Here is a 144,179-nt window from a genome sequence, read left to right as displayed (position 1 = left end):
GGAGGGAGGTGTATAACTACTATATATCCTGATCCCATAGAGAGAATAGCAGCAGTATACAGATAGAGCTGCAGGGGAGGTGTATAACTACTATATATCCTGATCCCATTGAGAGAATAGCAGCAGTATACAGATAGAGCAGAAGGGGGGTGTATAACTACTATATATCCTGATCCCATAGAGAGAATAGCAGCAGTATACAGATAGAGCTGTAGGGGAGGTATATAACTACTATATATCCTGATCCCATCGAGAGAATGGCAGCAGTATAAAGATAGTGCAGAAGGGGAGGTGATAACTACTATATATCCTGGTCCTCTAGAGATAACAGCAGTAGTATACAGATAGAGCTGGAGGGGAGGTGTATGACTACTGTATATCCTGATCCTATAGAGAAAGCAGCAGCAGTATACTGATAGAGCTGGGGGGAGAGGTGTATAACTACTATATTTCCTGATCTTATAGAGACAATAGCAGCAGTATACAGATATAGCTGGCGGGTAGGTGTATAACTACTACACTGCTCAAAAAATAAAGGTAACACTTACACAACACAATGTAACTCCAAGTCCCTGACACTTGTGTGAAATCCCACTGTCCACTCAGGAAGAACACTGATTGACAATCAATTTCACATGGAACAGACAACAGGTGGAAATTATAGGCAATTAGCAAGACACCCCCAATAAAGGAGTGGTTCTGCAGGAGGTGACCAGAGACCACTTCTCAGTTCCTATGCTTCCTGGCTGATGTTTTGGTCACTTTTGAATGCTGGCGGTGCTTTCACTCTAGTGGTAGCATGAGACGGAGTCTACAACCCACACACGTGGCTCAGGTAGTGCATCTCATCCAGGATGGCACATCAATGCGAGCTGTGGCAAGAAGGTTTGCTGTGTTTGTCACCGTAGTGTCCAGAGCATGGAGGAGCTACCAGGACACAGGACAGTACATCAGAAGACGTGGAGGAGGCCGTAGGAGGGAAACAACCCAGCAGCAGGACCGCTACCTCCTCCTTTGTGCAAGGAGGAGCACTGCCAGAGCCCTGCAAAATGACCTCCAGCAGGCCACAAATGTGCATGTGTCCACTCAAACGGTCAGAAACAGACTCCATGAGGGTGGTATGAGGGCCCGACTTCCACAGGTGGGGGGTTGTGCTTACAGCCCAACACTGTGCAGGACATTTGGCATTTGGCAGAGAACACCAAGATTGGTAAATTCACCACTGGCGCCCTGTGCTCTTCACAGATGAAAGCAAGTTCACACTGAGCACATGTGACAGACATGACAGAGTCTGGAGACATCGTGGAGAACGTTCTGCTGCCTGCAACATCCTCCAGTATGACCGGTTTGGCAGCAGGTCAGTAATGGTGTGATGTGGCATTTCTTTGGGGGGCCGCACAGCCCTCCATGTGCTTGCCAGAGGTTGCCTGATTGCCATTAGGTACCGAGATGAGATCCTCAGACCCCTTGTGAGACCATATGCTGGTGCAGTTGGCCCTGGGTTCCTCCTATTACAAGACAATGCTATACCTCATATGGCTGGAGTGTGTCAGCAGTTCCTACAAGAGGAAGGCATTGATGCTATGGACTGGCCGCCCGTTCCCCTGAATCCGATTGAGCACATCTGGGACATCTCGCTCCATCCACCACAGACTGTCCAGGAGTTGGCGGATGCTTTAGTCCAGGTCTGGGAGGACATCCCTCAGGAGACCATCTTCCACCTCATCAGGAGCATGCCCAGGCATTGTAGGGAGGTCATACGGGCACGTGGAGGCCACACACACTACTGAGCCTCATTGTGACTTGTATTAAGGACATTTCATGAAGTTGGATCAGCCTGTAGTGGGGTTTTCCACTGTGATTTTGAGTGTGACTCCATATCCAGACCTCCATGGGTTGATACATTTGATTTCCATTGATAATTTTTGTGTGATTTTGTTGTCAGCGCATTCAACTATGTAAAGAGGAAAGTATTTCATACGATTAGTTCATTCATTCAGATCTAGGATGCATTATGTTAGTGTTCCCTTAATTTTTTGAGTAGTGTATATAACCTGATCCTATAGAGATAGCAGCAGCAGTATACAGATAGAGCTAAGGGGAGGTGTATAACTAATTTATATCCTGATACTATAGAGATAGCAGCAGTATACAGATCGAGCTAGAGGGGAAGTGTGTACCTACTATATATCCTGATCCTATAGAAATAGCAGTAGTATACAGATAGAGCTGGAGGGGAGGTGTATAACTACTATATAACCTGATCCCATGGAGATGGCAGCAGCAGTATAAAGACAGAGCTGAAATGGAGGTGTATAACTACTATATATCCTGATCCCATAAAGATAGCAGCAGTATACAGATAGAGCTGGGAGGGGAGGTGTATAACTACTATATATCCTGATCCCATAGAGATAGCAGCAGTATACAGATAGAGCTGAGGGGAATATTTTGGTCATGGATCATTGGTTTGGTGTCATCTTTGACCTACATATTGAGATTTGTATAAAGCTTCGACTGAAATCCTGTAATACAATAAGTGGTCTCTGAAAATTCCCATCGCAGGTTTCCCGGGATGCTGTGGGGTGAAGACGTCTCTGTGTCCCTTCAGGACTCTCAGTCACGAATGTAAAACGCGTTGGAGATTCTCATCATTTACAATCATAACAAAAGGAGAAAGAAAAACAAACCAAGGTTCTCAGCCAGCATTTATAGGGTTAAAGGGTTTTCCAACCTGATGGTAATGTCCCAGTAATACCAGCGTCCCCTATACTGGAGGTGGGATGTGCCGGACTGGGAGGCCATTAGACTCATTCAGAGATTCCCAGACGAGAGGTCAGGACCGTGTGGGAAAAACTTAGAAGGCAACTCATATCTGTCAGGGTGATAAAAATAGGGGAAACCGATCGGACACAACCTACGGGGGGGAGGGGATGGGGGAGGGTAAGTATTATTGTTCATTAGTGTAATGTCACATAAAGCAAAGCATATATATAATTATATACAGTATATACCCAGGTTATACCAGCATGGTCCATATCACTATATACAGGAGATATATAACTTATACCAGCTGTACATATATATTATATACAGTATATACCAGGTTATACCAGCATGGTCCATATCACTATATACAGGAGATATATAACTTATACCAGCTGTACATATATAATTATATACAGTATATACCAGATTATACCAGCATGGTCCATATCACTATATACAGGAGATATATAACTTATACCAGCTGTACATATATATTATATACAGTATATACCAGGTTATACCAGCATGGCCCATATCACTATATACAGGAGATATATAACTTATACCAGCTGTACATATATATTATATACAGTATATACCCAGGTTATACCAGCATGGTCCATATCACTATATACAGTATATAACATAATTATATACAGTATATACCAGGTTATACCAGCATGGTCCATATCACTATATATAGGAGATATATAACTTATACCAGCTGTACATATATATTATATACAGTATATACCAGGTTACACCAGCATGGTCCATATCACTATATACAGGAGATATATAACTTATACCAGCTGTACATATATAATTATATACAGTATATACCCAGGTTATACCAGCATGGTCCATATCACTATATATAGGAGATATATAACTTATACCAGCTGTACATATATATTATATACAGTATATACCAGGTTATACCAGCATGGTCCATATCACTACATACAGGAGATATATAACTTATACCAGCTGTACATATATATTATATACAGTATATACCAGGTTATACCAGCATGGTCCATATCACTATATACAGGAGATATATAACTTATACCAGCTGTACATATATATTATATACAGTATATACCCAGGTTATACCAGCATTGTCCATATCACTATATACAGGAGATATATAACTTATACCAGCTGTACATATATGATTATATACAGTATATACCAGGTTATACCAGCATGGTCCATATCACTATATACCGGAGATATATAACTTATACCAGCTGTACATATATATTATATACAGTATATACCCAGGTTATACCAGCATGGTCCATATCACTATATACTGGAGATATATAACTTATACCAGCTGTACATATATATTATATACAGTATATACCCAGGTTATACCAGCATGGTCCATATCACTATATACAGGAGACATATAACTTATACCAGCTGTACATATATATTATATACAGTATATACCAGGTTATACCAGCATGGTCCATATCACTATATACAGGAGATAGATAACTTATACCAGCTGTACATATATATTATATACAGTATATACCAGGTTATACCAGCATGGTCCATATCACTATATACAGGAGATATATAACTTATACCAGCTGTACATATATATTACATACAGTATATACCAGGTTATACCAGCATGGCCCATATCACTATATACAGGAGATATATAACTTATACCAGCTGTACATATATATTATATACAGTATATACCAGGTTATACCAGCATGGTCCATATCACTATATACAGGAGATATATAACTTATACCAGCTGTACATATATATTATATACAGTATATACCAGGTTATACCAGCATGGTCCATATCACTATATACAGGAGATATGTAACTTATACCAGCTGTACATATATATTATATACAGTATATACCCAGGTTATACCAGCATGGTCCATATCACTATATACAGGAGATATATAACTTATACCAGCTGTACATATATATTATATACAGTATATACCCATGTTATACCAGCATGGTCCATATCACTATATACAGGAGATATATAACTTATACCAGCTGTACATATATAATTATATACAGTATATACCAGGTTATACCAGCATGGTCCATTTCACTATATACAGGAGATATATAACTTTACCAGCTGTACATATATATTATATACAGTATATACCAGGTTATACCAGCATTGTCCATATCACTATATACAGGAGATATATAACTTATTCCAGCTGTACATATATGATTATATACAGTATATACCAGGTTATACCAGCATGGTCCATATCACTATATACAGGAGATATATAACTTATACCAGCTGTACATATATATTATATACAGTATATACCCAGTTTATACCAGCATGGTCCATATCACTATATACAGGAGATATATAACTTATACCAGCTGTACATATATATTATATACAGTATATACCAGGTTATACCAGCATGGTCCATATCACTATATACAGGAGATATATAACTTATACCAGCTGTACATATATATTATATACAGTATATACCAGATTATACCAGCATGGTCCATATCACTATATACAGGAGATATATAACTTATACCAGCTGTACATATATATTATATACAGTATATACCCATGTTATACCAGCATGGTCCATATCACTATATACAGGAGATATATAACTTATACCAGCTGTACATATATAATTATATACAGTATATACCAGGTTATACCAGCATGGTCCATATCACTATATACAGGAAATATATAACTTATACCAGCTGTACATATATATAATACACAGTATATACCAGGTTATACCAGCATGGTCCATATCACTATATACAGGAGATATATGACTTATACCAGCTGTACATATATAATTATATACAGTATATACCCAGGTTATACCAGCATGGTCCATATCACTATATACAGGAGATATATAACTTATACCAGCTGTACATATATATTATATACAGTATATACCCAGGTTATACCAGCATGGTCCATATCAATATATACAGGAGATATATAACTTATACCAGCTGTACATATATATTATATACAGTATATACCCAGGTTATACCAGCATGGTCCATATCACTATATACAGGAGATATATAACTTATACCAGCTGTACATATATATTATATACAGTATATACTCAGGTTATACCAGCATGGTCCATATCACTATATACAGGAGATATATAACTTATACCAGCTGTACATATATATTATATACAATATATACCAGGTTATACCAGCATGGTCCATATCACTATATACAGGAGATATATAACTTATACCAGCTGTACATATATATTATATACAGTATATACCAGGTTATACCAGCATGGTCCATATCACTATATACAGGAGATATATAACTTATACCAGCTGTACATATATATTATATACAGTATATACCAGGTTATACCAGCATGGTCCATATCACTATATACAGGAGATATATAACTTATACCAGCTGTACATATATATTATATACAGTATATACCCAGGTTATACCAGCATGGTCCATATCACTATATACAGGAGATATATAACTTATACCAGCTGTACATATATATATTATATACAGTATATACCAGGTTATACCAGCATGGCCCATATCACTATATACAGGAGATATATAACTTCTACCAGCTGTGCATATACATTATATACAGTATATCCCCAGGTTACACCAGCATGGTCCATATCACTATATATACAGGAGATATATAACTTATACCAGCTGTACATATATATTATATACTGTATATACCCAGGTTATACCAGCATGGTCCATATCACTATATATACAGGAGATATATAACTTATCCCAGCTGTACATATATATTATATACTGTATATACCCAGGTTATACCAGCATGGTCCATATCACTGTATACAGGAGATATATAACTTATACCAGCTGTACATATATAATTATATACAGTATATACCAGGTTATACCAGCATGGTCCATATCACTATATACAGGAGATATATAACTTATACCAGCTGTACATATATATTATATACAGTATATACCAGGTTATACCAGCATGGTCCATATCACTATATACAGGAGATATATAACTTATACCAGCTGTACATATATATTATATACTGTATATACCAGGTTATACCAGCATGGTCCATATCACTATATACAGGAGATATAACTTATACCAGCTGTACATATATATTATATACAGTAGATACCAGCTGTACATATATATTATATACAGTATATACCAGGTTATACCAGCATGGTCCATATCACTATATACAGGAGATATATAACTTATACCAGCTGTACATATATATTATATACAGTATATACCCAGGTTATACCAGCATGGCCCATATCACTATATACAGGAGATATATAACTTATACCAGCTGTACATATATGATTATATACAGTATATACCAGGTTATACCAGCATGGCCCATATCACTATATACAGGAGATATATAACTTATACCAGCTGTACATATATATTATATACAGTATATATACACAGGTTATACCAGCATGGTCCATATCACTATATACAGGAGATATATAACTTATACCAGCTGTACATATATATTATATACAGTATATACCAGGTTATACCAGCATGGCCCATATCACTATATACAGGAGATATATAATTTATACCAGCTGTACATATATATTATATACAGTATTTATACACAGGTTATACCAGCATGGTCCATATCACTATATACAGGAGATATATAACTTATACCAGCTGTACATGTATATTATATACAGTATATACCAGGTTATACCAGCATGGTCCATATCACTATATACAGGAGATATATAACTTATACCAGCTGTGCATATATATTATATACAGTATATACCCAGGTTATACCAGCACGGTCCATATCACTATTTACAGGATATATATAACTTATACCAGCTGTACATATATATTATATACTGTATATACCAGATTATACCAGCATGGTCCATATCACTATATACAGGAGATATATAACTTATACCAGCTGTACATGTATATTATATACTGTATATACCAGATTATACCAGCATGGTCCATATCACTATATACAGGAGATATATAACTTCTACCAGCTGTACATACATATTATATACAGTATATACCCAGGTTATATATCAGTCTCGGTGATGTCACATTGTATAGACAGGCGTTGTCTCCTCTCACACTTCTAGTCATGGTCTCTCATACATATAGCACTCTCCGGCTGTCACATCAGGTAATGTATGGTCTGTTATCGGCTGGAGATAGTGGAGGTGTAGAATTACTTCCCTATCTTGTATAGTGTCCTGGGGGATTAGTCATTTAGGCTACTGCGGGGTCTGAAAGACGAGTCTGAACCTAAAACCAGGGAGGAGTAATCAAAAAACAATTTGAATATACACAATATCATCGAACATTATTTATATATTTATTTATTTAATTAATTCATATTTACATAGTAATCTGCTATGGAATGATGTCACCTGAACATGTGTAATAAGGAATTATGTCACCTGTACATGTATAACAAGGAGTGATGTCACCTGTACATGTGTAATAAGGAATGATGTCACCTGTACATGTGTAATAAGGAATGATGTCACCTGTACATGTGTAATAAGGAATGATGTCACCTGTACATGTGTAATAAGGAATGATGTCACCTGTACATGTGTAACAAGGAGTGATGTCACCTGTACATGTGTAATAAGGAATGACGTCACCTGTACATGTGTAATAAGGAATGATGTCACCTGTACATGTGTAATAAGGAATGACGTCACCTGTACATGTGTAATAAGGAATGATGTCACCTGTACATGTGTAATAAGGAATGATGTCACCTGTACATGTGTAATAAGGAATGATGTCACCTGTACATGTGTAATAAGGAATGATGTCACCTGTACATGTGTAATAAGGAATGATGTCACCTGTACATGTGTAATAAGGAATGACGTCACCTGTACATGTGTAATAAGGAATGATGTCACCTGTACATGTGTAACAAGGAGTGATGTCACCTGTACATGTGTAATAAGGAATGATGTCACCTGTACATGTGTAATAAGGAATGATGTCACCTGTACATGTGTAATAAGGAATGACGTCACCTGTACATGTGTAATAAGGAATGATGTCACCTGTACATGTGTAATAAGGAATTATGTCACCTGTACATGTGTAATAAGGAATGATGTCACCTGTACATGTGTAATAAGGAATGACGTCACCTGTACATGTGTAATAAGGAGTGATGTCACCTGTACATGTGTAATAAGGAATGACGTCACCTGTACATGTGTAATAAGGAGTGATGTCACCTGTACATGTGTAATAAGGAATGACGTCACCTGTACATGTGTAATAAGGAATGACGTCACCTGTACATGTGTAATAAGGAGTGATGTCACCTGTACATGTGTAATAAGGAATTATGTCACCTGTACATGTGTAATAAGGAATTATGTCACCTGTACATGTGTAATAAGGAATGATGTCACCTGTACATGTGTAATAAGGAATGATGTCACCTGTACATGTGTAATAAGGAATGACGTCACCTGTACATGTGTAATAAGGAATGATGTCACCTGTACATGTGTAATAAGGAATTATGTCACCTGTACATGTGTAACAAGGAGTGATGTCACCTGTACATGTGTAATAAGGAATGATGTCACCTGTACATGTGTAATAAGGAATGACGTCACCTGTACATGTGTAATAAGGAATGACGTCACCTGTACATGTGTAATAAGGAATGATGTCACCTGTACATGTGTAATAAGGAATGATGTCATCTGTACATGTGTAATAAGGAATGATGTCACCTGTAAATGTGTAATAAGGAATTATGTCACCTGTACATGTGTAATAAGGAATGATGTCACCTGTAAATGTGTAATAAGGAATGATGTCATCTGTACATGTGTAATAAGGAATGATGTCACCTGAACATGTGTAATAAGGAATGATGTCACCTGTACATGTGTAATAAGGAATGATGTCACCTGTTAATGTGTAATAAGGAATGATGTCACCTGTAAATGTGTAATAAGGAATGATGTCACCTGTAAATGTGTAATAAGGAATTATGTCACCTGTACATGTGTAATAAGGAATGATGTAACCTGTACATGTGTAATAAGGAATTATGTCACCTGTACATGTGTAATAAGGAATGATGTCACCTGTACATGTGTAATAAGTAATGACGTCACCTGTACATGTGTAATAAGGAATGACGTCACCTGTACATGTGTAATAAGGAATGACGTCACCTGTACATGTGTAATAAGGAATGATGTCACCTGTACATGTGTAATAAGGAATGACGTCACCTGTACATGTGTAATAAGGAGTGATGTCACCTGTACATGGGTAATAAGGAATGATGTCACCTGTACATGTGTAATAAGGAATGATGTCACCTGTACATGTGTAATAAGGAATGATGTCACCTGTACATGTGTAATAAGGAATGATGTCACCTGTACATGTGTAATAAGGAATGATGTCACCTGTACATGTGTAATAAGGAATGATGTCACCTGTACATGTGTAATAAGGAATGACATCACCTGTACATGTGTAATAAGGAGTGATGTCACCTGTACATGTGTAATAAGGAATGATGTCACCTGTACATGTGTAATAAGGAATGATGTCACCTGTACATGTGTAATAAGGAGTGATGTCACCTGTACATGTGTAATAAGGAGTGATGTCACCTGTACATGTGTAATAAGGAGTGATGTCACCTGTACATGTGTAATAAGGAGTGATGTCACCTGTACATGTGTAATAAGGAGTGATGTCACCTATACATGTGTAATAAGGGGCTCATCCAACATATGACAACACGGAGATGTGCGCGATTCTCCAGGGTTGTAAATCTGCTATTTTAGGCCAACGTGTTTCCACGATTACGTCTTCTTCGCCCGCCTCCATCCCTCTTGTCAGAACATTTTTGCTGAATTTAGGGATAAGAACAGCCCAAGAAAAAGATCAAAATAGTAACAATAAGAGAAAGAAAGCTTAATGGAAAAGTCTCAGCCCCAGATCCTGCTGTGATGTCACACATCCTATTTATAAGAGATATGTCATCCCAAAATGGGAATGAACCCCGACCCCTAGAAATCAGCGACTTCAGTGCATTATACCGTATTTATTTTTATTGGGACCTATACAAGATCCTCATCTGGTTATATCAATGATCCTGGGATACAGGATGATAACACTTGGGGTACAAGGTAATAACACTTGGGGTACAGGTTGATAACACTCGGGGTACAGGATGATAACACTTGGAGTACAGGATGATAACACTTGGGGTACAGGATAATAACACTTGGGGTACAGGATAATAACACTTGGAGTACAGGATGATAACACTTGGGGTACAGGATGATAACACTTGGGGTACAGGATGATGACACTTGGGGTACAGGATAATAACACTTGGGGTACAGGATAATGACACTTGGAGTACAGGATGATAACACTTGGGGTACAGGATGATAACACTTGGGGTACAGGATAATAACACTTGGGGTACAGGATAATGACACTTGGAGTACAGGATGATAACACTTGGGGTACAGGATGATAACACTTGGGGTACAGGATAATAACACTTGGGGTAAAGGATGATAACACTTGGGGTACAGAATGATAACACTTGGGGTACAGGATGATAACACTCGGGGTACAGGATGATAACACTTGGGATTCAGGATGATAACACTCGGGGTACAGGATGATAACACTTGGGGTACAGGATGATAACACTTGGGGTACAGGATAATAACACTTGGGGTACAGGATGACAACACTTGGGGTACAGGATAATAAAACTTGAGGGTACAGGATAATAACACTTGAGGGTACAGGATAATAACACTCTGGGTACAGGATAATAACACTTGGGGTACAGGATGACAACACTTGGGGTACAGGATAATAACACTTGGGGTACAGGATGATGACACTTGGGGTACAGGATAATAACACTTGGGGTACAGGATGATAACACTCGGGATTCAGGATGATAACACTTGGAGTACAGGATAATAACACTTGGGGTGCAGGATGATAACACTTGGGGTACAGGATGATGACACTTGGGGTACAGGATGATAACACTTGGGTACAGGATGATAACACTCGGGGTACAGGATGATAACACTTGGGGTACAGGATGATGACACTTGGGGTACAGGATGATAACACTTGGGGCACAGGATGATAACACTTGGGGAACAGGATAATAACACTTGGGGTACAGGATAATAACACTTGGGGTACAGGATAATGACTCTTTGGGTACAGGATGATAACACTTGGGGTACAGGATAATAACACTTGGGGTACAGGATAATGACTCTTTGGGTACAGGAGGATAACACTTGGGGTACAGGATGATAACAATCGGGATTCAGGATGATAACACTTGGGGTACAGGATAATGACACTTGGGGTACAGGATAATGACACTTGGGTTACAGGATGATAACACTCGGGGTACAGGATGATGACACTTGGGGTACAGGATGATAACACTTGGGGTAAAGGATGATAACACTCAGGGTACAGGATAATGACACTCGGGGTACAGGATGATAACACTTGGGGTACAGGATGATAACACTTGGGGTACAGGATAATGACACTTGGGGTACAGGATGATAACACTTGGGGTGCAAGATGATAACACTTGGGATACAGGATAATAACACTTGGGGTACAGGATGATGACACTTGGGGTACAGGATAGTGACACTTGGGGTACAGGATAATGACACTCGAGGTACAGGATAATAACACTCGGGGTACAGGATGATAACACTCGGGGTTCAGGATAATAACACTTGGGGTACAGGATGATAACACTCGGGTACAAGATGATAACACTTGGGGGACAGGATTATGACACTTGGGGTACAGGGATTATGACACTTGGGATTACAGGATAATAACACTTGGGGTACAGGATAATAACACTTGGGGTACAGGATGATAACACTCAGGTACAAGATGATAACACTTGGGGGACAGGATTATGACACTTGGGGTACAGGATAATAACACTTGGGGTACAGGATAATAACACTTGGGGTACAGGATGATAACACTTGGGGTACAGGATGATAACACTTGGGGGACAGGATTATGACACTTGGGGTGCAGGATTATGACACTTGGGGTACAGGATAATAACACTTGGGGTACAGAATAATAACACTTGCGGTACAGGATGATAACACTTGGGGTACAGGATGATAACACTCGGGGTACAGGATGATAACACTTGGGGTTCAGGATAATAACACTCGGGGTACAGGATGATAACACTCGGGTACAAGATGATAACACTTGGGGTACAGGATGATAACGCTTGGGGTACAGGATAATGACACTTGGGGTACAGGATGATTACACTTTGGGTACAGGATGATAACACTTGGGGTACAGGATAATGACACTTGGGGTACAGGATGATTACACTTGGGGTACAGGATGATAACACACGGGGTACAGGATAATGACACTTGGGGTACAGGATGATAACACTTGGGGTGCAAGATGATAACACTTGGGATACAGTATAATAACACTTGGGATACAGGATGATGACACTTGGGGTACAGGATAGTGACACTTGGGGTACAGGATGATGACACTTGAGGTACAGGATAATAACACGCGGGGTACAGGTTGATAACACTCAGGGTTCAGGATAATAACACTTGGGGTACAGGATGATAACACTCGGGTACAAGATGATAACACTTGGGGTACAGGATTATGACACTTGGGGTACAGGATAATAACACTTGGGGTACAGGATAATAACACTTGCGGTACAGGATGATAACACTTGGGGTAAAGGATGATAACACTTGGGGAACAGGATAATAACACTTGGGGAACAGGATAATAACACTTGGGGTACAGGATAATAACACTTGGGGTACAGGATAATAACACTTGGGGTACAGGATGACAACTCTTTGGGTACAGGTTGATAACAAAACGGATGATAACACTTGGGGTACAGGATAATAACACTTGGGGTACGGGATAATGACTCTTTGGGTACAGGCTAATAACACTTGGGGTACAGGATGATAACACTTGGGGTACAGGGTGATAACACTTGGGGTACAGGATGATGACACTTGGGGTACAGGATGATAACACTTGGGGTACAGGATGATAACACTCGGGGTAAAGGATGATAACACTTGGGGTACAGGATGATAACACTTGGGGTACAGGATAATAACACTTGGGGTACAGGATGATAACACTTGGGGTACAGGATGATAACACTTCGGGTACAGGATGATAACACTTGGGGTACAGGATAATAACACTTGGGGTAAAGGATGATGACATTCGAGGTACAGGATGATAACACTCGGGATTCAGGATGATAACACTCGGGATTCAGGATGATAACACTTGGGGTACAGGATGATAACACTTGGGGTACAGGATAATGACACTTGGGGTACAGGATAATGACACTTGGGGTACAAGATGATAACACTTGGGGTACAGGATGATAACACTCGGGGTACAGGATAATGACACTTGAAGTACAGGATGACACTTGGGGTACAGGATAATAACACTTGGGGTACAGGATAATAACACTCGGGGTACAGGATGATAACACTCGGGGTTCAGGATAATAACCCTTGGGGTACAGGATTATGACACTTGGGGTACAGGATAATAACACTTGGGGTACAGGATGATAACACTTGGGGTACAGGATGATAACACTTGGGGTACAGGATGATGACACTTGGGGTACAAGATGATAACACTTGTGGTACAGGATGATAACACTCGGGGTACAGCATTATAACACTTGGAGTACAGGATGATAACACTCGGGGTAAAGGATGATAACACTTGGGGTACAGGATGATAACACTCGGGGTACAGGATGATAACACTTGGGGTACAGGATGATGACACCCGGGGTACAGGATGATAACACTTGGGGTACAGGATGATAACACTTGGGGTACAGGATGATAACACTTGGGGTACAGGATGATAACACTTGGGGTACAGGATGATAACACTGGGGGTACAGGATGATAACACTTGGGGTACAGGATGATAACACTCGGGGTACAGGATGATAACACTTGGGGTACAGGATGATAACACCCGGGGTACAGGATGATAACACTCGGGGTACAGGATGATAACACTTGGGGTACAGGATGATGACACTTGGGGTACAGGATGATAACACTCGGGGTACAGGATGATAACACTTGGGGTACAGGATGATGACACTTGGGGTACAGGATAATAACACTTGGCATACAGGATGATAACACTTGGGGTACAGGATGATGACACTTGGGGTACAGAGCATCGTCTTGCTGACACAGAACTCTCTTACTCTTGGTTGTCTCTAGGCTCTGGCTGGTGATAGTCATGGACACCTGTCGTATGTCAGGTTACTCACACTTGGAGGTGTCGTCTCTCATTCTCTTGTATGGACATTTATCAACGGGTTTAGTCAGGTTTTCTTTACTATAATTGTCGCAAAATTGTCGCAACTGCGACTACACGATTTTTCGTGCGACATTTTGACTGGAAAGCGAGAAAAGCAAGTTTTCCTAAAATTTACTATGTAGTAATAATTTTAAAATGGACTACGGGTAGTCAGGTATTTATTAACTGCGACAGTCGCAACTGCGCAAAAAAAAGTCGCAACAGCGTTAAAAATTGACTAAATTTACTCCAGCTCAAACATGGAGCAGAAAAAGCTACTACCAAAGTAAACAAGGAAAAATTGCTTACGTGAAAGAAAATTATCAACAGGCTGAAAGCAGTTGATAAATACGTCGCACATAAGCAAAAAAAAAGTAAGGAAAAAATTACTAAAAAAAAGAATACATAAGCAAACATTGATAAATGTCCCTCTTGGTTCCCTCCCCCTTGTTACTCAGTGATCCTGCTCAGTAATGGTCGGTGATTTGTCTCCTTTAGAAACTCTTCCACTAGGGCCAAACCTTATCTCTGGATATAGAGCAAATTGGGAATTATCTGCCAAGACGACAAGTGGAGGAGATATGGAAGATCCCAAGGGAACTGGAGAAGTCCGGCTGCACAAGTTATCCCTTAGATGATCCCATCTGAAAACAATACAGGTTCACGTCAGCTGTATGTGAGGGTACTTGAGGGACAATATATACAGTAAGAAGTAATAGATGCAATATTTCCAGCTTTCAATTTATCATTGACCCTCCACCCCTAGTTGAGTCACTTTGCCGAGGAGAAGCCCCAGTTGGCCTCTAGTTGATATTCAACCCTACAAGTTCACAAAAAGAAGACGTGCCCAAATAAATACTGTACTGAACAGAGAGGGTTAATGTTATGAATGATATTGAAGAATGGATTTGCTGATTACAATAAGTTGGGCGCTGGCAAAACGCCATGGGGTCTCTAAGGAATCTTCTTACTCTTTTCTCTTAACCCTTAAAAGTTCCAGGTCTTGGGAAACAGGATAGATTTTTTTATGAGTGGATATAAAATCAGGGTCAGGCCAAGTGGTCGGACTGAGAGAGACAAGTGTTCCGTCTAGAGCTGTGGTCTCAAACTGTGGCCCTCCAGATGTTACAAAACTTCAACTCCCAGCATGCCCAAACAGTCACCCCTCTGCTTCCCGTACCTCCCCATACGTTTGACCAGTAGTTTGACCCTGTGATACGCCCTCTCCCCTACCCTCATTGATCCCATACCCCTCCCCGATCACAGACTGTAACGTGTTGTTGTTTTACCACTGTGTTTCTTCTATATCGAATGATGGTGCGGAGTGTTAGCGTAGCATGTGGTACGGTGTATAGCTTAGGGAACCTGTGCTGTATATTGTACTGTAATGCTTTGTGTGAATGTAACTTATTGTATGACTTGTAATGACGACTGAATCATGAATAAAGCTCTTTCCATACCTTAAGGGTACGTTCTCACTTAGCGCATACGCAGCGTATTTCCTGCTGCGCAAAATCTGCAGAAGCAGCGGGAAATAAGCTGCGTATCCATCGCTCACCATACACACAAGGCTTTCCGGCAGCAGCCCCATGTGTGTAGTGAGTTTTGGAGGTGGAGCCATGTGCCGCCGTGACTGTGACATGCGGCTCCGCCTCCAAAACTCACTACACACTTGAGGCTGCCGCCGGAAAGCCTTGTGTGTACGGTTAGCAAGGGATACGCAGCTCATTTCAAATTGCTTCTGCAGATTTTGTGCAGCGGGAAATACGCAGCGTATGCGCTAAGTGTGAACGTACCCTTATAATGCATTCTTTGAGAAGACAACCCTCTAAAAGACCTCTTTTTGGTGCAATTTTGGGTGGCCACGTCAAAGAGGTTTCGCTGTACTTGATTCATGGATTACTGTTGACATCATGGAAGGTCCATCCTTATAATAATCCTTATAAATAATCTTCTAAAATGTATATAGAAGAAGCAGCAGTGGAGTGAGTTACTCTAATAGTTGGCCGCGTCTCTTGGCCTTCCATTCATTTGTAAATGGAAAGAAGGAGTATGAAAAGTGATTCTTAAAGTCCTTTGACCTCGGAGATTATAGAGTCCTCTTCTGCGGAGTTCTCCATGAGGTTAGACTACAGCTTTTTGCAGCTGGTAACCCACAGTGCACTGGGAGTGACCTTGTCAGCCAAGTTGAGTCTCAGCCAAATTGCTCCAGAATCCCTTCCACCATGTCCGAACCTCGAACGTTGTTGGACAAATATTTTGTCGACACATATGGGGTAGGACGTGCTCTACAAGATGGCGTGTGTGGGATGACAAATCTGAAAACTTGGGATGGATTATTGATCACTGCGTAATCGAGAAGATCTGTCCGCCTGGAGTTTAAAAAAACATAAAAACATGGCCTCCCTGGTTACCGCCATCAGGAGCTAGACATTAATGGTGGCCATCACCATTGCACGAACAACAGCCAAATTCATCAATTCTAGTGGGACCAGAAGACCGTCTACTGTGTGTGAGAGTACCCAACTCTACTCTGATGGCACATGTTAGGGGGAAAGATTGGCCTTCATTCATGTGTAGATGGGAGAAGTATAAAGAGTGATTTAAAGTCATCTACTTAGGGGTTCTCCATGAGGTTAGACTACAGCTGGTGGTAGCAGAAGACCATCTAATGTGTATGAGAGTGTCCCAACTCTTCAATCATGACACATTTAGGGGAAATGATTGAACATGTGGATTTCAGCAGGCCAATCCATTTGTCCTGATGGGATATAAGAGTCTCCTCAAGGGGTGTCTGGGAGCAGCTTACTCCTCTCGTCCTATTAGGAATACATGCACGCACTTTATGTTTACAGGGGCTAGGCTTACAGATACATATCTAATGTGTTCTGAACTCCATGTTCACAGAGGTTCAATGAGAACATAGAACATTGGAAAAAATACAGCACTACTGTACATGCAAAGCCTGTGTCATGGGGCCGGTGTGTCATCAAAGCTAAACTAGGGTGCAAAATTGTTCCCATATAATATCTACTAAAGTACTAATTTGAAGCCGTAAGACCCTGATACCCAGAGTTCCTTAGCATTAGAATAGATCTGGCAAGCATGGAAACATTACAGGCCCTTTTACTATATACCAACATGGCCTAGAAGTGATACTCGAGAAGAAAAGGTGCAGAAGGTTTCTGGTCTACTGGCATTTGATACTCAACCACTTGACCAACTAAGAATCTGAAATAATATGACCTAGAATCGCTTAACATAGCAACATCACAAGTATCAGCAGGGGCCCAAGATGGCCTTCTGTCATTATAGCTAGATTATACGAAAGGCCCTACAGCCTCTACCAGAATGGAGATGTATAGGGCATCCACCAGCATGGAGATGTATAGGGCCTCCACCAGCATGGAGATGTAGAGGGCCTCAACTAGCATGGAGATATAGAGGGCCTCCACCAGCATGGAGATGTAGAGAGCCTCCATCAGCAAGGAGATGTAGAGGGCCTCAACCAGCAAGGAGATGTAGAGGGCCTCCACCAGCATGGAAATGTAGAGAGCCTCCACCAGCATGGAGATGTAGAGGGCCTCAACCAGCAAGGAGATGTAGAGGGCCTCTACCAGCATGGAGATGTAGAGAGCCTCCACCAGCATGGAGCTTTAGAGGGCCTCAACCAGCATGGAGATGTAGAGGGCCTCCTCCAGCATGGAGATATAGAGGGCCTCAACCAGCATGGAGATGTAGAGAGCCTCCACCAGCAAGGAGATGTAGAGGGCCTCAACCAGCAAGGAGATGTAGAGGGCCTCAACCAGCATGGAGATGTAGAGAGCCTCCACCAGCAAGGAGATGTAGAGGGCCTCCACCAGCATGGAGATGTAGAGGGCCTCCACCAGCATGGAGATGTAGAGAGCCTCCACCAGCAAGGAGATGTAGACGGCCTCCACCTGCAAGGAGATGTAGAGGGCCTCCACCAGCATGGAGATGTAGAGGGCCTCCACCAGCATGGAGATGTAGAGAGCCTCCACCAGCAAGGAGATGTAGAGGGCCTCCACCAGCATGGAAATGTAGAGAGCCTCCACCAGCATGGAGATGTAGAGGACCTCAACCAACATGGAGATGTAGAGGGCCTCCACCAGCATGGAGATGTAGAGGGCCTCCACTAGCATGAAAATGTAGAGAGCCTCCACCAGCAAGAAGATGTAGAGGACCTCCACCAACATGGAGATGTAGAGGGCCTCCTCCAAAGGCTGGTTCTTCTAATGTACCCCACCCAACATGATATTCAGATATGTAAGTATATATATATTGCTCAGCTATGATCTTTCCACTATTTAGGAAAACAGAGGTTCCCCCAATGACTTTACCACATTTCTGTCCATTTAAGATGAGATGGTCATGTAGTAACTTTCTGGGTTGTCTCCATTTTTTCCCAAGACTTCAGTGGATAGGGCCACATGCATGGTCACCTTTCCTATATGCGGTGTGACAGGGCAATGTCTAGTCCCAGAGGTGACCTCACCCCTCTGCCATTAATAAACCAGAACTATTTGTATGTAGCAATACAAGGAGACCATCTGTGGTCTGGAATCGGTCCAGTTTGTGACCCCTACCTCCTATTAGCAGCATAATGCCTGTTTATATATCCAACATGACTCAGTATTGATGAAGGGGATGAGGACGGGTGGTGTACGGTAAGGCCCCACCCGGCTCTTCCATGTTTTGCCGGGTCTTGTTGATCCGTTCATGTAAACAGATACACTGGGACATAATCTTCTGCGGTAAGATGTTTACTGAGCACGAAGCATCTTACAAACCATCCCAACTATTCCTGCCGACTATTTATTTTCATTCTCTGCTCATTTCAAATTAGGATTTAAGAAATTCCACTAATTTATTTAGCTGTAAATATTTTGGTAATTACCAAAATACCGAAAGGATAACGAAAACAGATGACAAGAAGGAGCCTACGTCTAATAAGTTTTCTGAAAGAGGCCATGTACACAGGGGACAAGCCCAAGACATCCACCTTGTTTTTAAGTAAAGAAGCCCCTATTTAAAGGGTAACTCCTCCTACTAGAAGGAAGGTCCCTTTTAAGTCACCAGCCTCCTCTAGATTAATGTACAGTTGGCCAAGGAACAACTATCTCTAAACTGCAGCCGGACTCTTTTGGCAATGGCTTTTCTCCTCAAGAGCAAACAGATGAAACATGTTGACTGCTCTCTTCAATGGCTCTCTACCCTAACAGTTACCATCAGGAGAAAGTCAGTGAAAAATTTGATGGCGCAAGATGAGGGCATTATCCAGAGGCAAGGCTGAGGTCAAGAGTAGATGAGGGTTTCTGAGGCCATCTAGAGGATATGAGTCTTACTACCTGCAGTACCTTTGAAGACCATTATTATGTCCGAGTTTGGACCCATCAGTGGAGTCTCTGGTGTTGTGATGATCAGAACAGTACAGGGAAACTTTGAGTAAAATGCTGCAGCCAGACTCTTCTGGAAGTGTCTTATCTCCTCAATAACAGAGAGATGAAGCATGCTGACCACTCTCTCTGATGGCTTTTTCCAAAAACAGTTGCCATCAGGGCAGAGTCAGACAGACATTAGATTAGTCTAATGATCTCAATGACATGTGAATGGTCATCTTAAACTTTCTACAGTCTCAAATTTACTGGAAGTTGCATGTACCCTCATTCCCCTGCAGTAGGTCAGCCCAAACTTTGGATCAGTATGGTGAAGCCTCGGTACAGAAGTGATCGGCAGACATTTTTTTTGGCCTAGAAGTGTATTGGAGAGGACATTTTCAGTAGTTCAGAATTTTCGTTGCAGCTTATTTATTGCAATTTTACTATCTGTATATTCCCATTCTGAAACATATCCCTGGTTAATCTCCCGCCTTATGTGTCTTCAGAGTATGAGGGTAGATTCCAGGTCTATGCAATATTATTGTGTATGGTCCAAGCCAATACAGTAGTTTGTTGTGCTTACCCATAAGCCCCTGGGCATTTGGCTTGGTTGCCTTGTGGGTAATCCAGCTCTGGGTTGATCTATGACTACATCCTGCTTACAATTTACTCTACTTGTTTTGAAACAACGCATTGTTTTAGGAGAAGACAAATGTTATCCCCGACACGTGTCAGTGGGCGTTCGGGCTGAGGCCAGGATGCATCTGGCAGACATAGCTTGAGGCTTAATTGCAGGGTTTTATTGGGATATTGACATGCTTAGTCATTGTACCCCAGTTTTTTGCAGGTGCCCACAAATCTGAGGTCAGTAGAACATAGCTAGTGGGTTCTTGGATCTTCAAATCAAGGTTTGGCTTGGATGTTGTGTTCAGTTCTTCTTGTGACTGGACTATAAATGTTAAGACCTGTGTAGAACAATGTATGGTGAAAGATGCTATGCATTGTAATATGTTCTTCAACACTTCAAGACAATCCTATTATATTTCTGAGTAGCCTTGAAGTGACTTATGTTAGGGCTCATTGATTCCCATCAATATTTTCTTCTCAGAAGATCCCTTTAACCCCTTAAAGGGGTACTCCGCCCCAAGACATCTTATCCTCTATCCTAAGGAAAGAGGGTTAAGATGTCTGATCGCGGGGCTCCCGCTGCTGGGGACCCCCGGGAATTTCACTGCATAACCCCACTATCATTACTGCACAGAGCAGACTCGCTCCTTGCGTAATGACCAGCGATATAGGGGCCGGAGCATCGTGACGTCATGGCTCCGCCCCTTGTGATGTCACAGCCCGCCCACTTAATGCAAGTCTATGGGAGGGGGCGTGATGGCCACCACATTCCCTCCCATAGACTTGTATTGAGGGGCGGGCTGTTACATAATGAAGGGGCGGAGCCGTGACATCCCAATGCTCCGGCCCCTGTATCGCTGGTCATTACGCACGGAGCGAGTCTGCTCTGTGCAGTAATGATAGCGGGGTGCCACAGCGGAGATCCCGGGGGTCCTCTGCAGCGGGACCCCGGCAATCTGACATCTTATCCCCTATACTTTGGATAGGGGATAAGATGTCTAGGGGTGAAGTACCCCTTTAAGGACCAAGCCCATTTTCACCTTAAGGACCAGAGCGTTTTTTTCAAATCTGACCACTGTCACTTTAAGCATTAATAACTCTGGGATGCTTTTGCTTTTCATTCTAATTCCGAGATTGTTTTTTTTGTAACATATTCTACTTTAACATAGTGGTAAATTTTCAGCGTTATTTGCATCCTTTCTTGGTGAAAAATTTTAAGATTTAGCATTTTTTTACTTTGAAACTCTCTGCTTATAAAGAAATTAGACATAACAAATAAATTATATCTTGATTCACATATACAATATGTGTACTTAAAATTTTCAAAATCTGAATTTGTCAGGGACCAGTTCAGGTTTGAAGTGGATTTGAGGGGCCTTCATATTAGAAATACTCCTTAAATTACCCCATTATAAAAACTGCACCCCCAAAGTATTCAAAATTACTCAGGAATAGCAGAAAGGTGAAGGAGAAAATTCAAAATCTTTGTTTTTGACACTCGCATGTTCTTGTAGACCCAGTTTTTGTAATTTTACAAGGGGTAAAAGCTCCCCAAAATTTGTAACCCAATTTCTCTCGAGTAAGAAAATACCTCATATGTGGATGTCAAGTGCTCTGTGGGTGCACTAGAGGGCTCAGAAGGGAAGGAGCGACAATGGGATTTTGGAGAGTGAGTTTTTCTGAAATGGTTTTTGGGGGCATGTCACATTTAGGAAGCCCCTATGGTGCCAGAACAGCATAAAAAAAATAAAATAAAAAAAAACACATGGCAAACTACACCCCTCAAGGAACGGAACATGGGGTACAGTGAGCCTTAACACCCCACAGGTGTTTGATGACTTTTCGTTAAAGTCGGATGTGTAAATGATTTTTTTTTCCACTAAAATGTTGGTTTTCCCCCAAATTTTACATTTTTACATGGGGTAATAGGAGAAAATGCCCCCCAAAATTTACAAATCCATCTCTTCTGAGTATGGAAATACCCCATGTGTGGACGTCAAGTGCTCTGCATGTGCACTACAAGGCTCAGAAGGGAAGGAGCGACAATGAGATTTTGGAAAGTGAGTTTTTCTGAAATGGTTTTTGGGGGGCATGTAACATTTAGGAAGCCATTATGGTGCCAGAACAGCAAAAAAAACTACATGGCATACTATTTTGGAAACTACACCCCTCAAGGAATGTAACAAGGGGTACAGTGAGCCTTAACACCCCACAGGTGTTTCACGACTTTTCGTGAAAGTTGGATGTGTAAATTATTTTTTTTACCTCATCTCTTCTGAGTATGGATATACCCCAAGTGTGGACTTCAAGTGCTCTGCGGGCGCACTACAATGCTCAGAAGAGAAGGAGTCACATTTGGCTTTTGGAAAGCAAATTTTGCTGAAATGGTTTTTGGGGGGCATGTCGCATTTACGAAGCCCATATGGTGCCAGAACAGCAAAAAAAAACAAAAAAAAAATACACACATACATGGCATACTATTTTGGAAACTACACCCCTCAAGGAATGTAACAAGGGGTACAGTGAGCCTTGACACCCCACAGGTGAATAAATGTTCATTAAAGTGGGATGTGAAAAATACACTAAAAAATTTACTAAAACACTGGGTTACCCCAAATTTTTCATTTTCACGAGTAGTAAAAGGAGAAAATGTCACTGTAAATTTGTAAATACATTTCTTTGGAATAAGGACATACCTCAATTTAAGACATAAACTGCTCTGCGGGTGCACACCAGGTCTCGGAAGAGCAGGAGCACAGTCAGGGGCCTTGAGCATTTAAATAGCTGCCTATGGATCCAGAACAGCGGGACCCCCCTCAAGGAATGTTACATGGGGTACACTAGGTTAGGCTGGGTTCACACTACGGTTTGTAATTAAGGTTCCTGTATATGGCTGGGAAGAGGGGTGGGCGGGGCTTAATCGCGGCGCCCGCATATTCGGGAACCGTAGTTAATGTATGTCTATGAGCCGACCGGAGTGAACCGCAGCCTCCGGTCGGCTGCTTTTTTGGCCGTATGCGGTTTCCCAATCGCAGGCAAAAACATGGTCGACCACGTTTTTGCCTGCAGTCGGGAAACCGCATACGGCCGAAAAAGCAGCCTACCGGAGGCTGCGGTTCACTCCGGTCGGCTCATAGACATACATTAACTATGGTTCCCGAATACGGCTGAGTGTGGGCGCTGCAATTGAGCCCCGCCCACCCCTCCTCCCAGCCACATACGGGAGCTGTAGTTCAAATCGTAGTGTGAACCCAGCCTTACTAAGGTGGGGCACAGTGGGCCATAAAAAGATAAAATAGGTTATGTTCCCAGAATGATGACCCAGTGCATAGCCCAAACTGAATCCTCATTCTGGGAATGTGAACCTATTGCCTCAAATGCGCACCCCGCTCAGGTGGAGAGAGAGTGCTGCGCATTTGAGGCAACATAAAAAGTCCCCAATGATAGTGGCTCAGTGACACATGACCCAGAGAAAAAAATACCCCCAGAGGTCTTATCAGGTTTTTCTTGATAAGAGTTTTTTGGGCAATTTAGTGGTTTATGGGGTTGAAATTTGGAATGTACTCTGGACTTGGTACATTGGGGTCAAATTATGGAAAATTAAAATGAAAAGGGAAAATGTTGTACTACATGGAAGTGTGATACTCCCTGAAGCAGTTTTTAATGCAGAGGCCCGGATGATCGGGGCAGGTGTCACATTGAGTGGTGGTGTCCTTCCGTATCCCACTCTTGTTACACACTCTGCATTTTTTCTGGGATTGTCCCTTCTTTCCAGTGTGGAGGACCTCACCTGGAAAGTGTTGGCCTGGGACGATCCTGGCACCTATATTTCCAGTTCCTTGGGAACTCCGGCCTGCTTTTTCCCGTCGCCAAAGCTCAGGGCCTTTAGGACTTCTTCTTTGAACTGGAGGAATGTCCCTGTATTGCCAGCGTACTGGGACAGTACTAAAGAGTTGTACATGGTAACCTGTACCAAGTAGACCGCAACTTTTTTGTACAATACCCGTGTTTTCCGCATGGCCATGTATGGCTTGAGGACTTGATCAGAGAGATCAACTCCCCCTATATACCGATTGTAGTCCAGAATAAAATCATGCTTGAGGACCGTTGTTGTGGTACCTCGCACAGGTGAGCTGCCGTTATCATGAATTGTGCTCAGCATAAGGACATTCCACTTATCCTTATACCTGACCAGCAGCATGGGTAAGGGCACGGGACTCGCCCTTGGGCATAGGTGTCTGAAAAAAATTTGGAAGGGAGGCCTCTCTGTTTCTTCCGCACAGTCCCACAAGTGGACGTGGATCTGGCGGCAAGGGATGTGAACAGAGGGGTGCTGGTATAAAAGTCATCCACGTACACGTGGAAACCCTTATCTGCTAACACCCAGAGTGGGGGTACATTCTGGGGGTTCAATCAAGGAATCTCGTCCCTCATGTACTCAAAACTTGCAAGTGTACCCGGAGGTACTCGCACAATGTTTGTAGAGTTTTACACCATACCGTGCCCGCTTCGAGGGAATATACTGGTGGAATATGAGTCTCCCCTTTAAAATTATAAGAGACTCATCTACTGAGAGCTCCCTAAGGGGTACGTAGGCCTCCCAAAATTCAGCCCCAAAGTGATCGATGACCGGCCTCACTTTTGTAAAGCCGGTATCACCTCGGGGGGACATGCCGCATTATCAGAGTAATGCAGGCATTTCCGAATGGCCTAGGATCCTCCTCGTGCCGTAACCATACTGTAAAGTGGGGTCTGGTAGAGGACGTCCCCGCTCCAGTACTGCTTGACACTTGATTTTTTGACCAGGCCCATACGCAGCATGAGGCCCCAAAATGTCCTAATTTTGGCTGCATTAACGGCGTACCATTCATTGGGCCTAACCAAAAACGAATCAGGGTGGTGGGCAATGAACTGTTGGGTGTACAAGTTCGTTTGCTCCACCTTTAGATTGACAAAGTCGTCACTGAAATAATAACTAAAATAGTCTATTTCAATGTATCCGGCTGTGTCAATCCGGATTCCTGAGTTGCCAACAGGCGATGGATCTTCCTCGTCTTCACTGGCAGATTCAGAGTCGGAGGCAAGTAAAGCGTATGCCTCCTCCGCCGAAAATGCCCAGTGGGCCATCACCTTTTTTCTACGGTGGTGGTGGGGCGGTGGCACGGGGTGTGTGTGTGGGGGGGGGGGGGGGGATTTGCGGGGAAGTGTGTAGTATGTGTGTTTGGTGTAAGTTTTATATATAACGGTGTGTGATTATTAATCACGCACCGTTATGAATAAAATAAAGGGGGGCCCCAATGCAGCGCCCTGAATGCCTAATAGGGCCCGAGTTGCACTGCAAAATATGCAGCGGACCCTTGAGGACCTATTAGGGGGGAAAATATTTAAAACTTTTTTTTTTTAACCTCCTACCTATCCCTTTACCATGAATCTCACTCTGCCCTATACAGCAGCACTTTAGCCCCGAGGGGCACAGATCTCAACAGAGGGGGGGTCCCTGGCTCTTTCTCTCAGCTCTACCCGTTGACTGAACGTGGTGAGAGAGCAGAGCTGAGAGAAGGGGACATTAACCCCTCCTCTGCCGGCTGCTATTGGTCCGACCAATAGCCGTGCTCCTCAGGAGGTGACGGGATTGCCACCTCCCCCTAGCTACAGGAGGTGATTGGTGTATAGTACACTGCTGATCACCTTCCAATTCTGGGTCATTGGGTCACACGTGACCAGTATGACCGGAATCGCAGCAGATCGCCGGTGTGGGGGGTTTCAGGACCCCCTGGGCATTGTCACGCGATGCCTGCTGAACGATTACAGGTATGCCCTGTGTCCTTAACTACCAGGACATCAGGGCGTACCCGTACGCCCTATGTCCTTAAGGGGTACTCTGCTGAAAAACTTTTTTTTTTTTTAATCAATTGATGCTAGAAAGTTAAACAGATTTGTAACTTATTTCTTTTTAAAAATCTTAATCCTTCCAGTATTTATCAGTACTACAGAGGACGTTCTTTTCTTTTTGAATTTCCTTTCTGTCTGACCACAGTGCTCTCTTCTGACACCTCTGTACATGTCAGGAACTGTCTGGAGCAGGAGATGTTTGCTATGGGGATTTCCTCCTAATCTGGACAGTTCCTGACATGGGCAGAGGTGTCAGCAGAGAGCACTGTGGTCAGACATAAAGGAAATTCAAAAAGAACGTCCTAAAAAAAATGTTTTCCAGCGGAGTACCCCTTTAATGACATTTTTCAGGTCATAACATCTTAGTGCCACCACATCTAGAGAACTGGCTCCCAGAAACTATAGCTGGACACTGAAATGTTGTCCAGACCAATAATGGCGACCAATGAGACCATAAAACATCCCTCACTACCAGGTAACAAGTAGCCATGTCCAGGCCACCTGCTGACTAGTGTTGCTCGCGAATATTCGCAATTCGAATTTTATTCGCGAATATCGCATATTCGCGAATTCGCGAATATTCGCGAATATAGCGCTATATATTCGTAATTACGAATATTTATTTATTTATTTTTTTCACTGTACACATCACAGTGATCATTCCTCTCTGCTTCCAGCTTATGTGGTGTAAGAAGGCTCTAATACTACTGTGTGAGACCGGTGTGCGAATTTTCGCATATACGAAAATTTGCATATGCTAATTTTCGCATATGCAAATTTTCGACTATGCTAACTTTTGTATATGCAAATTTTCGCATATGGCAATTTTCACACACACGAATATTCGCATATGCGAAAATAAAACGAGAATATTACGAATATGCGAATATTCGCGAATATGACGAATATTCGTCCATATATTCGCGAATATTCGCGAATTCGAATATGGCCTATGCCGCTCAACACTACTGCTGACGCATTTTAGGGTTTAGACTCCATCCTACACATTCTAGGTATTCTCCAGGCCTGCAGGAGACGTCTTGGCCAGTTCTCAGAAACATCTTATATTCTTATGAAATGCAGTTCCCGGTGTTTTTCCAAGTGACATTTTATTTAGTCTACATATAGAATAGAAAATTCCATGGCAGAACTTCATGCTGCTCTATTGGGGTATGACGTAAACCGTCCTGAGGTGTTAGGGCCGTATGGGATGGACAATGATCAGACGAAGACTCCCTCCTGGAATACACCCAGCGAATGGGAAACAAAGGTTCTGTGGATGATTGTCGGGATTATACAGGAATGTCCATTTTAAGAATATCTCCTGGTGTAAACTGTGGAAGAGCTGCTGACAATGAGGAAAATGAACTGCTGCCCAAACCACCCAGCGACCATTAGGGCGGATCTTCCATTAGGACGGCCCTTCCATTAGGGCGGCCCTTCCATTAGGGCGGCTCTTCACCACCAATCATTGGCCCATCAACTTGTACATCGTTAATCATCGCTTGGATTTGGGGGCCATCTAATATGGCCCTTAGACATTGGACCAACATTCATTGTACCTGATTCTCTGTCTGTGTATTTCATATCTGTATATGTATTTTCTATCTATTTATTTATCTCATATCTATCACTCTATCTCACATCTATCTATCTATCTCATATCTATTTATTTATCTATCTATCTCATATCTATCAATCTCTCACATCTATCTCATATCTATCTATCTATCTATCTATCTATCTATCTACGAGGGGCGGTGATGGCATTACCATGCTCAAAACCAGAGAACTCAGATGGATACACAACCTTGATTGTCTGAAACCAAAAGGACTCAATGTGGAGTTCACAGTCCTCCCTAAAATGCTAAAACGTTGATTGCCCTAGCCTCTTTACACTCGTTCCACCAAGCTATAGGTGATAGTGATATGTATCACAAAATTTGTATATATTGTATAATTTTTAATAATGCTGCTCTCTTTGTTTTTAGACCACCCATACACCGGGTACTTGCCGTGATGCCAACAATTGTTTTGGACTCTACTCCATCTTTACCATTGGATTCCATATACTACAAAGTAGTCACTTCATTCACCTCTCCTCCTCTGATTATGCAGCAATTTACATCCATGTCTGATAACATGAGCCCCTTTCTAATACTCATCTAATACATCTACTATCTTCTTATTGGCATTATCTCCCTCCGCACATCTGTTTTCCCTGTACCATCAGCCTTACCGTTTTGTACTGGACCAATTGTGCTGTACCGACCACACTCTTCATTTCCCAGAGCTCCGGCATGACTGTTTCCTTGAATGGGGACGTTATATAGACACATGTCGGCAAAAGTGTGTGGGTCAAGGGGTTCATAGTCGGTCAGAGGCTAAAGTCGGATTACCCTCGACAACAGCCACTCAACTAGGTGCTGTGTATGCACATGTCCATGAGCATCTCTTAATAGGCACCCCCCTAATTCATCCCAAATACACACTAGACAGGGTTGTCTATGTCCCTGATATGTATGTTGCTTGCTTTGTATGTGGGAGCTTATATTGTGATCCTATATAACATGGTACTCACATTCTCTTCCTTTCAGTTTGACCACCCAGGGCGGATCTATGCTGGTATCGGTACACACACAGTGGTCTGGAGCGAAGGATCGGTCCATACACACCGACAGCTCCACTACATTACGATGGTTCACGGGATATGTAGTCGGTTCAAACACACCGACAGTGCACAATGAAAATGCCTATAAAGCTTTGGACATCCGTATGTGCGCACAGATATTGGATGCTCATTCCATTTCTGCTTCCTTTTCCTTTGTGGACACCTGTTGCTAAGGACAATGTCAGACGGAACAGGTACCCCACTGTTCTATCTCCCATTGGGGAATCTTAACTATCTTAACTACTAACCACAGACAAGCACAGCATGAAAACGCTCATCGCCACTGGAGCCGCTGACAAATCCCGTTTACTACGCTACTAAGGTACGGACGCATCTGTTGCCAAGGACGCGGCACACAGTGCGTATGAGCAGTTTCTCCCTTACACCTTCCAGGCCTATTACGCATGCGCTGATGACGGTGAGAGGTTTCTATGATAGCAATGACACCTCTATGACGCCGCTACCCTCTCCCGACCCGGAAGCGATGCCAATAGCCGCGATTTATTTGGACACCACGCTGGATCGGCATTTCTCCACACAGGCATCATGGCGAGGACCCCGGAAGTTATTCACGGCTGCACGCATATTGTATTAACACTTTCTTATTTGTATGATTACTATGATGAGTATTTGATATCTGATCACTGTATTATACGCATACATACTATGATGTTCTATATGTTATGGGATGTTAACAATATTCACTTTTGATTACGTATGCACTCTGTTTATTTATGTAAATTGTCTTGCTAATTATGTCACATGACCAGGTGGGAGGTCTATTTAAACCCACTTATGTCACTGTCAGTTACTTGAGAAAGCCAGTGGGAGACTGGTGAAACGTTGTCTTTGCACATGATGGAATAAACAATCACCTTTTGCATATTTGTGGAGTGCTGCATCATCTTTATTTATCTATCTATCTATCTCATATCTATTCATCTATCTATCTCATATCTATCTATTTATTTATCTATCTATCTCATATATATCTATCTATCCAATATCTATCTATCTCATATCTATCTATCTCATATCTATCTATCTCATATCTATCTATCTATCTTATATCTATCTATCTCATGTCTATCTATATATCTAGCTATCCTTCCATGTCTCTCTCTCTGTCTCCTGGACTTTTCTTTCCTTCAGTATTGCTGACCTTTTTCTCTCGTGTTTCGCAGCTCTCGGTAGCTGGAGCGCCGTCCCTGCTCTTCCTCACCGCGGCCTTTCCATTGTCAAACAAGATTATTCTGTCATAAAATACATTTCTGTGTATAGTAACCTCCATGTGACTTGTGGCTTTACCAAAGAAACTGTCAGGAAATAATTCTGTGTCCTGTACCTTTAAGTGTAGCAGAGGCGGTTGTGTTCTCCAGGCTCCACACATTACACAGTACAGACTGTCAGAAAAGGTTTACATGCTTTACCTTTGTTTTTCCTCCTATTTTCCTGTCCGTACACTTACCGATTATCTGATACATTGGGGAAAAATTGTTGCGGTCATAAGCGCCGATTTTGGGTCCTTTTTGCTTCATTCCCCATGGACTAGGAGGTTCACAGATAACTCTGGCGCCTCTCTAATATATATATATATATATATATATATATATATATATATATATATGTGCGCTGCCATCTATGCATGCATCTCCTTTGCATGCATGCAGCTTTGGGGGGTATGGTATGGGGGTGTAGGTGTGCGATTACTAAAGAGTGCTTGCTTAACCCTTTCTATTTGTGACGCCAGGGTGAGGGCTATTCTCTGTATGCTTGTCCTACCGCCACCCGTTCCAAGAGCGATAGGGAGATAGGAAATAATTGATTGTCCACAACCGGAGATTAGCAGAAACTTGTCAGAACTTTTACTGAAGATTTTACGCAATAATAAACAGTCCATATAACAAAGTCTATTAGAGCTTGACAAGTGGTTGGGACCTCGTGAGTCTATTGAGCTTAGGAAGGTAATTGTTGCGCTGATCCACTGGATTTAGGGGTTTAGATTCGGTCCAGTAATCACGCTAGCTTTAGCGGGGATCGAGATATTAACTCACGGTTTAGTTTCAGGCTGTGGCCGGTAGGCTTCTGGCCTAGCTTGTCTTTGTAAGTTGCGCAGATCCGTCCTGATAGTCCGGCATCCACAAGAGCAGCAACCCAAGAGAGCGATCACTGGCTACAGCTCCCTTATATGGGCAGGGGCTGGACTTAAGCTCACTGGTCCATAACAACTGTCAATCTTCTGTACAGAGAGTTATGGGTAAACATGTGACCCAAGGACCTCCAAAGGTCCTCCAACATACCATAGAAGAATCAACATGAATCACATGACCGAAGGTCCTTTGACCGCATCAAGGTAATTAACCTCTTAAGGACCCATGACGTACATGTACGTCATGAGTCCGCTCCCGATCTATAACGTGGGGCCACGACGTTATAACGACGGCCGTGACCCGTGGCTAATAGCGCACGGCATTGATCGCGGTGCCGCGCGCTATTATCCCTTTAGACGAGGCGTTCAAAGTTGAACGCCGCGTCTAAAGTCAAAGTGAAAGCATGCCGGTTAGCTCAGGGAGTTGTTCGGGATCGCTGCGGCGAAATTGCGGCATCCCAAACAGCTTACATGACAGCTGGAGGATCCTCCCTGCCTCCTCACTGTCCGATCGCCGAATGACTGCTCAGTGCCTGAGATCCAGGCATGAGCAGTCAAGCGGCAGAATCATCGATCACTGGTTTCCTATGAGAAACCAGTGATCAATGTAAAAGATCAGTGTGTGCAGTGTTATAGGTCCCTATGGGATAACAACGATCAGTGTGTGCAGTGTTATAGGTCCCTATGGGATAACAATGATCAGTGTGTGCAGTGTTATAGGTCCCTATGGGATAACAATGATCAGTGTGTGCAGTGTTATAGGTCCCTATGGGAGCTATAACACTGCAAAAAAAAAAGTGGGAAAAAAAGTGAATAAAGACAATTTAACCCCCCTTTTCCCATAAAAAAAAACCAGTGTAAATAAAAATAAACATATATGGTATCGCCGCGTGCGGAAATGTCCGAATTATAAAAATATATCTTTAATTAAACCGCACGGTTAATGGCGTACGTGCAAAAAAATTCTAAAGTCCAAAATAGTGCATTTTTGGTCACTTTTTATATCATGAAAAAATTAAAAAAAAGCGATCAATAAGTCCTATCAATACAAAAATGGTACCGCTAAAAACTTCAGAATTTTCCTGCATGTAGTTATGATTTTTTCCAGGAGTACGACAAAATCAAACCTATATAAGTAGGGGATCATTATAATTGTATGGACCTACAGAATAAAGATAAGGTGTTATTTTTTACCGAAAAATGTACTGCGTAGAAACGGAAGCCCCCAAAAGTTACAAAACTGCGTTTTTTTCTCAATTTTGTCTCACAATGAGTTTTTTTTCCGTTTCTCCGTAGATTGTTGGTAAAATGACTTACGTCATTACAGAGTAGAATTGGTGGCGCAAAAAAGGTGCAAAATTGAAAGAGTTATGATTTTTTACAGGCAAGGAGGAAAAAACGAAAATGCAAAAACAGAAAAACCCCGGGTCCTTAAGGGGTTAACATTTATATACATTTTATACATATAACACATTAAATTTAAAGGTAAACAGGCGACTGGGGGTTTACTTTCGTTTTCCCGGTCCTGCCCACCCACAATAGGTGGGGCAGGACGGGGAAACCGACAGGGACCGGCGCCAAAGTCCACTTACCCGTCCGAAGGCAGAGGGTGACGGAGATCGGCGGGCGACGATGTCGTGAAGCTGTATCCTATGGAAGCCGGTGAGTTGCCTAGCAATATCTGGAGGGTACAGTTTGAGACCACTATACAGTGGTCTCTAAACTGTATCCCTCTAGATCTTGCAAAACTGCAACTCCTAGCATGCCCAAACAGCTGTTTGCTGTCTGGGCATGCTGGGATTTGTAGTTTTGCAACATCTGGAGGGCCACAGTTTGGAGATCACTTTGCAGTGTTCTCTAAAACTGTAGCCCTCCAGCTGTTGCATAACTACATCTCCCAGCATGCCCTTTGGTGATCAGTACATGCTGGGAGTTGTAGTTTTGCAACAGCTGGAGGCACACTGGTTGGAAAATACTGAGTTAGGTAACAGAACCTAACTGAAGGTGTGCCTCCAGCTGTTGCAAAAGTACACCACCCAGCATGCACGGTCTGTCAGTACATGCTGGGAGTTGTAGTTTTGAAACAGCTGGAGGTTTAACACCCCCCGCCCCCCCCCCCCCCCCCCCGCTCCCCATGTGAACGTACAGGGTACATTCACACAGGCAGGTTTACAGTAAGATTCCTGCTTCAAGTTTGGGCTGCTGCAAATTTTTCGGCGCAGAGCGAACTCCTAGTGGGAAACTCACCGTAACCCGCCAGTGCGAATGTACCCGAAAAACACTACACTAACACATAATAAAGGGTAAAACACTACATATACACCCCCTTACACTGTCCCCCCCCCCCCCCCCCAATAAAAATGAAAAACGTATTGTATGGCAGTGTTTCCAAAACGGAGCCTCCAGCTGTTGCAATACAACAACTCCCAGCATTTCCGGACAGACACTGACTGTCCAGGCATGACAGGGAATTTAGCAACAGCTGGAGGCACCCTGTTTGGGAATCACTGGCGTAGAATACCCCTATGTCCACCCCTATACAATCCCTAATTTAGTCCTCAAATGCACATGGAGCTCTCTCACTTCGGAGCCCTGTCGTATTTCAAGGAAACAGTTTAGGGCCACATATGGGGTATCTCGGTACTCGGGAGAAATTGCACTACAAATTTTGGGGGTCTTTTTCTCCTTTTACCCCTTATGAAAAGGAAAAGTTGGGGGCTACACCAGCTTGTTAGTGTAAAAAAATAAAAAAATTTACACTGACATGCTGGTGTTGCCCCATACCGTATATACTTGAGTATAAGCCGACCCGAATATGAGCCGAGGCCCCTAATTTCCCCCTAAAATCCCAGGAAAAGTTATTGACTCAAGTATAAGCCTAGGGTGGGAAATACATCATCCCCCTGTCATCATCCAGACCCCCGTCATTAACACCCTCATCATCATCACCCTGTCATCATCCCCCCTTCATCATCACCGCCTGTCATCACACCCCCCCTTCATCATCCCCTTGTCATCATCACCACCACATGTCATCAGTCCCCCCCCCCTTCATCATCACCGCTTGTCAATGTCTGATACAGTGGTCTTCAACCTGTGGACCTCCAGAAGTTTCAAAACAACAACTCCCAGCAAGCCCGGGCTTGCTGGGAGTTGTAGTTTTGAAACCTCTGGAGGTCCGCAGGTTGAAGACCACTGAGGCCTTCGACATCATCCAGCCCCCCCCCCCACCTCTCACCCCCTTTAGTTCTGTACTCACCTCCGCTCGGCGGGACGTTAGGGTGCGCTGGTCCGGTGCTGCAGGACTGTCCGGTGGGGAGGTCGTCCGGTGGGATAGTGGTTCCGGGCTGCCATCTTCACCGGGGGGGCCTCTTCTCCGAGCTTCGGGCCCGGAATAGAGGCGTTGCCTTGACGACGACGCAGAGGGACGTTGGTAATGAACGTCCCTCTGCGTTGTCGTCAAGGCAACGTGACTATTCCGGGTGCCGGGCCCGAAGCGCGGAGAAGAGGCCTCCCAGTGAAGATGGCAGCCCAAAACCACTATCCCACCGGACGACCTCCCCACCGAACAGTCCTGCAGCACCGAACCAGCGCACCCTAACGTCCCGCCGAGCGGAGGTGAGTACAGAACTAAAGGGGGTGAGAGGGGGGGGGCTGGATGATGTCGAAGGCCGCAGTGGTCTTCAACCTGCGGACCTCCAGAGGTTTCAAAACTACAACTCCCAGCAAGCCCGGACAGCCGATGGCTGCCCGGGCTTGCTGGGAGTTGTAGTTTTGAAACATCTGGAGGTTCGCAGGTTGAAGACCACTGAGGGCGGAGAGTTCACTCGAGTATAAGCCAAGGGGGGTGTTTTCAGCACGAAAAATTGTGCTGAAAAACTCGGCTTATACTCGAGTATATACGGTACTTTTTATTTTCACAAGTGTTAAAAGGAAAAAAAGACCACCAAAATTTGTAACGCAATTTCTCCTGAGTACAGAAATACCCCATATGTGGGCGTAAAATGCTCTGCAGGTGCACAACAAGGCTCAGTAGTGAGCGTGCATTATGTACATTTGAGGCCTAAATTGGTGATTTGCACAGGGGTGGCTGATTTTACAGCTGTTCTGACATAAACGCAAAAAAATAAATACCCACATGTGACCCCATTTTGGAAACTACACACCTCACGGAAAATAACAAGGGGTATAGTGAGCCTTAACACCCCACAGATGTTTAATGAAAATTCTTCAAAGTTGGATGGAAAAATGAAAAAAAACTTTTTTCACTAAAATGCTGGTGTTACCCTAAATTTTTCATTTTCACAAGGGAAAATAGGAAAAAAGCCCCCCCAAAATTTGTAACCCCAGTAAGAACATACCCCATATGTGGATGTAAAGTGCTCTGCTGGTGCACTGCAATGCTCAGAAGAGAAAATTTGTCAAAAATGTTACATAAATAAATATCAGTGTTGGGTAAAGAAGAACAATTGACCTTAGCTGTAGGAAAATGAAAGGTCAAGGGCAGAGTTGGAAATCGTTGTAGACACTTGATGGACCTTAGTTGTGTCTGTATCTTTCTTGTTTTTATCATCCTTTCTCTCAATGTACCCCATGTACCTCAATGTATCTCAATGTATTTATGTGCTTATTCTTGTGATATTTATAGTTACTGTTGTGTAACCCTTCTGTTATTTTTGACTGATGACACTGAGAAGAATCAGTGAAGGTTTCCAGCTCTGGCTTTGTCTCAGTAGTACGAGGTGCCATCAGCAGAACATATCTTGTATATGGCAAACCAGGGTTCTAATCCTGCTGTCCTCCTTTCTTGAACAAAGTAAACCAATTTATGTAGGCTGTGACTTAAAGAACTGTTCTCCTTCTTCTCGATTACAAAATAGAGAAACCTTAATTTATGCTTCAGAGCAGAAAGTATCTCAGAGGGTAAGGAGCAAGGAGATCCCTGGGATGTTGGTGACCCCAGTTCGAGTCCCAGAGGCCAGAAAGTTAAACAGATTTATAAATTACTTCTATTTAAAAAATCTTAACACTTCTAGTACTTATCCCCTGCTGTATGCTCCACAGGAAGTTCTCTTCTTTTTTCATTTCTATTCTGTTTAACCACATTGCTCTCTGTTGACACCTCTGTCCATGTCAGGGACTGCCCAGAGTAGGAAAAAAATCCCATAGCAAACCTGTCCTGCACTGGACAGTTCCTGAAAAGGACAGAGGTGTCAGCAGAGAGCACTGTGCTCAGAGAGAAAAGACATTCAAAAAGAAAAGAAAAGAACAGTAGCTGTATATCATCTCCTCGAGGTAGTTACCTCCTGTGACTGTCGGATCAGGATACCTGATGCTGCATAAATAACTTGCAGTGTTAGGGCTGAAGAAAGACAATTGGTCAAGAAGATGTTTTTGCAAAGTCTTAGCTGTAGGAACATGAATGAAAGGGCTGAGAGGGTAAACACTTGAAGGATCTCAGTAGTGTTTGTACCTTTCTTTTTTTTTTATCTTCTTTTTCTCAATGATCCCCCATTGCTGTGTCTATTCTTGGGATGGCTACTGTTTGACTGATGACACTGAGAATTATCATGCAATGTTTCCAATTCTGGCTGTAGGGCAGTGGAATGATCACATGTGAATGGAGCATATGCTGTATGTGGGAAACCAGAGTTCTAATCCTGTTCTCCTTCTTTAAGAAAAAAGAAAGGCAATTAATTTATTTAGACTATAGCCTTACAACCTGTTCTTCTCCTTTCTGATAATCTCTGTGTAGGAAGTGCTTCAGAGGGTAAGTTCCCTACTGCTGGTGGTCAAAACCAGGGTTCAAATCCTCTAATATGAGGCCTACAGCCGATTGGTCACATGTACTTAGAACCCTCTTAAGTGCACTTTAGTATCATATGTGAGGGTACATATACTTAACACAGTCAGAATGAGCAGCAATTCATTTATTTACATCATGGTTTTCTCTGTTCTCCTTCTTGATAATGAAATTGAGAAACATTCTCTTAAATCCCAGAGCAAGAAGTGGCTCAGTGGGTTATATAAAAGGCTGGGATGTGGGAATCCTTGGTTCAAGTCTCATGGGTCAAAATTTGCTACATGGGCACATGGCACCTATACTGAATTTTCTTAATTCTTTAACCCTCATATCATGTAGATTACTAAGCCATAACTTGGTATAAGAAGTTGAAGAGTCTTGATATCGGCTCCTCTGGATAATTGCCTCCTGTGACTGTGGGCTAAGGATACTTACAGTGATTGGGACGGGGAGTACAATAGCTTGAAAAGATGTTTTTGCAAAGTCTTAGCTGTAGGGATATGAAACTTCGAGGGTTTAGCTCAAGATCCTTGAGGGTTGAGATGAGGGATCTTAGTAGTGTCTGTATTTTTCTTTTTTTGTCTTCTTTCTTTCATTGTTCCCCCAGTGATGTGTCTTTTCTTGGGATAGTTACTGTTGTGTATTCTTTATATTATTTTGACTGATGACACTGAGAAATATCATGTAATGTTTCCAGTTCTGCCTATAGGTCAGTGGTGAGAGCAGCTGCAAACAGAGCATATGTTGTGTGTGGGAGACCAGAGTTCTAATCCTGCTTTTTCTCTTCTTTTTTGGACCTGTTCTCCTCCTTCTCGATAATGACATTGAGAAACGTTCACTTATATTTGTGAGTAGGTGGTGGCTCAGGGGTATATGATCTGCTGCTCATGCTGGAGCCTCAGGTTCAAACCCCCAAGGATCCACCAGAACTCAGGTGAAGAGTGAGCCTGACAGCTGGCGAGTGAGCCTGACAGGTGACCAGTCACATGGGTTCAGAAACCTCCAAAGGGCACTTTAAGGTCAGGTGTGCAGTTGAAGTTACTTAATACAGTAGACTAAGAGCTTTTATCTAAAAGCATGCCCCCTCACAGGGGCTCTATTATTGTTGTGTATAGTGTGCTGAGTCCCAACCAAACGGGACTCTCTCATCTATGAGTCCAATATCTGCAGGATTTGAACTCGGGTGTCCAGGACTTGAACCAGGGTCTTTAGCATCTCAGTTGGTTCTCCCTGGCTCTTTACCCCCTGAGCCACCTCCTGCTCACAGATATAAGTGAACGTTTCTCAATGTCATCATCGAGAAGGAGGATTATCTTGTATAAATAAGGGAAAAAGGCAGGATTAGAACTCTGGTCTCCCACATACAACATATGTTCTTCTGAAGGCTGCTCAGACCACTGACCTACAGCCAGATCTGGAAAACTTGGCTGATACTTCTCAGTGTCATCAGTCAAAATAACATAAAGGATACACAACAGTAACTATCCCAAGAATGGAACATTGAGAGAAGGAAGACAAAAAAAAGAAAATACAGACACTACTAAGATCCCTCAAGTGTTTACAAGGATCTTCATCTCAACCCTCAATGTTTCATGTTCCGACAGCTAAGACTTTTCAAAACATCTTCTCACCCAATTGGTCTCCACTCCCAATCACTGTAAGTTATTTACGTAGCATTAGGAATCGTGAGCCGACAGTCACAACAAGCAATTACCCAGAGGGGCCGATATCAAGACTTTATCTAGGAGTCTCCAACTTCTTATACTAAGCTATGGTTTAGTAATCAATAAGAATTAATATTACTGTAAGAAGTACAATTGGTGCCTTATGCACAGATACCATGTCCTTACCTGTGACATTTGAACCAGGGACTCCAACATCCCAGCCTTTACTTCAACCCACTGAGCCACTTCTTGCTCTGAGATTTAAGCAAAGGTTTCCCAATGTTATTATTGAGAAAGGGGATAACCTTGTATACATAAGAGGAAAAGCAGGATTAGAACTCTGGTCTCCCACACACAATATATGCTCTGCTTATGGCTGCTCAGACCACTGACCTACAGCCAGATCTGGAAACCTTGGCTGATACTACTCAGTGTCATCAGTCAAAATAATAATATAAAGGTTACACAACAGTAACTATCCCAAGAATGGGGGAACATTGAGAGAAAGAAGACAAAAAAAGAAAATACAGATACTACTAAGATCCCTCAAGTGTTAACAAGGATCTTCATCTCAACCCTCAATGTTTTATGTTCCTACAGCTAAGACTTTGCAAAACATCTTCTCAACCAATTGTTCTCCCTGTCCCAATTTCTGCAAGTTATTTAGGTAGCATTAGGAATCCTGAGCCGACAGTCACATGAAGCAATTATTCTGAGGAGCTGCCATCAAGACTTTATCTAGGAGTCTTCAACTTCTTATACCGAACTATGGCTTAGTAATCTATAAGAATTAATAAGATCACTGTAAGAATGTTCAGAAGACAACAGGTGCCTTATGCCCATATACCATATTTTTACCTGTGAGATTTGAACCAGGGACTCCAACATCCCAGCTTTTCACTCAACCCACTGAGCCACCATTTGCTCTGAGAAGTAAGAGAAGGTTTTTCAATATCAAGAAGGAGGATTATCGAGAAGGAAGATTATCTTGTATAAATTAGAAGAAAAGCAGGATTAGAACTCTGGTTCCCCACACAGAAGATATGTTCCACTAATGGCTGCTCACACCACTGACCTACAGGCAGAACTGGAAACCTTACATGATACTTCTCAGTGTCATCAGAACTGGAAACCTTATGTGATACTTCTCAGTGTCATCAGTGCCGACAGTCACAAAAGGCAATAACTCTGAGGAGCTGATATCAATCTCAACCTGGGACTTTATCACAGAGTCATGGAAAAATATTTATACCAAGCTCAAGAATATTTTTATACCAATGTTTATATGGTAAGGAGGTTAAAATAGTAAACTGTAAGAATGTTCAGAGTGACAAAAAGGTCTTGAGCTTCTATCCTCCTCTCTGAGACTTGAACAAGAGTCTCCAACAACTCAGCTAGGCTATCAGGCTTCCTAGCCACCATCTGCTCTGGGATGCAGGAAGGTTTCTCTACATCATAATTGAGAAGGAGTAGAATAGGTCACAACATTACAGTCTAAACAAATTGGTAAAGAAGGATTAGAACCATGGTTCTCCACTTACAACATATATGCTCCTGATGGCTGCACATACCACTAACCTACAGCCTGAACTGGCAATCATCAGGGGCGGAGTCGTATAACCACAGCAGCCACTGGCAGAGTTCCTTTGAATGTGAATGGAGAGCAACGTAAGTATTAATATCAAGGGTTATCTCAGCAAAGGGGGACGCCTGACTCGGGGAAATCAATCTTCTACATAACTATAATTTGTGATCGATCATAAAGGGAGCAGAATTATGGAAGTATAGGACCGAATCTCTCCATGAAGATCTCCATTAAGATGACAACCAAAGGATGGAACCCTATAATGTACTAAAGAAGAATCAAGGAACTAGACCTCAGGGCTACATGAAAAGACCCAGGTGAGATTCAAACCTGGAGACCAAAAAACCCCAAAGATGACTGTGAGTGCTCTTTACCACAGAGCCATTATTTATCATGACATTGAATAATCATGATAAGCTAGTTTTTGGAATTCATAGTTGAGTCATTGACATGAAAACTGTAGGCCTTCAGTCGTGGTGGCCCTATTGTTCTATATAAACATGTATAAAATGCATTTAGAAAGCTTCAGACCCTCTTAACAAGACAATGTGGGGAATTTATCAAAAACCTGTGTAAAGGAAGAGTGGTGCAGTTACCCATAGCAACCAGATTGTTTCTTTCATTTCAAGACCTCTAAGAAAATTAAATAATCTAATTGGTTGCTATGGGCAACTGAACCCATCATTTTCCTCAACAGAGGTCTTAAGTACCTATGATGAGTAACTATCATGAAAAAAACCTTTTCATATTTTTTACATTAACGCATTTAAGACACTTTCCTAATTGCATATCATTTAAAACATTTTTATATTTTATTGAGAAATTTATGTTTGAAAAGTCCACCACTAGGGGTCTCCCTAGATAGTCTTTTATAGATTTCGGACTCATGCCTGCAAGTAATAGTTTAGCAACAGCTGGAGGCACCATGGTTGTGAAACATACATATGTATATATATATATATATATATATATATATATATATATATATATATATATATAAACGGGATGAGTAGCTAACTCAGGGACAGTTCACCACTCCTGGTGTGACGGAGCTTTCAAGGGCCACTAAGCACTCCGCAGGCATTCTGGGTAGGGGAATATGCAAATCAGCTCATTATATCACCTTTTCAGGCGATGTTCCCTGGTATCAGTTTAGCTCCAGTTACGGAATATAAAAAGCTAATCGGGATTAATGCCAAGCCAGAACTCTCTCTCTCCAGAAGGAAAGAGCACCCATCTGAAGACAGCTGTTTCGGGGTACTTGCCTCTCGTCAGTACAGAGCAGGGTAATCTGGCTTGGCTGAGATGAGGGCCCCTGAAAAGTTGATGTAATGAGCTGATTTGCATATTCCCCTATATATATATAGAAAGAGAAAGAGAGAGGAAGAAAGGCTTAAGTCAGCCCGGCCAGGCTTCAGATGACGTTGCGCCTGCCGAGCCACAACCTCTTCCTCCTTTGCTCAATGCAAAAGAAATGAGCAGCCTTAGTGAGGGGTGAAAAGGTATTTATGAATATTTTTAAGTAGAAATTAAGACAAGGATATAATTAGTGAGCATCAGGGACAGATGGGGGGGGGGGGATTAGGGACAGTTTAGTTGATGATAGGTACTCTTTAATAAATTCCCCAATACCTCTAAGCACACAGCTAAGACAACACAGGAGCGATTTAGGAACAATTCTGTGAATGTCCTTGAGTGGCCCAGCCAGAGCCCAAATCCAATGAAGCATATCTGGAGAGACCTGAAATGGCTTCACCAATGGTCTCCATCCAACCTGACAGATCTGAGAGGATCTGCAGAGAACAATGGCAGAAAATCCCCAAATCCAGGTGTAAACCTTGTGGCTTCATCCCAAAGAAGACTGGAGGCCGGAATAACTACCAAAGTCCTGAGTAAGAGGTCGCCTCGAAGAGGTTCCACTGTATCAACTATGACCAACATTGCCTTTCAAGTATGTCTATATACATATGAAAGGAATATTAGATTGCGAGCTTCCCTGGTGTACTAGGCCGGGGCCATAGACCTAACTGTGATAATAACCTCAGTTCTTGAACACCTGCAGAAACCAGATATAAAACATGAGCACATTCACGTCAATGGAGAGTCAGGCACCGATGCCAAGGAACCTTGCCCAACATACAAGTCAATGCTCGTCTCCAGAGCAGAATTCCTCTAGAGCATCCAAGAACACAACCGCGGAACCTTCCAGCAAGAAGAAAGCCGCGGAGGGAGAGGAATTTTGGCCATAATTACCTAATCTTGTAAATGGAGGAAATACAGAGCAGGGAGGAGGATACAGGAGCGCCAGGGGCAAAACTTTGGGAAGAAATATTTCAGCAATGTGGGAATGTATGCGGCGAACGCGAGACAAAGGTCTGATACATTCATCACACAGTGAGAAGGGAATCATAAGCTATTCCCAGGGAAGGTGTCCTGGCCAGGGGCTCAGGGGTTAAAAATCAGGAAGGTCAGAATGCAAGGACACTGTTGGAGAAGGGGGTCATGGACCCCCAAATGTATACACTGCAGGCCATATCATCCCACCATCTCTGAGATTCACTCCCCTTTCTCCACCTCCCGGGGACACCCTTGAACCAGGCCCACCACCATATGGTAACACTGTCACACAAAGGACCTTCCCACCTATGAGGAGCTGCATGTACTGGGATCCCAAATAAATGTTATGGGGGCACTGTGGCTGTCACTTGTCAGTTAAGGCTGTGACTAGCTCTTTGGTGGCGCTCTGGGGCCACTACAAATGGACCTCTGGGGTTCAGGGGGCCACAGGACTTGTTCTACAGTGGACACCAAATGCTATGGGGGCACTAAGGTTGGCTCTACTATAAGAAGATGGTAGGTGTCATATTTTTTTTTATGGTGGTATTGTGGATGTCACTGTAATAAGGCACAATGAGTGGCTGTAATAATGGAGGCGGGGTGGAGGCTGTAACTGGGCATATAATAGGCACTCTGTAGATTAGTCTATGGCGTATGATGTGGCTAGCACAATTAAAGGGTATCATGGCAAGCCTTATATGGGGGCACTGTGTCAGATCTAATATGGGGGCCCTGTGTCAGGGCTAATATGGGGGCACTGTCTCAGGTTTAATATGCGGACACTGTATGAGGTATATTATGGGGGCACTGTATCAGGATTAATATAAGGGCACTTTGTCACTTCTAATATGGGGGCACTGTGATCGATCTAATAGAGGAACACTGTGTAAGGTCTAATATGGGGGCACTGTGTCAGGTCTAATAAAGGAGCACTGTGTCAGGTCTAATATGGGGGCACTGTGTTAGGTTTAATAAAGGAGAACTGTGTCAGGTTTAATAAAGGAGCACGGTGTCAGGTCTTATATGGGGGCACTGTGTTAGGTCTAATAAAGGAGCACTGTGTCAAGTCTAATATGGGGGCACTGTGTTAGGTCTAATAAAGGAGCACTGTGTGAGGTCTAATATGGGGGCACTGTGTTGGGTTTAATACAGGAGCACTGTGTCAGGTCTAGTAAGGGAGCATTGTGTCAGGTCTAATATGGGGGCACTGTGTTAGGTTTAATTAAGGAGCACTTTGTAAGGTCTAGTAAGGGAGCATTGTGTCAGGTCTAATATGGGGGCACTGTGTTAGGTTTAATACAGGAGCACTGTGTCAGGTCTAGTAAGGGAGCATTGTGTCAGGTCTAATATAGGGGCACTGTGTTCAGTATAATAAAGGAACACTGTGTCAGGTCTAATATGGAGGCACTGTGTTAGGTCTAATAAAGGAGCACCATGTCAGGTCTAATATGGGGGTGCTGTGTCAAGTATAATATGGGGCACTGTATAAGGCCTAATAAGGGGGCACTATGTCAGGTCTTATATGAGGACACTGTGTCAGGTCTAATATGGAAGCACTGTGTCAGGTGTAATATGGGGGCACTTTGTAATGGCTAATATGGGGGCAATGTTTAAGAACTAATAGGGGGCACTGAGTCAGGACTGATATGGGGGCATTGTGTCTTTATTACTGGTTCTTCTATGGGCCAGTGCAGCTGGATACTGTAGTATGGGTGTTTGTTTCTTGCTCTATTATGGGGGCACAGGATTGTCATCCACACAATTCCTCGTAATTTCTTCTTGCTCTAATGAATTGATAGCTTCGTAAATCCCCCCTGGTCCCCTCAGGAAGGAGTGACAGCCGCATGACCCCCATTATGTGCGGAGGAGGGGCACAACCCGCTGATTTGTTTGGATTGCTGATCTCCTGGGGGCTCCTGTACATTAGGCATTTTTATTCTATAGATTTGTGGGAAAATGCGTAGAGCAGCCAAGCACTGGTTCTGGGAGAGTCGGTGTCAGACAGACGTGTCCGGGGCCCGAGATCTGCTCCAGGCGAGTCTCCCACGCCGTGGAGGAATAGAGCACACCAGAGGCGCTGACAGGAGACGTCTACAGCTCTGCACCATATGGATCTCCACTAACATACGGCCGTCATAGGGTGAGATGGAACACATCTGATCTTTCTCTCCCCCAACATAATCTAGCAGGACACCCATATACACATGTTCCAGACTCAAAGCCAAATCCACCACACCACACAGGGTGCAGCCAGTGCTTGGCAAAGGGGGTGGTATCAGCACAGGGTGGTGCTGCCATCTTGGAAAATGAACTCTAGCCCGCACCTCTACAACGCTTTGTACAGGCAACTAGCATCCCTTTTCACTTGTGACAGCCCGATCCAGGCATCTGAAACACTGTCCATGAAAGCTCGGCCCTAAAGATGTGGAAGTGGCCAGCTATTACCTAACCTGGTCCTGAAGGACATCTTGGCCTTCTACTTACCAAGTGGTGCACCATAATGTGGGGACCTTAAAAATGTCATGTACAGAAAAAATGTTGCGTAAGCACCACGGGTAGAGTAGGGAAATACCTTATTACTTCGTGACACCAGGGCGCCGTTATCCTATACACGGTCCGAGGTTGGAGACAGCGTCTCTTAGGCCAGACAGGGGGGGTAAAGGAACACACCGACATCAGGTTACAGATAACTGTCTTTACTGAGCTGGTGCAGATAATATTACACTGACAGTATGGTGCAGAGTAAGAGGATGCAGCGTAACCCCTTGAAAAACACTGTTGCCTTGCTGGGACTTGTGGTGCTTTAACCCAATAAATTGGTATTGACTTGCGAGACTTGAAAATTGATCCTGGTAGCTAGGGCTCTGTCAAGGTCTTGAAGCTTCCTCCGCCAGGGCATGAACTTCCACCATGTGGGTGATCCTTGCAGAATGACTGGATAAATTAGATTTGATCTGGGCCTTCCCTTGAGGCTTCTACACACGTGTGCTCAGACTGGTCTTAGACACAGCTCTAAACTGGGGCAACTCCTTCCTCCACTACACTATATGGACAAGATGCACAGTAACACATACATAACAAACATCAGAATAACAACAACAAAATAACTATAAATATATACATTCATTTTTGGTAAAGTGCTTAAACATAATCAATGTGGCAAGAAGTCTTTCAGTCGGCCCAACACCGGTGCTGCAGGTCTGCCCAAAGCAGCCTTTGGTGCTGGGACATCACAATGTTTTCTCAACAAATGATATTTCAGGAATTAACGCTTCCAAAAAAAGCGGTGTCATTCATAATCTGCGGTCAGTATGGAGAAAACCGTGTATGGCTGTGTCTGGGGCAGGATCGTTCTTCAGAGTATTGTCTCATGTGTTTGGCCACCTTCAGAGATCCCATTAATTGGGTTCACAGCTCTGGTAGGATATCGCACCTTTAATAGCTGTGGACTGAATGATCATTTGAAGCTTTGCCTCCTTTTTTGAATTTTTGGGAATTAGACCCTGGACTGGATGTATCCAAAGTGAAGGATCTCCAAACCAGTTCTTTAGGGTCTGGAGACATTTCCAGGAATTTGTGGAAGTCCCGATGCTTGGACCTCTGACCATCGATGGACAGCCCATGAGTCCCTCACTTCATGAACCCCCATAGTGACAATCGGCAACAAACAAACATTCCTTCTTCCCCATCGGAGGTGACCATGGACTGAAATGTTGTATCTTCCCCTCAATCCCACCTCAACTTGCCCCTACAAGATGACCTCCTGTGTGACCTCCCCTCCTGGTACCTAAGACCTTCTTTAGCTGTAGTGACACAAGAGCTCCGTAGCTCCATGCAGTGCGATCAAAGGTCATACAGACTAAACCAGTGGTCTCCAAACTGCGGACCTCCAGCTGAACAAAATTACAACTCTCAGTATTATCATTATTCTGGATGGAGAAATAAGGTATGCCGCAGCCAGAAACCTCTAGAAAAAAAGGATCGGGCAATTGTAATCCAACATGCCCGATTCTTCGCTCCCTAAAAATCTGCTACGGTACTTTGTTAGAGTCAGAAGGCCCCCATATAGATAGATAGTTGGCCAGTTCCCCGGATGGATTCAGCAAACGCAAATCTAATGAATGAGTCCAGCGAAAAAGAATTGGGCAGAAGGGATTCCTTAAAAAAAAAATATATATATATATATATATATATATATATATATATATATATATATATATATACGGGATAAAGGTGACTGCAGCACTCCAGAGTAGCAAAAGAAATTAGCTTTATTCCAGGAAAATACACATGCTACGTTTCTGTGGCCTCACACCACCATTTTCAAGCCGGTGTGAGGCCACAGAAACCTAGCATGTGTATTTTCCTGGAATAAATATATATATTTTTTATCACATAAACAATTTTAAAATGTAACAATTATATAAAAATTTGAATTTTAAGGAAAAAAATGAAGAATCTTATCTATATATTTGATATTTCTTTTTTCTAAAGGAAAGGTTGTGGAGGAATGAGGCTCACCTGGCCGTCATCTGCAGTATATATGTGAGGAGGAAATGAGCGCAGGGTCTCCTAATGTAAATGGCGGCTGACATCCCAGGGCGCTCAGTGCCAGAGAAGCATCAGGCTGCGCAGGAAATGGCCGAACATCAAATAATAAAAATAGTCACACCGCAGAAGTATGGTCGCCTTATCTAAATATTTGTACGCTGCGTAAGAAGAGATAACCACAGTTTATGCTATGGAGGGGAGAGCAGTGCTGCGCAGGGTCCAGGGAGTGCAGAGACAAGCGTGTGTCAGCCGGCAGGCCTCAGCTCAAGCAGGATGTCTGTTTCCTAGAGATATGTTGGCCCCACCGGGTATCCAAGCTCCACAACATCGTAATACACCAAGAAGAAAATCATATGGCAAATTACAGGGAAAACACAAAAAAAAAAACTTGTCTCTTATATAATATACTTCATGTTATCTTATTTTTAGTATTATAATTTTTTTTTTTATAGTATTATTTTAATTTATTATTAATATTTTTAATAATATCCTTAATAATATATCAATTTATTATTATTATTTATAATTGTATTTAATTATTATATTATTATTTTATACATTTATATATTAGTACTTTATTATAATTTCTTACTGTTTTATTACAATATAGCCTTATTATTATTTATTAATTCTTTATGTTGTATAGGAATGTACGCATTCTTTATAATGTAAACTATTGCACTGTATATCACTAAATATTATTTAGATTTTTATTTCTAAAGCTCTACCATTTTTTTTCTTCAGTGATTTAAATAAAAATGCAATACACATTCAACCATATAAATCAATATTTTTAATGTTCAAAAAAATTACCATCCCTACAGTGATCATGGTGAGGGCAACATCATGTCTGGAGGAAACCAGGTGTCACGATTCGGCTGGCAGGAGGTGGATCCTCTGTGCCAGAGAGGGATTGGCGTGGACCGTGCTAGTGGACCGGTTCTAAGTTACTACTGGTATTCACCAGAGCCCGCCGCAAAGCGGGATGGTCTTGCAGCGGCGGTAGTAACCAGGTCGTATCCACTAGCAACGGCTCAACCTCTCTGACTGCTGAAGATAGGCGCGGTACAAGGGAGTAGACAAGAGCAAGGTCGGACGTAGCAGAAGGTCGGGGCAGGCAGCAAGGATCGTAGTCAGGGGCAACGGCAGGAGGTCTGGAACACAGGCTAGGAACACACAAGGAAACGCTTTCACTGGCACAATGGCAACAAGATCCGGCGAGGGAGTGCAGGGGAAGTGAGGTATACATAGGGAGTGCACAGGTGAACACACTAATTAGACCAACTGCGCCAATCAGTGGCGCAGTGGCCCTTTAAATCGCAGAGACCCGGCGCGCGCGCGCCCTAGGGAGCGGGGCCGCGCGCGCCGGGACAGGACCGACGGAGAGCGAGTCAGGTACGGGAGCCGGGGTGCGCATCGCGAGCGGGCGCCACCCGCATCGCGAATCGCATCCCGGCTGGAGGTGGTATCGCAGCGCACCCGGTCAGTAGATCTGACCGGGGCGCTGCAGTAGCGAGGATGTTGCGAGCGCTCCGGGGAGGAGCGGGGACCCGGAGCGCTCGGCATAACAGTACCCCCCCCCCCCCTTGGGTCTCCCCCTCTTCTTGGAGGCTGAGAACCTGAGGACCAGACTTTTGTCTAGGATGTTGTCCTCAGGTTCCCAGGATCTCTCTTCAGGACCACAGCCCTCCCAATCAACCAAAAAAAATTTTTTCCCTCTGACCGTCTTGGAGGCCAGTATCTCCTTCACGGAGAAGATGTCCGAAGAACCGGAAACAGGAGTGGGAGAAACAAGTTTGGGAGAGAAACGGTTGATGATGAGTGGTTTAAGGAGAGAGACATGAAAGGCATTGGGAATACGAAGAGAAGGAGGAAGAAGAAGTTTGTAAGAGACAGGATTAATTTGGCACAAGATTTTGAAAGGACCCAGATAGCGTGGTCCCAGTTTGTAACTGGGGACACGGAAGCGGACATATTTAGCGGAGAGCCATACCTTGTCTCCGGGAGCAAAAATGGGGGAAGCTCTTCTTTTCTTATCGGCAAACTTTTTCATGCGAGATGAAGCCTGTAAAAGAGAATTTTGGGTCTCTTTCCATATGGTGGAAAGATCACGAGTCACTTCATCCACAGCGGGCAAACCAGAGGGCAAGGGAGTAGGGAGGGGGGGAAGAGGGTGACGGCCATACACCACGAAAAATGGGGATTTAGCAGAAGATTCAGAGACTCTGAAGTTGTACGAGAATTCGGCCCATGGTAGAAGATCTGCCCAGTCATCCTGGCGGGAGGAAACAAAATGCCGTAAATAGTCACCCAGGACCTGGTTAATTCTTTCTACTTGCCCATTGGATTGAGGATGATAAGCAGAAGAGAAGTTTAATTTAATCTTGAGTTGTTTACAGAGAGCCCTCCAGAATTTTGACACGAATTGGACGCCTCTATCCGAGACGATCTGCGTGGGCAAACCGTGAAGACGAAAAATGTGTACAAAAAATTGTTTTGCCAACTGAGGCGCTGAAGGAAGACCAGGAAGAGGAATAAAATGTGCCATCTTGGAAAATCGATCAACGACCACCCAAACAACAGTGTTGCCACGGGATGGGGGTAAGTCTGTAATAAAGTCAATACCAATCAGAGACCAAGGCTGTTCGGGGACAGGCAGAGGATGAAGGAGACCAGCAGGCTTCTGGCGAGGAGTCTTATCCCGGGAACAGACAGTACAGGCCCGCACAAAATCAACAACATCCGTCTCCAGAGTCGGCCGCCAATAGAAACGAGAGATGAGTTGCAAGGACTTTTTGATGCCCGCATGGCCTGCGAGGTGGGAGGAGTGACCCCATTTGAGAATCCCGAGACGTTGGCGTGGAGAAACGAAGGTCTTCCCTGGAGGAGTTTGCCTGATGGAGACTGGAGAAGTGGAGATCAGACAGTCAGGAGGAATGATGTGTTGCGGAGAGACCTCTACTTCCGAGGCATCCGAGGAACGAGAGAGAGCATCGGCCCTAATGTTCTTGTCGGCAGGGCGAAAATGAATTTCAAAGTTAAAACGGGCAAAGAACAACGACCACCTGGCCTGGCGAGGATTCAGCCGTTGGGCAAACTGGAGATAGGAGAGATTCTTGTGATCGGTGTAAATGATAACTGGAAATTTTGATCCCTCCAGCAGATGCCTCCATTCCTCAAGTGCCAATTTAATGGCCAGTAGTTCTCGATCCCCGATGGAGTAGTTCCTCTCCGCCGGAGAGAAGGTCCTAGAAAAAAAACCACAAGTAACAGCATGCCCGGAAGAATTTTTTTGTAGAAGGACCGCTCCAGCTCCCACTGAGGAGGCATCAACCTCCAATAGGAAGGGTTTAGATGGGTCAGGTCTGGAGAGCACGGGAGCAGAAGAAAAGGCAGACTTGAGCCGTTTAAATGCGTCTTCCGCTTGGGGAGACCAGGACTTAGGATTGGCATTCTTCTTGGTTAAAGCCACGATAGGAGCCACAATAGTGGAAAAATGTGTGTTACGCCTAGCGCTCCGGGTCCCCGCTCCTCCCCGGAGCGCTCACGGCGTCTTTCTCCCTGCAGCTCCCCGGTCGGTCCCGCTGACCGGGAGCGCTGCTCTGTCATGGCCGTTGGGGATGCGATTCGCACAGCGGGACGCGCCCGCTCGCGAATCGCATCCCAGGTCACTTACCCGTTCCCGTCCCCTGCTGTCGTGTGCTGGCGCGCGCGGCTCCGCTCTCTGGGGCGCGCGCGCGCCGGCTCCCTGAGACTTGGAGGGCCAGTGCGCCAGTGATTGGTGCCTGGCCCAATTAGCTTAATTGGCTTCCACCTGGTCCCTGACTATATCTATCCTCCTCCCATGCACTTCCTTGCCGGATCTTGTTGCCCTTGTGCCTAGTGAAAGCGTTTTGTGTGTTTAAAGCCTGTGTACCAGAACTTCTGCTATCTCCCCTGACTACGAACCTTGCCGCCTGCCCCCGACCTACTGCTACGTCCGACTTTGCTTCTGCCTACTCCCTTGTACCTCGCCTATCTTCAGCAGCCAGAGAGGTGAGCCGTTGCTAGTGGATACGACCTGGTCACTACCGCCGCAGCAAGACCATCCCACTTTGCGGCGGGCTCTGGTGAAAACCAGTAGTGTCTTAGAACCGGTCCACTAGCACGGTCCTCGCTATCCCTCTCTGGCACAGAGGATCCACCTCCTGCCAGCCGGCATCGTGACAGTAGATCCGGCCATGGATCCCGCTGAAGTTCCTCTGCCAGTTGTCGCTGACCTCCCTACGCTGGTCGCCCAGCAAGCTCGTCAGATCGCCCAACAAGATCACCAGCTGTCGTACTTGACCACCATGACACAGCAACTCCAGTCACAACTACAGCAAGTACAGTCACAGCTACAGCAGCAACAACCATCTCCTCCGCCAGCTCCTGCACCCCTTCCGCAGCGAGTGGCCACTCCTAGCCTCCGCCTGTCCTTGCCGGACAAATTTAATGGGGACTCTAAGTTTTGCCGTGGCTTTCTTTCGCAATGTTCCCTGCACATGGAGATGATGTCGGACCAGTTTCCTACTGAAAGGTCTAAGGTGGCTTTCGTAGTCAGCCTTCTGTCTGGAAAAGCTCTGTCATGGGCCACACCGCTCTGGGACCGCAATGACCCCGTCACTGCCTCTGTACACTCCTTCTTCTCGGAAATTCGAAGTGTCTTTGAGGAACCTGCCCGAGCCTCTTCTGCTGAGACTGCCCTGCTGAACCTGGTCCAGGGTAATTCCTCCGTTGGCGAGTACGCCATACAATTCCGTACTCTTGCCTCTGAACTATCCTGGAATAATGAGGCTCTCTGCGCGACCTTTAAAAAAGGCCTATCCAGCAACATTAAAGATGTTCTGGCCGCACGAGAGATTCCTGCTAACCTGCATGAACTCATTCATCTAGCCACTCGCATTGACATGCGTTTTTCTGAGAGGCATCAAGAGCTCCGCCAGGAAAAAGACTTAGATCTCTGGACACCTCTCCCACAGTCTCCACTGCAATCTGCGCCTAGGCCTCCCGCCGAGGAGGCCATGCAAGTGGATCGGTCTCGCCTGACCCTGGAAGAGAGGAATCGCCGTAAGGAAGAGAATCTTTGTCTGTACTGTGCCAGTACTGAACATTTTTTGGTGGATTGCCCAATCCGTCCTCCACGTCTGGGAAACGCACGCTCGCACCCAGCTCTCGTGGGTGTGGCGTCTCTTGATGCTAAGTCGGCTTCTCCTCGTCTCACGGTGCCTGTTCGGATCTCTACTTCTGCCAGCTCTTCCCTCTCAGCCGTGGCCTGCCTGGACTCTGGAGCTTCTGGGAATTTTATTCGGGAGTCCTTAGTGAATAAATTCCGCATTCCGGTGACCCGTCTTGTCAAGCCACTCCACGTTTCCGCGGTCAATGGAGCCAGGTTGGATTGCACCGTGCGTTTCCGCACGGAGCCCCTCCTAATGTGCATCGGACCTCATCACGAGGAAATTGTATTTTTGGTCCTTCCTAATTGCACTTCTGAAGTTCTCCTTGGACTACCCTGGCTTCAACACCATTCCCCAACCCTGGATTGGTCCACTGGGGAGATCAAGAGTTGGGGCCCCTCTTGTTCCAAGGACTGCCTTCAACCGGTTCCCAGTACTCCCTGCCGTGACCCTGTGGTTCCTCCTGTATCCGGTCCCCCTAAGGTCATTAAGGACTCTGCCTGCCACAGGAAATGCCTCTCCCCCCCTCCCAGTCCCATCAGGCAAGCCCGTGTGTCCCCGCATGGCCCTCGTCCTGGTGTCACACTGCCCCGTGCCAGGTCTCGCCCTCTGCCCTCTCTCCCCATTCCTACTCCTGCTGTTCTGCCTGCCGTTGAGGAATCCCTCCATCCTTTCCCGGTGTCCTCATCCCAGGGGAGGCAGTTACCGGATAAAGAGAAGGGGAGACCTAAGGGGGGAGGTACTGTTACGCCTAGCGCTCCGGGTCCCCGCTCCTCCCCGGAGCGCTCACGGCGTCTTTCTCCCTGCAGCTCCCCGGTCGGTCCCGCTGACCGGGAGCGCTGCTCTGTCATGGCCGTTGGGGATGCGATTCGCACAGCGGGACGCGCCCGCTCGCGAATCGCATCCCAGGTCACTTACCCGTTCCCGTCCCCTGCTGTCGTGTGCTGGCGCGCGCGGCTCCGCTCTCTGGGGCGCGCGCGCGCCGGCTCCCTGAGACTTGGAGGGCCAGTGCGCCAGTGATTGGTGCCTGGCCCAATTAGCTTAATTGGCTTCCACCTGGTCCCTGACTATATCTATCCTCCTCCCATGCACTTCCTTGCCGGATCTTGTTGCCCTTGTGCCTAGTGAAAGCGTTTTGTGTGTTTAAAGCCTGTGTACCAGAACTTCTGCTATCTCCCCTGACTACGAACCTTGCCGCCTGCCCCCGACCTACTGCTACGTCCGACTTTGCTTCTGCCTACTCCCTTGTACCTCGCCTATCTTCAGCAGCCAGAGAGGTGAGCCGTTGCTAGTGGATACGACCTGGTCACTACCGCCGCAGCAAGACCATCCCGCTTTGCGGCGGGCTCTGGTGAAAACCAGTAGTGTCTTAGAACCGGTCCACTAGCACGGTCCTCGCTATCCCTCTCTGGCACAGAGGATCCACCTCCTGCCAGCCGGCATCGTGACAATGTGGAATAAATTGTCTGTAATAATTGGCGAACCCCAAAAAACGTTGGATAGCACGGAGTCCGGAGGGGCGTGGCCAATCTAAGACGGCAGAGAGTTTATCTGGGTCCATTTGTAGTCCCTGGCCAGAGACCAAGTATCCTAGGAAAGGAAGAGATTGACATTCAAACGGACATTTCTCCATTTTGGCATAAAGTTGATTGTCTCGAAGTCTCTGAAGAACCATGCGGACATGCTGGCGATGTTCTTCTAAGTTGGCAGAAAAAATCAGAATATCGTCCAGATACACAACAACACAGGAATATAAGAGATCACAAAAAATGTCATTAACAAAGTCTTGGAAGACGGCAGGGGCGTTGCACAGGCCAAAGGGCATGACTAGATACTCAAAGTGTCCATCTCTGGTGTTAAATGCAGTTTTCCATTCGTCCCCCTCCCTGATGCGGATGAGATTATAAGCACCTCTTAAGTCCAGTTTGGTAAAGATGTGGGCACCTTGAAGGCGATCAAAGAGTTCTGAGATAAGAGGTAGGGGGTAGCGGTTCTTTACCGTGATTTTATTAAGTCCGCGGTAATCAATGCAAGGACGTAGGGAGCCATCTTTTTTGGACACAAAGAAAAATCCAGCTCCGGCAGGAGAGGAGGATTTGCGGATAAACCCCTTTTTTAAATTTTCCTGGATGTATTCAGACATAGCAAGAGTCTCTGGGGCGGACAGAGGATAAATTCTGCCCCGGGGTGGAGTAGTGCCCGGGAGGAGGTCAATAGGACAGTCATAAGGCCTGTGAGGAGGTAAAGTCTCAGCTTGTTTTTTGCAAAATACGTCAGCATAGTCCATATAAGCCTTAGGGAGACCGGTTACAGGGGGCCCCACAGGGTCACGGCAGGGGGTACTGGGAACCAGTTTAAGACAGTCCTTGAAACAAGAAGTACCCCAGCTCTTGATCTCTCCTGTGGACCAATCAAGGGTTGGGGAATGGCGTTGAAGCCACGGTAGTCCAAGGAGAATTTCGGAAGTGCAATTGGAGAGGACCAAAAACTCAATTTTTTCGTGATGAGGTCCGATGCACATTAGGAGGGGCTCCGTGCGGTAACGCACGGTACAGTCCAATCTTTCATTGTTAACACAATTGATGTAGAGGGGTCTGGCGAGACTGGTCACCGGGATGTTGAACCTGTTGATGAGAGAGGCCAAAATAAAATTTCCTGCAGATCCGGAATCCAAGAAGGCCATAGTTGAGAAGGAGAAGGTAGAGGCAGATATCCGCACAGGCACAGTAAGGCGTAGAGAAACAGAGTTGACATCAAGAACTGTCTCACCTTTGTGCGGAGTCAGCGTACGTCTTTCCAGGCGGGGAGGACGGATAGGACAATCCTTCAGGAAGTGTTCGGTACCGGCACAGTACAGGCAAAGATTCTCCATGCGGCGTCGTGTCCTCTCTTGAGGTGTCAAGCGAGACCGGTCAACTTGCATAGCCTCCACGGCGGGAGGCACAGGAACGGATTGCAGAGGACCAGAGGAGAGAGGAGCCGGGGAGAAAAAACACCTCGTGCGAACAAAGTCCATATCCTGGCGGAGCTCCTGACGCCTTTCGGAAAAACGCATGTCAATGCGAGTGGCTAGATGAATGAGTTCATGCAGGTTAGCAGGAATTTCTCGTGCGGCCAGAACATCTTTAATGTTGCTGGATAGGCCTTTTTTAAAGGTCGCGCAGAGGGCCTCATTATTCTAGGATAATTCGGAAGCAAGAGTACGGAATTGGATGGCGTACTCGCCAACGGAAGAATTACCCTGGACCAGGTTCAGCAGGGCAGTCTCGGCAGAAGAGGCTCTGGCAGGTTCCTCAAAGACACTTCGAATTTCCGAGAAGAAGGAGTGTACAGAGGCAGTGACGGGGTCATTGCGGTCCCAGAGCGGTGTGGCCCATGACAGAGCTTTCCCAGACAGAAGGCTGACTACGAAAGCCACCTTAGACCTTTCAGTAGGAAACTGGTCCGACATCATCTCCAAGTGCAGGGAACATTGCGAAAGAAAGCCACGGCAAAACTTAGAGTCCCCATCAAATTTATCCGGCAAGGATAGTCGTAGGCCGGAAGCGGCCACTCGCTGCGGAGGAGGTGCAGGAGCTGGCGGAGGAGATGATTGCTGAAGCTGTGGTAGTAGCTGCTGTAGCATCACGGTCAGTTGAGACAGCTGGTGGCCTTGTTGCGCTATCTGTTGCGACTGCTGGGCGACCACCGTGGTGAGGTCGGCGACAACTGGCAGTGGAACTTCAGCGGGATCCATGGCCGGATCTACTGTCACGATTCGGCTGGCAGGAGGTGGATCCTCTGTGCCAGAGAGGGATTGGCGTGGACCGTGCTAGTGGACCGGTTCTAAGTTACTACTGGTATTCACCAGAGCCCGCCGCAAAGCGGGATGGTCTTGCAGCGGCGGTAGTAACCAGGTCGTATCCACTAGCAACGGCTCAACCTCTCTGACTGCTGAAGATAGGCGCGGTACAAGGGAGTAGACAAGAGCAAGGTCGGACGTAGCAGAAGGTCGGGGCAGGCAGCAAGGATCGTAGTCAGGGGCAACGGCAGGAGGTCTGGAACACAGGCTAGGAACACACAAGGAAACGCTTTCACTGGCACAATGGCAACAAGATCCGGCGAGGGAGTGCAGGGGAAGTGAGGTATACATAGGGAGTGCACAGGTGAACACACTAATTAGACCAACTGCGCCAATCAGTGGCGCAGTGGCCCTTTAAATCGCAGAGACCCGGCGCGCGCGCGCGCCCTAGGGAGCGGGGCCGCGCGCGCCGGGACAGGACCGACGGAGAGCGAGTCAGGTACGGGAGCCGGGGTGCGCATCGCGGCTGGAGGCGGTATCGCAGCGCACCCGGTCAGTAGATCTGACCGGGGCGCTGCAGTAGCGAGGATGTTGCGAGCGCTCCGGGGAGGAGCGGGGACCCGGAGCGCTCGGCGTAACACCAGGCACTGCCCATCACCTGTCCAATACCATCCCTACAGTAAAGCATGGTGGGGGCAGCATCATGTCTGGGGGAAACCAAGTACTGCCCATCACCTGCCCAATACCATCCCTACAGTGATCATGGTGGGGGCAGCATCATGTCTGGAGGAAACCAGGCACTGCCCATCACTTGCCCAATGCCATCCCTACAGTAAAGCATGGTGGGGGCCGCATCTTGTCTGGGGGAAACCAGGTAATGCCCATCACCTGCCCAATACCATCCCTACAGTGATCATGGTGGGGGCAGCATCATGTCTGGGGGAAACCAGCCACTGCCCATCACCTGCCCAATACCATCCCTACAGTGATCATGGTGGGGGCAGCATCATGTCTGGGGGAAACCAGGCACTGCCCCTCACCTGCCCAATACCACCCCTACAGTGATCATGATGGAGGCAGCATCATGTCTGGAGGAAACCAGGCACTGCCCATCACCTGCCCAATACCATCCCTACAGTAATCATGGTGGGGGCAGCATCGTGTCTGAAGGAAACTAGGTTCTGCCTATCACTTGCCCAATACCATCCCTACAGTAAAGCGTGGTGGGGGGCAGCATCATGTCTGGGGGAAACCAGGCACTGACCCTCATCTGCCCAATACCATCCCTATAGTGATCATGGTGGGGGCAGCATCCTGTCTGGGGGAAACCAGGCACTGACCCTCATCTGCCCAATACCATCCCTACAGTGATCATGGTGGGGGAAGCATCATGTCTGGAGGAAACCTGGTACTGCCCATGATCTGCCCAATACCCTCCCTACAGTGATCATGGTGGGGGTAACATCATGTCTGCAGGAGACCAGGCACTGCCCATCACCTGCCCAATACCATCCCTACAGTGAAGTATGATGGGGGCAGCATCATGTCTGGAGGAAACCAGGCACTGCCCATCACCTCCCCAATACCATCATTATAATGAAGCATGGTGGGGCAGCATCATGTCTGGGGGAAACCAGGCACTGCCCATCACTATCCCAATACCATCCCTACAGTGATCATGGTGGGGGCAACATCATGTCTGGAGGAAACCAGGCACTGCCCATCACCTGCCCAATACCATCCCTACAGTGATCATGGTGGGGGCAGCATCATGTCTGGGGGAAACCAGGCACTGCCCAATCACTATCCCAATTCCATCCCTACAGTGATCATGGTGGGGGCAGCATCATGTCTGGAGGAAACCAGGCACTGCCCATCACCTCCCCAATACCATCATTATAATGAAGCATGGTGGGGCAGCATCATGTCTGGGGGAAACCAGGCACTGCCCATCACTATCCCAATACCATCCCTACAGTGATCATGGTGGGGGCAGCATCATGTCTGGAGGAAACCAGGCACTGCCCATCACCTGCCCAATACCATCCCTACAGTGATCATGGTGGGGGCAGCATCATGTCTGGGGGAAACCAGGCACTGCCCAATCACTATCCCAATTCCATCCCTACAGTGATCATGGTGGGGGCAGCATCATGTCTGGAGGAAACCAGGCACTGCCCATCACCTGCCCAATACTATCCCTACAATGATCATGGTGGGGGCAGCATCATGTCTGGGGGAAACCAGGCACTGCCCATCACTATCCCAATTCCATCCCTACAGTGACCATGGTGGGGGCAGCATCATGTCTGGAGGAAACCAGGCACTGCCCATTACCTGCCCAATACCATCCCTACAGTGATCATGGTGGGGGCAGCATCATGTCTGGAGGAAACCAGGCACTGCCCATTACCTGCCTAATACCATCCCTGCAGTGATCATGGTGGGGGCAGCATCATGTCTGGGGGAAACCAAGCACTGCCCACCACCTGCCTAATACCATCCCTACAGTGAAGCATGGTGGGGGAAGCATCATGTCTGGGGGAAACCAGGCACTGCCCAATCACTATCCCAATTCCATCCCTACAGTGATCATGGTGGGGGCAGCATCATGTCTGGAGGAAACCAGGCACTGCCCATCACCTGCCCAATACTATCCCTACAATGATCATGGTGGGGGCAGCATCATGTCTGGGGGAAACCAGGCACTGCCCATCACTATCCCAATTCCATCCCTACAGTGACCATGGTGGGGGCAGCATCATGTCTGGAGGAAACCAGGCACTGCCCATTACCTGCCCAATACCATCCCTACAGTGATCATGGTGGGGGCAGCATCATGTCTGGAGGAAACCAGGCACTGCCCATTACCTGCCCAATACCATCCCTGCAGTGATCATGGTGGGGGCAGCATCATGTCTGGGGGAAACCAAGCACTGCCCACCACCTGCCTAATACCATCCCTACAGTGAAGCATGGTGGGGGAAGCATTGTGTTCTCACTGATCCAGAGCTGTGGACCTAAGACTGGGCAGAAGGTTCTTCTTCTAACAAGACAATGTCCCTAAGCACACCGCCAAGACAACACAGGAGCTGCTTAGGGACAACTCTGTGAATGTCCTTGAGTGGCCCAGCCAGAGCCTGAACCCAATGGGACATCTCTGGAGACCTGAAAATTGCTTCACCGATGGTCCCCATCCAACCTGACAGCTGAGAGGATCTGCAGAGAAGAATGGTCGAAAATCCCCAAATCCAGGTGTAAACCTTGTGGCCTCATCCCCAAGAAGACTGGAGGCTGGAAGCACTGCCAAATGGGCTTCACCTCTGTTATTACTTTGTTATTATGAGATATTGGGGGCAGAATGATGGGGGCACCAAGAACAACAGAACAAGATGTGACAGAAGTGACAAGGGTGAAGACTTTCCAGATTCATTGTATAAATATTCTGTATATATAAGTTATTCAGGCTGTTCTGTATTATTATATCTCCTGGTTCGCCATTGTTTCCCTCTGACTCATGTGATCGATATCTATTTCCCTGTTCTGTATCTCATCTCCTTCTCCACACGTCTTATTTCACCATTGACCCACAGGAAAAATAGGAATTAATGGCCAATTATCCAAATACACAAACAACGTCCCCAATGGATTCCTAAGAGCGGCTGATTCTGGGGTTTAATGTTGCAGAACCGGCCTGGGAAACATACGAAATACAGTATGGTCAGTAAGGGCTTTGCAGGCTTGGTGACAGGAAGACTTATCTGGAAGCTCAGAGCTGTTATCTAGGATATTATCACCAACATATGAAGACTTTTCTGGTAGCTCGGAGCTGTTATCTAGGAGGTGATCATCAATATAAGAAGATTTATGTGGGAGCTCAGAGCTGTTATCTAGGGGATGATCACTTATATAAGAAGACCTATCTGGGAGCTAGGAGCTGTTATCTAGGGAGATTATTACCAATATAAGAAGACTTATCTGGGAGCTTAGAGCTGTTATCTAGGAGGTGATCATCAATATAAGAAGATTTATCTGGGAGCTCAGAGCTGTTATCTAGGGGATGAACACCAATATAAGTAGACTTATCTGGGAGCTAGGAGCTGTTATCTATGAGATGATCACCAATATAAGAAGACTTATCTGGGAGCTCAGAGCTGTTATCTAGGGATATAATCATCAGTATAAGTAGACTAATCTGGGAGCTCGGAGCTGTTATCTAGGGGATGATCACAGTATAAGAAGACTTATCTAGGAGCTCGGAGCTGTTATCTAGGGAGATGATCACCAATATAAGAAGACTTATCTGGAAGCTCGGAGCTGTTATCTATGTGGATGATCACCAGTATAAGAAGACTTATCTGGGAGCTCAGAGCTGTTATCTTAGGGAAGATCACCAGTAAAAGAAGACTTATCTGAGAGCTCAGAACTGTTATCTAGGAGATGATCACCAGTATAAGAAGACTTATCTGGGAGCTAGGAGCTATTATCTAGGGAGTTGATCACCAGTGTAAGTAGACTTATCTGGGTGCTCGGAGCTGTTATCTAGGAGATGATCACCAGTATAAGAAGACTTATCTGGGAGCTCGGAGCTGTTATCTAGGAGATGATCACTAGCATAAGAAGACTTATCTGGGTGCTCTGAGCTGTTATCTAGGAGATGATCACCAGTATAAGAACTTATTTGGGAGCTCAGAGCTGTTATCTAGGGGATGATCACCAATATAAGAAGACTTATCTGGGAGCTCAGAGCTGTTATCTAGGGGATGTTCACCAGTATAAGAACTTATTTGGGAGCTCAGAGCTGTTATCTAGGAGACGATCACCAGTATAAGAAGACTTATCTGGGAGCTCGGAGCTGTTATCTAGGAGATGATCACCAGTATAAGAAGACTTATCTGGGAGCTCAGAACTGTTATCTAGGAGACGATCATCAGTATAAGAAGACTTATCTGGGAGCTCGGAGCTGTTATCTAGGGGATGATCACCAATATAAGAAGACTTATCTGGGAGCTCGGAGCGGTTATCTAGGGGATGATCACCAATATAAGAAGACTTATCTGGGAGCTCAGAGCTGTTATCTAGGGGATGATCACCAGTATAAGAACTTATTTGGGAGCTCAGAGCTGTTATCTAGGAGACGATCACCAGTATAAGAAGACTTATCTGGGAGCTCGGAGCTGTTATCTAGGGGATGATCACCAATATAAGAAGACTTATCTGGGAGCTCGGAGCGGTTATCTAGGAGATGATCACCAATATAAGAAGACTTATCTGGGAGCTTGGAGCTGTTATCTAGGGGATGATCACCAGTATAAGTAGACTTATCTGGGAGCTCAGAGCTGTTATCTAGGGGATGATCACCAATATAAGAAGACTTATCTGGGAGCTCGGAGCGGTTATCTAGGGGATGATCACCAATATAAGAAGACTTGTCTGGGAGCTCAGAGCTGTTATCTAGGGGATGATCACCAGTATAAGAACTTATTTGGGAGCTCAGAGCTGTTATCTAGGAGACGATCACCAGTATAAGAAGACTTATCTGGGAGCTCGGAGCTGTTATCTAGGGGATGATCACCAATATAAGAAGACTTATCTGGGAGCTCGGAGCGGTTATCTAGGAGATGATCACCAATATAAGAAGACTTATCTGGGAGCTTGGAGCTGTTATCTAGGGGATGATCACCAGTATAAGTAGACTTATCTGGGAGCTTGGAGCTGTTATCTAGGGGATGATCACCAGTATAAGAACTTATTTGGGAGCTCAAAGCTGTTATCTAGGAGATAATCACCAGTATAAGAAGACTTATCTGGGAGCTCGGAGATGATATCTAGGGGATAACCCAAAGCTGCCAGTTCTCCCCAGAACCAACCCCAGAGCCACCAGTGCCCCGTAGGCAACGGATCTGCCATCGCCCCACCTTCAGATCCAGCCCCAGAGCCACCAGTGACCCACAGGACCGACCCCAGAGCTGCAGACGTCCCCCAGCACACACACCCCCAGGACCGACCCCAGAACTGCAAGCGCCCGAAGGACCAACCCCAGGACAACAAGCGCCCCCCAGGACCGACCCCAGAAGAGCAAGCACCTCCAGGACCAACCCCAGAGCCACATGCGCCATCCCCCCAGGACCAACCTCAGTGTATTTAATCCTGTCGTGTGTGATACTCCTCAGTGTATCTAATCCTATTATGTGTGATACTCCTCAGTGTATGTAATCCTGTCATGTGCGATACTTCTCAGTGTATCTAATCTTGTTCAGCGGTGTAGCTATAGAGGTAGCAGTCGCACCGGGGCCCTGGAGCATAAGGGGGCCACAAAGCACATCTGCCCGATAAGGGAACAAGAATTTTTATTGGCATATGGGGCCCTGTTGCAGATTTTGCAGCGGGGCCTAGAAGCTCCAAGCTATGCCTCTGCCTGTCATGTGTGATACTCCTCAGTGTATCTAATCCTATCGTGTGATACTCCTCTGTGTATCTAATCCTGTCGTGTGTGATACTCCTATATAGGTGTATCTAAACCTATCTTTTGTGATATTACATTCCTCATGAGACTTTCCCAGCGGATTGTTTTCCCATGATTCCCGGCGTCATTTTGCGACGTGACTTTTCCGTCCTGAGAACGGGATGTATAATTATTGCGGAGATGATGACATAACGACATAACGCGGGGTCGTCATCCGCATAAAGTTCAATTGTTCAAAAACACAAATCTGCTGAGGATCAGCGCCTGCGGTACGGAAAAACCTGCCAAGATTTACACAGAGATCAGTGCTCTGTCTGTATTTGGGAAAGCTGAGTGACAACCATTATGGCTGCTAACAGAGCTCCACTGAGAAGTCACACAGTGTAAGGGGGAGTAATACAGTGATAGGGGAAATCATAGGAAACTGGGCAGATCTGCCATTCAGGAGCCTTGGAAAGTTGGATGACAATCACTATGGTCAACATCTTCCTAGGGAAATGGGAGTATGATTTGGTATCTGGACAAAACTTGCCATTCAGGAGCTATGAAAAGCTATGGAACTTGCTGACACAACTGTTCCTGCATGGGTGTCACTCAGCCTTTATAACACTCTCTGCCCCGGGGACGGTGACACAAGTGGTTGGTCTGGGGCAGATACAGTGCAGATACCACACGCCTGTCTCAAGGTGAAGCCTGGAAACCGTACGTCTTCTAGATGACATCCATGTTGTGTAAATTGTTTGGAAAGTTTTCCAGGAGACTTCCCAGCCCTCAAGACTTTACACCCCCTCCCGGTGACCCCATTGTCACTGTGTTTTCAGCCAGTCAGGGTGATGTCTCCAGAACAAATGTGTTATGACCCACAAGGGGGAGACGAGTCTGACATATCACAATGAAGCAGATATGTACGGTCTCTTTAAGAAAATCTCTATAGGGTTAATTTAAAAAAATCCATAAATGAAAATTTTTTTTTCTAGAAAAATGTCCTGTATACAATTATAGTCCCAGGAATGTGCGGAAAACGTCCAGGAGCGCGAATGGGATTTATCAGAGAAGGAGGGGAGGTGACAGCGCCATATCTCTTGTGTAAAGTGCGGTAGATGGGGACGTGTGTACATTCCGGGACCCTCTGAGTGCGCCTTACATAAACTATACTAATACTTGTATTGTACAGAGAGGACAATGTATACAGAGCACAGGGCGGGGGGGAACGTCACCACCCCCAGATTACTGCCACACGCTCCGCACACGACAATACAACCGCCCCCAATCCATGCAGCCAAACCAGCAAGAAGAGCAAATATACCGTCACCTGAGACACCATAAAGAAAGGGCACAGCGGGTCAGGATGAATGAGCAGGAATATAACAGTTGTATTATTGTATTGGGGCAGTATTATAGTAGTTATATTTTTGTACATAGTGGGCAGCATTTTAGTAGTTATATTCTTGTATATAGGAGCAGTATTATAGTAGTTATATTCTCGTATATAGGAGGCAGTATTATAGTAGTTATATTCTTGTATATAGGAGGCAGTATTATAGTAGTTATATTCTTGTATATAGGAGCAGTATTATAGTAGTTATTTTCTTGAATATAGGAGCAGTATTATAGTAGTTTTATTCTTGTATATAGGAGCGGTATTATAGTAGTTATATTCTTGTATATAGGAGCAGTATTATAGTAGTTATATTCTTGTATATGGGAGCGGTATTATAGTAGTTATATTCTTGTATATAGGAGGCAGTATTATAGTAGTTATATTCTTGTATATAGGAGCAGTATTATAGTAGTTATATTCTTGTATATAGGAGCAGTATTATAGTAGTTATATTCTCGTATATAGGAGGCAGTATTATAGTAGTTATATTCTTGTATATAGGGGCAGTATTATAGTAGTTATATTCTTGTATATAGGAACAGTATTATAGTAGTTTTATTCTTGTATATAGGAGCGGTATTATAGTAGTTATATTCTTGTATATAGGAGGCAGTATTATAGCAGTTATATTCTTGTATATAGGAGCAGTATTATAGTAGTTATATTCTTGTATATAGGAGCAGTATTATAGTAGTTATATTCTTGTATATAGGAGTGGTATTATAGTAGTTATATTCTTGTATATAGAAGAAGTATTATAGTAGTTATATTCTTGTATATAGGGGCAGTATTATAGTAGATATATTCTTGTATATAGGAGCAGTATTATAGTAGTTGTATTCTTGTATATAGGAGCAGTATTATAGTAGTTATATTCTTGTATATAGGAGGCAATATTATAGTAGTTATATTCTTGTATGTAGGAGCAGTATTATAGTAGTTATATTCTTGTATATAGGAGCAGTATTATGGTAGTTATTGTATATAGGAGCAGTATTAGTGTTGTTTTTGTCTCTCTATACAATATCACAGATATCTAGAACTTGTTGTTACAGTATTAATACCTTTTGGCAGTCCGTTCTATAATAACAACTTTACTGCTGGAGGGACCCTTTATGTTGCTGCACACAGGAGACTCTGGCCCCTGTAGGGTTAAGCATTCAGACCCTCCTGTTCCCGCTGTGATGCGTCTCATTCAGATCTTACATCACTAGTGGTGAAATTCTTGTGGTTGCAGATTTCTCCATTCTGGCTTTGGAGTAAATTTGCCCACAAGTTCCTAACAAATACTACACAGTATTCATTCCAAGTCTGCTCCTCTCCCCTACATCTGGCTGCAGGTGTTCCCCCCAAAGGCTTCCTTGTTGCCCGACAATTGACATATGGAGGGGGGGCTGCATCCTAACATTGCGGGGAACCATGAAACACAGAAAACCTGCGCCACCTGTCAATGTAGAGTCAGGAGGCAGCAGCTTAAAGCCACAAGGTCAGTGATACCCCTGGGAGTATATGCCATTTCATCTATATACTACTGACTGAAAACTAAATATACCACTGGGTGTTTTCCAGTGTAAGTCTGGAGTTCCTTGAGAATTTTTGAGGTGCACCCTTCAGGTGTTATAGTGTAAAGAGCCTCTGTTCATGGGGGTGTATGGAACTAATATCTGGGCATTGTTTGATGCCATCAACTGAGCACTGTGTTATGGTCTATAGCACAGTGTAGCTCTGTTAGTGGGCACTGTATACAACTATCTGGGGACTGTATACAGCTATCTGGGCAATGTACACAACTATCTGGGCACTTTATACAGCTATCTGGCCACTGTATACAACTATCTGGGCACTGTATACAACTATCTGGGCACTTTATACAGCTATCTTGGCACTATATACAACTATCTGGGCAATGTCTACAACTATCTGGGCAATGTATACAATTATCTGGACACTGTATACAACTATCTGGGCAATGTATACAACTATCTGGGCAATGTATACAACTATCTGGGCACTGTATACAACTAACTGTGCAATGTATACAATTGTCTGGGCACTGTTTACAACTATCTGGGCAATGTATACAACTATCTGGGCACTGTTTACAACTAACTGGGCAATGTATACAGTTATCAGGGCACTGTATACAACTATCTGGACAATACCTACAACTATCTGGGCACTGTCTACAATCATCTGGGCACTGTATACATCTATTTGGGAATTGTATACAACTATCTGTGCAATGTATACAACTATCTGGGCACTGTACAGCTATATTGGCAATGTATACAACTATCTGGGCACTGTCTACAATCATCTGGGCACTGTATACATCTATTTGGGAATTGTATACAACTATCTGGGCAATGTATACAACTATCTGGGCACTGTACAGCTATATTGGCAATGTATACAACTATCTGGGCAATGTATACAGCTATCTGGGCACTGTATATAGCTAATTGGGCACTGTATACTGGGCAATGTGTACAATTATCTGAGCACTGTATACAACTATCTGGGCACTGTATACAGTTATCTGGGCACTTTATACAACTATCTGGGCAATGTATAACACTATCTGGGCACTGTATACAACTATCTGGGCACTTTATACAGCTATCTGGGCAATGTATACAAGTATCTGGGCACTTTATACAACTATCTGGGCAATGTATATAACTATCTGGACACTGTATAAAACTATCTGGGCACTGTATAAAACTATCTGGGCAATGTATAAAACTATCTGGGCACTGTATACATCTATCTGGGCAATGTATAAAACTATCTGGGCAATGTATACAACTATCTGGGCAATGTATATTTATATAACTATCTGTACACTGTATAAAACTATCTGGTCACTGTATAAAACTATCTGGGCAATGTATAAAACTATCTGGGCACTGTATACATCTATCTGGGCAATGTATAAAACTATCTGGGCAATGTATACAACTATCTGGGCAATGTATATTTATATAACTATCTGTACACTGTATAAAACTATCTGGTCACTGTATAAAACTATCTGGGCAATGTATAAAACTATCTGGGCACTGTATACATCTATCTGGGCAATGTATAAAACTATCTGGGCAATGTATACAACTATCTGGACACTGTATAAAACTATCTGGGCACTGTACACAGCTATGTGAGCAATATATACAACTGCTATTTGGGCATAGTAGACAGCTGCTATCTGGGCATAGTACACAGCTGCTATCTGGGCACTGTTTGGTTGTATTACTTGGGCACTGTATGATGGTGCTATTATCTGAAGCACAGTATTCCTCTGTTATGGGGCTTTTTCTGGCATTACTATCTGAGAACTGTTTGGCGGTATGTATTCAGCACCGTTGGGTGGTAACACAGTGGATAGAATGGTTTGGCCCTGTTTTGTGCACAATATTTGGACATTATGTGACACTACGAATAGCGTGTTTTTTCTGTATTTATCTTCTTTAAAAAAGGGGAAGGTAAAAACCCAATATCTTATCTTACATTTTCAGTGCAAAGAATATCCAGAAACATTATTAGAACAGATGTAGCTGAGCTGAGTCAGTCACTTGGCACATGGATACATTTTATGGTATTATCTTTTATCACAATTACATCTTACATGTATGCGAATAATATGAGCGTCATAATGTATTGCAGTGTTTCCCAACCAGCCAACCACTGTCCGGGCATGCAGGGAGTTGTAGTTTTTCAACAGCTGGAGTCACCCTGGTTAGGAAGCACTTTTTGTCTTACATAGGATATCTGGGCTCACAGAAATCGCAATTAACATGCCTTTTATCTCCATTGCCCACAGGAGGGATTGTGTTTCACATGCTGGGCAGCAGCTGTAATTGCAACAGGGATGTGTCGCAATTACAGCCATATTTTAAACCATGTAATAGAAGAGCATGCACCAAGTTGTATATAGGGCAGTGTGTTTCCAAAGAGTGTGCTTCTAGCTGTTGACAAAACTACAAACCCCAGCATGTCCAGACAGCTATTGGCTGTCGGGGCATGCTGGGAGTTATAGTTTTGCAACAGCTGGAGTCACCCAGGTTTGTAAACCCTGTGGTATTGTCTAACATAGAACATCTGCACTCAAAGAAATCACAAACATGCCTCTTATGTCCATTGTTCCCAGGAGGGATTGTGTTTCACATGCTGGGCAGCAGCTCTAACCAGCAATAGAACAACAGGGATGTGCTGTAACTACAGCCATATTTTAAACCATGTCATAGAAGGACATGCAACGAGCAGTTTATAGGGCAGTGTTTTCTAAACAGCATGCTTCTAGCTGTTGCAAAACTACAACTCCGGGCATGCTTGGAAAGCCTTTGCCTGTCCCGGCATGCTGGGAGTTATAGTTTTGCAACAACTGGAGTCACCCTGCTTGGGAAACCCTGTTGCTTTGTCTTACATAGGACATCTGCGCTCACAGAAATCACAAATAACATGCCTCTTATCTCCAGTGCTTCCAGGAAGAATTGTGTTTCACATGCTGGACAGCAGCTGTAACTAGTAATAGAACAGAAGGGATGTGCTGTAACTACAGCCATATTTTAAACCATGTCATAGAAGGACATGCAACGAGTGGTTTATAAAGCAGTGTTTTCCAAACAGCGTGCTTCTAGCTGTTGCAAAACTACAACTCCCAACATGCCCAGACAGCCGGACATGCTCGGAATTGTAGTTTTACAACAACTGGAGCCACCCTGCTTGGGAAACCCTGTTGCTTTGTCTTACATAGGACGTCTGCGCTCACAGAAATCACAAGTAACATGCCTCTTATCTCCATTGCTCCCAGGAGGGATTGTGTTTCACAAGCTGGGCAGAGGCTGTAACTCGCAATAGAACAACAGGCATGTGCTGTAACTACAGCCAAATTTTAAACCATGTCATAGAAGGACATGCAATGAGTAGTTTATAGGACAGTGTTTTCTAAACAGTAGGCTTCTAGCTGTTGCAAAACTACAACACCGGGCATGCTGGGAGTTATAGTTTTGCAACAACTGGAGCCACCCTGCTTGGGAAACTCTGTTGCTTTGTCTTACATAGGACATCTGTGCTCACAGAAATCACAAACAACATGCCTCTTATCTCCATTGCTCCCAGGAGGGATTGTGTTTCACATGCTGGGCAGGAGCTGTAACTCGCAATAGAACAACAGGGATGTGCTGTAACTACAGCCATATTTTAAACCATGTCATAGAAGGACATGCAACGAGTGCTTTATAGTGCAGTGTTTTCCAAACAGCGTGCTTCTAGCTGTTGCAAAACTACAACTCCCAACATGCCCAGACAGCCGGACATGCTCGGAATTGTAGTTTTACAACAACTGGAGCCACCCTGCTTGGGAAACCCTGTTGCTTTGTCTTACATAGGACGTCTGCGCTCACAGAAATCACAAGTAACATGCCTCTTATCTCCATTGCTCCCAGGAGGGATTGTGTTTCACAAGCTGGGCAGAGGCTGTAACTCGCAATAGAACAACAGGCATGTGCTGTAACTACAGCCAAATTTTAAACCATGTCATAGAAGGACATGCAATGAGTAGTTTATAGGACAGTGTTTTCTAAACAGTAGGCTTCTAGCTGTTGCAAAACTACAACACCGGCATGCTGGGAGTTATAGTTTTGCAACAACTGGAGCCACCCTGCTTGGGAAACTCTGTTGCTTTGTCTTACATAGGACATCTGTGCTCACAGAAATCACAAACAACATGCCTCTTATCTCCATTGCTCCCAGGAGGGATTGTGTTTCACATGCTGGGCAGGAGCTGTAACTCGCAATAGAACAACAGGGATGTGCTGTAACTACAGCCATATTTTAAACCATGTCATAGAAGGACATGCAACGAGTAGTTTATAGGACAGTGTTTTCTAAATAGCTTGCTTCTAGCTGTTGCAAAACTACAACTCCCAGCATGCCTGGACAGCCAACGGGAGTTGCTGGGAGTTGTAGTTTTGCAACAGCCAGAGTCACCCTGCTTGGGAAACCCTGTTGCTTTCTCTTACATAGGACGTCTACGCTCACACAGAGTTCTCGCACAGGACTTCGAAACCAGCTCTGCTACATCGGCTCTTTCTACAGAACTTTATAAGAAGCCTCGATCTCTGGCCGCAGGTAGCGAAAAATTGGTAATTTCCTCCTGATGAAAGGTTTTGGTTACATGAAGACAAGAAGAAGCCACAGACACACAGAAGAGGAAGCTGAGTCCTGCGCTAGGACTGCAGCTCTGGAGGGACTGACTGCTGCTGAGGATGGGGATCACATATCACTGGTGATGACATCACAGGAGATCAGAGTGGAGGGAGGAGGATGGAGCTTCATTAATGCAGCTCAGTCCCATCACAAGCATTTGCCTCTCACATAAGGTCAGTGCTGGATGGGACCAAATCCTCTGAGACTTCCAGACTAACTCCAGAGGTAGCAGAGCCGGTCAGGCTCGGGGGGTTAATCTTGGATGTTGCACCCTCTCGCCTCCCCCATGGTGCTTTTCTCAAGGACTCATTGGTGATTTTAGGAATTGCAATAAGAAGAACATCATGACTCTCCTGGGATGTGAGCAGTCTCTACTGATACGGAGCAAATTCAGATCAGGTAAGGTCTTTTGCCATTCATCTGAATGTCCACATGTAGCAGAGCTGAGTTTGTCATTTCGCCATTTAGGGATGCAGTGTTTGTGCACTGTTTAAATGGAGGGGATACCCTGATACCTTCATGTCTCATTCTCAGCTCTACTCATCGGACAAACTTATTTCTACTGTATATTGACACATACGGCTCTGCTGCACCGGACAAGCTGAGTGTTACAACTGCTGACAAATGTATCTCCACTCTTCTAAAGAACTTATAATTTGACACATTCAGCTCTGCTATGGGGGCGATGCTAAGGTCTGCTACATCTGACACAGTTAGCTTTGACACATCTGACAAATTCAGCTCTGCTATATCTGACATATCCAGCGTTGATACATCTGACATATCCAGCTTTGATACATCTGACATATCCAGCTCTGCTATATCTGACATATCCAGCGTTGATACATCTGACATATCCAGCTTTGATACATCTGACATATCCAGCTCTGCTACATCTGTCATATTCGGCTTTCATACATACAACTTATTTAATTATTCTACATCTGACAAATTCAGCACTGCTTTATTTGACAAATTCTTCCCTGCTACATCTGACAAATTCAGCTTTGATACATCCTACTCATTTAGCTCTGCTACACCTGAAACATCCAACTTTGATACATCTGACAAATTCAGCTATTGCACATCCAACAAGTACAGTTGTTGTACAACTGACAAAATCAGCACTGCTACATCTAACATATTTAGCTCTAATATTTGACAAACTCACTTGTATATAAGCAGATATGTGACTTTTCTGACAAACTCAGCTCACATTTAAATAGACACATTTGGCTATTTAAAGTGCTCAGCTGTGCTAAAGCCAACAACTTATGCTCTGCTATGCCTGACACAGTGCAATATTCCAAGACTGACCAACTCAATGCCACTAAAGCAGCCATATTTACCACAGATGACAAACTCAGCTCTGCTTCAGCTGATAAATTCAGATATTCCAGGACTGAGAAACTCATCACTGCTACAACTTATAAATTTAACTGACAACGTTACGTCTGATTAATTTAGTCTGCTACATCTGACATATTATCTGCATCTGACAAATTCAGCTCTGCTACATTGGAGACATTTAATTCTAATGCTTTCAGAAACTCATCTTTGACATTGTTAGCAAACTCTGCCCTACTGATGCTACCAAATTCAGCTGGTCCAAGACAAAGTCACCTCTTCTACATCTGACAAACTCAGCTTTACTATGGATGACAACAAACTCTGCAACACTAGGAAAGGGAAAGTTAGCTTTGCCATAGCTAACAAACTCAACTCTGCTATTTTACAGCTGATAAACTTTGCACTACATCTGACAAATTTAGCACTGCTACATCTAACACATTCATCTCTTTCACAGCTGACATATTGAAGTGACAAGTTCAGCTATTTAACAAACTCTGCTCTACTACAACGCAAATAAATCATGTTATGGCTGAATATATCCATGCTACAGCTGACACGGCTCTGCTGTACTGTATATGACAACATCATCTCTGCACAGATGACAGCCTCAGCACTGCTACACACATCTCTGCAACTGGAGGTCACTTATCCCCCCCCAATGACAACCTCATCCCTACTATATCTGACACACTTGTCCATACTATATACTGCACTCATTTCTTAGTATTGCTAGATCTGGAAAACTTAGCACTGCTACATCCCTAGTGGACTGAAAGTTCCTTTCAAGGTGTCAGCTGCGGTGCGATCAGTGTCCCTTCAGCTGCGGTGCGATCAGTGTCCCTTCAGCTGCGGTGTGATCAGTGTCCCTTCAGCTGCGGTGTGATCAGTGTCCCTTCAGCTGCGGTGTGATCAGTGCCCCTTCAGCTGCGGTGTGATCAGTGTCCCTTCAGCTGCGGTGTGATCAGTGTCCCTTCAGCTGCGGTGCAATCAGTGCCCCTTCAGCTGCGGTGTGATCAGTGCCCCTTCAGCTGCGGTGCAATCAGTGTCCCTTCAGCTGCGGTGCGATCAGTGCCCCTTCAGCTGCGGTGTGATCAGTGTCCCTTCAGCTGCGGTGCGATCAGTGTCCCTTCAGCTGCGGTGCGATCAGTGTCCCTTCAGCTGTGGTGAGATCAGTGTCCCTTCAGCTGCGGTGCGATCAGTGTCCCTTCAGCTGCGGTGCGATCAGTGTCCCTTCAGCTGTGGTGTGATCAGTGTCCCTTCAGCTGTGGTGAGATCAGTGTCCCTTCAGCTGTGGTGAGATCAGTGTCCCTTCAGCTGCGGTGCGATCAGTGTCCCTTCAGCTGCGGTGCGATCAGTGTCCCTTCAGCTGTGGTGAGATCAGTGTCCCTTCAGCTGTGGTGTGATCAGTGTCCCTTCAGCTGTGGTGCGATCAGTGTCCCTTCAGCTGCGGTGCGATCAGTGTCCCTTCAGCTGCGATGCGATCAGTGTCCCTTCAGCTGCGGTGCGATCAGTGTCCCTTCAGCTGCGGTGTGATCAGTGTCCCTTCAGCTGTGGTGAGATCAGTGTCCCTTCAGCTGTGGTGTGATCAGTGTCCCTTCAGCTGCGGTGCGATCAGTGTCTCTTCAGCTGTGGTGTGATCAGTGTCTCTTCAGCTGTGGTGTGATCAGTGTCCCTTCAGCTGTGGTGAGATCAGTGTCCCTTCAGCTGTGGTGAGATCAGTGTCCCTTCAGCTGCGGTGCAACCAGTGTCCCACCAGCTGCATGCGATCAGTGTCCCTTCAGGTGCGGTGTGATCAGTGTCCCTTCAGGTGTGGTGCGATCAGTGTCCCTTTAGCTGCGGTGTCATCAGTGTCCCTTCAGCTGCGGTGCGATCAGTGTCCCTTCAGCTGTGGTGCGATCAGTGTCCCTTCAGGTGTGGTGCGATCAGTGTCCCTTCAGGTGCGGTGCGATCAGTGTCCCTTCTGGTGCAGTGTGATCAGTGTCCCTTCAGGTGCGGTGCGATCACTGTTCCTTCAGCCTTGGTGCGATCAGTGTCCCTTCAGGTGTGGTGCGATCAGTGTCCCTTCTGGTGCAGTGTGATCAGTGTCCCTTCAGGTGCGGTGCGATCACTGTTCCTTCAGCTGTGGTGAGATCAGTGTCCGTTCAGCTGTGGTGAGATCAGTGTCCCTTCAGCTGCGATGCGATCAGTGTCCCTTCAGCTGTGGTGTGATCAGTGTCCCTTCAGCTGTGGTGTGATCAGTGTCCCTTCAGTTGTGGTGCGATCAGTGTCCCTTCAGGTGCGGTGCGATCAGTGTCCCTTCAGCTATGGTGAGATCAGTGTCCGTTCAGCTGTGGTGTGATCAGTGTCCCTTCAGCTGTGGTGTGATCAGTGTCCGTTCAGCTGTGGTGTGATCAGTGTCCCTTCAGCTGTGGTGTGATCAGTGTCCCTTCAGCTGTGGTGTGATCAGTGTCCCTTCAGTTGTGGTGCGATCAGTGTCCCTTCAGGTGCGTTGCAATTATTATCCTTTCCGCTGTGGTGCGATCAGAGTCCCTTCAGCTGTGGTGTGATCAGTGTCCCTTCAGGTGCGGTGTGTTCAGTGTCCCTTCAGGTGCGGTGTGATCAGTGTCTCTTCAGGTGCGGTGTGATCAGTGTCCCTTCAGGTGCAGTGCGATCAGTGTCCCTTCAGGTGCGGTCTGATCAGAGTCCCTTATGGTGCAGTGCGATCAGTGTCCCTTCAGCTGCGGGGTGATCAGTGTCCCTTCAGGTGCAGTCTGATCAGAGTCCCTTCAGGTGCGGTGCGATCAGTGTCCCTTCAGGTGCGGTCTGATCAGTGTCCCTTCAGCTGCGGTGCGATCAGTGTCCCTTCAGCTGTGGTGCGATCAGTGTCCCTTCAGCTGTGGTGTGATCAGTGTCCCTTCAGGTGCGGTGTGATAAGTGTCCCTTTAGGTGCGGTCTGATCAGTTTTCCCTTCAGGTGCAGTACGGTCAATGTTCCTGGCAAGTGTGGTCAGAGTCCCCTGCAGCTGCAGTGTGGTTAATCTCTCTGCAGTTGCCGTGTGGTTAATGTCCCTTCAGCTGCAGTGCGATCAGTGTCCCTTCAGCTGCGGTGCGATCAGTGTCCCTTCAGGTGCGGTCTGATCAGTGTCCCTTCAGCTGCAGTGCGATCAGTGTCCCTTCAGGTGCGGTGTGATCAGAGTCCCTTCAGGTGCGGTCTGATCAGTGTCCCTTCAGGTGCAGTACGGTCAGTGTCCCTTCAGTTGCGGTGCGATCAGAGTCCCTTCAGGTGCGGTGTGATCAGTGTCCCTTCAGGTGCGGTGTGTTCAGTGTCCCTTCAGCTGCAGTGCGATCAGTGTCCCTTCAGGTGCGGTGTGATCAGTGTCCCTTCAGCTGCGGTGCGATCAGTGTCCCTTCAGGTGCGGTCTGATCAGTGTCCCTTCAGCTGCAGTGCGATCAGTGTCCCTTCAGGTGCGGTGTGATCAGAGTCCCTTCAGGTGCGGTCTGATCAGTGTCCCTTCAGGTGCAGTACGGTCAGTGTCCCTTCAGTTGCGGTGCGATCAGAGTCCCTTCAGGTGCGGTGTGATCAGTGTCCCTTCAGGTGCGGTGCGATCAGTGTCCCTTCAGGGGCGGTGCGATCAGAGTCCCTTCAGGTGCAGTACGGTCAATGTTCCTGGCAAGTGCGGTCAGTGTCCCCTGCAGCTGCAGTGTGGTTAATCTCTCTGCAGTTACCGTGTGGTTAATGTCCCTGCAGTTGCAGTGCAGTTAGTGTTCCCTGCAGGTGCAGTATGATCAATGTCTCTGGCAGGTACGGTAAATGTTCCCTGCAGTTGCAGTGCGGTCAGTGTCCGTTCAGCTGCAGTGTGGTCAATGTTGCTGGCAGGTGCGATCAGTGTCCCCTGCAGTGTTGTTAATGCGGTGTTGATAGTGCTCCTGACAGATGTTGTCAAGTGTCCCTTGCAGCTGCCGTGCAGTCAGTGTCCCCTTCAGGTGCAGCGTAATAAGGGTCTCTGGCAGGTAGGATCAGTATCCCCTGCAGCTGCGGTGCGGTCAGTATCCCTGCAGGTGCAATCGGTGTCCCTACAGTTATAGTGAAGTATTTGTCCACTGCAGTTGCACTTCAGCCTTTGTTCCCTTCAGTTACGGTACAGTCAGTGTCCCCTGCAGCTGCGGTGCCATTAGTGTCCCTGCAGTTGCACTGTAGTCAGTGTCCCCTGCAGTTACTGGGCGGTCAGTGTCCCTGCAGTTGCGCTGCAGTCAGTATGCCCTATAGTTGCGGTGCAGTCAGTATGCCCTATAGTTGCGGTGCAGTCAGTATGCCCTATAGTTGCGCTGCAGTCAGTATGCCCTATAGTTGCGGTGCAGTCAGTATCCCCTATAGTTGCGGTGTAGTCAGTATGCCCTATAGTTGCGGTGCAGTCAGTATGCCCTATAGTTGCGGTGCAGTCAGTATACCCTATAGTTGCGGTGCAGTCAGTATACCCTTTAGTTGCGGTGCAGTCAGTATACCCTATAGTTGCGGTGCAGTCAGTATGCCCTATAGTTGCGGTGCAGTCAGTATACCCTATAGTTGCGGTGCAGTCAGTATGCCCTATAATTGCGGTGCAGTCAGTACGCCCTATAGTTGCGGTGCAGTCAGTACACCCTATAGTTGCGGTGCAGTCAGTACGCCCTATAGTTGCGGTGCAGTCAGTATGCCCTATAGTTGCTGTGCAGTCTGTATCCCCTATAGTTGCGGTGCAGTCAGTATGCCCTATAGTTGCGGTGCAGTCAGTATACCCTTTAGTTGCGGTGCAGTCAGTATACCCTATAGTTGCGGTGCAGTCAGTATCCCCTATAGTTGCTGTGCAGTCAGTATGCCCTATAGTTGCGGTGCAGTCAGTATACCCTTTAGTTGCGGTGCAGTCAGTATACCCTTTAGTTGCGGTGCAGTCAGTATACCCTATAGTTGCGGTGCAGTCAGTATCCCCTATAGTTGCGGTGCAGTCAGTATCCCCTATAGTTGCTGTGCAGTCAGTATGCCCTATAGTTGCGGTGCAGTCAGTATCCCCTTTAGTTGCGGTGCAGTCAGTATACCCTTTAGTTGCGGTGCAGTCAGTATCCCCTATAGTTGCGGTGCAGTCAGTATACCCTTTAGTTGCGGTGCAGTCAGTATACCCTATAGTTGTGGTGCAGTCAGTATGCCCTATAGTTGCGGTGCAGTCAGTATACCCTATAGTTGCGGTGCAGCCAGTATCCCCTATAGTTGCGGTGCAGTCAGTATGCCCTATAATTGTGGTGCAGTCAGTATGCCCTATAGTTGCGGTGCAGTCAGTATACCCTATAGTTGCGGTGCAGTCAGTATGCCTTATAGTTGCGGTGTAGTCAGTATGCCCTATAGTTGCGGTGCAGTCAGTATACCCTTTAGTTGCGGTGCAGTCAGTATACCCTTTAGTTGCGGTGCAGTCAGTATACCCTATAGTTGCGGTGCAGTCAGTATCCCCTATAGTTGCTGTGCAGTCAGTATACCCTTTAGTTGCGGTGCAGTCAGTATACCCTTTAGTTGCGGTGCAGTCAGTATCCCCTATAGTTGCTGTGCAGTCAGTATACCCTTTAGTTGCTGTGCAGTCAGTATCCTCTATAGTTGCGGTGTAGTCAGTATCCCCTATAGTTGCTGTGCAGTCAGTATACCCTTTAGTTGCTGTGCAGTCAGTATCCTCTATAGTTGCGGTGTAGTCAGTATCCCCTATAGTTGCTGTGCAGTCAGTATGCCCTATAGTTGCGCTGCAGTCAGTATGCCCTATAGTTGCGGTGCAGTCAGTATGCCCTATAGTTGCGGTGCAGTCAGTGTCCCCTATAGTTGCGGTGCAGTCAGTATGCCCTATAATTGCGGTGCAGTCAGTATACCCTATAGTTGCGGTGCAGTCAGTATACCCTTTAGTTGCGGTGCAGTCAGTGTCCCCTATAGTTGCGGTGCAGTCAGTATGCCCTATAGTTGCTGTGTAGTCAGTATGCCCTATAGTTGCGGTGCAGTCAGTATGCCCTATAATTGCGGTGCAGTCAGTATGCCCTATAATTGCGGTGCAGTCAGTATACCCTTTAGTTGCGGTGCAGTCAGTGTCCCCTATAGTTGCGGTGCAGTCAGTATGCCCTATAATTGCGGTGCAGTCAGTTTACCCTTTAGTTGCGGTGCAGTCAGTATCCCCTATAGTTGCAGTGCAGTCAGTATGCCCTATAATTGCGGTGCAGTCAGTAAACCCTTTAGTTGCGGTGCAGTCAGTATCCCCTATAGTTGCAGTGCAGTCAGTATGCCCTTTAGTTGCAGTATGGTCAGTGCCCCCTTCAGTTGCGGTGCGGTCAGCGTGCCCTCCAGTTGCAGTGTTGTCCATGTTCCCTGAAGTTGCAATGCAGTAAATGTCCCTGCAGTTGCTCTGCAGTCAGTATCCCCTTTGCGGTCAGTGCCCCTGCAGTTGTGTTGCGGTCAGTGTCCCTGAAGTTGCGGTGCGATCAGTGTCCCTGCAGTTGCGCTGCAGTCAGTATCCCCTTTAGTTGCGTGGCGGTCAGTGTCCCCTTCAGTTGTTGTGCGGTCCTTGTCCTCTTTAGTTGCGGTGCAGTCAGTGTCCCCTACAGGTGTTTCCACTGATGTACCCAGACACACATGTTTAGATACAATGATATAACATCTGTGCTCAGATACATTACATACATAATCTAGATGATGTAGCAGAGCCCAGGATGTCAGAGGCAGTAAAGATGACATTGTTATTTGATGACATCATCAAGGTAAACCCTTCACAGCATCTTATATCTTGTGCCAATAACAAACATGTGACACGTTCAGCTCTGCTACATCTGTAGCTTAATGGGGTACTCTGCCCCTGGACATCTTATCCTCCTATTTAAAGTATAGAGAATAAGATGTCCAGGGGCGGCGTACCCCTTTAATTCAGTTCATAAAATCTATTAGCCATGGCGGGGTCTGTATCCTTGTCCTGCGCCGATTCTTGCGTTCATTATATATTATGTAATAAGCGACATGCAACCTAGATCTCCTCTGTGTCCCATCAGACAGATGTAGCAGAGCTGAGTTTGTCACTTAACTCATTACAGTCCGTAGATAAAACATTGTGACAAAGTCAGCTCTATCTGTATTATTTACAAGGTTATACTTTCATGTGTCCTGATTGGCCTTGTGTGTGGACCCTGCGCTGATCAGAATCCTGAACACTTGTCATGTATAACCCGATTGACATTTCAGGGGTCAAACATTTAAGCTTAAAAATGAACCATTAAAGGGGTTTTCCGATTCAGTAAAGAGATAGAAGGTTATAGGAGTTATTTTTTATCATACTGTGCAGCAGCCTTGTTTTGATGCCGCCAGGGATTCCTGTGGACAGACTCACTTATAAAGAACTACAGTTCCCATGATTCTTCTCCCCTCTTATAGCCATTGTCTTAATATCAATGTTTCCCAACCGGTCTGCCTCCAACTGTTGCAAAACTACAACTCGCAGCATGCCCGGACAGCCGTTGGCTGTCCGGGCATGCTGAGAGTTGTAGTTTTGCAACACAGTTTGGAAAACACTGCCCTATATACTTACTCCTTGCATGCCCTTCTGTTACATGGTTTAAAATGTGGCTGTAATTATAGCACATCCCTGTTGTTCTATTGATGGTTAGAGCTGCTGCCCAGCATGTGAAACACAATCCCTCCTGGGAACAATGGAGATAAGAGGCAAGTGATTTCTGATTCCTGCACATCAGGGGGATAAAGGAGGTCACACACAACAGGAGACAAACACCCTGGATAGTGAGACTAGTAAGGAGGTCGCCTCAGCTACAGGCTCCACATTAGTCGGTGACTAATCATACAGTATCTACTCTATTTCGTTTGCACATATTGTTAAATTGAGTTGAGTCAGAAAACCCCTTTAATCTACCGAATTAAATCAGCTGCCTGGAGTGGAATAGTGACTCTGAGTGGCTGTGCTGTTTGCAGACTACAACTCCCAGCAGGCGCTGAGGGTGATTGGGGGTTGTAGTCTATGCAGGTGGTGACCTACTGACCCAGTGGAATAACAAACTGATAATTCGTTTTGCAGTTTCCTGACTATTAATAACTAACAACTTAATACATTTAATTATAATTAATATTCATAATAAATCAATAAATTCACGTGTAAACATGGCATCCGCCCTAATGTCCGGTAAGTGTAAAAATGGCAAAATGGATCAGTCTGGAATGTACTGGAAGGTGAAGAGGCTTCTTATCAGGTACCAGGGGGTCAGTGACAACCATTAAGGTGACACTCCGATAAAGCGACACTGTTTCCTGTCACTCCGCTGCCTGTGCTATCAACTGCGTCTGCAACATTAACCATGAACCAGGATGGTGACTCTCTCAGAGCAACACTGGCCTCTAGTGGAGGAAGCATGAATGACTGGTACAGATGGCATGACATTTTGTACCGTGAAATTCAAATTTACGATGCACTGGCCCTTTATTTATTTTTTTTTTTTCCGTCTTGTCTGGTGTTCTAGACTGAGATCATTGGGGGTCAGAGATTTGGGGATCATTGGGGGTCAGAGATTTGGCAGGTCATTGCTCCAACAATGGTAACTGGGCTTCTGGGAAGAACATCCCATGGTGCTGTGAGTCCAAAAGTGGACATCCCCTTTAAATTTCACCATGATTTTATACATTTAAAGGTAACTCCACATAGAGCCCAAAAAATTCAGGAGTAACTGTGGGTGACCCCTATATCTGTCTTTATCCCATATCAGGTGGGAGCTAAGATATGGGATCGGTTTAGTGCTGAAGTGACAGGTTTAGGTGGTAAAGTGAATTAGTAATGTCTAATGGGAACAGTTATGAGAAATGAATACTGCAGGATGGATTGGTCCCGTATGAACAGGTGGCTGTATGATTGTGATGTTATCATATTACATCAGCCCAGACATGAGTAATCTGCCAATCAGGACACGTAGATGCAATGCGGTAACCATTGCTCATTTCTGATCCATGGGATCATCAGCCCAGACATTAGTAATCTATTCATCAGGACACATATATGCAGTGCAGTATTAATTGCTCATGTCTTATCTGTATGATCATCAGCCCAGACATTAGTAATCTATCCACCAGGACACATATATGCAGTGCGGTATTAATTGCTCATGTCTTATCTGTATGATCATCAGCCCAGACATTAGTAATCTATCCACCAGGACACATATATGCAGTGCGGTATTAATTGCTCATGTCTTATCTGTATGATCATAAGCCCAGAAATGAGTAATCTATCCACCAGGACACATAGATGCAGTGCGGTATTGATTGCTCATGTCTGATCTGTATGATCATAAGCCCAGAAATGAGTAATCTATCCACCAGTACACATAGATGCAGTGCGGTATCCATTGCTCATGTCTGATCCATGTGATCGTATCCATTGCTCATGTCTGATCCATGTGATCATCAGCCTAGACATGGGTAATCCATCCACCAGGATACATAAATGCAGTGCGGTATGCATTGCTCATGTCTGATCCATGTGATCATCAGCTCAGACATGAGTAATCTATCCATCAGGATACACAGATGTAGTGCGCTATCCATTGATCATTTCTGATCATTCTGATCATCAGCCCAGACACGTGTAATCTATCCACCAGGACCCATAGATGCTGTGCGGTATGAATTGCTCATGTCTGATTCATCTGATCATCATTCAAGACAAGATTCAAACATAATCCGTTCACAGTAGAAGTCCCTGAAGGTCAATATCCAGGGTCCTGACTTCTAGATCAGCATGTTGGGTGAGGGTCCGTTGGGTCCTGGAGGATCTCTTTAAGATAATGTCATCACCTCCCACTGTCCCAAAATGTCCTGAAGATTCCGACGCATTTTATGGTTTTCCTATTGCAAAATGTTTTCTCTTCTACTGTTGGAAAATGTTAAACTTGAACAAAATGTTCCTGGGGTCACTCTGAGGTCTCGTAAAAAGATGTCAGATAAAAATAGACACCCCCCAACCTATTCCCCTAAGATACCCCCCTCCCTCTATCCATATGATTAGATTTAGTTACTCCTGCAAACTGGTCAACCTTACTCTATCTAGCTATGGTTATTGTATCTATAGTTATAGTTATCGCATCTATGGTTATAGTTATTGTATCTCTAGTTGTAGTATCAATGGTAATAGTTATTGTATCTATAGTTATTGCATCTATGGTTATGTATAGTTACTGTATTTATAATTATTGCATCTTTGTATCTATAGTTATTGTATTTATGGTTATTGTAGCTATATTTATTGTGTATATATATATATATATATATATATATATATATATATTGTATTTAGTTATTGTATAAATATTTATAGTATATATAGTTATTCTATTTATGGATCTATAGTTATTGTATCTACAGTTATTGTATATATAGTTATTGTATCTGTGGTTATTGTATCTACAGTTATTATATCTATAGTTATTGTATCAGCGGTTATTGTATCTACAGTTATTGTATCTGTAGTTATTGTGTTTATGGTTATTGTATCTACAGTTATTGTATCTTTAGTTATTGTATCTATGGTTATTGTATCTGTGGTTATTTTATCTACAGTTATTGTATCTTTAGTTATTGTATCTGCGGTTATTGTATCTACAGTTCTTGTATCTATGGTTATTGTATCTATAGTCAGTGACTGATATCATGGTGTAGGTAGTGGGTATGTTATACCTCATGTGTAGGGGGGGGTGAATTAGATTGTAAGCTCTGATGGTTTATATAAACTACACTTATAGAAATTGTTGCTCCTCCGATGAATAATTTCCTTCCATGTATTGAGCACCGTTACATTGTGTAATGACCCAGGACACTCTTACGACACCGCCCCTCAGCTGTGATCTCTGTTCACAACACATATTTCTTCATCAGCTTCACTGCTTGCTCAACAGCTGAGTGCAGATTCCTGCTCTGCAGGGCGGGTGAGCAGAGAGACCCCCAGGTACCTGCACACACCTCCACCATTGGTGCCACCGCCATATGTTTCCAACTTACATCAAACAGCAAAAGGCATTAAGAAAGGCCCCGAAATACCGTGCCAGACCCATCAACCCTTCCTGCAGCTCAACATGTGACTACATAAGCTGCCGCCCGTACACCACACATTCTCTGTATATACCAGGACACCATGACGGGGGAAGGGAGTGATACACTAAAGTCTGCTCAATATTCACTGAAGCACTATATCAGTTCTATATTTCTACATAGGGAGCAGCATTATAGTAGTTATATTCTTGTATATAGGAGGCAGTATTATACTAGTTATATTCTTGTATATAGGAGCAGTATTATAGTAGTTATATTCTTGTATATAGGAGCAGTATTATAGTAGTTATATTCTTGTATATAGGAGCAGTATTATAGTAGATACATTCTTGTATATAGGAGCAGTATTATAGTAGTTATATTCTTGTATATAGGAGGCAGTATTATAGAAGTTATATTCTTGTATATAGGGGCAGTATTATAGTAGTTATATTCTTGTATATAGGAGGCAGTATTATACTAGTTATATTCTTGTATATAGGGGCAGTATTATAGTAGTTATATTCTTGTATATAGGGAGCAGTATTATAATAGTTATATTCTTGTATATAGGAGGCAGTATTATACTAGTTATATTCTTGTATATAGGGGCAGTATTATAGTAGTTATATTCTTGTATATAGGGAGCAGTATTATAGTAGTTATATTCTTGTATATAGGAGGCAGTATTATAGTAGTAATATTCTTGTATATAGGAGCAGTATTATAGTAGCTATATTCTTGTATATAGGAGGCAGTATTATAGAAGTTATATTCTTGTATATAGGAGGCAGTATTATAGTAGTTATATTCTTGTATATAGGAGGCAGTATTATAGTAGTTATATTTTTGTATATAGGAGCAGTATTATAGTAGTTATGTTCTTGTATATAGGAGCAGTATTATAATAGTTATGTTCTTGTATATCGGAGCAGTATTATAGTAGTTCTATTCTTGTATATAGGAGCAGTATTATAGTAGTTATATTCTAGTAAATAGGAGCAGTATTATAGTAGTTATATTCTTGTATACAGGAGGCAGTATTATAGTAGTTATAGTCTTCTATATAGGAGTAGTATTATAGTAGTTATATTCTTGTATATAGAATGCAGTATTATAGTAATTATATTCTTGTATATAGGAGGCAGTATTATAGTAGTTATATTCTTGTATATAGGAGCAGTATTATAGTAGTTATATTCTTGTATATAGGAGCAGTATTATAGTAGCTATATTCTTGTATATAGGAGGCAATATTATAGTAGTTATATTCTTGTATATAGGAAGCAGTATTATAGTAGTTATATTCTTGTATATAGGAGCAGTATTATAGAAGTTATATTCTTGTATATAGGAGCAATATTATAGTAGTTTATATTCTTGTATATAGGAGCAGTATTATAGCAGTTATATTCTTGTATATAGGAGCAGTATTATGCTAGTTATATTCTTGTATATAGGAGCAGTATTATAGTAGTTATATTCTTGTATATAGGAGCAGTATTATAGTAGTTATATTCTTGTATATAGGTGGCAGTATTATAGTAGTTATATTCTTGCATATAGGGGCAGTATTATAGTAGTTATATTCTTGTATATAGGAAGCAGTATTATAGTAGTTATATTCTTGTATATAAAAGCAGTATTATAGTAGTCATTGTAACACTCACGTTTCAGAAGACAGGAACACCGGTGGATGTGGATCCGCTGGACCTGTGTGGCAGATGACTCGGACTGTACCAGGGAGCGGAGTCTAAAGTGCCACTGGTTTTCACCAGAGCTCGCCGCAAAGCGTGTTGGACTTGCTGCGGCAGGCGGCACCCAGTTTGCTACCCCTGGCACGGCTCAACCACACAGGCTGCTGAGGAGATGCGAGGCACAGGAGGGATAAGGCAGCTCATAGTCTGGGTAGCAGAAGTTCAGGGCAGGTGGCACAGTAGCGTAGTCAAGACGTAGCAGGAGTTCAGTAGGCAAGCGGCAGGGGAGCAAGGTCAAAGTCACAAAGCAAGGGATCAGATTCACGGCAAGGCAATACTGAGGAACCCTTTCTCTAAGGCACAAGGCAACAAAGATCCGGCAGGGGAGTGAGGAGGGTGGAGGAATTTATAAATTAGCCACAGGTGAATTATACTAATGAGCATACTGGCCCTTTAAATCTTAAAGCTCCAGCGCACCGCACCCTAGGGGACAGGGACACATGTGCCGGAGCAGAGAGGCAGGAGAAACACCCGGAGAGTGACGGACTGGGGCTCGCATGCGGGCGCGTCCCCTGATGGGAGTCCCAGCCCCGTCGGCAGCAGCAGGTAAGGGGACCATGCGCTCACGGCCAGCGTGTGTGGCTGGAGCGCATAACGTAACAGTCATATTGTTGTATGTAGGAAAAGTATTATAGTACTTATATTGTTGTATGTAGGAGCAGTATTATAGTAGTCATATTGTTGTATATAGGAAGCAGTATTATAGTAGTTATATTCTTGTATATAGGAGGCAGTATTATAGTAGTTATATTCTTGTATATAGGAGCAGTATTATAGTAGTTATGTTCTTGTATATAGGAGCAGTATTATAGTAGTTATATTATTGCATATAGGAGCAGTATTATAGTAGTTATATTCTTGTGTATAGGAGCAGTATTATAGTAGTCATATTCTTGTATATAGGAGCAGTATTATAGTAGTTATATTCTTGAATATATGAGGCAGTATTATAGTAGTTATATTCTTGAATATATGAGCAGTATTATAGTAGTAATATTCTTGTATATAGAAGCAGTATTATAGTAGTTATATTCTTGTATATAGGAGCAGTATTATAGTAGTAATATTCTTGTATATAGAAGCAGTATTATAGTAGTTATATTCTTGTATATAGGAGCAGTATTAGAATAGTTATATTCTTGTATGTAGGAGCAGTATTATAGTAGTTATATTCTTGTATATAGGAGCAGTATTATAGTAGATAGATCTTGTACATGTGGCAGTAATTGACTAACGTTCATGAAGAGTGGCCACAAGGTGGCGTAAAGCTAGCGTGTAATCTGTTCCTGTTTGACAAGTGCCGGAGCAGACAGAGTTTAGTTTCTCATCTGCTATATATTAGAACTCAGTTTTGCGTTTTCTTGTCACTTGTGATTTATTTGCTGTTTTTTACTGATCTCCGGATTGTGTTATTGTTGAGCGTTTTATCTAATACTGTCATGTGTGATGTCATCTGCTGAGTCTCTGTATCATGTATCCACCATTATGGAATTGTCTAAAGGAACCTTACAGTTATACAAAGCTTTGGGTATTTGCCACACCATAACATGGCAGGCTAGGCAGGACCTAGTCTTATCTCTGGTCACATTCCATATGGATGAGCCCCTCATCATCTGACCATGATGTCACTCCAGAAATAGCCCTATAGCAGGGTCACTCTGACCCATCGGAGGGAGAGATCACTGTGTATACAATCCTGGAGATTATACATGATCAACTGCTGAAAATAAACCATTATCTCAGGAGAAGAATCTAAACACATTGAGGGTGCCCAAATAAGTCATTTCCACCGCCATCTTGGCTGTGTCCTTGGCAGATTCGATCTCTCATCCATCATGTTCTCCAGATAAACCATTGTTACCACTGACTATGAGACCTGGTGTCTCCCCCACAATCTCCATGTACTTCTGATGAGGCTTCATGGTATCCATTGTTTCCTTCACTAGGAATCACAAAGCAGAGGTGGAGGAGGGGCTGGGGTTATGGGGTCCATCAAGCTTAGTCCTCTCCTATTTCTTGGGGTGGGATCTAGATTGGACCAAGAAGGAATAAAGTTATAGAGGCCTTAAAATCCTCCTTTAAACCAACAAGCATCTTCTTTATATAGTGATATGGACCATGTTGGTATAACCTGGCTATATACTGTGTGCACATATATATATATATATATATATATATATATATATATAGGATACAAGAAAGAAAACGGTGCGCAACTCGTGCAGGTAACCAAGATAACTTCGTGTGTAGGTGGTTAGATAAATGGGCCAGCAGGGTGGTCCCTTACCTTACGGTGTTATGCTCAGAGCATAACACCTGTAGTCACTTAGAGATTGGAGAGGGGTCGCAGCATCCAGGTTCCTCTGGGCTCTGGGTAACAGGGTCCAGCACATCAATAGAAAGGTGGAGCGGAAAATCCGATCACAGAAAAGTGGAACTTCTGAAGGAGCGCAGACCTCTCTTTTTGCTAATGTGGTGTGTACATGAGATAAGCTCATTGGAGCTTATCTCATGTACACACCACATTAGCAAAAAGAGAGGTCTGCGCTCCTTCAGAAGTTCCACTTTTCTGTGATCGGATTTTCCGCTCCACCTTTCTATATATATATATATATACATATATATATACAGCTGGTATAAGTTCTATATATCTCCTGTATATAGTGATATGGACCATGCTGGTATAACCCGGGTATTATCTGGTGTATACATGTACATCTGCTATAACCTGGTCTTAGTCTATCTTGCGGCGGTGTTGTATTCAGGTATATTTGGCTGTACGCTCCACATCACATATTGTGTTTGAATAGTCTAGACAAATATTCTCCATAATTCCGAGTTGATATCATATAATGTATAATATGGCAGGTGGTCACCATACGCCTATAGGAAGAAGGAAATCAGCCTTGTCTATAGGACTGTAATGCCTTTGATCAACATCTCTAGAATAAACTCACAGTAACATCTGGTCTTGGCCGGCAGCAGAACATTTCCCTTTGATAATGTAGCATGGGCAATGGGTCCTGACACTGCCGGCAGACATGGTTGATCCATCATCCACATTTGACCCAACTACTGTCTCTAGGTCCCATTACACTTTGGACTTACCAAGTAGAGTTTTCACCTGCACACGTGTCTTCTGCACATCCTCAGTAGAGCCTCTTGTTCTCAGTCACTATTGAACCTTTTATATATAATCTATGACTTCTGCTATTTCCAGCAGCTGTCACCACTTTACGTTCATCTGTTCCTAGTTAGATATGAAGAACATTTCCTTCCAAGACACAAAGGCAACACAAAGCCTGGAAAATGAAGCCCCTACTCTGCACATGTCCACTTGCCCTATGACTTCTGTATCGGGGGCTGAAGCCCAAGTCATTCTAACTAGAATTAAGGCAGGTGAAGACCACAGATCACCCACCAGCATTGGGCTTCGGAGAAACCTTTAAAGCAAAAGTTGAATTCGACCTTGAAACACATTTTAGAAGACGGTATTCTAGTAGGCGCTTTGATAAGAACCAATAAAACTTTTGAAGAAGCCATTCTTATAGTTACGAGCTTCTCCTACTCCAATATTGGATAAAATAAGCCAAGAATACCAGGAAATCTTTACCTGGTTCAGAAAGTCTAGATGTAGTGGGTCAGCAATGATCCAACTAAGGTTCTTCATGGTAAGGACAAGATACATGTCGCATTCACGTGTCTACTCAAACCAATAATGTTCCCTTTTCTTGGTGTGATCCTTGGTAATTTTGTTCTGCATGAAGTTTGACCCCCCCTCCCCCATCATCCACCATTAACTCCGTTAACCAACAAATATATTTGATGTCTAACCCTACTATATCAATGAGAGGCCATGTAGGCAGAAGAGAGAGTGCATGAGATCTCATTGGAGACATGTGTTCTTGGTCCTGACCAAGGAAGTCTTCATTGTTGATGTTCTTCTTCTAACAGTTCTACAGTTACGACTTCAGCAGAGAAGGAACCGACAACATCTGGTGGATTGTAGCCTCATGCCTCGTGAGTATACTAGAGCTTTATCATCCTAATGGACATTGAACAACTCAACAAGAAACCACCACATAAGAAGACAGAGACCATACAAAGGATGTGTGAAATGTTATAAGTAGTTGACTGCTTCAAATGCTTATAACTTTTTGCAAAGATATTCTGCTCTTGTCATAAGACAGAACTTTTTCTTTATACTTTTGTTGTATCTTCTCAGTGTACCCTATGATATAGGAGGTGACTTCTTGTAGAATTTATGTGGAAAGCATAGCAAAGCCATTGAGAAAATTGTTTGATCACTGGTACCAAGGCGTTCCCTGTGGAAGGAATATTTGGACAGAATAAAAAGGTCAAAAAGAGCGTATGGGCAGATCTTTTCTCAAGGAGATGTGTGTGAAGTGGTCTTCATGCATGTCTGTAGAAAAACCCTAACCACCCATAATATATATGTAGGTCATGATGCTGTTAAAGGAGTAGAACCGTGTAAGAAAAATGTAAGTAAGTGTCTGATTGTGGGGGGTCTGATCGGGGGGCCTGGTGCTCATGTATCTCTCCCATAGAGATGCATGGAGGTTGTGTGACAACCCCCACTCCATGTGCGAGGAGAGTTGGCCATACAGGAGATTGCAGGGGGTCCTAGCAGACTCTTATATAAATTTTCCTACATGGTACTGCCAGAATGGAGAACGTTCCAATGCCAGCTATTTAACTATACAGCATGCCATAGGCTGTACTAGTAGATCAGTTTAATACTTGTGTATCGCACTGACCTTTCTAAGTCCCTAGGGGGGCTAAAAAAAAGGGTTATAAAAAAATAAGAGTGAGATCTGTCAGTCAGGGCCATGGACCGCCCTAATGACTTAAAGGCCTGGCCCCAGCCTAATTTCTATCCATGATGAGGAGAAAAACAAAAATTATGAGGAGAAAAACTAAAATACTAAACTAAAAAAATTGTCTGTGTCCTTAAAGGAAATCTTTCACCAGTGTCACCTGCACTAACTTGTTGGTACCGACAGATAACGGTGACACTGATGATAACGGTACTCACCTTGTCCCATTCTGTGGCGGGAATCTTTGGTAATCTCCTCCGTTAGCTCCGCTCTGGGCATCACCGCTGCTGTTCTCTCACAGCGGGACCCAGCAGGGAGCAGCAGCAGTGACATCACTGTGCTCCGCCCATGCCCCAAGCCGCTGTTACTCTCTGCTGGGTCTCACAGCAGTGGGTGATGCAGTAAGCTCCGCCCGTGCCCCACTTAGGGTGCCTGGAGCGGTGCTAACAGAGGAGATTACCGGAGATCGCCGCAACAGAACAGGACAAGGTGACTACCATTGTCATCAGTGTCACCTGGACCTTCTGTTGGTACTGACAGGTGAGTGCATGTGACACTGGTGACAGATTTCCTGTAAGGGGTTAAAGGACACAGGAAGATTTTATGGTTAAGTAGAAATGTAAAGCTTCCAACATCAATTTTTCTCAAGCTGTATAACTATGTAAGAAAACATTGTCCTGCTGCTGACATGTATCCGAGCGTTCTTGTGGTGTACACCGAGTGACTTTCACTGTTAGCATAAATAAACCAGTGCCACGGCCAGGCAGCTGTATCATTAAAACTTCCTGTGTGTGAACTTCTTTATTTCCAACACCTGAATGTCTCTTAATAGATGTCATTTAAGGCTGAACTGTGACGTAGCCCCCAGCTTCTGGTGCCTTTAACTCGGGTCCACTAATGTCTGGAGCATAATGTGAGGTGCAAACCACCACCCTCTGGTTTGTGCAGGTCCAGTTAGCTCTCTGGTTCCATAAGGAATTCAAGGCATTTTGTACATTTCAGGATGGCCAGACCAGGTATGCAATGCCATGGTGCATTGTTGGGATCTCCTTTTTAGTTATTGTCCAATCCTTGGTTGACTCAACAATTTCTACTTCCGTGAGACTGTAGAGTCCCTTTGATATGGAGCTCCTAGTAACCTTCATGTTTAGCAAAAATGTTCTAATGACTTAGAAGTGGGAGGTGGGAAAGATGACTTCCTCTAAGCAGTTGTTTCGTGTATATGCTGAATAAGGTCTAATATATCATCATGGTTGAACCTTTGTTTAATCGTCATCATTAAACCTTTGTTTCTTGCTCATATCAATGACATTAAGGCAGTGTATTCATCAGATTTATTCAGTCCGGACCAATCTTCTATTAAATACTTTATGGCAGATTGTTCAGATGGTTCTAAGACAGAAAGGCAAGAAAAAGAAAAGCTAGATAAAAAAAAAAAAAAGCTCCAGACAGTACAAGAAGAGAAGAGGAGTTCTGCCTTACATAGTATAGTTGCTATATGATGGATAGTATATAGTCTCCAGGTGTCACAGATGGTCCATGACCCAGGCCAACAACAATGAGCCAAAGACTCCTTCAGTAGCGCAGATGTACAGATGTAAATATTCATTTTTATACTAATCGTCTTCATTTTCTGTTTGTGTTGTAGCCCTCAAAAGTCCAGCTGCATTCCAGGAGCAAAGGAAAAACTTGGAGCGAGCCAAGGTAGAGGATTCTTATCTCATAAATCAATTGTGATGTAACCGGATCTAAACGCTCTTCTGTGTCTTATAAGAAATGTAAGGACACATTCATACTGGTTCTGTGTGGATTTTAACACAAACCTTTGGTTTCTAATAAGAATCCAGCACAGAGTTGTAAAACTTTAAACCATGTATAAATTGGTGGCATAGAAGGGGAAATGCATAGAAGAAATCTCATGAAAATTCTCAGATTTCTGCTGCAGATGTTTCTACCAGAATCCTACAAGGTCCAAAAAGTCTCTGTTCCTTAAATGACCCTGAGCTGCCAGAACCTAGGAACATGCAGAGTTGTCAGAGGGAGAATTCAAACTTTTCTATGGGAGGGAGCGTAACGGCTGCAACGCCCCCTCCCATAGACATGAATAGAGGGGGTGTGGCGTGACGTCATGTCCCCGTCTCGGAAGCGCGGCGGTTTCCCTACGCATAGAATGCAGGCTGCTGCAGGGAGATTGCGGGGGGGGGGGGGTCCCAGCATCAGGCCCCCCGTGATCAGACATCTTTATCCCCTATCCTTTCTATAGGGGATAAGATGTTTTTGCCCGGAATACCCCTTTAAGGTAGATCCTCTGTAAGGTCTCCTGTAAGTAAAAGATGTCCCCTTACTTTCTATGTTGTAGAAGATGAATAGTCAAGATTCCATGACCTTAAATGTACCCTGTAAGATTTACAAATCTGTTTAACTTTCTGGCACCAGTTGATTTAAAAAAAAAGTTTTCCACGGGAGTACCCCTTTAAGGGGGAAAAATGAAATGGTCAATGTAACTTCAGAACTACAGGAGCACATCTTTGACCTTGGAAAAGTCAGATGTTCTACCTGTCCTTTAGATTCTTCATGTCATATGCTAAAACCAACCTTAGAGACCCTATTAGGTCACCATGAGTTAATAGAGGGTTCTTCGCATACTAGTACAGAGCAGAGGACCACTACAAAGAGGGTCCTTCCTTCTGAAGGATCCAACACATTCATACATTACATAGACCAACCTCTAAATTCAACTTGAACAATGTTATGCTTCGTTTGTCCTCTGGTGGTGCTGCAGAGAAGTTAAATAATTGGTTGATCACAGGTTGTCCTCCCTTACGGAGGACAACCTGTGATCAGGTTATTTTAGTAGACCCTTCTGACAGGGAGTCCAAAAGGCAGAGCACCTATTTGACTATAATCTTTAAACACCTGGAGAATATCTATTCCGTGGAGGACTCAAAGGATCTTTAGAATTTTGTTCTATGTGTAGGTGCCTAAGTTACATCACATCTTTGGGGTACATTACCGGTATACCAGTGACTTGTATTTCTATATAATTTAAAAGAGTATATATTCATGAAACAGACCAAAGTAGTCACTAGTAGTGAAAGTGCAGTCTATTAAACTCATGAAATGTGGTACACACCAGAATACCTCTGTGTTGATATCCTAACCTGTACCAGTAACATGCTCCAAAAAACACATTGTGAATGAGACCTAATACAGATTTTCCAAATGTCAAATGTTGACCATGCACCTTGATGATGCTCGTGATTTTCTCCACCATTTTATAATCTTGTTTTGGTTGTATGCACTTGACATATTTCTATGACTCTTTTGTAGAGTGAAGAATATTTGAAGCACAAGGTCAGAAGCAGGCCAGAAAAGTCCGATCCTATTAATATGCACATTTTACCAGGTAAGATCAATATGGGCCAAATTATGGAATATTCCACCAATGTGGTTGTTGAATATATTTAGAGAAACTATCCCAGTACTAAAAGTTAATGTTGAGCATGGCCACCAGCTTACCCTAAACTCTATGGCAATTTCTATCTTGCATTGTTGTAACAACCACCAGTTTCCATAGGCCCAAACGTAACAGAGACCCCAACTCTATGTACAAGAGATTTATTTACTTATATACAGGAGTGTAAACATTGGAATTGACCATCATTTGAATTATATATTTGAATCAGCACATCAAGTTCTTCAAATATGAGTTCTACAACCTAAGTTGACACTGCAGGATGGTTGCACACACAATGCATCACGGAGCTTTACTTGTCCTTCTAGAATCATCTGCTGAGAGTTCGGCTCAGGCTGCTCAGATGAAACTGAAAAGGGCTCGGCTTGCAGATGACCTCAATGAAAGGATTGCCCTCAGACCAGGCCCTTTAGAACTTGTGGAAAAGAATATAATTCCCCTTGAATCTACTGTGAAAGAAGTAATGAAAGGTAAGAAAATTTTTTTTTATCTTGGCATGAGTTGACTCAACATTTTCCAAACCAAAGTTTCCTGAAGCCCTCGCGTCCTTTGGAACCTGGTTAGGGGTCCTCCAAAGCCTCCAGCAGCCAGAGGTGACAAGCTTATGGATGGGATAGCTTTGGTGGTTCCCCAGGAGAGGACCATTTTTGTTACAGGGTCTTCCACCAACTTACAAGTTTCCAAAATAGTTTCTTTACAGAGAAGACATCTCATCTCACATTCTAAAGACTTTATCATGAAGGTGGCCATATACACTTGTTTGGTTAACAGTCATATCTTTTGATTCCTCTCATACACAAGCATTTCATGCATGTAAGTGGCTAACAAAGCCTTTCTCCCCTCTGAGAACTTCTCTGGTCACACTTAATCTCCTCGCAAACGAAAGGATTAGGCTGGTGAAATCATACATGCCGGAACCTTCTTTCCCCCTAACATCTGCCATCAGGGAAAGTCACGTGGATCCTATACACATTAGATGGGCAACCAATCCACCCAAAATCAGCAGGTTTGGTCTACACATATCTAGTATCTATGGTCAGCTTCACTTCAATCTCTAGATCCCTATACTTTTTACTGTGGTGATGTTAATTGGCTCTACAGAATTTCATTGGACTTTTTTAGGGATATGAAGTATCCTTGTAGGGTAGGGGGGACTTATAGTTACCAGCATGAAGGCTTGTGAAAATTACTTGTTCTAGTGCCGAGTAGTAGAGATGTTTGGAATTAGGTCATAGATTTCTTCATGACGATAAGTCTCACAATGTTTGGATTGTTCACAGCATTTCTCTTAGAATGATTTACGAGCGTCCCGGTGGTATTAAATCTTTACTGGTCCAAACCTATAAAGTAGGATCAGCTGGCTTTAACCTCTTTCAGATAAAATGTTTAGACACTGCAAAGTGCAGTCAAGTTATTTACGTAATCTCTCCGACTTGAGTGAAGTGGACGAAGCCAAAACCTTAATAATTTCCAAACCGAGGGCAGCTTTGTCTGCATTCTCGGCTGGCACATAGCTGAGGGCTGATATCACAGCCCCATTTACCAGCTTCCTGTCAGCGCTCATAGCCATCCATGGAGGAGGAGCAGAATGCTTATGAATGTTGGGGGTCACATTACGTCCTGACATGGTGGTCTACAAAGGCGGACAAACAAAGTCTATTGTACAATGAACTGAGAAGCTTCTCGGTAATTGATTGTACTTCCCTGGAGAAAGCAAACCTGGATTGGGTTTAAGGTGGCCTCTTGGTATTTTGGACCCTTCCCGGATTGATAATAGTTATGATGTTATGTGACAACGTATATATATATATAGTGATGTAGGACGAGAGTATACCCACTACAACTTATAACTTGCAAAGAATGTCAACATTTACAGAATTAAAACTGGGGGTCAACTGTGTCTTCTAGTCTTTTTTGGACAGTGGTTAACGGAGAAGGTGTTCATATGGAAGAAGGGTTGCCCACGTTTGGTTGCACTGGGATTCTTGGTTTTAGAGAGACACACCCTATAAACTTGAGTACATCCCATTCATTTTCAGCAATAGTATGTGACACCCAAAGCTCTACCTAGAATATTCTTCATCGAAATATTGAGATCTCTTATCCTAATTTAGTGAGACCGGTGGATTATATCATCATAAGCTTTTTGATGGTTCTCACACAGGTTCTTGTTACAGGACATGTCATGTGAATGGACCCCATGACCCCAATGACAAAAATAACTTCCACCAGTTTGTCAGACAAAGGCCTGAGTATCATGTGTCACCTACAAGAAGTTTATCAGGATTTCTTGCACCTGCTTGTAGATTAGGAGTTCTGGTTAGTATCCACAGTCATCTCATGTTATCAAGTCTCTGGAGGGAAGTGATTGAGGCCAGAGGTTTCTTATTCAAGCAGTAGTAACTACATTCAGTCACCTGACTCCACATTGATAACATGTAGTGTTCCTTTTTACATCAACATCAGGTCAAGTGTTTTAAAAAGGGTCAATCCTAATTCTGTTGTTTTTTCTTTCACAGGCAATTCAGCCAATTACTCCAAGCCTGTGGATGCCTTTGCCTTCGAAGAGGACAGCAGCAATGACGAGTCCCTCGATCAAGAGAGAAGCAACGATTCTCAGGGAATGTCATCTTCATCTCCGCAAGAGACCAAAAATATGGATGCCACTAGTTCTCCAGACTCTGCTCCAAGACAGGTAGGGAGTCTGTCCATTTTATTCATATCTTAATGGCCTACTTGATTCATAAAGTCAACACTGTATCATATACATTCTACTTTACTGACCCTGTACTGAATAAGGAGGCCTAGGATGTGAAGCATCTTCTACTCCAACCTGGAGCCTGTTGGCTTCTATCCAATATATTCACAAAAACTTTAAAGCAATAAGTGGGTCAAATTGTTCCACCATAAGCTGCCTTTTTAGCCAATATCTATTATAGTTTATTATATTTTAGTCATCTATAGAAACCATAGACCATCTTCAGTCATGTGCATTCAGATATTTTTTTCGCATTGTTGGCTTAAACATTGAATATTAGCTCCATTCTGTCTTGAACAATGACTTATATTATTGAATCATACCTTTTTTAGTGGATTTATTCTTAAGAACACTACACTCCATATTAAGAGTCTAAAACATATGGGTTGTTGGCCTAAACATTGCTTATAAGCTGCAGTTGCTCTTTCCAGTCATGACTATTCTGGTTAACCTTTAGAAGACTTATTCTTCTCGGACACCATAGGCCTCCTCATTTAATGGGTTGGCCATCACATGGATATTTTCATGAAATTGTTAGCCGATACATGCATATGTTTTTGAGGTTGTTGACTGTTGCATGGATAAGTTATCAAGATCGATGGACTATGTCTGAATATGTTCTCAAGGTGGTTGGCCATCAAATTGATATGTTCTTGAGGTGGTTGGCTGTTACAGGGCTAGGTCGTTGAGGTGGTTGGCTGATAAATGGATATGTTCATGAAGTTGTTGACTGTCACTTTAACATGTTCTTGAGATTAATGGCCAACACACGGATATGTTCTTGAGGATGTATGCCAATACCTGGATATGCTCTTGGGGTAGCTGGCGGATGTGCTAGTTGGAGCTTGTTGTGGAGCATTCTTAGCAGTGGATAGTTTGAGTGTTGACATTTAATGTGGTGGAACCTATTAATTTGTCCAGTAACTTAACTCTAAAGACACAGTCTTGAAGTCTTTACCTGATGTTGTTTAGAATGTCCACCTGACATTACACAGGGCTGGTAAATGTCCCATCTTGTAATCATTCTTTAGAAGATAGTAATGTTCTGCGTTGGGTTATGTAGAGGGATTGTTAACCCAAGATACGACAGAACTTTGGCATAAGTCGTCTTACTCCTCATTCCTCTGTCTATGTAACACTGTGTACTTGGCATCGCGGCCCTTGATTTTCCAGGCTCTGAGGGCAGACGGCCAAGGTATTGTCTGCATGCTGCGTCTAATTACAGATTGCTAATAAAATATGATTGGTCTCAGAGGCTCATTGGTCGCAGCATGGGCAAAAAACATTTAAAGACCTACGTGATATTCAAGGATTTAAATTTAAGAAAAATATGATTAATTGATTCTTTCTTTTTCCATGACCCACATAAATGTTGTTGATTTTCTAGAATAGTTAGAATTCTTCATAGTATAAAAATATTTTTTTTTCACTGTAATATTATGGGAATAGTTCTTTCTTTAATTTAATCAATTTGATTAATATCATTCAATATTTATAAAATAACACTAATTATCTTATTACTTTTTTCTATTAATTAAAATGTTTTTGTTAAATTATATTATAACATTTATTTAATTCTTTTTCATTAATGTTTTTATTATTTTATAGACTGAAGTTAATGTTTTATTAAATTTGAAATTAATTCTATTTCAAAATTTTAAGATAATTTAGTTAAACGGAGCGTAATATTTAATCCACTCATCAATTTTATTAATTCTAATTTTAGGAAATTATCTATTTAAATTTTATGTATATTAATTATGTTTACATTTTTTGGGCTATTCCTCAAGACATTATAAATTACAGTTACTAAGAAAAATATGTACTAGGTAATTGAAATGCAAAAAAAAAAAATCAAAATTTTAAAGCTAACTTGTTAAAAAAAATTAAATATCATTTTTTTGTTCTACTATTTGGGATTTATGTTGTTTTTTTTACTTTTAACTACAAAAACTTTAGTTATAAATTTCCCTGAAGAAATATCCTGTCAGTAACCATAGTGAGACCGTATTTCCAGATATCCTGAATGAGATGAAACATTCCCCAGAGATTTAGGATTCGGCATCTGCCAAGCCCAGGTTCACAGCCCGCTCGCTCTCCTAGTCAGCTGAGCCTTGAAATCTTAATGCACGCGTCACTTTCCAGACACTGAATGGATTAAAGAATTGTTGCCTCTGTCATTCTGGGATCCAAATCATATTTTAACAACTTTTGGATTACTTTATTACAATTTCATAGTGTTGGAGAATAGACGTGAGGCCTGGACTGAAATTTTACAACGTGTCATAATGAACGTCGGCCCCATTATAAAGAAGCTGCGATAATTCGTTTACTTAAAAATAAATAAACAAATGTAACAAAAGTGATTTCATTCTTATTTTTTTCTGATATTTAATCTTCATATAAATTTAAGATTAAATATAAATTAAACATATAAATAAAAGATAAAGGAAAAGCAGTACAAACTGCCTTACAACTTAAAAAGGAGCCACAAAAAAAGTCTGCTCTTATTCAGGAGAGTAAAAAAAAATTGCATAGAGAAATTATGCTTTATTATCTGGGAAAAATAATTAAGTATCAAGCGCAAATCAGAATTAACAAGTTATTGAAAATAACATAATTGATAATTGAATAGTTAAATACTATAAATTGATAAAATGATCCTAAAAATAAATTCCTAATAAATAATAATAGTAAAGTAATAAAAATAACATTGATAATAAAAAATAATTATATATAAAAAAAAAATCAAACTATTAGTCATAACTTACTAAATGCAATCTTTATATTTAGTGGATGATAAATCATTTATTTATTTTTATTTTTTTTTAAACTTCATACGACAGATTTATTTTTCTTTTAGACTTTTTCTCTTTTTTCTTACTGATTTAAAGAATATTTTTTTACAACTTTCTTATTTCACTAAATAGTTGGTGAAATAAAGGTTGCTATTCAGCACAGCCTCCATAATGTGAATATAAATTCACCTCAATAAATCTCCAGCCTGTTTGACCGACTGTCACCTTAGACTTTCCATCTCTAATCCCAGTGTGGTGTCTGAAAGCTCTGGAACGTCTGGAGTCTCGGTTAGAGTGGGGAAGAAATCTGTATCTAAATAAGATCTTTTCTTCATTCATTCTAGAATCATATCCAAGAAACTGAAAATGACCCACAGGACAGCAGCGCACACCAGATTCATCCATGTTCCCTGCACCCAGAAAGCCAGATGTCTACAACAGGACACATAGCCTCTAGTTCTGCAGCTGTAAAGGTGAATGAGCAACCATTTTAGTAAATTACAAAAAAAAAAATCTCCATATCCAAGATCTTCCAGTTGGCCTCTTGTATTGGTGGTGGCTTTCTTGGAATATTACAAGCCTCAACTGAGCACATGGTTGTTAATAAGACATGGTCCACAAGGCAATGTCAAAATGGTGCCAGGTGTTGCCACATAAGGGCCCTTTCCAGAACCTATCGACCAATTGTCCACTCCTGTATCGTAAAATGTGGTACCTTTGGTGAAACCAAACAAACAAACAAGGGCCCTACAGCTGCCCCATTACATTTGGATGAAGTTAATTAGTAAAGTTTATATATTTCTTCATATTTTTGTTAACACTAACTTGTTTTGACAGACCAAGTCTACATTAGATTCCAAAAACCGGCACAAGAAACCTAAAGACATCAAGCCCAAGGTGAAAAAGCTAAAATATCACCAGTACATTCCTCCGGACCAAAAGGCTGAAAAGTCTCCTCCGCCTATGGACTCTGCCTATGCCAGGCTCCTACAGCAGCAACAACTATTTCTTCAACTGCAGATTCTAAGCCAGCAACAGCAGCAACACTTCAGTTACCAAGGCATGCACCACCCACATCTCAAGTACGTATTACCTCCATACTAGAGAACATCTGTTTGCAAATATGAACATCTCTTCTTGAACCAAGCAGTCATAGGCCAAAAATACTTACTATTATTACTAATTTGTGAGCTACAACTTGAGTGGTCATTTTAGGTGCCAGTACACTTCCCAAACTATGATACTTGTAACTATGGGTTTAGTTGAGATTTTTCTTTTAAATCCTAAGAGATGTCTGAGAGAATAAGCCAACCGCATTATTTCTAATCAATTGAGAAAACTTTTTGTAATTTCTTTCAACTTATTTTGTTTTTAAGGCAACCAAATGATCACATGACTCGGAATCTTAACACATCTATGGTTAGCAGCCCATCACTGTCTCCAGTGAAGACCGCGTTCTCTGGCCAAGCAAATATGTCCTCCATGAAACCAGGTCTATTGCCCTCTAATTTGGATGATTTGAAGGTGTGTTTTGCGTTGGCTAACAATCAGTTGACTGTTTTGATACCTATATGGGTTGACTTTTTCCAACAAAGATATTTAGACACTTTATTGTTCAATCAATGGTTTAAAAACATCTAATGGGTCATAACATCTTTTATGTATAATGGCTCTTCTTGTTTTGAAGGTGTCCGAGCTGAGGCAACAACTAAGAATACGTGGCCTCCCTGTATCTGGTACAAAAACTTCACTGATGGAACGACTACGACCCTTCCAGGAGTGCAGCGGGAATAATGTCTCATCATTTAGTGAAATCACAACGGTTACCTTTCCTGTTAATCCAAACAACTCAAGCTTCCAAACCCACCCATCGGGAGGAGTCATTTCAAATGGATTCTATCAGTTTGGCAGCACCAGCTCCACCCCACCAATATCTCCAGCCTCCTCAGACCTCTCTGTTAATGGTTCCTTGCCTGATACCTTCAGTGATGGACCAATGTCTTCTCCTCACTTTGGTCTGCACCCTTCTCCTATCCACCTTAGTGCAGAGGAAAGTCTAATGAGCAGTATTAACAGTGGTAGCTACCAAGTAGAACTGGAAGGCATGGATGCTGAAAAAGACAAAATGTTGGTGGAGAAGCAAAAGGTCATCAATGAGTTGACCTGGAAGCTCCAACAAGAGCAAAGACAAGTTGAGGAACTTAGGCTGCAACTGCAAAAGCAAAAAGGGAATTGTGGGTCTCTTGACAAGACACTTCCATCTCAACATTTTTTTGGAGTGCCAATAAAGCAAGAAAATGTCTCGAGCTGCCCCTTTGCAGCTAAGCAAATGACTTTGAAAGCCCAGGTAAACAATGTATCTGAAAAGCATGGATCGTGTCCAACACAACCAATGCCTTGCCTGATGAACAACCATTGCATGGAGGCTTCCAACCCAAATTCCGTCATTTCTTCCACTTTCCTGAGTCCTCAATGTTCCCCACAACATTCTCCCATTGGAACTACAAATAGTCCACAGCACATCAGTTTACCCCCATCTCCCAATAACCACTACCTGGCTGTATCTCCAAGCTCACAAGGAGATACCCGCAGCATGTCACCACAAGTCAACCACCGGATTCACACCACACAGGTATGGCACCATTGAAAAATTTTCTACCATATGGGAGTCAGTCTTTCATATTGGGTACTAGATTATCACTAATCTTTTAACCTTAAACTTTCAGAATACTGGAAGTTCTGTCTGCTACTCACCCAACCAAAACACTCTACAGCCATCCTACATTGACCAGTCAGAAAACAAGCAGAATATCAAAGAACAAGTCCCACCAAAAAGTACAGCAGTGCTAGGAAAGGTAAAGCTTTGCATGATGCATGTCTTGCAATTGAGGCTGCACGTTTGTACATTGGCACCACTGAGGTAACATATTAGTCTTCATTCCATGGTTAGAAAATCAATAAGCCTTCTCAAAAAAGTTTGAGAGTTTGATGACGCATGGAGGTTGCCATGGTGATCATTCTGGAATCTGGACCTTTTTGACTTAAATTCGAGCAGAAAATGCCCCACTTCAAATTTAACCCAGATGGCTTCTTGATATTCAAGGATGACCTCATCTCTTTAGGCAAGATCTTTCAGCAGACTTCTGTAAGCCTACTAGGATCCCAATAACTAGTGTAATGGGGCAATCACTTGGGGCCCCATTTACACCCTGGCACATAGCATGTTGCATTACCTTTGAATTATAAGTATAAAACATATGACATCCATGCACATTCATAGACCGTTATATTATGGCTGGGAATGGGATTTATAGTCCAAGAAGGACATTTCTTCTAACACAAATAATTAACCCATATTTCCTATCATCTCCCCAGGCAGGTCAAAAGCTTCCCACTCCCGGCACGAATTTCTGTAATGCAACCTCTACAGTTTCCAAGCAGCTTCCCTCCTATGAGGATGCAGTCAGACAGGTAATAGGATGCTTAATGGCCAATTTTTCATAAATTTTTTCTGTAGAAAATAATCCCCCAACCCCCACCAAAAAAGTTATTTGAGATTTGTGCTAATTATATCAATGAGAGTCTTGTTACTCCATGATGTGTTGCTATATGTTATTCACCCAACTGAATAGTCAATTTTTTTTGGCATAGAAACATGTTCAGCTGGTCCAAAAATGTCACCATGGAATCCAATGATGTCATCTCTAGACAGTTCCCTGTGGAACAGTAATGGTTTGGCTTCAGTCATTTCAATTTAGCAGCTCTAAATATGCTTTAAAACCTTAAATTGTTAAAATAAAATAAAAATTACTGAAATATTTTCTGCCCAGTTGCCATTTTGATAGGATAATATGTGTAAAGCTTCAAGAATACGAACGCTAAGTAGTCTTGGTCTTAGTTCCTCTTCCAGTGATACCGGGAAGGCTTGGATTATTCATGTCATTTGTCAGTAGAAAGGTCTCATTTACCCTTTGTCTATACCCTGAGTTTTTCTGCCATCAGCTTGTTGTAGACTGTTTAGCTTTTTAACCTTCTAGACATATTTTTATGGTTCTTGATGGTCATCATCTTGATGTTTTCCTTCTACAGCAAATAACAAGGAGTCAACAGATGGATGAACTTCTTGATGTCCTGATTGAAAGTGGAGGTAAGAATCAAATATTTATAGAAAATGCCTATAAACAATAGAGAGGCAAGATTTTTTGGATATATAAGATAGTCAGATAGTCATATGATATACTGAGTGTCTACTTATATTCTTGCAGAAATGCCAGCCAATGCCAAAGATGAGAGGTCATGTGGGCAGAAGCTCAGTCAGCTGAATGTGTCAACTGGAAACCAAAGTGTGACCACCTCGAACGCTCACCTTCCATACGAGAACTGCTCGAACAGTGATGGCCACCTTGAAGTCTTACTCAACACTCATAGCCCCATGAGTAGACCTAATGAAATACCGCTTCTTAAAATCGGAAATGATGATCCACACTTTGAGCGGGTGATTGAAGGGTTTCCTGGAAAAGGTTCTGAGGAAATGTTGGAATCTTCTTTATCTTCCATGGAAACTCAGTTGTCCCCATCTTCAGTGGAAAACAATGGTCTTCATCATATCAGCTTTACTGAATCACCTTGGGAGTCCATGGAGTGGTTGGACTTAACGCCACCAAGTTCGGCCACAGGCTTGGGGTCACTCACCACTGCTGGTCCCAGTATCTTCAACACTGATTTCCTTGATGTTACTGATCTCAACTTAAATAATACAATTGACCTGCACTTAGAACAGTGGTAAAAATCTACCACGTGAGGTGGCCAAGCAATGCAAATTGTTAAAAAGTGTCCTTACCAACATCCAGCTCAGACATTTGGGGACATTCTATACCTTGAGCCTTAATTGTTGCCAAAAATAACCACAGTCCACACAATTCCATAAATCTTGTGGCATAGAGCACTTGAGCCCCATTCTGGTCCATGTTTGTTTACCCAAGGCAGGACAAAAACAAGGACAAACATCCAGCTATTTAATTGTGGAGTCCATTGTATATAAGGACTAAAGCAGTGGCCTCCACAGCCCAAGTACCACCCAATGGTTTTCTATCTTAGAGGATATCTGTATATTTTCATTCATTCCTTGAATTTTTACCTTTTCTTGGTAAAAATCCAAAAAAAAGAAAAAAAAAAGAGACTTTTTATATGGGGCTATCGTCTTCTTAAAGCAGTCACTGTTGGACAAATTGAAAAAGGGTTGTACCACTCCTTTCTGGATTACAAGTACCAGAACTATTATGGCTGTTACTGAGCTTTAAAAATAAGAAATTCAGTAGCCATTTTTTATTTATGTTGAGGGCTGTTGCATTATTGTAATAGTGGTGAAAAGTGGTACTGCAAAAAGGTTTAAAGGACTAGACTACCCAAAAAAGTTGAGGTAAGCTATACTAAGGAAGTTGGAACCACGTGAGGTGGCCCAAGATATTTTGTAACTATTCGGTCCTACCTAGAAACTTCTAGAGACAAACAGGCTGGTAAGATCCATGAACTAAAATCTGGTGAAACCTGGCAGATCCAGGGTTATATTTGGCTTTCCAAAGTTGCCATTATGAAGATCAAGAGCTTGGCTTATGGTCATGCTATGTAGTCACAGTCATAGTTATATCTGAAAAAGTATCTAATATTGCCACAACATTTTTTAAATAAATCTGAATTTGGAAATGAACTAAGGTCAAAAGGCTATGTACATCCCACAACAGTACAAATATTAAAAGGGGTACTTCGATGCTCAGTGTTTGGAACAAAATGTTCCGAATGCTTAGAATCGGTGCCAGGAGCTTGTGATGTGATAGCCCTGCCCCCTCCTCATGACATCACACCCCGCCCCATTGACAACCGTCACACCCCCTCCCATTGACTTGCATTGAGGGGGGAGTGTGACATCATGAGGGGGCGGGGCTGGCTCCAGCATTCGGAACAGTTTGTTCCAAACGCTGAGCAGCTGAGTACCCCTTTAAGCAACTATACATACGTATCCATGTATGGGTCTATGTACATATCTGTGTTTTATGGGCTGTATAAATAGGGGGGGGGGGAAAAGTGCCTAAAAGCGGTACTACACAGACGTCATCCAGGTACACTTTAAAGGGACTGATAAGGATGTTGAAACTCACTTTGTATATTGCTACTGGAAGATTTAAAAGAGAAAATGTAAAAACACACTAAATATTTTTTTTTCTCGACAGTTCAGCTCTATTTTTTTATTTTGTAAGGGAGCAAATAGAAGGACGAAAATTTATAATATACAAAAAAAAATCTGCACATTCTTGTAACATTTTCCACTGTATATATGAGAAAATTATTGTATGTTTGTTTTGTTTTTTTGTTGTGAGGTTCACCAAATTAGAGGAACAACGTGGCTGCATGCTGTAAATATGTAGACGTAGATGAAGTGGGAAGCACTTTTATTTTTATTGTACAGAAACCTTCACAGAGCACTGATACTATAGAGGATGATCACCGATTGTGCCGAAAAATATTATTTTAAAGACTTAAAAGCCATTCCATATTGATCAAAAAGTAGCACTTTATAGAGGCAAAGTATGAACAAATCTCATCCTTATAATGGCCCAATATTTTTATATCCTAAAAATAATTAATAAAAGGAGACATCTTATCAGTTAAAGGGATACTCCGTTGCTAGACATTTTATCCCGGGATCCGGCCGCTGGGACCCCCTGCGATCTTTTGTGCTGACACCTGGTGTTCTGAACATTATGTCTAGAACCTTGGGTTCGAGAGGCCACAGCCAAGACGCCATGCCCCCTCCATTTATGTCTATGGGAGGGAGCATGATGGATGACATCCCTAGGGTGCCTTTCGCAATGTAACGACCACGGCTTCCTGGCCTCCGTGTCTGCATCTTTGGATAGGGAATAAGATGTCTTTCAATGAAGTACCTCTTTAATCTTCCATTTATTATTTCCCAGAAACCCAGAAGTTTGTTTTTTATGAATTAAAACATTTTTGTATAATTATTATATTTGTCATCTTAATAATGTAGTATGTCTCATTTTTACCTGATTTTTTTGTCTTTTTTTAATCCTTCAAGTACAAATTTTTTATATTGTGAATACATCTTGGAGTAACAGGTAAAAGTTTAGGTTACATTTGAGAATCTGGGAAATAATATTCCACTTACATAAAATAATATATCAAATATTAAACAATGTAGATTTATAACAGTTAAAAAAATAACGTATGGTTTATTCTCCTTTTTTAACACCTTGCCGCCCCTTTATTTGTGTATAGTGTTGTGTTGTGTTTTGAGTTATGTTTTTAATGATTTTTCAGCTCTATTTTAATAAAGTTTTTTTTGAGAAAAAAGTGTTGAAAAAATGTTTGCATAATATAATGTTAATCTCGTAAGGAAATTTTACCATACGATTGGTTTCAGTTTTTGGTTTTGTTATTTTTTTTGTAATTGTAATACTAAATTTCCCACCAGCACTATGTAGAGGTTGAAAAGCGAAAATTGTTTTCTGTGTCTTACAACGTGCCTTTCCTTTTAATGCTTAAAACTAGACACTAAATTTGTGTGTAAATATCCAGTAATTCCCAATCTAAAAATAATCTTAACCGCCAAAGGGACAAAAACGAATTCTAGCTATCAGGGTATTACTGGAAATATGCTGAGAATGTTATGTATCAGGGGACCAAGTCCTTCTTGGATGAGAGGTTGTAGCCTAATTGAACACTATCAAGGTTTAAGGACCACTCTAAAGACAGCTGATGGTTTTTAAATAAATAAAAAAAAATCTTAAAATATTTCTATTTTGAATTTAACAAAAATATTTTCCAAAATGTTAATCACATTATATAAAACAATGTGTATATGCATTAGATTTCTGTTATATTTTTGGAAAACAAAAACCTATAACTTTACAAACCTCTGCCCATGGAGATGTCACCATCTCATCTTTTTAATTTTCATTTATTTTTTTGTTTTATTTCGATCTCTTACTTTTTTCTAAACACAATAAAAAGCCATTGAAAATATTTTTAAGAGCCACGTTTTTACACCTTAAGATTCCAAAGTTAAAAACTTTATTAAAAAATATAAATTTGAATTTCAGTTCTGTATCACCTTCCAGCATTTTTTATACAAATGTATACCAAATACATTTTCTGGTTCTTCCTAATTTCCGACTTGCTCTGTAAAGAAAAAATATTTTATGTAACTTTCTAAAAAGAAAAAGTATTTGTATATTTTTTTCCAGAAATTGTGTAAAATGTTATGCCCTTTTGTGCAAATTTGTGCAATTTTGTTTATAAATAAAAAATAATAATAATACTTTTGCCTATTTATTTTATTAGCATATGCTATTTGATTTGGTTCCAGAAAAGGAGGTATTTGATAAATGATAATTTATGGGCTTTATAAAAAAAAAAATATTTAATCCTACTTGGGGTGTTGATCACTTCTAGAATGATCTGGTATATTCTGCATTTCATTTATCACAGGTCTACGCACCTTTGTTCTGCCTCTCAGTTGCCCTGGTATCATGGTGCTACCTAACTGGTTAGACTTAAGCTTCCACATCTTGAAGTGTGTTTGGCCTTAACTTATAGAGCAGTAGTCTCCAACCAGTCCTCCCGGCCACCAACTTTTTTTTTGTCATTTTATTGGAACTGAACAGGAAAAAAATTCAAATCCTGGACTTTTAGTAGAACCTTGAAAACTGGGTTGGGGACCTCTGTACTAGAAGGTATCCATGTGCTTCCCAAGAGTAGTGGTGGAGTTGTGGCAGTCCCAGCAGACCAGAAGTGACTGGTGTAAGGCACCTAGGAATCAGGCAAAGGCAGGTTTTGGTTCAGGCAGGTTTTTGTGGGTTGGGAAGGTGGCAAAGTCTCATATAAGCAGAAGGATCTTGGCAGGTGGCGCATATTCAGAGTCAACAGTCCAGGTCAAGCACAGGAGAGACAATATTGTATACAGGGGCAGGCAGTGGTCAACAACATGAAAGGTAAACATCTTTACAGAACCACAAAGAAACCTATTGTTCAGGCACAGTTGGACAGGATGTGGCTATCTTTAAGGAGGAGTTGAGCAGGGAGTGGACTGTATTTTTGGGTCTAGGACAGCACACACATACACCCTACAGGCAGCACAGGTCACAGAGAGCAGGAAGAGAGGAGCAAGGAGACCAAAAGAGGAAGGAGTAAGCATGAACAGAAGCCAATAAGAGCAGGACCCCTATGGAGGGAAATGCTGGAATTACACATAACAAGCACACTTCCCCCCCAGTCGGCAGGTATTCCCGTCAGATTAGCTCCCAACCCCTTCCAGAAGCATGCAGTCTCCTCAGATTAGCCACTCACTCCCCTCAGATTAGCCCCTCACCCCCTTGAGTAGGCCTGTAGTTACCCTGTGGTTACTATGGCTGGAAAGAGCTGCAGCCGCCAATGCACAACACTTTAGGAAGCAAGACAAAGCGTCTGTAGTTGCTGGGCAGAGGCCCCACCTCTAGATGATGATGTCGTTCAGATCCAGACTACATTCTGACGTCTGCTCTAGCATTCTGTAAATGTCATAACACGGCCGCCGTGTGCCTATGGTAGCCGCATCGATCCCCTACTGCGGGGAAGGGCATCTATCCGGTAGTTAAAGGTATCTCAGGCTCCTCTGCCACCAGGTGGGTGTTCTAATGTCATGAGAGGCAGAGTGTCTTGAGCCTCTGCTTCCAGCCCCTACACAGGCCCACTCTTCTTGAAACTGCTGTGCCGGCTGGCCCATGGGGTGAGCATTCTACTGGCAACTGGTATCCCGGTAGGCCAGTCTGGCCCTGATGACAAGCTATTGTCTCCTCTCAATTGCATCACAGGGACACCGATAAACTGATGGAAGAAGCCCTCACCCTCCGTCAAAACCAATTTAATGCCACAGCTGCTGATAATGGCATCTAAGGAGTTAAAGGGGTTTTCAGAAAGTTTTTTTTTTACTCACAGCCTATACTCCATTCTCTAGTACTCAGTATAGGACATCAATATGTGATCACTTTGAGTCTGACATCTGGCACCCCTGCCGCTCAGCTGTTTACCACTCCGTACGTTGTGCAGTGGCCGTATTGGGTAACTGCAGTTTAGCTCCCATTCACTTCAATGAGACATGAGATGCAATACTCCTGCATGTCCACTACACAATATACAGTGCTGTCTGCTTCTGTCTCTTTTTACTGTGTAAGCAGAAACCAGTCACTCCCTTGATCAAATAGTCAGACGGAGGAGAAAACAATTCTGGAAAACCTCTTTACACATCCTGATGAGAGATATATCCTATCTTGCCTGTTACAGCGGAGTGTGTCTGTCAGCAACGATGGAGGTATCATGTAACGTTATGTAAAGGTACATAAAGGACCATAATCTATTACTGCACAGGAAGGGCCCCACCAATTATTTTATGTTTTTACTGAAATTGTTTCATTCCTCAATGGTGTAAAGAAATAATAAATAAAGAAATAAATGAAGGGGTTGTTATTAATAATGAAGATGCTCCACTCCATTCTCCTGGGCCCCCGGACATGGCTATGATCAGTGTATATTTTGTGTACACATCATGGCATAACAAATGACTCAGGGGCCCGGCATCAACTGGCAGAGGGCGAGGAAAGTATCTGAAGTCTGCAACTCATCATCTACAGCGGCGTCCGGACTGTACAAGTGATTCACAAATGCGGAAACTACTCAGTAATGTAACAACCTGACAGGAAACATTATAATAAATCACAGCCATAAACCTTTACATGGGGGCAGTATTATAGTATTTATATTCTTGTATATAGGAGCAGTATTATAGTAGTTATCTTCTTGTATATAGGGGCAGTATTATAGTAGTTATATTTTTGTATATACGGGCAGTATTATAGTAGTTATACTCTTGTACATAGGAGCAGTATTATAGTAGTTATATTCTTGTATATAGAAGAAGTATTATAGTTGTTATATTCTTGTATATAGGAGCAGTATTATAGTAGTCATATTCTTGTATATAGGAGCAGTATTATAGTAGTTATATTCTTGTACATAGGATCAGTATTATAGTAGTCATATTCTTGTATATAGGAGCAGTATTATAGTAGGTATGCAACATACGAGAGAGAAAAAGCACCTTGGCACCGCTGGAGTTCCTTAATTTCAATGCCCACTACGACAGCTGTAAATATAAAACATTGGCAATAGCGTATGGAGAAGAATAAATCGGAGCACTCACCCAGTAGAAGTATGCAAAATCTTCAGGCTTTATTCAATATTGGAGCAGGTAACAAACACAGTGCAGGAGAGAGGATTGGCGTGGGGGGCTGGGCAAACGGACCGTGTTCGCGCTTCGTCAGGCCACTCGTATTATAGTAGGTATATTTTTGTATATAGCAGTATTATAGTAGTAATATTCTTGTATTGTAGTTGTTACGTTATGCGCTCCGGCCGCACATGCTGGCCGTGAGCGCATGGTCCCGTTACCTGCTGCTGCCGGAGGGGCTGGGATTCGCATCGCGGGACGAGCCCGCATGTGAGCCCCAGTACGTCACTCACCTGGTGCTTCTCCTTCCCTGCCTCTCTGCTTCGGCGCGCGTGCCCCGTCCCCTAGGGTGCGCTCGCGTCGGAGCTTTAAAATTTAAAGGGCCAGTGCGCTCATTAGTGTAATTCACCTGTGGCTCATTGATAAATTCCTCCACCCTCCTCAATTCCCTGATGGATCTTTGTTGCCTTGTGCCTGAGAGATTGTATTGCCGTGTATCTGATCCTTTGCTCTGCAACTTGACCTTGCTCCTCTGCCGCCTGCCTACTGACCCCTGCTACGTCCTGACTACGCTACTGTGTCGCCTGCCTTGACCTTCTGCTATCCTGACCATGAGCTGCCTTATCCCTCCTGTGCCTCGCATCTCCTCAGCAGCCTGTGTGATCGAGCCGTGCCAGCGGTAGCGACCTGGGTGCCGCCTGCCGCTGCAAGTCCATCCTGCTTTGCTGCGGGCTCTGTTGAAAACCAGCGGCACCTTAGACTCCGCTCACTGGTACGGTCCGAGTCATCTGCCACACAGGCCCAGTGGATCCAGATCCCCCGGAGTTCCTGTCTTCTGAAATGTGAGTGTTACAGTAGTTATATTCTTGTATATAGGAGCAGTATTATAGTAGTAATATTCTTCTATATAGGGGCAGTATTATAGTAGTTATATTCTTGTATATAGGAGCAGTATTATAGTAGTTATATTCTTGTATATAGGAGCAGTATTATAGTAGTTATATTCTTGTATATTGGAGGCAGTATTATAGTAGTTATATTCTTGTGTATAGGAGCAGTATTATAGTAGTTATATACCTGTACATAGGGGGCAGTATTATAGTAGTTAAATTCCTGTACATATGAGGCAGTATTGTAGTACTTTTCTTCTTGTACTCAGGAGGCAGTATTATATGTGATGACTTGTGAGCTGCACATTGTTGACATCTTGCGCTCACATAACTGTCACTGGATGGCAGCGCTCATTCTGCTGTATATAATGCCCGCAGTCTGCACTTCTTCAGCTTTCTATGTTTTGTTTAAACAGTGACAGGGTTGCGGTGGGGGTGTTGCAGCCATTTTAAAAGTCATTTTGTGTATCTTCTTGCTGTTTTATGATGTATCATATTGTAAGACATTAGACTCATCACACAGGAGACCACACAGACACACATGTCAGGACGCAGGCATGTGTTTTACAAAACGGTAATAAACTGGGTCCAGGCTCATTTCGCTTTATTCAAGGAGATTACATCTCACAGGACAGGTAAATACAATCCATTGTTCTCTGTTATCAGCCATGTCAGGAGAGGAGAGGTGTCTGTAGGACAGGAGAATAAAATCTATTGTTCTATGTTATCAGCCATGTCAGGAGGGGAGAGGTGACTGTAGGACAGGTGAATACAATCTATTGTTCTCGGTTATCAGCCATGTCAGGAGGGGAGAGGTGACTGTAGGACAGGTGAATACAATCTATTGTTCTCTGTTATCATCCATGTCAGGAGGGGAGAGGTGACTGTGGGATAGGTGAATACAATCTATCAATCTATTGTTCTCAGTTATCAGCCATGTCAGGAGGGGAGAGGTGACTGTAGGACAGGTGAATACAATCTTTTGTTCTCTGTTATCAGCCATGCCAGGAGAGGAGAGGCGACTGTTGGAAACGAGAATACAATCTATTGTTCTCTGTTATCAGCCATGTCAGGCTGGTGAGAGGTATGAAGAGAGGGAGAAAAAAGGAAGCAGAGACGGTGCTACAATAGTGCAGTTAATCTGGGGGTGTAAGCATATATCATATGGAAATGAACTGTAATATGCTCACCTTTTAGTGTTGTGCGGGCAGGCACAAAAATTATTAGCGCTTTAGGAATGCAGAAGAGTCGGGAGGCTCTGCTATGCAAGCGGTGGGGTTGCAGATGTGCTGTAGCAGACAGGGGGTAATTTGGCAGGGTTATCCAGATGTCTGGGAGAAAATTCCTACTTTTTGGCTTGAATGGCGCACAATAAATGGTTATGAAGAAACGGCTTTAATTAGTGCAGAACAACGCGTTTCGGAGGTTAAACCTTCTTTGTCAGTTTCAACGTTAACACCTCAGCCCATGATAAAGCTGGTCACGGCCAGCGAAACGTCGGGGGGGGGGGGGGGGGGGGGTTGTCAGTGTGTGATGTTTTAAAGCAGCATATGGATCAGAGTAATTAAATCTTTATATAAGGTGAGTGTAATAACAAACATCCTAAGTGGAGGAAATTAGTGGCATCCCGGCTTGGAGCCTTATATCCAACTTTATTACAAATGGGAATAGGTAGGTGTCATACCTAACCCCCTATTGACCCATTGGCTGTGTTCTTAATGCACATCATATTTTTGTTTCTTCTCACACATTTGATTAAGAATTTTTAGTAACAATTAAGAGGAATTTTTATCTATGTAGGGTTCCCTAGTTTAGGAAATTAGTCCCACGAGGGCGCAAGCCTGAATGGGAAATTGAGTATTGGTATAGCATCCCTGGGAAATCCCATATGGATAATTTGGATTTGCAGTATAAGAAGCGACACAGGGCCTGAGCTCTTCAGTTCTACGGAAGTGCTGGCTGAGAGTAAGAAGATGGTGGAGGCACAGCTATCCATGTGTGTGAAGTGTCCCAAGATGGCACCGGAGGATCGGCAGATTACGGCAGCCGCGGCAAAAGTGTTCCAGGAGTTAGCGGATCGCCTGCATAAGCTCTCCATCAGGGCGGAAGACGTCCATCTGAAAGTGCCGTTGCCAAAGGATGATGGAGAGTGGCCTGCAAATCCAGGCAGAAGGTAGGCCGAAGTCGTCACGAGAACCAATGCCGGTGAGGCTGTCACCCCATCACCGAACCTGGGGATCCTGGGCATTGATCGGCTCAGAGGAGTCAGACGTGAGTACCTCGGCTGAGGCTGCGTTCTCTACCCCTCCATCTACCCCCAGTCCAGAGTCAGTGCCCCAGGTCCAGCAGCCCCCAGCACGTCCCTTGTCACCACTGTTACCTAGGTGGCTATTTGTCGACGAGCCTGACTTAATCGAGTATATGAGGGAGCATCTCCTTCCCATGCCAGGGAAGTCCCTTCCCACAGTTCCTCCGGCCGAGTCCAAAAGGGCCAAAATAGACGCTGAGGTAGCCGCTATCATGGAGGAACTGAGGGTTCAGCGAATGGAGAGATATGGGCCGAAGCATCTGCTGCCGTTTGAGGTGCGACAGGAGCAGCAGCTAGATAACAAAATGTTAAACCCTATATATTAGAACATTGGAGTACTCCCAAGAGGGTGAGCCACCCCTGGAGCGCCGTCGCACAACAGTAGTCAAGTTCGACAAAGTGAGGGGGTTTGGCACCCTTATGGACTGCCACCATGGGGGCATCCTTCTAGTGAACAGGAGGGAAGTACAAAGGGGCTATCTCCCCCCAGCTAAGCATTTTCTTAAATGGGCACTGTCAGATACAAAAACTTTTGATATGTTGTAAAGCATGCAAAACCAATAGATTTTGCAATTACTTTCATTAGAAAATTTTCTGTATTTCATACTTGCTTGGACACATACTAGTCCTGCATTGTCCATGCATCATCACCTATGTCATGGACCCACTTCCTTGATTGACAGCTGTGAGCGCAGGGCTCACAGCTGGAGGAAAAATCCTCCCACTGTCAGTTTGTGTCCCGCTACCGTCAGTGAGGACAAGCTGGGAGTTGTAGTTTTGCTAATGATAGGGCAGATGTGGGCAGACAGCATACTAAGGGAGGGGGGCGGAGACCAGCACAGTGAGGCCACGCTCCCTCCCTTTGAGAGGAATTCAGACTAATGAACTAAATTAAAAGTGTAATAAATAAAAAAATAAGGTGCTAGACACATAAAAAATAGATGTACATGGTCAGGATTAGGTACTGAGTGATATGTTTAAAAAATTATTTTTTGTTGAATCTGACGGGTACGCTTTAAGAGCGGGGAGATTGTTGAATAGACGCCTGTACAGTGTCTGCAAGGGGAATTGGCAGCAGCCGTCACCAGACCCAAGAATCCCACACAAATCCCCTTCAGCTACTTCCACTCTGAAGATTGGGACTCCCTTTGGTCTCCTACCACCAAGTGTTAAGGGAGCAGTTGTCCAAGAAGAGTATCCGGATCCACCTGTTCAGGAGGCTTGGCCGGACCAACAGGCACCAGCAGTTCATCCCTCCCCCAGTGGCACAAGCTGGTGGTCACTGTGAGTCCGACCATCACTGAATCCCGTTTGTCCCATGTCTCATGGAACACACATGTCCCAGTCTTGTTGTTCTAGGTATATGTTACAGCCTAGAAAGCAGTCTGACCGACGAGGTTGGAGTGGAAGTGTACCTATGTGAAAAATTTTCTATTTGTGTATTCCTGTACAGTAACTTCACCAGACTTGGTCGTAAGACTCACTGACTTCTGTGTGCAAGCACAATTTTTGTTGTTTAAGGTTTCTACAGCAATGTTTAAGCACAGTGCCTGAAGGACTAGTCAAGAAAGTTTTGTGGCAACCAATTTCGTAAGTGTTGTGCCCGGCTACGGCTGTGATTCTTAGCACCGGAACTCTATAGTGTATCTGGACTACTGAGCGATACATGGACATCTGTGTAAATACTGCCATAGTAATATATTTTTGCTCACCGTTATGCAAAAAGGAAATATTTTCGGTCCTGCACTATAATTGCTATAGTATAATAAAAATGTATATAATTTGTTGTACACCAAAAAGCCATAGTGTACCATATTTTCTGATGTCTGGCAGTTTTCTTGTACGGGTTATCCTGAACCAATCAAGAGAAGCAACATGTCACCCCATCGCCAACATCATGTACAGTAAAGTCGTATACTACACAGTCATAAGTACACATAAAGTCATGTACACATGTCTCCTGTACATTAGGGCTGTAACACTCACCACAACACAGTCCGTACAAATGTCTATTATGTCTAAAATGTCTAATGTAATGCCCAGGATAGTTTGCTGGCCAGAAGGTATTTCTGTTCCCACAAAAGCACGTAACAAAAAGTCAAAGGTAACAAATGTCAAAAGTTTAAAAAAAATTCTAGCATGAGAAAATGTCTAGCATAAATATATCTAGTGTTCTGGGGAGAAGTGTGTTATGCCAAGGGACCCCAGTAGCCAAGGCATTGGGCAGAAAGCCTCCGGCAACCCAATCTGCCAGTGTTATGTCTTAGTAATGTATAAAAAGTGTTGTTATGCATAGTCAATTGTCATAATATGCATAGTCAAATGTTATGATATACATAGTCATAGTCCATAAGTCGTGTTATACCATAGTCATAGGTATGTTGTCATTATTATACATAATCCTTGTTCTCCAGTAAACCTTATTCTCCGTTATACAAATCTACCAGAGTATGTATGGACATTGATACAGAGACTCTATTGTATTATCAGTTCATGTCAACAAAACCGCCTGGAAATGGACATTTGATACAATGCTCCAGGACTGTATGTGGCCCCACGGCTGTTATGCTCCTCAAAGCTTTCAAGGAGGGACGTTGAAGGTGACTTTACTTAAGTAAGGGGTTTTTGTGATGTCCCAGTACAGGATATCATCCTACAGTCCTATCAGCTTGAGTCCCTGTACGTGCTCAGGGCTCACCTGCAGTGTTCCTCCATAATGTAATTGGTTGTATATTGAATGTGAAGGACCTTTGATATGTTCACATGGTTATTAGTCACATGATAATGGTCGTCACATGTTTAAGTCATATGTTTTGTTACCCAGAGAGCACCAGGTGACCCGCAGCTAGCCTATGGGCTCCTTGCACAGCCCCCTTTATAAGGAAGAGAGGAGCTGTAATCTGCCTCTTTTGCTCTTTCTGCTGAGGTCAAGTCTAGTCCAGACATCTCAGAGCCAGGGTCCAGCGCATCTGGAGGCCTCAAGCCTAAATTACAGCCACAAGTCAGCAAGTCAAGTCTTCTCTGTCGTGGCTGTGCTGAAGTCTGTCAAAGTCACTGCAAGTCCCAGCAAGCTGCGAGGTCTGTGTTACTTGTCATCTCTCTAGGATCCTGGCCTAGCTGTATAGACTGTACCATCTGTCTACCTCAGTAAAGCTACCGTTAACCCTAACCGGGCCTTGGACAATTATTTGCCCTGCCTAAACTAGGATTAGCAGTGCTACCGTTCAGGTGTTTCTCGGTTAAAACCCCGCCCTGGCATCACAAACATGAAGGGGTTAACAACACCTTCCCCTGGGCTACAACACCAGCCCCATACACCTCACATCACACCCCATGGCTTTGCCACAAACATTTAATCAAGGACCCTGAAGCCTTAGTGGAACTTCAGTTGGGTAGGGACCTTTTCAACCACCAATCGGTCTGATTCTCATCACCCCAGAGACTTTAAACACCCCAGGAACTAACTCAGAACACCTTCTGACTGTCAGGGATCAACCCGGGAGACAGGGAGAGTGAGCCCTAAACTGACCCTAAAACCGCTCTCCCTGCCTACTTGCCCATCCACCCTAAATGGTGAATGGACAACTGGGCACCGTACCCTCCCTGAACTAAAGTGCAGGGGGCCTAATAAAAACACATACTAACAAATAGTCAGTCACAAACCAGAAACATAACAGGAACATAGAACTCTATAGTATAAAGTTCAGAGCACACAGATCATAGAGTTACTACAGAGGACACTATATAAGCGGACATGAACAGAGGACTCAGAGATTGTGACCAGAGGACACTATAGATCGGCGGTCATGAACAGAGGACACTATAGATAAGTGGTCATGAACAGAACTCCAAAGTTTGAACATACTCCAGAAACAAAACAGGAATAAGCTAAATCCCCTAAAAAAAAAAACTCTGGTAGACACAGGAATAACAATACCCTCTGAGTCCCCACGGACAGGTAAACAGATCTATCGCTAAACAGGAATATTCGCAATCCCACATAAAACCTCCAGTAGACACGGAGTCCCCATGGACAGGTAACAAGGATGCCTAGATACACAGGATATATTTATAGAACACTGTTCACACTGAACAAAAGACAGGAATAGCAATCCCTCCAAACACCTCCAGTAGACACTGAGTCCCCATGGAGCAGTAACAGGGATCTAACATAGGACACTGATCACACTGGACACACAAACTGGACACTCCACTCCACTAATGAAGTAGCCATTAATAATAAATCCAAATAGACTACTGGCCAGCGGCACACTCACCAGTGTGGACAGGATGCTGGCCCAGTAGGAAAACAGAAATATAAAACACAGAACTTCATAAGAACGGATACAAGAGAAAACACATTATGAACAGACACATAGCAAAAAGAACATACAAATCTTAAAACCGACTAAACAAACACAGCTTAAAATTTACTCAGAGTATGCCAGATAAAATTGGCTAAAACCTGAAAATACAAAGTGCATGATAAAACAGAGATAGTAGATTAAAAGCTCAAACAAAGAATGTTTCATTAAGAGCTGCAGGCAGCATGTCCAGCATCTTAGCAAGTTAGGATATAATGAAGTCAATCACCCGCCCAGAGGCTAGACTGGGCTGACTTTAAATAGACACACCCAAGGAGCTATTGGCTAGCAAGTCAAAGATTTTTAACTATTCCCTGACCAGGGAACATAAAACTGTTCACACAGAACCAAACCAATAGCTGTGTGTGAACAAAGGCCAATACAGACATGACACTGACATTTATGGGTTAACTTTGCACCATCTGTTTAATTCACATTGGAACAGAAAATCGTTTAAAACTCCATGTATGTGTATGCAGGGATTTGGAAATTTTATAAAAAACTACTTGTCCACGGGACTAAAATGGAGCAAAATCTACTTGTCCCTCATGACGATCCTCTTGTCCGCGGCCAATTTTCGCTTTTACGCTCTAATTTTTTCCTCCTCGCCCTATAATAGCCATAACTACCTACTTTAATGATACCTTTTAATTTTTCAATAACATATTCTCTGAACCAAAAAATATATATATATTAAGGGAAGTGAAATTGAAATAGTAAAAGATAATTTGCAGATTTGGTGGTTTTCTTTTCTGCGCCATTTACCTTGTGGTTGAGATAACATGTTAGTTTTATACTTTAGGTTGCCTGATTACAGCAATACCAGATTACGTCATGTTTTACTAATTCTGAACTTTTTCTAATTTTGTTAATTGCCATTTTTTTAACCCCTGTAGCTTTATTTTTTTTCCGCATACCAGGCTGTATGAGGGCTAATTTTTTGCGCTATAATCTGTTTTTTGTATCGGTACCATTTTGGTATTGATCCGACTGTTTAATCGCTTTTTAACTTTTTTTTCTGGGATATTATAAAAATTGCAAATCTGTGGTTTGGTATTTTTTTTACATTTACCGTACGGAATACATAATGTTATATTTTAATAGGTTGTACAATTACGCACAAAGCGATACCTAATACTGTATATCCCGGCATATAAGACAACTTTTTAACCCCGAATTTTCTTCTGAAAAGTCGGGGGTCGTCTTATACGCCGGGTATAGGGGTCCGGCATAGGAATACTTACGATTATCGTGCCGGTGTGAGGTGGTTTTTTGCGCCCCGGTAGATCCATGCGTCCGCTCCTCCCCCAGCTCTCCGAACATTTCCGAAGCTAGAACTGGGGGAGGGCAGAGCAAGGGGAGGGAGAAAGTTCACGCCCCCTCCCTCATCTCCCCTCCCTGAGCTCGGCTGCTGGACGCAGATCTCCACGACACGCCCCCTCCCCGAGGACATAGATCACCACGGCAGGTCCCTCCCTCATCTCCCCGAGCTGAGGACATAAATCTCCACTGCAGGCCCCTCCCTCATCTCCCCCAGCAGATCTCCATGGCAGGTCCCCTCCCTCATCTCCCCCAGCAGATCTCCACGGCAGGTCCCCTCAAAGGGGGACATACTGCACGGGCTACAGGCTAAAGGGGGACAAAGGAGGACATACTGTACGGGCTAAAGACTGCACAAGCTAAAGGGGGACATACTGAGCTCTATGTGTAAAGGGGGACCTACTGTACACGCTAAAGGGGGACATTTAGCCCGTACAGTATGTCCCCCTTTATACATAAGGGAGATGAGGGAGGGACCTGCCGTGGCGATCTATGTCCTCGGGGAGGGGGCGTGCCGTGGAGATCTGCGTCCAGCAGCCGAGCTCAGGGAGGGGAGATGAGGGAGGGACCTGCCGTGGCGATCTATGTCCTCGGGGAGGGGGCGTGTCGTGGAGATCTGCGTCCAGCAGCCGAGCTCAGGGAGGGGGCGTGAACTTTCTCCTTCCCCTTGCTCTGCCCTCCCCCAGTTCTAGCTTCGGAAATGTTCGGAGAGCTGGGGGAGGAGCGGACGCATGGATCTACGGGGGCGCAAAAAACCCACCTCACACCGGCTCCTGTGTGCGGCTGCATGCGGGGGCCGGCCAGAGCATGTACAAACTAATAACTGTATACTTAAAAACCAGGGTGCCTCCAGCTGTTGTGAAACTACAACTCCCAGCATGCCCGGACCGGCAAAGGTTGTGTGGGCATGCTGGTAGTTGTAGTTTCACAACAGCTGGAGGCACCCTGGTTTTTAGTATTCATTAATTAGTTTTTACATGCTCTGGCCGGCCCCGCCTGCAGCCGCAGACAGGAGTCGGCACGATAATCGTAAGTATTCCTATGTCGGACATCCCCGTGTCCCGAAAAATCTTTTCGGGACATAAGGATGTCCGCAGGTCACTTACCATTCCCCGCCCGCCGCACGTCCTCCTCCGGTCTTCCTCCGGTCTTCCTCCGGTCCTTCTGCGCTTCTCCACCGCTCTATGGTTGTACGCACGGGACGTCAGTGATGTCCCGTGCGTATAACCATAGAGGCGCAGGAGGACCGGAGGAGGACGAGCGCGGCCGGGGCCTGGTGAGTGACCGGCGGCGCATCATCTACAGTGTTCCAATCACCGCTCCTCCGGTCCCGGGACTGCTGCTATGGTCCATAGGCCATAGCAGTAGATTGTGACCCCGGGCCGGAGGAGCGGTAACCGGAACACTGTGGGGGGCAGTACACAGATATACAGCCTCAGGCCATACACTCTATATGGCTGGAAGTTGTATGTCTGTGGGGGGAGTTGCCTACTATTGTGGTGGGAGCTGCCTACTGTTGTGGGGGGGGGAAGCTGCCGACCTAATGTGGGGGGGGGGGGGGGGAGCTGCCGACCTAATGTGGGGGGGGGGGGAGCTGCCGACCTAATGTGGGGGAGCTGCCGACCTAATGTGGGGGAACATGCTGCCGACCTAATGTGGGGGGGGAGCTGCCGACCTAATGTGGGGGGGGAGCTGCCGACCTAATGTGGGGGAACATGCTGCCGACCTAATGTGGGGGAACATGCTGCCGACCTAATGTGGGGGAACATGCTGCCGACCTAATGTGGGGGAACATGCTGCCGACCTAATGTGGGGGAACATGCTGCCGACCTAATGTGGGGGAACATGCTGCCGACCTAATGTGGGGGAACATGCTGCCGACCTAATGTGGGGGAACATGCTGCCGACCTAATGTGGGGGAACATGCTGCCGACCTAATGTGGGGGAACATGCTGCCGACCTAATGTTTGGGAACATGCTGCCGACCTAATGTGGGGGAACATGCTGCCGACCTAATGTGGGGGAACATGCTGCCGACCTAATGTGGGGGAACATGCTGCTGACCTAATGTGGGGGAACTATAAGGTACTATACATAGCGGTAGGAGGAGTAGTCTTATACGGCAAGTATATCCCAAACTCTATATTTTAACTGTAAAAGTTGGGGGTCGTCTTATACGCCGGCATATACGGTATGTATATTTTTTATGTTTGCATGTTTTTATATGGGAAAAGGGGGTAATTTGAACTTTTAACATGGAAGGGGTTGATGCAGCGGTCTTCAAACTGTGGCCCTCCAGATGTTGCAAAACTACAACTCCCAGCATGCCCAGACAGCCAACGGCTGGGGGGGGAATCCACCCCACTAGTCCACCAGGGAGCATTCACATGTCCCTTTAGACGCCGCTGTCAGCTTTGACAGCGGCGATCTAAAGGGTTAATAGCCAGCCGCGGCGATGGCCGCATGCTGGCTATTGGCGGCGGCCACTGGCTACTGAGAACAGCCGGGGGCTGCATAGTATGGAGTGGGCAGGAATCCCGAGCCCGCTCCATACTCCCCTGTGAGCGCCGCATGCATCTCCCCGTGCAGACGTGCCTCCTCCCCTCAGTTCTCCGAAGCTACAGCTGGGGGGGAGTGAAGGCAGAGGACGCAGATCTGCACGGGGAGCAAGAAGCCACGCCCCCTCATCTCCCCCCGCACGTCTGCAGAGCAGGGGAGAGAAGACAAATACACAGCTTCTCATCTCCCCTGCTCTGCTTCAGAGGACACAGGCTGCAGAGTATGGAGCCGGGCTAAGGGCCGGACAAATTCACCTGCCTGGCGCCCAAAACTGCTAGTCCCGGGCGTCGGGCGATAGGAATTCCACATCCCTGGTATGGATGATCTATTACTGAAAGTAAAGTTATCCATTGACCTGCACTGCTATCTAGTCTTGCTTTATTCCTGGCTCCACCTCCACCAGTGTAACATTAAAGGAGAACGCCAGCCTAAATGAACTTACCCCCTATCAACATGATAGGGGATAAGTAGTTGATTGCGGGGAACAAGCCCCCGATGCTCTCAGTGAGGAGCTTGTGTCGGCTACTGGTAGACGGCATGCGCTCCATTGATTTCTATGAGAACGCCAATGATGCCTGAGTGCTGTACTCAGGTCTCTTTCGGTGTTTCCATAGAAATTAATGGAGTGCGTGTCGTCTACCGGTATCCGACATGAGCTCCTCACTGAGAGAGCTGACATGAGTTCCTCACTGGCGGGGCACCAGGGCTTGTGGTCCACTCCAGCTTCTGTGACAAAACTGGTCCCCTGGAACAAAAGTTTAAATTGGTCTTTAGCATAACACCCGAATGCTCCATCCACCATCACTCCTCCCAGGGTAAACTCCCACATGTTCAGCAGTCTGTGGCCTTTACCAAGGAGCAATTCTCGCATGAAATACTCTGTGCTGCTGTGGGACCTTTGGTTGCTATGGGCAACTGCTTCTCTACACAAGTCGTGATAAATCTCCCACAATTATAATCATTAAGCATTAGAGTAGAGATGGACGAGTCTGCTGGTTTTTTATGGGGGCATCAAGCTTAACATTTCACTCCTCTATACACATTGTCACAGGTGAAAGTCCCTTCTAATGGTTCAGAGGAAGAGACCCCCATACCATCTGTACACCAGTGCCCGCTCCCACTTGTCATCAGTGTGGGCATCTCTCCTGTGGGGTTTAGCATCTGGCACACTTCATGTACACACCAGTGAGTCATGGATTACTAAAGGTTATAAACCTGGCACTGAATCATCTCTGAATCAACAAGAACCTGATCAATATACACTCAGTTTATCACTATAATGTGGAGAACTGGCACAAACTAACTCAATGTTGGCACCGGGCCTGGAGACCTGCTCTGCATTTCCCTGTACCTCACGTGTGGGGACAACACTGCTCCCTCAGTCCTGATCACTGGACTGATAGGGGCACATCATTTGGCATATATGCCACCTTACTATGACTCCCCGATGTCCTGCTGCCCAGGACCTGGATGAGGCTGTCAGGAAGTTTAAATCTAACATTAAGGACTTGTCTGTACTCCTCACGTCTCACCTAAATCCCTGGTGTCCACACATTTCAACAAGTTACCCGGGAGTCCACATTTCTCTCCTTGCTCCTCTGGTGTCCAAACATCTCACCCAGCTCACCTGGAGTCCACACAGCTACCCTTGAGTGCACACTACTCACCCACAATTTTTGTACCACCTAGGTGGAAAAAATGACCCTATATTTACCAACCATCGTCCTCTAGCCTCACCAGTAGTGGTGAAACGTCGGAATGCGTTGTGTTTGTGGTTTTAACTGCAGTTGCACAGTGCTCCTAGTCTAATTTTTGTAAGTTTCCTTTTGGATTTAGTCCCTAATAAAGTAAAACAATTAGCGGTTGGTAAATATAGGGTAATTTTTTCCACCTAGGTGGAACAAAAATTGTTGTGTTTGAGTACCCTCCAACCATATGTCTCCCTGTTGATAATCACACTACTCAACTGGCTCCCCTGGAGTCCACAATTCTCTCTCTGCTCCCCTGGAGTCCACACATCTCACCCTGATCCCCTGGTATCTACCTACACGTTTCAACTGGCTACGCTGAATGCCACACGTCTAGCCCTGCTTTCCTGGAGTCAACGGGAATCACCCAGCTCTCATGGAGTCCACACGTCTCACCCGGCTCCTCTGGTGTCCACATATTTAACCCTGCTTCCCTGGAGTCCACACAAATCACTTGGCTTCCCTGGAGATCACACTTCTCACTCAGCTCTCCTGGAGTCCAGACTTCTCTCCCATCTCACCCGGGTTCCCTGGTGTCCACACATCTAACCCTGCTTCCCTGGAGTCAACAGGAATCACTCAGCTCTCATGGAGTCCACACGACTCACCCGGCTCCTCTGGTGTCCACACATCTAACCCTGCTTCCCTCGAGTCCACATGTCTCACCCGGCACTCCTGGAGTCCACACGTCTTACCCGACTCTCCTGGAATCCACACATCTCACCCTGCTCCCCTAGGGTCCACACATCTCACCAGGCTCTCCTGGAGTTTACACGTCTCACCTGGCTCTCCTAGAGTCAACACTTCTCACCCATCTCACCCTTCCAAACATCTCTCCTGGCTTTCCTTGGATGAGATGTGAATGTCCTTTAGTCTCACAGACATAAGGGAGAAATCCTGCAGAAATACAGCAATCTGTGACCACATTTCCATCTCTGTCTCACAATACATTGTATGTGGCTTTACTCTGGGGAACTACCTGGTATTGTTATGGGGGCACTGTGTCCCCCTCTATTGTACATAAATTGTATAGCTGTACTTGGGGGCACTGCCTGGTATAGTTATGGGGGCTTTGTGTCCTCCTCCATTATACATACATTTTATATAGCTGTACTCTGGGGCACTGCCTGGTATTGTTATGTGGAACAGTGTCTACTTCTCTCTGGCTATTTAATTATAATTTTAGGAGGTAGGTATGATCTTCCTTGTATGAAGCCTACATCGTACCGCTGTGGGGGTTTGGAGGGGATAGCAGACCCACCAGGCCTGGGTGCTCCTGTAAAGTCTATATGTTATATAAGATTCTTCCTTCTGTTTAAAGAATAGTAGGTCGATGAGAATATGGCGGAGGTGCCAGGATACAGAATGGTCAGTGACCCTTCGTAGATTCCAGGACAGTAGGTATAATAAGGAGCGTTATTCCTGTAATTCCCTGTAATTAGACATTTATCACCCACTGTATAATGTATCCCCCATAATATTTATTTATTGTGGGTTTCCAATTATTTGTAAAAGCAAAAACTGTCTGTGATATTTTTGACAAGTTCTCCAGAAAAAAAGAATCCAGTTAGGACACAAAGAATGGTGGCAGTGGCAGCAATGTCTCCACATATACCAGCAAACGTATTAATACTATGACTTGAGCACCATCTGCTGGTGAAGTGACTGTAGAGCATCAGCTATCTATACAGCATATGCAGTATTATGTGCCATCCACATACTGTATATACAGCATTATGTGCCATCCATATCTACAGGGTTATGTGCCATCATTACATACAGGGTTATGTGCCATCCTTATATTCAGTGTTTTGTGCCATCCATACATACAGGGTTATGTGCCATATATATATATATATATATATATATATATATATATATATCTGCAGGACATCCCCCCTCCCCCACATCTGCATACAGTATAGGACAGCCTCCTCCCCCACATCTGCATACAGTATAGGACAGCCCCCTCTCCTACATCTGTATACAGTATAGGACAGTCCCCCTCCCCTACATCTGCATACAGTATGGGACGGCCCCCCTTCCCTACATCTGCATACAGTTTAGAACAGCCCCCTCCCCTACATCTGCATACAGTATAGGACAGTCCCCTCCCCCACATCTGCTGCCTATGCTTTATATAGGATGCAGTCATTTCAATACTTAGGGGTTAAACATGTGTTCTGCTCATATACACGTCTCCAGCACATTCACTTATGGAATCCTTTCTTGTAATGCCAAGTACTTTGGGACACCGACCTTTGCCGGCCCACCCAATAATGGTAAACAGTCCGGAGACTCGGCAGGCGATCTGGCTGCCAAGTTGTTTATAGGATCAGGAGACACGTCATTAGGATATTGTAGAAAGGAAACTGCTGATTCAGTTCATGTTGTAAGGCTGGCGAAGGAGAAGGCACACTAGGGCCACCACCATGGTCAACCTGTCCCCATATATAAGGTAGAGATCCATTATATCTACTTATAGGCGGGAGCTTGGTGCGTTGGTTGACATTATTGGGCAGAAGGTTACCAACATTGATAGTCATTGTAGGTCATCTTCAGACCTACTTGTTTTCCTGTAAGGAGGATCTGCATGGCTTAAACCCCTCAACAGACCCTACAGGTATCCGATCATCTCATCTCTTCATCTACAACAGAGTTCCCTCTGGTCCCAACATCTCAGGACAATGTCATTGCTTTAGAACCATCTTCTTGATCTTTTCTGACCCAGGACAGGATGAAAGGTGGGGGAGGTTGGGGTTGGGAGTGGTTAGAAGGTGGGGGTAGACATTTGCTTAGCCCCTAGATAGCAGTTACAGCAGATATACCTTGGCCCCTTAGCCACAACTAAACACCCACAGGAGATTTAGGCCCCAATTCAGATTGTGATTTGGAGCACAGGAGCTTTAAGTTGAACATAAGATTCATTTTGTCTTAATTTCCCTTCTCTCAGAAAATATTCACTTATCTCCGCAGTTGGGAGTAGCCATTCTCCGAAAAGTCTTACAGACAAAACATTGTTCCCTGCCAATAATGAGTAGGATGTGTAGACACCATGGGACGCGCCGACCTCCCACCCCAGCCCAGAGAGATAAGAGCCTAGGAAGGATTACCACCCAACACGCTCTATCAGGCCGGGTCACCATCTTGTCTTCATCTGTGATTTGTGTTGGGACAACCATGGAGTCAGTTATTCTCTCACTGCTGGGATCATCCTCGCTGTAGATAAGGGAGGATGTTCTCTGGTTGTTCCTTAATAAAAAAATAAATGTTTCTTTTCTTTTGGAGAGTAGAGTCTCCTGTCCATTGCCATGATGTGTGTTACATAGATGGAGTATAGGCATGCAACCTGAACAGAAGGTGATGGGTACCTCAACAGGGTCACCTCCCGCAAAACACTAAGAACTCTAATGGCGACCATAGATTTTCAATGAATGTTGGTATATAAAAGTAGGACATAAGCCAAACAAACATCCAGTGAATGTGCCAGTCATGGGGCTCTCTTCTTATTTTGTATTTGAAGCACTGAATGAATCAAGTCACATCTTCCCAGAAGTGAGAGGGTTAAAAGAGGAGATGCGAATGTGAATAAATTCACATAATAAATTCAGTGCTCCAGTATAACAAATTCAAGTCACATCAGATGAGGAATATCTAAGCTATACTTTTCTGGGGCGTCTGACAACAACACTGACCCCATCGCCATCCCCAAAAGTAAAGCTCCCAGTTAAAGGTCTAACACGTCATCCATCCTGGTCCTGGTCCTATTATTTCTATGTTTTGGGTTTCCCATAAAGACTGTTTATACTCCAAAGATTTAGGATTTTTTTTTGGCAAAAGCTGAAAGGAGCAAAAAAAAAACTAATTGTCTGATAAGAGAAAAAAAACGGCTCCAACAACAGCAAGAAAGACCGAAAACTACAACAAACTGTAACCTGTCAGTAAACAGCAGAGACATCAACTAACAACTTACCGCCACTGCAACAAGGTCACAGAAAGTGTATATTCCTGTATATATGAACAGTATTATAGTGCTTATATTCTTGTATATAGGAGCAGTATTATAGTAGTTATATTCTTGTATATAGGAGACAGTATTATAGTAGTTATATTCTTGTATATAGGAGCAGTATTATAGTAGTTATATTCTTGTATATAGGAGACAGTATTATAGTAGCTATATTCTTGTACATAGGAGCAGTATTATAGTAGTTATATTCTTGTATATAGAAGCAGTATTATAGTAGTTATATTCTTGTATATAGGAGCAGTATTATAGTAGTTATATTCTTGTATATAGGAGCAGTAGTATAGTAGTTATATTCTTGTATATAGGAGCAGTATTATAGTAGTTATATTCTTGTATATAGGAACAGTATTATAGTAGTTATATTCTTGTATATAGGAGACAGTATTATAGTAGTTATATTCTTGTATATAGGAGCAGTAGTATAGTAGTTATATTCTTGTATATAGGAGGCGGTATTATAGTAGTTATATTCTTGTATATAGGAGACAGTATTATAGTAGTTATATTCTTGTATATAGGAGCAGTATTATAGTAGTTATATTCTTGTATATAGGAGGCGGTATTATAGTAGAAATATTCTTGTATATAGGAGCAGTATTATAGTAGTTATATTCTTATATATAGGAGCAGTATTATAGTAGTTATATTCTTGTATATAGGAAGAGTATTATAGTAGTTATATTCTTGTATATAGGAGGCAGTATTATAGTAGTTATATTCTTGTATATAGAAGCAGTATTGTAGTAGTTATATTCTTGTATATAGGAGCAGTATTATAGTAGTTATAGTCTTGTATATATGAGCAGTATTATAGTAGTTATATTCTTGTATATAGGAGCAGTATTATAGTAGTTATATTCTTGTATATAGGAGCAGTATTATAGTAGTTATATTCTTGTATATAGGAGGCAGTATTATAGTAGATATATTCTTGTATATAGGAGCAGTATTATAGTAGTTATATTCTTGTATATAGGAGCAGCATTATAGTAGTTATATTCTTGTATATAGGAGCAGTATTATAGTAGTTATATTCTTGTATATAGGAGGCAGTATTATAGTAGTTCTATTTTTGTATATAGGAGGCAGTATTATAGTAGATATATTCTTGTATATAGGAACAGTATTATAGTAGTTATATTCTTGTATATAGGAGCAGTATTATAGTAGTTATATTCTTGTATATAGGAGCAGTATTATAGTAGTTATATTCTTGTATATAGGAGCAGTATTATAGTAGTTATATTCTTGTATATAGGAGCAGTATTATAGTAGTTATATTCTTGTATATAGGAGCAGTATTATAGTAGTTATATTCTTGTATATAGGAGCAGTATTATAGTAGTTATATTCTTGTATATAGGAGCAGTATTATAGTAGTTATATTCTTGTATATAGGAGCAGTATTATAGTAGTTATATTCTTGTATATAGGAGCAGTATTATAGTAGTTATATTCTTGTATATAGGAGCAGTATTATAGTAGTTATATTCTTGTATATAGGAGCAGTATTATAGTAGTTATATTCTTGTATATAGGAGCAGTATTATAGTAGTTATATTCTTGTATATAGGAGCAGTATTATAGTAGTTATATTCTTGTATATAGGAGCAGTATTATAGTAGTTATATTCTTGTACACAGGGCATAGTATTATAATAGTCATTTTTCTGACCATATGCACCTTATATCTTAGAGGCATTTGTAACTCATTGTGCAATAAACAGTATATATATATCTCCAAACAAGGGTACAGCACTCCATGCAAAATTCAGTGTAGTTTTATTGTTTCATGTCACAGCAACGTTTCAGCTTCTCAATGAAGCCTTTATCAAGCATAGTGACACAAAATCAGGGGCTTTTATTACCAAGTGTACAATCAATCCAAAGTACATAATTACAGTCAATTATAAATAATTTCAATATTATACAACAGTGTACAGTATATTTATATCAAAGTGCCATTAATACATGTCTCTATAAAGTGTCTATTGTTATATCGTTCCTAAGAACAAAGTGCAAGTGCATATATAAGAGCAGGGCTTGATCATAAAAACGTCAAAAGTCAGCTGTAAATGAGATAATGCATATAGCAGGGGCATATTATATCATGAATATTGCAAAATATTAAGTGAATCGATGGGGAAGGACTCACCGTCTCTTCTTTCTGTCATGGCGCTGAATGTTTGTGTCTGAAACAAATGCGCATGCCTCGGTGATCCTCAACTGAGCGATTACGGGACCTGCTACAAACTCCTTATCTGTTGCATGTCAACCGGGACGCTAAAAGCGCTGCAGCAGCCGAATGGAAGAGACCTGGAGTAACAACACAGTGGGTGCAGCAAAAACCCAAACTTGGAGAATCGAATAAATGAATAGTATAGATGTCCTTCTCAAATAGAGCAATAATATCATAAACCTAGATAACAATTACTAACTAGATTGCAAATGAAGAAAATTAACAAAAAATACAATAATAAAATAAAATGAAAAACCCATAAAAAATTCAAAAAATTAAAATTAAATAAAAAAATAAGGACTAAATAATAAAAAAAATAGTATAAAAATAGTAAGGAAATAGACCACACAAAATAAACAGCAAAAAATAATAACACAAAATATAGAATATAATAAAATAAAATTTAAATAATATAAATTCAGGACATTACTGCCAGTAGTATAGGGAAACCTTCCAAAGATAACACTTTTTTATTTTTGTTTAAATGGGTAGGGACTCCAACCTGAAAGCGGGTGATCACGGTCCACTGGATGGTATCCAACACCACAAAGGGCCAAGTCCGCCACCTACAGCTAAAACGGAAGTACGCACACTTTTCAGCAGAGAATATACCTCAATTAAATGCTGGTCTGTCCGGTAAACTAAAATATAAACTAAAAAAAATTATACCGTATATACTCAAGTATAAGCCGACCCGAGTATAAGCCGAGGCCCCTAATTTCACCCCAAAATCCCAGGAAAAGTTATTGACTCGAGTATAAGCCTATGGTGGGAAATACATTATCCCCCCTGTCATCATCCAGACCCCCGTCATTAACACCCTCATCATCATCACCCTGTCATCATCTCCCCTTCATCATCACTGCCTGTCATCATTCCCCCTTCATCATCACCGCCTGTCATCATCCCCTTGTCATCATCCCACACCCCCCCTTCATCATCCCCTTGTCATCATCCCACACCCCCCCTTCATCATCCCCTTGTCATCATCCCACACACCCCCTTCATCATCCCCTTGTCATCATCCCCTCCCCCCTTCATCATCCCCTTATCATCCCACACCCCCCCTTCATCATCCCACACCCCCCTTCATCATCATCCCCTGTCATCATCCCACACAGCCCTTCATCATCATCCCCTTGTCATCATCCCCTCCCCCCTTCATCATCCCCTTGTCATCATCCCACACCCCCCTTCATCATCCCACACCCCCCCTTCATCATCCCCTTGTCATCATCCCACACCCCACCTTCATCATCCCCTTGTCATCATCCCACACACCCCCTTCATCATCCCCTTGTCATCATCCCCTCCCCCCTTCATCATCCCCTTATCATCCCACACCCCCCCCTTCATCATCCCACACCCCCCTTCATCATCATCCCCTGTCATCATCCCACACAGCCCTTCATCATCATCCCCTTGTCATCATCCCCTCCCCCCTTCATCATCCCCTTGTCATCATCCCACACCCCCCTTCATCATCCCACACCCCCCCTTCATCATCCCCTTGTCATCATCCCCTTGTCATCATCCCCTCCCCCCCTTCATCATCCCCTTGCCATCATCCCACACCCCCCTTCATCATCCCCTTATCATCCCACACCCCCCTTCATCATCCCCTTGTCATCATCCCACACACCCCCCTTCATCATCCCCTTGTCATCATCCCACACCCCCCTTCATCATCCCCTTGTCATCATCCCACACCCCCCCTTCATCATCCCCTTGTCATCATCCCCTCCCCCCTTCATCATCCCCTTATCATCCCACCCCCCCCCTTCATCATCCCCTTGTCATCATCCCCTTGTCATCATCCCACACCCCCCCTTCATCATCCCCCTGTCATCATCCCACACCCCCCCTTCATCATCCCCTTGTCATCATCCCCACCCCCCCCCCCCTTCATCCTCCCCTGGTCATCATCCCACACCCCCCCTTCATCATCCCCTTGTCATCATCCCACACCCCCCCCTTCATCATCTGCTTGTCATCATCCCCTTGTCATCATCCCACACCCCCTTCATCATCCCCCTGTCATCATCCCACCCCCCCCTTCATCATCCCCTTGTCATCATCCCACCCCCCTTCATCATCCCCTTGTCATAATCCCACACACCCCCTTCATCATCATCCCACACCCCCCCTTCATCATCCCCTTGTCATCATCCCACACCCCCCCCCCTTCATCATCCCCCTGTCATCATCCCCTTGGTTGGGAATGAACGTCCCTCTGCGTCGTCGTCAAGGCAACGTGACTATTCCGGGGCCGGGCCCGAAGCACGGAGAAGAGGCCCCTCGGTGAAGATGGTAGCCCGGAACCACTATCCCACCGGACAGTCCTGCAGCACCGGACCAGCGCACCCTAATGTCCCGCCGAGCGGAGGTCAGTACAAATGTAAAGTGGGTGAGAGGGGGGGGGGGGGGGGGGGGGGCTGGATGATGTCGAAGGCCGCAGTGGTCTTCAACCTGCGGACCTCCAGAGGTTTCAAAACTACAATTCCCAGCAAGCCCGGACAGCCGATGGCTGCCCGGGCTTGCTGGGAGTTTTAGTTTTGAAACATCTGGAGGTCCGCAGGTTGAAGACCACTGAGGGCGGAGAGTTCACTCGAGTATAAGCCGAGGGGGGTGTTTTCAGCACGAAAAATCTTATACTCGAGTATATACGGTAATACATATTAAAATACATAGTAAAATTTAAGAAACATTTTTTTTTTTTAATTAAAAGAAAAATATAATACTATATACTAGAGGTGCACCGAAATGGAAATTTCAGAACCGAAACAAAACCGAAATTTAAAAAAAATGTCCGGCCGAAACCGATACCGAAAATGACTTCTTCCCGTCTTCTGGTAAAATGCAGCGCTCTGCTCATTAGATTAGATTCCCCCACATTAGATTGCCAGCTCCCCCACATTAGGTCGGGAGTTCCCCCACAATAGTAGGCAGCTCCCCCACAATAGTAGGCAGCTCCCCCACAATAGTAGGCAGTTCCCCCACAATAGTAGCAGTTCCCCCACAATAGGTCCGCAGTTCCCCCACAATAATAGGCAGCTCCCCCACAATAGTAGGCAGTTCCCCCACAATATTAGGCAGCTCCCCCCACATTTGTAGGCAGCTCCCCCCAATAATATTAGGCAGCTCCCCCCAACAATATTAGGCAGCTCCCCCCAACAATATTAGGCAGCTCCCCCCACATTTGAAGGCAGCTCCCCCCCACAATATTAGGCAGCTCCCCCCAACAATATTAGGCAGCTCCCCCCACATTTGTAGGCAGCTCCCCCCACATTTGTAGGCAGCTCCCCCCCACATTAGGTCAGCAGTTCCCCCACAATAGTAGGCAGCTTCCCCCCACCCCACAGACATACAGCTTCCAGCCATATACAGTGTATGGCTGGAGGCTGTATGTCTGTACTGCTGCCCCCACAGTGATCCGGTCACCGCTCCTCCGGCCCAGGGTCACATCTACTGCTATGGCCTATGGACCATAGCAGTAGGTGCCGGGACCGGAGGAGCAGTGGCCGGAACACTGAAGAAGATGACTCGCCGCCGGTCACTCACCAGGCCCAGGCCAGCGCGCGTCCTCCTGCGACGATCCTGCGGTCCTCCTGCGTCTCTATGGTTGTACGCACATGACGTCAGTGACGTCCCGTGCGTACAACCATAAAGATGGAGAAGCGAAGGACCGAAGGAGGATCGCAGGAGGACGCCGGGGAATGGTGAGTGACCGGCGGACATCCTTATGTCCCGAAAAGATTTTTCGGGACACAGGGATGTCCGGGATAGGAATACTTATTTTTATGTGCCCGGGCCGGCTCCCGTGTGTGGCTGCAGGTGGGGGCCGACCAGAGCATATAAAAACTAATACTGTATACTAAAAACCAGGGGGCCTCCAGCTGTTGTGAAACTACAACTCCCAGCATGCCCGGACAGACTTTGCTGGTCCGGGCATGCTGGGAGTTGTAGTTTCACAACCGCTGGAGGCCCCCTGGTTTTTAGTATACAGTATTAGGTTTTATATGCTCTGGCCGGCCCCCACCTGCAGCCACACACGGGAGCCGGCCCGGGCACATAAAAAGAAGTATTCCTATCCCGGAGAGCGCGCCCCCCCCAGATGTTGCGCCCGGTGAGGCTGGCCCCCCCTGCACCCCCCACGCTACGCCTCTGGCACTGGCAGTGTTTGTAACTTGTGCTGTGGGCGGGCAGGGGAGGTGGGTCATTATCGGCACATTTTTTGTTGTTTCGGCATTTCCCCAAAATAGCTATTTTCGGCCGATATGTATCGGCTGCCGATATATCGGTGCATCCCTACTATATAATATATAATACTATAATTGTTCAACAGAAGATCCAAAGAGGGTGTTGTCTTTCTCCCTGTTCTGTCCAATAACAACATGACCTATAAAAGGAGAACAAAACAAAAATTACAGTTTAATTGATCTGTGTATCACTCCTCGTAAAAACAGAAGAAGAGACATACAGAAAACTAAGAGAAATATAAAAATGATAACTCAATCATGATAGACTTCAGCTCAAACTGCATGATATTCCACATTGAGGCCATGAGGTTTCCCCCAACGTTCACGTCTCCTAAGAATGGCACGCCTGTCTCCTTCCTTTGTGGAAAACTAGTTTTCATGATATGCCAATATTTGTTCAATATTCTGGATATCTTCCCACTATGTGTACCGTATGTGGATGTAATGGTAATACAAGTTTGTTTCTTCTTCGGGGTAACCCTCAAGGTGGATTCCCTATCCACTGCTTCTACCCTTTTTCTATATGCCTCAACAATGTCAAGTGGATATCCTCGATGAGAACAATTCTGAACCATGATGTCCAGAGACTGCTGAAAAGTCTCCTCATCATCCACTATCCTCTTTGCCCTCAGCATTTGGCTGTAGGGCAAGGAGTTCACTATCCTACGAGGGTGGTAACTTCCATAGTGGAGCAGCGTGTTTTTGTCAGTAAGTTTAACATATAAAGATGTGTGTAGCCTATTGTTAGATTTTTTTTACATTAATGTCCAAAAAGCTAACACACTCAAGGGAATAGGTAACTTTGAATGAAATATTAGGATCAATGTTATTCAAAAAATCATGGAAAGAATGTAATTTGTCAATTGTGCCTTTGCATAGGAGGAAGACGTCATCAATATATCTCCACCACCCCAAACAATGTTTGAAGTGGTGGGATACAGAGATGACTTCCTCCTCCATCATAGAAACAAAAGATTTGCATACATGGGCGCTTCATTCGTCCCCATGGCAGTCCTGACTAACTGTAAATAAAACTGATCTTCAAAAACAAAATAATTATAAGAAAAGAATACAATTTAATAATTGTAACAAAGTCTTGGGCCGCCATGGAGAACATGGATGTAGCAAGGGCTTGTTTAACTGCAGTAATACCTCTTTGGTGACTAATGGACATGTATAAGTTTACTGTATTAAAGTACACAAGCAAAGTATCTTCAGAAACATTGATATCCCGTATTTTATGTAAAAAGTCACTTGTGTCCTTAACTTAGGAAACTGTATGAAAAACAAAAGGCCTCAATATTTAGTCAAAAAATATAGATGCATGGCTCAAAAGTGAATTGCAGCCTGAAACTATGGGCCTACCAGGCGGACTAGACAGGAACTTACGTATTTTAGGTAACATATAAATGGTTGGTGTACTTGGATTTTGAATTATCAAGAAGTCACAAAGTTCTAAATCAATTAACCCACTGTAAACCGCCCTCTCCACAATGTTTACTAATTTAATCATGATTTCTAATTTTGGATCTCTCTCCAATTTAGCACTCAATTGTCTGTATACTTCTTGTCTGTATTTAGATGTGTCCATAACAACAATCCCAGCACCTTTGTCTTCAGGCTTGATGGTGAGATCGTGGTTATGGACAAGTTCTTCTACTGCTTTTGTCTCTTCAGCATTTAGATTGTGCATCCTCTGCTTCTGAATATCACTCTCTGATTTTCATTGTTCAATCTCTGTTTTCACTAATGAGATAAAAGTATCAAGTGGATGTGAAGCCACTACAGGGTTAAATGTACTCTTATTAAATAATTCAAAACCTTTCAAACATAATTCACCAGATTTCTCATTACCCCTTAGGTCCTCAGATCCAACTCCTTTCCCTTGAAACCAAATTTCCAATTTTAACTTACGAAAAAAAGATTGCAGATCACACTCTATATCAAACCAATTAGGCAGCACAATCGGGCAAAAGGAGAGACCTTTGGATATCACTGACAATTGGGCATTAGTAAGAGTAACAGTAGAAATATTTACCACGGTTATGTTGTGTTTTTTTTCTTGGGGTTCTGTGGGCCTGTCTGTGGTGGTTTCATCTGTCGCTGACTCCTTGTTTTTCTTGCTTCTGTTCCGTTGTTTTCCACTTCGTCTGATTGGTTTTCACTTGTGTTGTTTAAAGTCCTGCCATGTCCTAAAAGATCCTGTCCCCAAGATGAAGATTCAACATTAACACTTTTATTAAATGGTATCCTGTTTTTGCCCCCTCGAGGAGCAACCTTGTTAGTGTCCACAGTATTATAAGGTGTAAAGTCCCATGTGTATACTCTGTACTTGTTATAATCAGTACTTAAATTACAGTCTATGCACACACCAGAGGAATTGGGATGTTATATGGAAAAGACACAAACATTTTTTTATAGGTTCAAGACCGACATCATGGACGTTAAGAAGAAAAAGTGGTTTAGGGACCTGAATGATTATAAGGGCAGAGTATACACATGGGACTTTACACCTTATAATACTGTGGACACTAACAAGGTTGCTCCTCGAGGGGGCAAAAACAGGATACCATTTAATAAAAGTGTTCATGTTGAATCTTCATCTTCGGGACAGGATCTTTTAGGACATGGCAGCACTTTAAACAACACAAGCGAAAACCAACCAGACGAAGTGGAAAACAACGGAACAGAAGCAAGAAAAACAAGAAGTCAGCGACAGATGAAACCACCACAGACTGGCCCACAGAACCCCAAGAAAAAGACCACAACATAACCGTGGTAAATATTTCTACTGTTACTCTTACTAATGCCCAATTGTCAGTGATATCCAAAGGTCTCTACAGACATTTATCTCATTAGTTAGAACAGAGATTGAACAATTAAATCAGAGAGTGATAGTCAGAAGCAGAGGATGCACAAATCTAAAGATCTAAATCACATCTAAATGCTGAAGAGACAAAAGCAGTAGAAGAACTTGTCCATAACCACGATCTCACCATCAAGCCTGAAGACAAAGGTGCTGGGATTGTGGTTATGGACACATCTAAATACAGACAAGAAGTATACAGACAATTGAGTGATGGGGTTACATATGCTAAATTGCGGAGAGATCCAAAATTAGAAATCATGATTAAATTAGTAAAAATTGTGGAGGGGGCGGTTTACAGTGGGTTAATTGATTTAGAACTTTGTGACTTCTTGATAATTCAAAATCCAAGTACACCGACCATTTATATGTTACCTAAAATACGTAAGTTCCTGTCTAGTCCGCCTGGTAGGCCCATAGTTTCAGGCGCAATTCACTTTTGAGCCATGCATCTATATTTTTAGACAAAATATTGAGGTCTTTTGTTTTTCGTACAGTTTCCTACATTAAGGACACAAGTGACTTTTTACATAAAATACGGGATATCAATGTTTCTGAAATTTTCTGACATTTTCACTGAATCCTCTAAGAGTCCAATAGAAGACCTAAGAGTCGAAAGGATAAATTAGTACAGTCAGATATTAAAACTAAAACTTCAGGCCAGACTATCTTTAGAAGCAAAATGCTGGGCTCTTACCCAGGTCTTTCATGTGTTAATTGTCCTAACATGATGAAGAGATCCACCTTTTACATCCGATAACATCTAAATCTTATTCTCTTAGACACTTTCTGACTTGTGATTCGACATGGGTGATAAATGTTGTAACTTGTCCATGCAATTTGTTATATGTGGGACAAACCACATGGAGTCTGAAAACTAGGATTAATAACATAGATACAGTATAAGAAAGAAAGAAATGGATCTTCCCGTGTCGAAATATTTTTCAGATTGTGGTCATACAGAGAAGGATTTGAAATGTATGGCTATAGACCATGTACCTGTCCCTGAGAGAGGAGGAGACAGGCATGCCATTCTTAGGAGACGTGAACGTTGGGGGAAACCTCATGGCCTCAATGTGGAATATCATGCAGTTTGAGCTGAAGTCTATCATGATTGAGTTATCATTTTTATATTTCTCTTAGTTTTCTGTATGTCTCTTCTCTGTTTTTACGAGTGATACACAGATCAATTAAACTGTAATTTTTGTTTTGTTCTTCTTTTATAGATCATGTTTTTATTGGAAAGAACAGGGAGAAGGACAACACCCTCTTTGGATGTTCTGTGGAACAATTATAGTATTATAAGACTGCTATTCAGTATAGCAATGCAGTGGGTGCTACATGACCACAAGGGGAACATTTATATGATTATAGGGGTATTCCAGGCCAAAACTTTTGTTTTATATATCAACTGGCTGCGGAAAGTTAAACAGATTTGTAAATTACTAATAGTAAAAGAGAAACAACAGTGGCACCGATACCTTAAGCCTCCTAACACCACGAGATGGAGACGGCATCCCGCTAGGCTGGAAATCCACCCTGGCAGTGGAGGTGCTAGGACAATAAAGACCGTAGTCACCAAATAGTAGTAAATTTTTTAGCCTATCTTAATGTCAATGCCATGAACATGTCTTTTACGAGTGTTTTTGGGGGGAGATAGCCTTGAATTTTTGGATCTTAAATTATATGTGGAGAATAATCAGCTTCTGGCACAGGGCTATAAGGAAGGAAGTGGCAAGAAATGCTCTTTTGCACTATAAGAGCTCCCACCCTATAGGAACAAAAAATTCTATTCCCTATAGTCAGCTTCTACGTCTAAAAAGAAACAATAGTAAACAGTCTGATTATGAAGAACAAGCAGGACAATTACTTACACGCTTTAGACAGTGACAATATCCTAATGAAGTATTGGCACGAGCTTACAGGAGAGCTGCAACAAAAAACAGAGAGGAACTACTTATAGATTCAAAAAAGAAGAAAAAAGATTTTCAGTTTACTACTGAACAAAATTCAAGATTTATGTTTGCTTTTAAAAACAGCCCATTGAATCGTGTTATTAAATCTGCCATTACCAAGAACTGGCATCTACTCATGGCAGATCCAGATATTGTGAATACAGCCCAGAATAGACCTATAGTGACCTTCAGAAAAAATAAGACGATCGCTGACTTATTGAAGGGTCAGAAGTTGAATAGAGAAGCACATCCCAAGGAGACTTGGTTGTCTGGTGTAGCCCCGAAAGGGAACAAGAAGTGCGGTTTCTGTCCTCAATGCCCTCATAATATTAATGCGATTTCTATCAAATTAGGGAGTTACTTTTTTGAAATAAAACACCTTATCACTTGCCGGAGCACCTTCGTTGTATATTTTCTAATTTGTAGTTGCCAATTCTTCTATATTGGAGAAACAGAGAGACAGCTCCGGGCCCGAGTACGAGAGCATATGTATTCAGTTCGAAAAGGATGCGGGTCCCCAAGATTTGTTCAACATATGCAGTCCATACATGGTGGAAATTGTACATCTCTAAAATTTGGAGGTCTTGAAACAATCCCTTGTCACCCCTCTGGAGGGGATAGACGCCGTCTGCTCCAGCGTGCTGAGGCGCGATGGATATTACGGCTTGACGCGCAGGGGCCGTTAGGGTTAAATGATAAATTAGACTTTTCCCCTTTTTTATAAGTTTCTCTTTTTTCAGGGAAGTTCTAGGTTTATTAGTATTGATGTACTTACCTAACTTGCTTTTTGCTTCCTTATGTGGTTTCTTTTCCGTTTATTTCTTAACACAACATGGGGTGAGAGTTCACCTGGAATCATGTGACTCACCAGCTGCACCTTTATAATTCGCACAGCGCGATAACGTTAACGAGGCCGGATGAAGCGCATTCCTATGCGTGAAACGGCCGGCAGTCGCCTCTGAGCGCTCCACTATCCATGTCCTCTGTGTTCGAGTCGTGACCCGAGATGGGAGCAGGATTACCTGGACTGAAGCGGTGAGTGCAGGGCACCTTTGTTCTTTATTTACTAAGATTTGTAAATTACTTCCAATAGTTATTAGCTTCTGAAGTTTTCTGTCTAACTGCTCAATGATGATGTCACGTCTGGAATACCTGGAATACCCCCTTAATTGTGATAATTCTTAGGGGATAAAAGGGATATCTTTAAAAGGTTACCCTATACTAATGGCAGCAACGTCCTGAATTTATATTAATTTTATTATCTTATATATTTTGTTGTATTATTATTATTATTATTATTTTTTTTGCTGTTTATTTTGTGGGGTTTATTTCCGTATTAATATTTTTATTTTTATTATTATTATTTATAATTTTTTCTTTATTTTTTTTTCTTTATTTTATTTTATTTTTTATTAATTTTTTAATTAAATGTTATTTTTGTTTTGTTTTTATTTCATTTTATTAATGTATTTTTGTAAATGTTCTTCATTTGCAATCTAGTTAGTAATTGTTATCTAGGTTTATTATATTATTGCTCTATTTGAGAAGGACATCTATACTATTCATTCATTCGATTCTCTAAGTTTGGGTTTTTGCTGCACCCACTGTGTTGTTACTCCAGGTCTCTTCCATTCGGCTGCTGCAGCGCTTTTAGCGTCCCGGTTGACATGCAACAGATAAGGAGTTTGTAGCAGGTCCCGTAATCGCTCAGTTGAGGATCACCGAGGCCAGCGCATGCGCATTTGTTTCAGACACAAACATTCAGCGCCATGACAGAAAGAAGAGACGGTGAGTCCTTCCCCCATTGATTCACTTACTATTTTGCAATATTCATGATATAATATGCCCCTGCTATATGCATTATCTCATTTACAGCTGACTTTTGACGTTTTTATGATCAAGCCCTGCTCTTATATATGCACTTGCACTTTGTTCTTAGGAATATAATAATAAACACTTTATGTATTAATGGCACTTTGATATAAATATACTGTACACTGTTATAATATTGAAATGATTTATAATTGACTGTAATTATGTACTTTGGATTGATGATTGTACACTTGGGTATAAAAGCCCCTGATTTTGTGTCACTATGCTTGATAAAGGCTTCATTGAGAAGTTGAAACGTTGCTGTGACATGAGACAATAAAACTACACTGAATTTTGCAAACTCTTGTTTGGAGATATATATATATATATATATATATACTGTTTATTGCACAATGAGTTACAAATGCCTCTAAGATATAAGGTGCATATGGTCAGAAAAATGACTATTATAATACTATCCCCTGTGTACAAGAATATAACTACTATAATACTGCTCCCATATACAAGAATATAACTACTATAATACTGCTCCTATATACAAGAATATAACTACTATAATACTGCCTCCTATATACAAGAATATATCTACTATAATACTGCATCATATATACAAGAATATAACTACTATAATACTGTTCCCTATATACAAGAATATAACTACTATAATACTGCTCCTATATACAAGAATATAACTACTATAATACTGCTCCCATATACAAGAATATAACTACTATAATACTGCTCCTATATACAAGAATATAACTACTATAATACTGCCTCCTATATACAAGAATATAACTACTATAATACTGCTCCTATATACAAGAATATAACTACTATAATACTGCTCCTATATACAGGAATATAACTACTATAATACTGCTCCTATATACAAGAATATAACTACTATAATACCGCTCCTATATACAAGAATATATCTACTATAATACTGCTCCTATATACAAGAATATAACTACTATAATGCTGCCTCCTATAAACAAAAATATAACTACTATAATACTGCTCCTATATACAAGAATATAACTACTATAATACTGCTCCTATATACAAGAATATAACTACTATAATACCGCTCCTATATACAAGAATATATCTACTATAATACTGCTCCTATATACAAGAATATAACTACTATAATACTGCTCCTATATACAAGAATATATCTACTATAATACTGCCTCCTATATACAAGAATATAACTACTATAATACTGCTCCTATATACAAGAATATAACTACTATAATACTGCTCCTATATACAAGAATATAACTACTATAATACTGCTCCTATATACAAGAATATAACTACTATAATACTGCTCCTATATACAAGAATATAACTACTATAATACTGCCTCCTATATACAAGAATATAACTACTATAATACTGCCCCTATATACAAGAATATAACTACTATAATACTGCTTCCTATATACAAGAATATAACTACTATAATACTGCCCCTATATACAAGAATATAGCTACTATAATACTGCTCCTATATACAAGAATATAACTACTATAATACTGCCCCTATATACAAGAATATAACTACTATAATACCGCTCCTATATACAAGAATATAACTACTATAATACTGCTCCTATATACAAGAATATAACTACTATAATACTGCTCCTATATACAAGAATATAACTACTATAATACTGCTCCTATATACAGGAATATAACTACTATAATACTACTATAATAGGGCATAAAAGCCCCTGATTTTGTGTATCACTATGCTTGATGAAGGCTTCATTGAGAAGCTGAAACGTTGCTGTGACATGAGACAATAAAACTACACTGAATTTTGAATGGAGTGCTGCACTCTTGTTTGGATATTTGTGGAGCTGTGATCAAGCTGTGGACGCTGGCACCCAGTGGTATTTATTACATCAAACAGTGCTGCAAAAGACTTTGTATTTGATATATATATATACACACATACACATAAACAAGTCTGATCAGACATACTCAGTATTGGTTATCTATGTTCTGCACTTGACCGCCCCATCATCTCACTTATGGGCTCTGAAGTCTTTCTTCTTTATCTTTCTGACACAGAATGTCACAATTAACCCTTTGATGTATATTTGATTCCTTATGAGATGCCTACAGTCAGCATCAGGCCTGGAGATAAAACCCTTGGGTGGGAAGCTCATGGTTCCTCTGGAAACTTCATAGTTAATAAAAATTTGCCTCATCATGACAAGTACTACAAATGTCCAAAAAGAGACTTTCAGTATCAATGATGGCTTCTGCTGACGTGAGGGATGAGCTGAGCTGCTCCATCTGCCTCAACATCTATACAGATCCGGTCACCCTGAGATGTGGACACAACTTCTGCCGAGCATGCATTGGTCGTGCACTGGATACCCAGATAGGGTCTGGGGTTTATACTTGTCCGGAATGCAGAGAAGAATTTCTAGAACGTCCATTGCTGTATACATCAATTGCGCTCCGGAACATTGCCGAGCGATTCCAGACCATCCAACCAGAGAGCTTCATCTTCTGTACCTACTGTAGTCACTCTCCAGTGCCTGCTGCAAAGTCTTGTCTGTCATGTAAAGTGTCCTTATGTGAGAGACATCTGAGAGTCCATAGCAGGTCAAAAGAACATGTCCTCACTGAGCCTACTGCTTCCATGGAGGCTGGCAAATGCCCCATCCACAAGAAGACCCTGGAGTATTATTGCTCAGAAGATACAGCTTTTATATGTGTCACCTGTTGTCTGGCTACTGAGCACCAAGGCCACCAGGTAGATCTCATCGAAGAAGCTGCCAAGAAGAAGAGAGACAAGATGAACGTTCTTCTGAAGAACCTGAAAGCCAAAAACGCCAAAATAGAAAAAAGAGTCCAGGATCTTCAGGAGTGCAGAAAAGATATACAGGAGAAGATTGCTGGTGTAAGAAAGAGAGTCATTGCCCTCTTCCAAGACATCCGGAGACAGCTGGAGGACCTCGAGAAGAAGATCCTAAGTGATATCTCCAAACAGAAAGACCAAGTGACCGCCATGGCTTCCAACCTGACACAAAAGCTAGATGTCCAGAAAGATGAGTTATACAGTAAAATACTGTATGCAAATGAGTTGTGTAACATGACTGAACCAGTTGCCATTTTGCAAGAGTCAAACAAAGACCATTTTAGTGGTGTCTTCATAGAGGAGGATCTGGAGAGGAAAGCTGACAATTTGGACATCGTAGACAACATGGATGAAGGTTTGATCTCAGAGACCTTGCTACAAGGCATAGCTGAAATAGTAAAAAATGTCAAGAAAGGAATCAATGTCCAGGCCCCTACAGACATTCTCCTGGACGTGACCACTGCTTGTAAAAATGTCAAAATATCACCTGACCTGAAGACAGCATCTTGGTCCCAAGTTAAGTTGAACCGTCCAGAAACCACTCGAAGATTTCAGGATCCTCAAGTGCTGAGCTCCAGAAGCTTCTCTAGTGGA

At 43.4% G+C, this 144,179-nt stretch overlaps 2 protein-coding genes and 1 long non-coding RNA gene across 8 annotated transcripts in view; 2 read left to right on the top strand and 1 right to left on the bottom strand.

The window, feature by feature from the left end:
* Nucleotides 1-2,703: 2,703 nt before the first annotated feature.
* LOC130297257 (uncharacterized) lies at nucleotides 2,704-15,298 on the bottom strand. Its single transcript, XR_008849459.1, has 3 exons — nucleotides 15,280-15,298; nucleotides 7,904-8,138; nucleotides 2,704-2,917 (listed from the first exon to the last, which is right to left on the bottom strand). It is a non-coding gene; the product is annotated as an uncharacterized LOC130297257 (long non-coding RNA).
* Nucleotides 15,299-66,213: 50,915 nt separating this feature from the next.
* On the top strand, nucleotides 66,214-103,845 carry MYOCD (myocardin). Of its 6 annotated transcripts, XM_056549443.1 has the most exons (14): nucleotides 71,182-71,418; nucleotides 89,133-89,198; nucleotides 91,665-91,720; nucleotides 93,347-93,422; nucleotides 93,800-93,961; nucleotides 96,011-96,186; nucleotides 99,392-99,520; nucleotides 99,885-100,129; nucleotides 100,424-100,571; nucleotides 100,735-101,679; nucleotides 101,774-101,902; nucleotides 102,423-102,518; nucleotides 103,137-103,194; nucleotides 103,313-103,845. In XM_056549443.1, the coding sequence occupies exons 1-14, from the start codon at nucleotides 71,364-71,366 to the stop codon at nucleotides 103,831-103,833; spliced, it is 2,862 nt and encodes a 953-aa protein (XP_056405418.1). In that variant the 5' UTR covers nucleotides 71,182-71,363; the 3' UTR covers nucleotides 103,834-103,845. The 6 variants fall into 6 exon arrangements, with proteins under 6 accessions (XP_056405419.1, XP_056405423.1, XP_056405418.1 ...); XM_056549444.1 differs by lacking the exons at nucleotides 71,182-71,418; nucleotides 89,133-89,198 and adding an exon at nucleotides 66,214-66,295; XM_056549448.1 differs by lacking the exons at nucleotides 103,137-103,194; nucleotides 103,313-103,845 and adding an exon at nucleotides 102,699-103,127 and having other exon boundaries at nucleotides 71,174-71,418.
* Nucleotides 103,846-127,456: 23,611 nt separating this feature from the next.
* Nucleotides 127,457-144,179, top strand: part of LOC130297241 (nuclear factor 7, brain-like) — a 17,422-nt gene continuing 699 nt past the window's right edge. The window contains exons 1-2 of the mRNA XM_056549486.1: nucleotides 127,457-127,502; nucleotides 142,787-144,179. The exon at nucleotides 142,787-144,179 is cut by the window's right edge and continues 699 nt beyond it. Coding sequence (XP_056405461.1) covers nucleotides 142,944-144,179 — 1,236 coding nt within the window. The 5' untranslated portion in view covers nucleotides 127,457-127,502; nucleotides 142,787-142,943. The remainder of the gene's footprint in view (nucleotides 127,503-142,786) is intronic.

Source organism: Hyla sarda, chromosome 13 (assembly GCF_029499605.1).
Source record: "Hyla sarda isolate aHylSar1 chromosome 13, aHylSar1.hap1, whole genome shotgun sequence".
NCBI classification, from domain to species: Eukaryota; Metazoa; Chordata; class Amphibia; order Anura; family Hylidae; genus Hyla; species Hyla sarda.
Note: the sequence above shows the minus strand (reverse complement) of the source record. Positions and strands in the feature narration are given on the sequence as shown.

What these genes read in the sequence shown, in the direction of transcription:
- MYOCD (XM_056549443.1), top strand. Translation starts at nt 71,364, where the DNA reads ATGACTCTCCTGGGATGTGAGCAGTCTCTACTGATACGGAGCAAATTC. An exon ending in GGATTGTAGCCTCATGCCTC is followed by an intron (nt 89,199 to 91,664) that starts GTGAGTATACTA and finishes TTTGTGTTGTAG; the next exon opens with CCCTCAAAAGTCCAGCTGCA. An exon ending in CAGACTCTGCTCCAAGACAG is followed by an intron (nt 96,187 to 99,391) that starts GTAGGGAGTCTG and finishes CATTCATTCTAG; the next exon opens with AATCATATCCAAGAAACTGA.